Source organism: Onychostoma macrolepis, chromosome 08, assembly GCF_012432095.1.
Source record: "Onychostoma macrolepis isolate SWU-2019 chromosome 08, ASM1243209v1, whole genome shotgun sequence".
Taxonomy (NCBI): domain Eukaryota; kingdom Metazoa; phylum Chordata; class Actinopteri; order Cypriniformes; family Cyprinidae; genus Onychostoma; species Onychostoma macrolepis.
Window position 1 is genome coordinate 4,377,150 of NC_081162.1, and position 121,896 is coordinate 4,499,045.

General features: G+C 36.6%; 2 protein-coding genes and 1 long non-coding RNA gene across 3 annotated transcripts; 2 read left to right on the top strand and 1 right to left on the bottom strand.

Annotated features, from left to right (window-relative positions):
• Nucleotides 1–3,959: 3,959 nt before the first annotated feature.
• Nucleotides 3,960–14,669, top strand: nfu1 (NFU1 iron-sulfur cluster scaffold homolog (S. cerevisiae)). The gene is made up of 8 exons (XM_058785815.1): nt 3,960–4,084; nt 5,343–5,440; nt 5,524–5,659; nt 6,851–6,917; nt 6,995–7,112; nt 7,214–7,277; nt 11,718–11,892; nt 13,785–14,669. The coding sequence occupies exons 1-8, from the start codon at nt 4,026–4,028 to the stop codon at nt 13,824–13,826; spliced, it is 759 nt and encodes a 252-aa protein (XP_058641798.1). The 5' UTR covers nt 3,960–4,025; the 3' UTR covers nt 13,827–14,669.
• A 12,513-nt stretch (nt 14,670–27,182) lies between these two features.
• Nucleotides 27,183–27,993, top strand: LOC131546174 (uncharacterized). The gene is made up of 3 exons (XR_009272616.1): nt 27,183–27,216; nt 27,317–27,396; nt 27,935–27,993. It is a non-coding gene; the product is annotated as an uncharacterized LOC131546174 (long non-coding RNA).
• Nucleotides 27,994–60,073: 32,080 nt separating this feature from the next.
• Nucleotides 60,074–120,443, bottom strand: opn7d (opsin 7, group member d). Its single transcript, XM_058785049.1, has 7 exons — nt 120,256–120,443; nt 75,112–75,199; nt 73,105–73,267; nt 71,475–71,602; nt 68,474–68,612; nt 65,578–65,773; nt 60,074–62,511 (listed from the first exon to the last, which is right to left on the bottom strand). Exons 2-7 carry the CDS (start codon nt 75,197–75,199, stop codon nt 62,014–62,016), a joined length of 1,212 nt encoding a protein of 403 aa, XP_058641032.1. The 5' UTR covers nt 120,256–120,443; the 3' UTR covers nt 60,074–62,013.
• Nucleotides 120,444–121,896: the final 1,453 nt, after the last annotated feature.

Genomic DNA, 121,896 nt, shown 5'->3' on the forward strand with positions numbered 1-121,896 from the left:
CGACTCGACTACACAAGAGAAAGAGCTCCTGGGCGATGGCCTTGGACGTGGCTTTTCGCAAGGGGATGGCTTCAGGGTAGCGAGTGGCGTAATCTACTATCACCAAGATGTGCTCGTGGCCCCGGGCGGACTTCGGCAGCGGCCCAACCAGATCCATCCCTATCTGCTTGAAGGGCACCTCGATGATGGGTAATGGAATTAACGGACTGGGGGGAGGGGTGCGCGGCGCGGGTTGCTGACAGGTGGGACAGGCTTGGCAAAACCGTTTCACGTTGGCGTCCAGGCCGGGCCAGTGGAAACGGTCCCTGATCCGTTGAATGGTATTGTGGGCCCCCAGGTGGCCTGCCATCGGATAGGAATGGGCCAGCTCCATTACTGGCCCATTCCAGGCGGTCGAAGCCTGGCCAGTTCCTCCCAAGGAGTACCGGGACGGGGAGGTCTTTCATGACTCCAACTTCCACGGACCAAGTGCCCGGTGCGGCCGCGATCGTGACCTGTCAAGAGGGAACCTGACGGGTGTCGCCATGGACACAGGTGATGGGGAACCGGGCTCGAGACCCAGCCTGTGGGGAAACCACCGTTGAGTAGACCAGGCTGACCGCGCTGCCAGAGTCGAGTAGTGCCTGGTACGGACGCCCGTTGACCACTTCCACCTTTGGTGCGGCTGATGGGGGCTCGCGGTGTACTATACAACCTGCCAGCCAGGCCTGGCGTGGTGAAGCGGGGGGATCCGTTGGCATGGGTTCATCCTGGGGGTCGGGAGCCGCCGGCCTGCTCACTGGTCGAATGGTGCGCTCCGGACCGCCTCCGCCCAGGATCGTTTATGCCAGCATTCTCCACCAGTGTGGCGGGAGGAAGAATCACACGACAGAGTGAATCAATGAGTGCCCCGAAGGGTGCGTTTATTGAGAGTGAAAGTCGTGCCAAAGTGCTCGGGTGAGATAGCCTCGTGCTCCAGGATCCGCGTGTTTTCCTCCTCCTCCGTGGGTGCGCGTGGTGTGCCGGGGTGGGGGTAGTGCCTCGGGGCTGGCCGGTCATATGCTGCTTTCTGCGGATAGATGAGAGGAAGGTTAGCGATCTCATTTAGACGAGTTGTCTCTCCCCAGTCTGTGCGTGGTAGCAGCTTATGTAGGTGGCTGGTGATTGGCTTCAGGTGGGGCCGGCCAGCCCGTGCTGATGGTGTGCAGGTGTTTCTCCTTCGTTGCCAGGGCGACGCTGACGAGGCCTCGGGACACGCGTCACAATATATATATATATATATATATATGTGTGTGTGTGTGTGTGTACTTTTTTTCTTTTGTGTTTGACTATTCAAAGCTGCTTGATTTAGAGCTGTTCTTGAGAGCTTCTCTCTTTAGAAAGGATGTTGAACTTTGATCAGGAACCTCCACTTGTTCTGCTTCAGTTTTTTTTGTTTTGTTTTTGAACATAATCTTATGCAGACAAAACACTGATTTTTTTGGTACTGAAGAGTAGAGCTCATGGTTTGGTTGTTGGTGGCTACACTAAGGTAAATACTACATACTATCTTACTTGTTTATTAAATTTACATGCTAATTAAGTAGGTCATACATCTTCACTGCAGATTTACAAGGTTCTGTTAAGGAAGTGTGTTTGTTGAACTGTACATATGAAACACTGTAGTTTTGGATGGTGCAAAGAGAACACATTTTGTTGATTGTATTTAATTATAAGAATTTTAATCTAGCCTACATATACAGGTGCTGGTCATATAATTAGAATATCATCAAAAAGTTGATTTATTTCACTAATTCCAATCAAAAAGTGAAACTTGTATATTATATTCATTCATTACACACAGACTGATATATTTCAAATGTTTATTTCTTTTAATTTTGATGATTAGAGCTTACAGCTCATGAAAGTCAAAAATCAGTATCTCAAAATATTAGAATATTTACATTTGAGTTTGAATAAATGACCATACAGTATAAATTCTGGGTATCTCTTGTTCTTTGAAACCACAATAATGGGGAAGACTGCTGACTTGGCAATGATCCAGAAGACGAACATTGACACCCTCCACAAAGAGGGTAAGTCACAGAAGGTCATTACTGAAAGGTGTGGCTGTTTACAGAGTGCTGTATCAAAGCATATTAAATGCAAAGTTGACTGGAAGGACGAATTTGGGTAGGAAAAGGTGCACAAGCAACAGGGATGACCGCAAGCTTGAGAATACAGTCAAGCAAAGCCGATTCAAACACTTGGGAGAGCTTCACAAGGAGAGAACTGAAGCTGGAGTCAGTGCATCAAGAGTCACCACGCTCAGACGTCTTCAGGAAAAGGGCTACCAAGCCACTTCTGAACCAGAGACATCGTCAGAAGCATCTTACCTGGGCTGTGGAGAAAAATAACTGGACTGTTGCTCAGTGCTCAAAGTCCTCTTTTCAGATGAAAGTAAATTTTGCGTTTCATTTGGAAATCAAGGTCCCAGAGTCTGAAGGAAGAGTGGAGAGGCACAGAATCCATGTTGCTTGAAGTCCAGTGTGAAGTTTCCACAGTCAGTGATGATTTGGGCTGCCATGTCATCTGCTGGTGTTGGTCCACTGTGTTTTCTGATGTCCACAGTCAACACAGCCATCTACCAGGAAATTTTAGAGCACTTCATGCTTCCTTCTGCTGACAAGCTTGATGGAGATGCTGATTTCATTTTCCAGCAGGACTTGGCACCTGCCCACACTGCCAAAGGTACCAAAAGCTGGTTCAATGACCATAGTGTTACTGTGCTTGATTGGCCAGCAAACTCGCCTGACCTGAACCCCATAGAGAATCTGTGGGGTATTGTCAAGAGGAAGATGAGAGACACCAGACCCAACAATGCAGATGAGCTGAAGGCCACTATCAGAGCAACCTGGGCTCTCATAACACCTGAGCAGTGCCACAGACTGATCGACTCCATGCCACGCCGCATTGCTGCAGTAATTCAGGCAAAAGGAGCCCCAACTAAGTATTGAGTGCTGTACATGCTCATACTTTTCATTTTCATACTTTTCAGTTGGCCAAGATTTCTAAAAATCCTTTCTTTGTATTGGTCTTAAGTAATATTCTAATTTTTGAGATACTGAATTTGGGATTTTCCTTAGTTGTCAGTTATAATCATCAAAATTAAAAGAAATAAACATTTGAAATATATCAGTCTGTGTGTAATGAATGAATATAATATAGAAGTTTCACTTTTTTAATGGAATTAGTGAAATAAATCAACTTTTTGATGATATTCTAATTATATGACCAGCACCTGTACATTGCATTTCTCAGTCACTAGAGGGCGCCACTCCATAATTTATTTATCAATAACTCCCCATTGGCTCCATGTCTGTATTAAACAAATTTTGGGTATGTAGCTAATATGTAGTTTTTCTGGGTTTATTAAACGACACATAAAGACACTCACCATCTATTGGTGTAATGATGTAAAAATCATTGAAAAAGATCCCCACACAACCTGACAGCCTATCTGGGACAAATACAGACAAGGGGAAAGCCAGTGTTGTTTATTTTGTGATTTCCTGGACATTTTACATTTTATTACAAAAGGTCTATTAAATAATTAAACAATAGCATAATAGCATTTATCATTAGACAAACAGGAAATCTAATAAGATTTTACTGTCACCTAGAAGAAGTTTGTCTTATGTCAGCTGGGCAAAGACTTTTCTTTATCAGTACAAAATTGTAAAAGCGAGCTAGTGAAGTCCGTTTCATTTCACAAATCATTCAAAACCGTTTGTTTGGTTCAAGTGTCAACGATTCAGCAGGTTTTAGGTTAGAAACTTTCCTTGGAAACTTTACCTTTATCTCTAATAATGTAACACATACAAGTTTTACAGTATAAAAATATCACACCGGTGGAGGTGGAAAGAATGTTTGGTGCAGTTTGAGACGGAGAACTTTTGGGCCTACATATTATAATATACAATATTTTTGTAGTTAAAATATAACTGACTTCCGCCCCGCATAAGATCCAGGAAGTGACGTCTCAGCGTCTTCATGCCCTCACAAGCATGGCGGCGTACAGGAGCATCGGGGTTGGAAGGAATTTATCTGCGCTTTTAACGAGATCGTGAGTCGTTACTGTGATATGCTGCTTTGCGTTTGTGTGTCAGTGAGGGGTTATTTGTATTGTCCTGCAGGTGCTTAGAGTCGCGTGAAGCATTTGCGTTTAAAGAGTTTCGTAATATTTACAGTGTCACTGACAAGGTCTGGTGACGCAGATGGCATGGTACTTATTGGACAAATAATATAATGAATTTCATCTGGATTTCTAACTTGTATTTATTTATTGATGTTAATGATGTACAATATATATAACTTATAATTATGTCTGCCTTGTATCTGCAATTGTTGTTTTGTTTTGTCTTTTCTTTATGTCTTATGACCTAATTTTGTTCATTTAAAGCCTGTTTTGCGTGTACATTTTCTGATTTTCATTAAAAAATAAAATAAATAAATAAATAAAATTAATAATATAATGAATATTCATAAGTTAATGCACTGTTATTAACACTGCTTCATACAATTTTGAACATATGTTGTTCATTTTCTAGACCACGGTGATAATCTCCTCTAAAATATTATAGATGAAACCTTAAAAACCACAATAATAACGGGATGTTTGTCAAGCATGGAACCTTACCTACGTTTTATTTGACGAAGTATTATGTAGTAGTAATTTGTTAGAAACTATGATTACCAATAATAATAATATAGTATTATAATATAAGATCAATACATTGTTAATATAATATTATTATAAAGTGTTATTATATTATTGAATATAACAATACTATTTTTTGTAAAAGCACTTCTTCTATATGTGACCCGGGACCACAAAACCAGTCTTAAGTGTCATTTAAAAAAAAAAAAAAAAAATCTGAAAGCTGAATAAATAGGCTTTCCGTTGATGTATGGTTTGTTAGGATCGGATAATATTTGGCTGAGATACAACTATTTGAAAATCTGGAATCTGAGGGTGCAAAAAAATCAAAATATTGAGAAAATCACCTTTAAAGTTGTCCAAATGAAGTTCTTAGCAATGCATATTACTAATCAAAATTAGGTTTTGATATATTTACAAAATATCTTCATGAAACATGATCTTTACTTAATATCCTAATGATTTTTGGCATAAAAGAAAAATTGATAATTTTGACCCATACAGTGTATTTTTGGCTATTGCTACAAATATACCCCAGCGACTTAAGACTGGTTTTGTGCTCCAGGGTCACACATGTTATTGTAGGGAATATCAGAAAAATGCCCTATTATGAAAATGTGTACAGTTGAATTTGAGTACATGTATCATTTTACTGTGTTCGAAGGTATCCTGTGTGCAGTTATCATGGAACAGGGCTCACCAGACCACCCCTTCACAAAGTGGCCAGAAGTCCCATTCCACAACAAACAAGCACTACGTTTAGTAAGTGTTAGCATGATTCAGGTTGCATGTTACTGTAAAGTGTTTGGTTGGAATGGATCGTAACATTTCTTTCCTCTCATCAGTCAGAAACATGTTTATTCAGACCCATGACACTCCGAACCCAAACAGCCTGAAGTTTCTTCCTGGTCGTGTGGTGCTGGAGTCAGGGACTATGGACTTCGCTGGACCTAGAGATGCTTATTGTTCACCCTTGGCAAGGTAGAGTTTGTATTTCAGCCAGAGTACACACTTTTTGCACTGCATTTTATTTTCTGATGAATTGTTAATGCATTATCAGTCATAATTCATATTAAGATCTACAGGAGAAGTTATTCTTTTTAACAGTAAGAAATCTAGAGTCAATTTAAATGAATTCTGCACCAGGCAAATGTGCAAAAACAGCTGAATTTTTGATGGTGATTGTGTGTTCAAAAGTCACTGCACACTATCATAGGTGTTCTTGGTTGTTGTTTATGGATCCAAATCCTAAGAACCTGTTCATAACCCTTTATGATATTCTGGTCTGATTGGCTCTAACCTAGCTGACAGGTAACATAGTCTACAGTTTCACCATTTTTACTAATTAATTTTAATGGCATCACACTGTTATTTTCTTGATGAGGTTAATCTGAAATTCTGAATGTATACATGGGACTGTGATAAACCATTTTTTAGTTGCAGGGGTTGCTTTGTTAGTAACCTTTCCAGATCGGAGTAAAATATGTAAATATTTTTAAGATTAAATATATATTTCAAAATGTTTATTTTATGTTTAAATATATAACATATTTTCTTAAATTTTCTTAAATCCCCATCCGTTTGGTTTGTCAGGATCGGACATTATTTGGCTGAGAGCTATTTGAAAATCTGGAATCTGAGGGTGCAAAAAAAATAAAAAATATTGAGAAAATCACCTTTAAAGTTGTCCAAATGAAGTTCTTAGCTCTTATCAAAAATTAAGTTTAAGGAAAAATTTAAGGAAATTTACAAAATATCTTCATGGAACATGATCTTTACTTAATATCCTAATGATTTTTGGCATAAAAGTAAAATCAATCATTTTGACCCATACAGTGTATTGTTGGCTATTGCTACAAATATACACATGCCATACTTATGACTGTTTTGTGCTCCAGGGTCACATGTTTGCCTGAAGTATTCAGATCTATAAAACAAAATAGATTAAATAGCTATCCCTTAATAGACAAATATGACATTTCTAAAGAAAATCGATAGAAAAAAAATAATGCTATTGGGTTTGTTTTATGTGCGGTATTCCAAAAAATGCTTACAACAGCTATAAATCCAGACATGCGTTTGTGAGAATGTTCCCGTGCGTTTTGCTGAACTCTTTATAGCAGAACCTGCAGGGCTCCTGTCAGTGCTGCTGATGCTGTTTTCATTCTTCAGGCAGTTGTTCAGAATAGATGGAGTCAAGAGTGTCTTCTTTGGTCCTGACTTCATAACCATTACTAAGGTAAAGAATTGGCATTTTTTTTCAATAGTATTTTAATATAACTTCATTTTTTTTAAGCATATCTCTTTATCCTTCAGGCTGATAGTGAATCAGAGTGGAGAGTGATCAAACCGGACGTCTTCGCCACCATTATGGACTTCTTCACCTCTGGACTTCCTGTTGTCAATGAGGCAGATGCTCCACGTGCCGACACAGGTTAAATGTCACCTTCCCTTCTTTACTTCTCATCTTGACATCCTCACTGAATCCAAGGTCATTAAATATATTGTTCATGTATATTGACTCCATGTCTGCAGCTCCTTCTGAGGATGATGATGAGGTGGTGGCCATGATTAAAGAACTGCTGGACACACGCATAAGGTACCGCAGTAAATTACTCTACTTTTGCTATTACGTTAATGCAGCCTTCAAATTAATTAGGGTCCAAGCCAAAATGGAGCAGGGCCCTATTGTTTCCTTCAGGATTATTTTATTTATTTATTTTTTTTCGACTATCTGGGCGTTTTTGGGGGCCTTAACGTGCTCAAAAACTCTTGAAAATTTGCACACACGTTGGAATCTGCGGTCATTAGGACGCCGCAGAGGCTGGGACCTGAGCGTGGCACAGGGGCTCTACAGCGACCCCTAGAACACAGTCTGAAAACATGATATGTAGCTCACACATACCTGCACGTATTCATATGAAACTCGGAACACATATAGATCTCATTGAGCCGAACAAATTTCGCGCATTATGTCATAGGCTCCGCCCAACAGGAAGTCGGCTATTTAGGGCTGTTTGAAAAGCGCATGCTCTGGAATTTGATATACTCCTCTGAGGACTTCCATACGATTGCCACCAAACTCGGTGAACATAGTCTCAAGACATTGGGGATGCTAAATTGCGGAGGGATTTTTGATATCTCGAACGGTTTGCCCGTGGCGAGGCGATGAATTATGGCGAAAAATGAGAGACACGAAATTTCTAATAACATCCACATACATTGTCTGATTTTGATCAAACTTCAGAGGGTTTTTTTGTTGTATGATGCCGATCGAATAGATGTGACTATTATGAGTGAAAGTTAAAGCGCCACCAACTGGCACCAGGAAATGTGTCATTTTGAAAATGCTTTGAATTCAGCATCTTATTTTTACCCGATTTGCTTCAAACTTCACCAGAATAATGACAAAACACGGCCGATGTAAAACTGTGAAGGGAATATTGGTATCTAAAATATTGTTGCCATGGTAATACGTCAAAGTTGAATATTTTTTTCCATTGATTTTGAGGCAGATAACATGCTTAGAATTCCATGAAACTCAATACACATATCTGTATTAATGATAGTTAGACACGGAAACAGTAAAAAAATAGCTGTAATTTTCTTATATCTTTAAAGTGCAGATTCCAAACACTTCAAAACTTTTTACATTAATATAACAAATCATTCTGAGGAAACATGCTTAGTTTCAAAAATGTATCATGCTCAGGGGCCACAAAACAATTAAAACTATCACTGAAATTGGTTTAAAGGTGAAGAGTTTTGTCAAAAGTGAGGGGGTTAGTTTTAGCTACAGACGCCAAACTCGGTACATATATTGTTCTTATTAAGCCGGACAACTTTCTAATTTACAGTCATTAGCTACGACCAACAGGAAGTCGGCTATTTTTATTTGAATGTTTGTTTTTTGAGAAAACAGGCTGTTAATAAATTCATACTCCTCCAAGCAGAAACAAGTAGTTCACACCAAACTTTGTCAACATGATGCCAATATACTGAAGATTTTAAATTGCGGACGGATTTAAGATATCTCGAACGGTGTGGTAATGGTGATTTATTAAAGTAACAGTAAAAAAAAATAGCAGTAATTTTCTTATATCTTTAAAGTGCAGTTTCCAAACACTTCAAAACTTTTTACATAAATATAACAAATCATTCTGAGGAAACATGCTTAGTTTCAAAAATGTATCATGCTCAGGGGCCACAAAACAATTAAAACTTTCACTGAAATTGGATTAAAGGTGAAAAGTGTAATACCAAAGGATGACCACCAGATGGAGGCATGACCTTATTTTTCAAGGTATTTGAGCTGCCTGTCTGTGTATCAGAATGAAAAAAAAAATGCATAGAATCATCTGAAATGTTCTGTACTGTCAGTATTCTTATATATATATATTAGTTTCAAAATTGTATCATGCTCAGGGGCCACAAAACAATTAAAACTATAACTGAAATTGGTTTAAAGGTGAAGTGTAATACCAAGGATGACCACCAGATGGAGGCATGACCTTATTTTTCATGAGCTGCCTGTCTCTGTATAAGAATGAAAAAGAATGCATAGAATCAGCTGAAATGCTCTGTATTCTCAGTATCTTTACACACACACACAGACACACAGAAACAGACACAGACACACACACACACACACACACACACACATATATACATATATATATATATATATATATAATTTTTTTTTTCTATAGTGATGGAATATAACAGAATAGAATATAAAAAGTATTGGTAACAATTTACATTAAGGTCTCTTTGGTTAACAAGTTATTACATTAATTAACATGAACTATAAAGGAACAATATATTTTAAAATCATTTATTAATCTTATTTAATGTTAGTTAATACTAACATTAAAAATATTAATTTTATGTTAATTCGCAGAACATAAACTAATGTTAAGATACAACTTTAAATTTTAATAATGTATTAATACATTTTAACTTAACATTAATTAACATTAATAAATGTTATATAATTATTGTTCATGTTAACTAGTATAGTTCAATAAAATAGTTTTTAACATTAGTTAATTCAAAACTAACAAACTAATTATGAACAACATATCTTTTACTATATTTTTGTGTTAGTAAAAAATTCTTTATGTTAGTTCATGGTACAGTAACTGATGTACATTAATAAGAAATTAATTAAAAATGTAGTAGTCAATTTTGAACATATCATTAACCAAGATTCATAAATGCTATAAAATTATTGTTAAATAATTGTTATTGTGCTAACTTATTGAAAAGTGTTACAAAAGCTTTTCATATTTATCTTTATGTGTGAGTTTGTGTGAGAGAGACAGAGAATAGAGAGAGACTAACATTTTTAAACAGCTATATATTTATTGTTCATATTAATTAATATAGTTAATGTTAATAACTGAAACCTTATTGAAAGTGTTACCCAAATGTTATATATAGTTGCGTGTATGTGTGTGTGTATCTTTCACAGTCTTGATAGTTTGGGTTAACCCTTTCATTGCTGTATCCCTCAAATCCAAACTGCCAGAGGTTTACTGTAATGCATGTGCCCGCTGGGCACAGTTTTCCTGATGCCACCGGGGTGGCGGTTGCACTGACGGCTTGGGCCCGCCATTGCTGCTTGCAGCTATATTTTTTAATTTTTTTATGTGGCATACAAATTTATCAGGTCATATGTTCTCACATCTCAAAAAGTGAGCATCTCAAATGAAACACAACAACAGAAATGATTGATTTGAGACACTCTACACAAACAGAAACGTGCATTAAGTATAAATACATATACAGTAAGCACATACAAATATTGGGGAAATGGTCTGTTTTTAACTATTTGAATATTAAACTGAACCACATAAATGATTGATTTGTAACACTCAACACACAACAACTTGATTTTAGCATGTTGCTAAGCTAACAACATGATACTCTAATAAGCGTAACTATACATAAAGTAGCAAAAACACTTTTTGGGTAAAAAGTCAATTTTTATTATTAGTAAAGTATTAATATTGAAACGGTATTAATATTACGTAAAATGTATTTATAGGCAACATCTGCCATCTTGGATTTATGTTTACTCCTGTGTTTCTTATATTTAAAAAAAAAAAAAAAAATGTATGCACTGCTATATTATAATATGACCAAAACAAGGTATCTTTGAGCTTTCTAGGTTTTTACATTATCATCCAAAAATTTGGATCAACAGTTTAACTTTACTTTTCTAATACTTTTGAAATTAATACTTTTATTCAGCAAGGATGCAGAAAACTGATCAAAAGTGACTGTAGCACAAAGCAGCACAAATTCTTTCAACATAAATTATAATAATGACGATAAATGTTTCTTCAGCAGCAAATCAGCATATTAGAATGCTTTCTGAAGGATCATGTGACACTAAAGTAACGATGCTGAAAATTCAGCTTTGCATCACAGGAATACATTATTTATATATATATATATATATATATATATATATATATATATATATATATATACATACAGTATATATTTTAAAATAGAAAGCAGTTATTTAAAATTGTAACAATATTAGTGATTTTACTGTATTTTAAACAAATAAATGCAACCTTGAGCATAAGAGACTTTCAAAAACATTAAAAAGAATGAGTGACCTCAAACTTTTGAATGGTACTGTGTCTGTGTTGTAATGCTGAACTGCTTCGTTATAAACAGAACATTTTAACTCAACAGGAATAGACGAAGTGGAATGCTATAATCAACTTTTCACATTTAAATGCCATTTCACATTGCGCCAGCAGACACGGAAAAACAACAACAGACACGTTCATCTGGTTTCGTTGGATCAGTCTTCTCTCCTCTCTCGTTTTTTTCACTGAACATGAACATGTTGACTCGGCATTTGTCAGGTCTTGGATTGTCTGAGGAGTGACATATTGCCATCTGGTGACTGTCGCTGTTGGTCTGCATCTGTCGGTGCAGTGTGAAGTCGTAATCATAATCTTAGGTATTTCTTCGTAGTTCAACAGCTTCCTTTTCTCTATTTGCATGTGCACTTCAGGCCCACAGTGCAGGAGGATGGAGGTGACGTGTTGTATCGGGGTTTTGAGGACGGTATTGTAAAGCTGCAGCTGCAGGGTTCCTGCACCAGCTGTCCCAGCTCCATCATCACGCTGAAGAGCGGCATCCAGAACATGCTGCAGTTCTACGTTCCCGAGGTGGAAGGAGTCGAGCAGGTGAGGAGTTAAAGGGTTACTCCAGCTCAAAATTACAATTTTGTCATTAATTACTCACCCTCATGTTGTTCCAAACCATTAAGACCTCCGTTCATCTTCGGAACACAAATTAAGATATTATACACCACACCATAAACCCACCAGCTAACATTAACACAATTCAGAAATATAAATGCTATCTATTTTTTTTTTATTATTATTGAAATCATCATCATTAACATGAATGAATGACTGGCATACTTTTTTACATTATAATTAGTCTTTTCTGGTTTATATGACAAATAGTAAATCATTTAGAAGAATTTTTACACATTTCTTTTAGAGGGACAGTTTAATATCACTGACGTTAAATATAATATCAGTCCATATGAGACAATGCTCTGCTTAAAAGACTTGGAATGTAGTGCAGAATGTGGACTTTTTTTTTTCTTTTTTTTTATGGTGCCTTTCTATTGGTCCTTTAGAAAGAATTCAAAAATGTGATGCATTACTATTTAGTCAGGGTTATATATATATAAAAAGTGTAAATAAATACTTTTATTCAACAAGGTTGCATTAAATTGATTTAAGTGACAGTAAAGTTATTTATACTAATTACAAATTAATTATATTTCAAATAAATGCTGTTCTTTAACTTCGTATTCATCAAATAATCGTGAAAAAGTTGAAGTATCACAGTTTCCACAAACATATGAAGTGAAAACAGTTTTCAGTATTGATAATAATGAAAACTATTAGTAATAGGTTAATTGATAACAAATAATTACTAATAATAATTAGGCAGCAAAACAGCATATTGGAATGTTTGTCTGAAGGAACATGTGACACTGAAGACTGTAGCAATGATGCTGAAAATTGCTTTGATCACAGAAATAAATTACACTTAAAATATTGTTTTCTTAAAAGATATTTAAATATGTATTTCATATTATTTTTACTGTATTTTTGACCAAATAAATTAATCCTCCTTTCAAAAACGAACTAAATAAAAAGTCTTAATTATTTCAAACATTTTGATTGCCAGTGTGTATATAATTATAATGCATGTTAACTAGCAAATTGTATTTTTATTAATGTATATCACGAACGTTTTCAGATTTACAATGTTTTAGTAAGTTTGAGAATGATATTTTACGTTTTTTTTTGTTTTGTTTTTCTTAGATATATAAAATTACAGCGGAAAGCTTCGTTAGAGATTTACAAACATTCACTCTCATCTTATATTGTGAGGAATAATGTAAGTGGCATTAAGAAATTCGAAAAGGCCCATAGTAGTTTGTACCCCTGAAAATTAACGTCTATCGTTTAGGATTTTTTTATTGTAAACATTGTCTTGTCATGTTTAGCTGCTTACATCTTACCTCAGAGTCAGCTCGCATTCAAGTGGCGCGCAGCTCCGCTCCGTGAACAGTAAACCCCGCCTTCTACACTTTTATTGGCTATTTCAAAGATTTTGACATTGACAAGCTCTTTTGAGCTGCTGCACTGATACAGAGCACGCTAAATTCATTAGAATTTTTGACTAATGACGATACAATTCTCAAGTTGTTCCAAACCTGTACGACTTTCTTTCTTCAGTGGAACATGAAAGAAGATACTTTGAAGAACATGGGTAACCAAAGAGTTTTGGTTCTCATAGATTTCCATTGTACTTTTTGGCCATACAATGGTCGTCAATGATAACCAACTTTCTTCAAAACATAATTTTACGTTTCACAGAAGAAAATCATGCAAGTTTGAAATTACATGAAGGGGAGTAAATGATGACAGAATTCTCATTTTTGGGATACTAATTTTATTACGCTGTCCCTCTGTGGTTTTGTGAGAAGATGCACTCAGCAGTAAGTTATAAAGTGTTTCTGTGCTAATATTCTGTGCCTTTAATCTTGCAGGTGAAGGAAGAGGATGTGAATGTTGAAAAGGAAGTCCGGTGATATGAGTTTCAGCTTTCAGACTTTATCCTTTCTTCCTAATAAATTACCCAGCACTCCTCTTTCCCATCAATGTCCAATCATGTAGAAGGATCCCTGAGTTTTGTAGAGACTACTCAGTTACACAGGTGTAAAGAAAATGGACAAAACTGTGTGTCCTCACACTCCTTTATATAAACCTATATTAGCTACAGACATTGATATTACGACATCAAGTGCGCAGGAAATATTTTTAGCCTGCACTTTTGCATAGACAGTATTTGGTCGGTGCTGTAACAGGTTTGGTTTGGTCGTCCATAATATTTTATAGATTATAGCTCGTTGCACTGGTTAAAACAAAAAGCTGAATTTCATGTTTTTGTGAATAAGTTGCAATATGCATTTTCCCAGACGCATGTAAATATTATCTTTAGAAATCTCCTGGTTTCATGTCTAATGGATTCTCAGGAATCTTGATTGTATCATGGGTCATTCTACATTTAAAAAAAATTTGAATTATGTAATAAAGATTCAGTGTGTAATATTGATAAATAATGAATCTTGCTCTTCATTTGATAGAAGGATGCACTAAATAAATGAAAAACATCAAATTCAAAATCATTTTCATTCACCATGGGCTGAAGTGCTCCTCTGTTGGTGGTGTTGTTTCTGGTTCTGTTTTGGCTTCTGATTGGTCAATGCAGTGTTCCAGTTACTATAATGTGAGCAGCTGTTCACCAAATCACTGCATAGCTCCCATAGGGGATTGTTTTTGTTGCATAGCAACATTTTGATATGTCAGAAACTATATCCTAGTTAGGAATAACACTTAATAAATTTGCTTATTAAAAGAATACTCAAACAGAAGTTTGTGTTGGTGTTGTTATTTAGCAATTGTTTTATATTTGTCTTTATTTTATTTGTAGCATACTTTTATCTAGGTGTCATATTCATTGTGTGGGTCACAAGAGGGATTGGACGAGCCATTGTTCACTTTTTTTTTTTTTTTTTTTTTCTGAACACCATAATGTATTCTGAATAAGACATGAGTCATCTAATCCAAAAAAACTATTCTTTTTCTGACTCAAAGCTGAGTTTCTCCTCACTCATATCAATTGTATACAGTATTGAAAGCATCCTCACCTTCTCAATCAGTGAGAAAACGGCAGTAAAAAACATGACTCGAGCATTACTGCCATTATATTATTTATTGCAGTTGTGTGTTTGTATCCCCAGCAGAGAGCGCTACAGAATGAGACAAACAGCCGCAATAAAATCACTGCTAACATTCATAGTCTAATCACCATCTTTATTATTGACATTTGGATCCATGTACTGCAGCTATTTTGAAACCTATTGCTAGTCACAGAAGGAAGGTCTGTTTCATAAATATAACTATTACTGTGTAATGTTTGTTAAAATGCCTATAAAAGGCTATTCAGCTTCATACCAGCTTGCCCCACTTCAGTCCAATATGTGTTAAATGAACTGTATATTGTTGTGAAATGTTCATTAGCTTTTGTAGTCAAGACTTTAAAGTATGTGCCTAGAAATTGACTTTTCAAAAGTAAACCCAAATGTTCACTCTAATTAAAAAGTGTGACAGCTGGCACAACTTCAGATTTCTCTTTAAAGCAGAACAACAGATTTAAATAAAAGTTGAACTATCATCTTTATTTAATTGTCTTCTGTATCATCATATCTATATGTGTGTTTTAACTGCGTTAAAAAAAATATCTATTATGGACACCATGCTCTGTTCATCTCCGGAAAGTGTCTTTTTAAATAGCATGAATGCAGTTACACTGGGATAAAACAATGGCCTCTTAACAACAACAGAGTATAATTTCTTATTATAATGAAAACCTTAGCCCCATTTTTCATTGTTGCTATATTTCCGGATTGCTGAACATGATCACTGTCTAATTTAACACATTCTGAGCAAGAAAATAAGCATGTTTAGCAAGAATTAGCAGCACATGCATGAGCTCTAAATATGATCTGGTATAGTATGATATGTTCTTCATGTTTTACTGCATGTTTTATCCATTATATTATTATAAATATTGTATAAAGATATACATACTAGGTTTAAATCTCCAATTATATTGGCCAAAAAACTATATTCAATCATATACTGCTTCACTGAAAACATCTGCTTCCAATATGTGAGATCAAATACAGATAATGTATGATATCACCATTATATTACTCATCCCTGATATATAGTCTATATAAAAACAATATGGAAATGTACACAGTACATGAATAAACCAAAAAACGGGTCATTCTTCATTTGCCATGGCATGTGGTGTCCCTCTGCTTTGCAAAGTTCAAACTTTAAATGCCAAGAAACCATAAAAGTTTAAGAATTCTATATAATAAAATACTGCTGAAAGTCATTTTTGCTTTAAAATACTAGTTTGACAGATTTCACTCGTAATATAATCTGCATGTTTCCGGCATACTCTGTATACTGTGTACATTACAATTGTAATGTAACATTTTAACCCAAATAAAGTAGCATAGTTATTTTGTGAATACAGATTTAATTTAGCATGTAAAATTTTATAAATTGTTTTATGCATACACTACATACATTTATACAATCCAGTCGAACTGCACAATAGTGTCACGTGCTTTGTAAGACATATTCAAACAAGAAGCTGTTGAAAGGATGCAGATGCAACATGTAATCCAAATGGCATCACTGTAGAATGAAATAAACCTTGTGGAGCAAAGATAATATTGGTTTGCAGACTTACACTGCAGTAATAATACAATAACAACACATGATTTATAGCCCAAATGTATTATTTATTTATTCGTAAAAGGCCAACATTGTCTGTTAAAATGTTGATGAGAAAAGTCTGTAGTAATGCAATAACAAAACCCAGTATACTGCATAATTCTGAGTCACCTTACAATTAACAGATTATAGATGTATCAAAAAGTCCCAGCGTGATGCATCATATTTGTTGATATTTCAATTAAATTAAGGGCTTTCAATTGAATGAAAACAGTCAAAGCCGGAACCATTGGGCAACAATCCAGCTTATTGTGTAATAGCGCTTCAGGCGATCCGAGTTCAAGTCCTAGTTTGTTGTCCTTTCCTGATCCTTTTCTCTTCTGTCCTCTCTTATCACTTCCTGTCTCTGCTTCTGCTTTTCTGCTTTTCTGCTTTTTTTAATAATTAATAATTTATTTATATGTAAATATAAAATTTGATTTATATAAATTACATAAGATTATTATCTTATATTTATCTTTAAGAAATATTAAAAAGTCTGCACTCTAAATAAAATTCATTTTTAAAATGCTTATCCAATTCATACAGTATAATATTCATTTTGGCTGAAAGCCTTCTTTGGAGTGCAACCTTCTTTTTTGGTTTTACTATAGAAACGCCTGCATTAGCTAGGAGAGTGTGATGATTGCATTGATTTAAAAATATAACTAAAAAATCTAATTAATTGCATGACTTGCTGATTAATTAATCGAATCGTACTTAATCATGTATATAAACTGTGGAAAAGAGAACCAAATGAAGATAAATTATGACATTACTTTAAAGGTTTATAATGTCTGTTTTATTTCTCTATATATAAACAAAAGCATATAACTAACTTTATGTAAGTCCATGTCTGTCAGCTAGAAAGCATTCATACAGGATGCATTACGCCATATATTAGACATTTTTAATTCTTGGTCTGTATAAAGACTGATGCGTTTGGTCATTATATATGTTTTGGTATGTTTCAGCATTTCTGTGGCACGTAAACAGCAAGTGGCCATCCAAAGAGGGATTAGGGATCATTATTAATTTTTATCTATCTATCTATCTATCTATCTATCTATATATATATATATTAGCATTTTAAATATTAGCATTAATAATATTACATTTCTAATATTTATTTCTTAGTTTTTTATGTGTGTGTGTGTGATATAACTTTACATGACTACTTTAGACTTGTTTTTTTGATTGATTAGCTTGACCTTTCACATTGCTGCTTGTAAAATCTCGGTATATTTCCCAAATTTAGCACTGTAGAGCCTCCTATGATGTCACCATATTTGTATTTCTGAAGTTCTACAAACCTTAGTACTTAGAGTATGTTCAATTACAGTATACATTTACATGTCAATATAATACAAATCAGACAACTACTGACAAATCTAAGGTGCTCACATACAGCATGTTAAAAAAGTGTATGTAAGTTTGTCTGTGTCATGGTTGCAAGGAGTAGTTGAGGCAAGGATCTTGCAGCTTTGTTTTAAACACAAATATAATCCAAGAAGAATAAAATAATCCAGTGGAAATACACAAACAGCTAGCAAAGGACATGCACAGACAATAACTGACAAAGGAGAACTCAAACATTGGGCTATAATAGGGTTGCCAACTTCAGAAAAGGAAAATATGGGATAATCACGTATAGCCTATATGTATATACTCATGTAAAAACTCATCACCAAACACCAATGATTTGTACATATGGGTACAGTCATTTTAGACAGAAAGATAGAAATCTTTGTTGCCACAGTTTTGGAAGTGCCTTCTGTTCTAAAGAAGGGGGTGTCCCAATACTTTTGTCCACATAGTGTATGTACAAGTCATTGGTGTTTGGTGATGAGTTTTTGGCTCAAGGTCTGCATTTAAAGTCACACCAGAGGTGTTCAACTGGGATTATGACTTTCTGTAGACCAGTCAAGTTCTTCCACACTGACTGAATCAATCATTTCTTTTTGAACTTTGCTTTATACACAGAGGCATTGTCATGTTAGGTTAGAAAAGGGTCCTGTCCAAACTGTTGCTATAAAATTAGAAGCACACAATTCTAAATATCATTATATGCTTAAACATTAAGATTTGTACTCATGGAAATTACTAAAGTATTCAAACCTATTCGTTAGAAGGGGGAGTCCCAATACTTTTGGCAATATATATATATACAGTGGGTACGTAAATTATTCAGACCCCCTTAAATTTTTCACTCTGTTATATTGCAGCCATTTGCTAAAATCATTTAAGTAAATTTTTCCTCATTAATGTACACACAGCACCCCATATTGACAGAAAAACACAGAATTGTTGACATTTTTGCAGATTTATTAAAAAAGAAAAACTGAAATATCACATGGTCCTAAGTATTCAGACCCTTTGCTGTGACACTCATATATTTAACTCAGGTGCTGTCCATTTCTTCTGATCATCCTTGAGATGGTTCTACACCTTCATTTGAGTACAGCTGTGTTTGATTATACTGATTGGACTTGATTAGGAAAGCCACACACCTGTCTATATAAGACCTTACAGCTCACAGTGCATGTCAGAGCAAATGAGAATCATGAGGTCAAAGGAACTGCCTGAAGAGCTCAGAGACAGAATTGTGGCAAGGCACAGATCTGGCCAAGGTTACAAAAAATTTCTGCTGCACTTAAGGTTCCTAAGAGCACAGTGGCCTCCATAATCCTTAAATGGAAGGCGTTTGGGACGACCAGAACCCTTCCTAGAGCTGGCCGTCCGCCAAACTGAGCTATCGGGGAGAAGAGCCTTGGTGAGAGGTATAGAAGAACCCTAAGATCGCTGTGGCTGAGCTCCAGAGATGCAGTCGGGAGATGGGAGAAAGTTGTAGAAAGTCAACCATCACTGCAGCCCTCCACCAGTCGGGGCTTTATGGCAGAGTGGCCCGACGGAAGCCTCTCCTCAGTGCAAGACACATGAAAGCCCGCATGGAGTTTGCTAAAAACACCTGAATAAGATTCTCTGGTCTGATGAGACCAAGATAGAACTTTGGCCTTAATTCTAAGCGGTATGTGTGGAGAAAACCAGGCACTGCTCATCACCTGTCCAATACAGTCCCAACAGTGAAGCATGGTGGTGGCAGCATCATGCTGTGGGGGTGTTTTTCAGCTGCAGGGACAGGACGACTGGTTGCAATCGAGGGAAAGATGAATGCGGCCAAGTACAGGGATATCCTGGACGAAAACCTTCTCCAGAGTGCTCAGGACCTCAGACTGGGCCAAGGTTTACCTTCCAACAAGACAATGACCCTAAGCACACAGCTAAAATAACGAAGGAGTGGCTTCACAACAACTCCGTGACTGTTCTTGAATGGCCCAGCCAGAGCCCTGACTTAAACCCAATTGAGCATCTCTGGAGAGACCCAAAAATGGCTGTCCACCAACGTTTACCATCCAACCTGACAGAACTGGAGAGGATCTGCAAGGAGGAATGGCAGAGGATCCCCAAATCCAGGTGTGAAAAACTTGTTGCATCTTTCCCAAAAAGACTCACGGCTGTATTAGATCAAAAGGGTGCTTCTACTAAATACTGAGCAAAGGGTCTGAATACTTAGGACCATGTGATATTTCAGTTTTCTTTTTAATAAATCTGCAAAATGTCAACAATTCTGTGTTTTCTGTCAATATGGGGTGCTGTGTGTATATTAATGAGGAAAAAAATGAACATAAATGATTTTAGCAAATGGCTGCAATATAACAAAGAGTGAAAAATTTAAGGGGTCTGAATACTTTCCGTACCCACTGTGTGTATATATATATATATATATATATATATATATGGTAACACTTTATTTCGATAGTCCACTTTAGATATTCTACTAATAGTAAGTAACTTTGCAACTACATGTCAAAGCAGTCATTAGAGTATTAGTAGACTGTCTGCTTAATATCTTCTAACATTTTATTTATATTGGTCCACAACATACAACATACTGACTATCAGAAACTTTGCAAGTATATGTCAACTTATTCTACTAACCCTAAACCTACCCATCTGAGAGTTAGTAGAGATGTAGTTAGAAATTGAAGAGAATTAGTAGACATGTAGTTACAAGGTTACTTATAGTTAGTAGAATGTATAAAGTGGACTATCGAAATAAAGTGTAATATACATATATATATATATATATATATATATATGAAAATTAGTATTTTTCAATTAAAGACAACTTAAAGATTTAATATGGGCTGCTTTTGGTGCTTGACACCGAATAAGGTGAATAAGATCCAAGGCTAGGAATACACTAGACAGAGGTGGGTAGAGTACCCAAAAACTGTACTCAAGTAAAAGTAAAAGTACTTATAGAAATATTTACAAAAGTAAAAGTAATAGTCTGAATAGTTACTTGAGTAAGAGTAAAAAAGTATCGGATAAAAAAAAAAAAACTACTCAAGTAGTTAGTTACTTTGGATCATATACTGTATAGTCTATTTTTGTTTAGATATATAGATAAAATTTATGTAATGTGTGTGTATACACACACACACTGCCGTTCAAAAGATTTGTAATGCTTTTTAATGTAATTTATTTCAGTGATGCAAATCAGAATTTTTATCAGCCTTTACGGCAGACGCAAGTGTCACATAATCCTTCAGAAATCATAATATGTTGATTTATTATCAATGCTGTTCTTTTTAGCTTTTTATTCATCAAAGAATCCTGAACAAAATGTCACAGGTTCCAAAAAATATTAAGCAGCAAAACTGTTTCCAACATTGATAATAAATCAATATATTAGAATGATTTCTGAAGGATCATATGACTTTGAAAACTGGAGTAACAGCTGATGAAAATTCTGATTTGCATCACTGAATTCAATTATATTTTAAAGTATATTAATTATATATATATATATATATATATATATATATATAGGCCTATATATATATATATATAGGCCTATATATATATATATATATGTAACCTCTGACACGGAGAAGAGTGAAAACCCCGCTACCGAACATCTGAACATAACGAAACAAATGCACTAACGCGGGTTTTGGAGGGTGTTCATTTCATACTCTGTGACAGCTATATGTAATGTATACAATTATGTACATTGTATTTAATGTATAAGGTACATGTATAACAAACTGGTAATGTCATAGTGGTATCATGTATTGTAATTGAATGTAGCCTATCTATACCTGTGGAACTGCAGACAGCACATGCAGTGTTCATCTAACAGGCTAAAGATCTTCATAGCTAGCAAACAACAGCCTTTGCAAATTTGCTTTCAATTGACTGTAGATCCAAAGCCACATCTTCAATGCTCTTGATGTTACAACTCTGAGTGAGAACCGCTTCAGACGACTCAGCGCGTGCGGCAGGGAACTGAACGAATCATTCAAACTGATTCGCGAACCAATTCACTGGTCTGCCAACTGGTTTGATCAAGCCTTTGAACAGTATTGACTCAAAAGAATGAATCATTCGCGAATGGGCATCGCTCATTGCCCAGAGAAAAGTAGACGGCGCGTTTGGAATAAATTGAAGCATTTTTAACTTATTGCATTAAGATAAAGTAACGAGAGGAGCGTCGCCCACAGTAATGAAGTAAAAGTTCAGTTTTTTCACTAAAAATGTATTTGAGAAAGAGTAAAAGTACCCATCTTTAAAAATACTCTAAAAGTATTAATTACCCAAAATATTTACTCAAGTAAATGTAACGAAGAATTTATAACTCGTTCCACCCACCTCTGAGGCTAGAAGTTACTTAAATGTAAAATGTTTATCTCTATTTAACAACATTGCAATAGTGAAAGACAACTTCCCTTCCCTTATTTATACCATCTCAGGTATATTGCATGTTTTCTTGTGCAGCTGGATGTTGGACACATGAAATATAATCACGTTGTTTGTATTCACCAAAACTGATTTGCTGAAGTCAAAACACGGATGGTGAAGGGAATTGGCATTAGCGTGGGCACCACTTGCTGTGAAGCAGGAGCGACCAGCCAGCAGAGGATTCCGCAGCCTTCCTTGAACAGTTGTGTTCACGATTTCTGATTTACTTAATGTATACTGTCTGAGGGGGTGGCTGTGGATGGATGATGACAGGTGTCGGTGAGTATTCTCAAGTGATCAGCACTGCTGCTGCTGTATCAGACAGTAGTTAGTAGTCAGGAAATGGAACAAGGGGGGTCACGTACAGGGCACATCAATTAAGCCCAATATAAAGGACTTCCTGGATAATACTGGACAACTGGCAACCCTAAACTATGAATACACAGAACAAACAAGTAACTTAACTAGAAACAAGTGAGCTCAGTCTATAATTATACAAACAAACAAGAAAATGCTTAGAAACCAAGACAGCTATGAAAACAGTAAATAAACATAGGAAATGTGAAGATGGAAACAATGGAATGAAATGAACAGTCTCCAAAATGAGAGTCTCTGAAACAACAATATACAGAAGACCTGTGACATTACCCACCCCAACTAGACACCACCTGGTGCTGTAAAAATCACAATAGCATAGTATGGGCATCCTTCATACTGCCCCGGATGAGGTGAATGCTTTATTTAAGAACTTTTATGAGCATCTTTACAGTTCCGCGGTGGGTTTGGAGGATCAAAAGAGAATTGAATTCATATCAAAATTAAATCTCCCTCACCTATGTGACGAGCAACGTAATTTTCTTGACTCTCCAATTGAACTAAGTGAATTAAAAGAAGCTCTAGAGTCGATGAATAAGGGTAAGGCCCCCAGCCTGGGTGGTCTACCCCCAGAGTTGTATTTGGTGTTATGGGACATGCTTGGACCACTCCTTCTTAATTCCTTAAATTTTGCAATAGAGACAGGTTGTTTTCACAGAGATCAGAACACTGCCCTTATTTCCCTGATTCTGAAAAAAGGGAAGAACCCTCTCTGTTGCTCTAGCTATAGGCCGATTTCATTAATCTGCACGGACACTAAGGTTGCTTCAAGTTGCTGGCTCTCTAATCTCTTATGATCAGACAGGATTTCTTAAGGGACGCTGTGCTATGGATAATGTCCAACGTCTTTTGAATATTATAGACACGCCCAATCCAACTGACGATCAACGTGCTATTTTCTCGCTAGATGCAGAGAAAGCCTTTGATCAGGTTGAGTGGACGTATCTTTGGTCAGTTTTGAAGTGTTTTGGCTTTGGTCCCCATTTTATACATATGGTACGCCCTCGCTATACAAATTCTTTTGCACGGGTGTTGACAGGGATGAGTTGTTCAAGTGCTTTTCTGCTGGGCAGAGGCACAAGACAGGGCTGCCCATTTATCACCATGGCTGTTTTCCCTCTCGTTATCATATAATTTCCCCTATTATTATGGATAACTTTAAACACCATATTTCTCTTTTCGCTGATGATATTTTACTGTATTTGTCTAACATTTCTACCTCTATTTCTCAATGTCTTAAAATATTCAACAATTTTAGTAAAGTAAGTGGTTATAAAATTAATTGGGAGAAATCAGTACTAATGCCACTGTCCGTGCTGTGCGATACTGCATCTGTGTCCTCCTTAATCCCAGTTAGTAATGCATTCACATACTTAAATTCAGATCCTTCCCTCACTTCAGGCTGTGGTCAAGCAAAATTATAGTACCTTATTCAATAATATTAGACGAGCTCTAGAGAGATGGGACGCATTCCTACTTTCTTTGCAAGGTAGGATTGCAATCATTAAAATCTTCCTAGGCTTTTATTTTTATTCTCCATGATTCCTCTTTCTCCTTATAAAACTTTTTTCAAAGAAATGAATTCCATTATAACTAAATTCATTTGGAGCAACAAACGTCCAAGAATTAAACTTAATACCCTACAGAGAAGTCCTGCCAAGGGAGGTTTGGCATTTCCTAACATTCAACTATATTTCTGGGCATATCGGCTGTGCTCCATTAAGACTTGGTTGGAGGTAAACTCTGAGATTGCTTGGTGTAACATATAAGCATCTGTGGTGCATCCACATCGACTACAAGATATGTTATTTATATAAAATATAAAATCTGGGAAAAAGCCCTTTGTCTTTAAGCCGTGGTCTGATCAAGGTGTATTTGTTCTGGGTGATATTTTTAATAATCAGTGCCTAAGGTCCTTTCAGGATTTGAAAGAATGTTACAATCTTCCTGGACATTCCTACTTTCTGTATTTAAGGTTGAGAAGTGCAATGCGTGCATATGGAGTACCGTGGAACTGTAACCTGGACATTCATCCACTGATGGACTGTGTGAATTTTTCTCAGACACGTGGAGTAGTCTCGTTTATTTATAACAAACTGCTTAATCATGGCTCCGGTGCACTTCCCATCACTACAATATGGGAAAAGGAACTGGCCCCCTATAAACCTAACTGGGACTGGATATGGGAAAGTATTCCTGCGATGTCCAAGAATCCTGCCTATCAACTTATACACTTTCACAAGGCCTATGCAACACCATATGTGTTACACAGAATGAAGTGCTTGCCTACTCCTTTATGTACATTGTGTAATTCAAATACGGTGGGGACCTATATGCACATGTTCTTTGACTGTCCACTTATCAGCAAATTTTGGGATAAGGTGTTTCTTATGGTCTCAGAACTTTGCGATAGGCTTATTCCTAAACATCCCAATATTTGTTTGCTGAATGATGATTCTGATCTTAATTAAATGTTTACCAACGTAGAATGCTTCACACCGCACTAACTGCAGCCAAGAAGGTAATTTTTTAAATTTGGTATGAACCCACATTCCCGGCTGACAAAATGTGGCTTATAGAACTAAAAAATATTGCGCTGTTAGTGTTCAACAGCAAGAATTAACAGAGCTAAACCTAGAACAATTAAGTCATGGTCAGAATTTATTGAGAAACTGTCTTATATGATAACTAGATAGATTAAAATATAGGGAAAGATAAATAGTTGGTATTTCAGATGTGTATAAATATGGCATGTCACCCCTAGAGTGTTATATTTTATTTTGATTTTTTTTTAATGCAAACCCTGGCTTGTATATAGTTATTGTAAGCCATGCATGCTGGCTTTGTTCTACAATAAAAAAAATAAATAAAAAAAATTGCAAATATATAGCACAATAGCAAAAGTCCAGGTGGGAGGAGGCGATGGTACACTTCTGAGGTAGATCAAGATGGCAGATGAGAGGGTCAGGCTCATGGGGCACCAGAGGAGCAGCACGCCATGGTAGAGCCTGAGGAACAGCAGACCTGAGCGGAGACGAGGATTTGGAAGACCAAGGTGGAGGGGGTGAAGGTGTAGACCAGGGGTGATCAGTCCTGTTCTTGATTTACCTGCCTGCAGAGTTCAGTTTCAGCCCTGCTCCAACACACCTCCGGGTATTTGTAAAGTACTCCTGAAGATCTTAATTTGTTGGTTCAGGTGTGTTTGATCAGGTTGGAGCTGAAGATAGATATTAGGCACCCCTGGTGTAGACCAAAGCAGAGCCAGAGGAACAGAGGACCAGGCCGATGCCACAGGATCATAGAACCAAGACGAAGCCAAGGGATCAGAGAACTGAGAAGGAGCTGGTATTTAGCAGAATTAACAGATCACTTCCAAAGCGCAGGTCAAAAAAAGACGTAGGCATAATTTAACCTTATATTGAGGCAAACGTCTAGCGACACAAAATTAAAGCATGCTGAGACTGATTAGATGGTAAAAGTATACAAATATACACCAAAGGAAGCAGTCAAGCCTTTTTACTAATCTACAAAAGTTGCGCTTAATGTCATATCTAATGATGTGTGTTGAGATATTTAATATGAAAATAAATGTAGCCTAATTTGGTTATATTAGATGTCTTTTTTTCTTATTTAGCCTAACCATAATCATGATATTGTACACTGTAAAAAATTTCACAGCATGTAACTGTAATATTTCACAGTAAATTACATTATTATCACTTTACAGGCTTTTATTGTGATATTTCACAATATAATACTGTATTCGGAATTTTACTGTGAAAATAATGCAGGCGGAGCTGTTACAGGAAACTACTGTAAATTACATCCCGCGTCTGCATGCTGTGTCGTGACTGAGCTCTCTCGTCTCCTCCATGTTTTCACCCGACGAATTCAGCTGTAAGTGTTGAAATGTCAAATTAAATGCCTTTTTTTATATGATACTGCATGTAATTTAAAAGTATTAACCAAGTAGAGTTAGTTGTAGGTTCTGTTGTCACGTTGTTAGCGGTTAGCTTACACATAAGTTATAGATTTGATCATGCCTTTTTTTGAACCATAAACAGACGTTAGTTGTAATCATACCGTATTAAGTGAGTAGCTAACTGTGAGACATTAGCTAACTTTTTGGAGCCTCATTTCGGGGAAAAAAATGTCATTATCTCTTAACTTTAGCTTTTCTTAGCGCTAACAGCGATCTCTTTCCCTTTCCTCTCTTTCCTTTCACTAGGGAATAAAGTTGTATGTAAGGTAAGATGGCCTTTTGATCGTTATTATCAACCAAAGAAATTATAGTGTCGTGGATTATGGCAAAGGTAAATTCATCTAAAATGAGTAACGTTAACTGGGCTTCTTCATATTTTTCTTCCCTGCTGTGTGTGTGTGTGTGTGATACCGAGCAGCCGTTGTCTGCTTCGTCAACTGAAAAATGATAAATTGATAAAGGTAAGGGATTATTTGTGCGCAAATTTTGACTCTGTGCCACCATAGGTACAGACAGTTGAGTCTTATTGTACTCGTATTCTATTGATATATTATTTTGCAGCCTTGTGCTACAGCTACAGCCACTGACGGTTAAGGGACTGTGATGCTACCAAGAACCCCTAGCTTGCTTGAATGTTCAAGGTAATGTTGTCCTTCTCATTTTTATTGTATTTTCAAGTTTCAAGTCGTCCACAAATTTGTTGTGAGCAGTTTCATGTAGGAACTATTTTCAGTTTCTACATGAAACTGCTCAGAATAAGGTCTGTGGATTATCTTGAGTAACCGGGCCATGATTTCTGGAAAAAGACATTGCTGTAGAGTGAGAATGGTTCTGACTATGATACTAATGATGTATTAATTTCATTTAAAAGATCTAAATGTAAACAAAAAGGTTGCCTCACTGCCTGAAATCAGCATAAACGATTCAAACCTGCTATCACTTCTGAACTGAATCATTTGGTCTTGACAAAATGTTTAAAAAGGCCTATATTTGCCACTGTCTTGGATTTGAAACAAAAAATTAATAATCTATTATGCAAATGACAGATTTGTAATATCAAAACTGTTAAGTGTTTAGTTATGTATAATTTTAATGTATTATTTCAATAATGAACACACTGGTTTGTAGTGCAAACAGTTTTACCATTTACTTGTTATTGTTATTGTTATTTCCCTACAGCAGCTAATGAACCGGAAGTCTCACACAGTCACAGAAAACGGTTTACGTCTGCATTGAAAAATAAGGTGAATTGCAATTATTTTCTTTTCAAATTAGTCATCTAAAACTCAGTAGTTATAGTATGCCGCCACACTACTCTTTTCACTCTAATTTTTTAAATAAATATATCTTGATTTCTTTTCTGAACGGGGGGAGGGGGGGATACATTACCAAGAGTCAAGTCAGACATTCGACAGTCATAATTGACATTAACACACAGGGAAAATGTGTAATGTTTTGATTAAAAGATAGCATTAAACGTCAGCAAAACCCTAAGAATTCACAACATTTTTTTCCAATAGTGCTCTCATTATAACGTTATGTATATGACAGATTAATGTTCTGCATTTCTATTTTGAGCTGCGCGCGCTGAAGATGAAGCATTTGCAGGTTTATAATCAATGGGATTTAACTCATCATTTATCTCATATAGAATACGCTTCATTATTTATACAACATAACGTTATATTACGACTTATAGGCTATCTGCACAAAGTGCCCTGAAAGCATGAACGTGTCTGCGCGGCTCTGAATGAACTCCTTTTGTGGACACGTTCTTCACGCAACAACGTGCAGAAACACGGCAAGTTGGCAACTGAACTCTAAAAATTCACAGCGTTTTATTATAATAGTGTTCTCATTATAATGTTATGTACAGGTGCATCTCAATAAATTAGAATGTTGTGGAAAAGTTTATTTATTTCAGTAATTCAACTCAAATTGTGAAACTCGTGAATTAAATAAATTCAGTGCACACAGACTGAAGTAGTTTAAGTCTTTGGTTATTTTAATTGTGATGATTTTGGCTCACATTTAACAAAAAAACACCAATTCACTATCTCAACAAATTAGAATATGGTGACATGCCAATCAGCTAATCAACTCAAAACACCTGCAAAGGTTTCCTGGGCCTTCAAAATGGTCTCTCAGTTTGGTTCACTAGGCTACACAATCATGGGGAAGACTGCTGATCTGACAGTTGTCCAGAAGACAATCATTGACACCCTTCACAAGGAGGGTAAGCCACAAACATTCATTGCCAAAGAAGCTGGCTGTTCACAGAGTGCTGTATCCAAGCATGTTAACAGAAAGTTGAGTGGAAGGAAAAAGTGTGGAAGAAAAAGATGCACAACTAACCGAGAGAACCGCAGCGTTATGAGGATTGTCAAGCAAAATCGATTCAAGAATTTGGGTGAACTTCACAAGGAATGGACTGAGGCTGGGGTCAAGGCATCAAGAGCCACCACACACAGACGTGTCGAGGAATTTGGCTACAGTTGTCATATTCCTCTTGTTAAGCCACTCCTGAACCACAGACAACGTCAGAGGCATCTTACCTGGGCTAAGGAGAAGAAGAACTGGACTATTGCCCAGTGGTCCAAAGTCCTCTTTTCAGATGAGAGCAAGTTTTGTATTTCATTTGGAAACCAAGGTCCTAGAGTCTGGAGGAAGGGTGGAGAAGCTCATAGCCCAAGTTGCTTGAAATCCAGTGTTAAGTTTCCACAGTCTGTGATGATTTGGGGTGCAATGTCATCTGCTGGTGTTGGTCCATTGTGTTTTTTGAAAACCAAAGTCACTGCACCAAGAAATTTTTTGAGCACTTCATGCTTCCTTCTGCTGACCAGCTTTTTAAAGATGCTGATTTCATTTTCCAGCAGGATTTGGCACCTGCCCACACTGTTAAAAGTACCAAAAGTTGGTTAAATGACCATGGTGTTGGTGTGTTTGACTGGCCAACAAACTCACCAGACCTGAACCCCATAGAGAATCTATGGGGTATTGTCAAGAGAAAAATGAGAAACAAGAGACCAAAAAATGCAGATGAGCTGAAGGCCACTGTCAAAGAAACCTGGGCTTCCATACCACCTCAGCAGTGCCAGAAACTGATCACCTCCATGCCACGCCGAATTGAGGCAGTAATTAAAGCAAAAGTAGCCCCTACCAAGTATTGAGTACATATACAGTAAATGAACATACAGTGGGGCAAAAAAGTATTTAGTCAGCCACCAATTGTGCAAGTTCTCCCACTTAAAAAGATGAAAGAGGCCTGTAATTTTCATTATAGGTATACCTCAACTATGAGAGACAAAATGAGAAAAGAAAACCCAGAAAATCACATTGTAGGATTTTTAAAGAATTAATTGGTAAATTCCTCGGTAAAATAAGTATTTGGTCACCTACAAACAAGCAAGATTTCTGGCTCTCACAGACCTGTAACTTCTTCTTTAAGAGGCTCCTCTGTTCTCCACTCGTTACCTGTATTAATGGCATCTGTTTGAACTTGTTATCAGTATAAAAGACACCTGTCCACAACCTCAAACAGTCCAACTCCAAACTCCACCATGGCCAAGACCAAAGAGCTGTCAAAGGACACCAGAAACAAAATTGTAGACCTGCACCAGGCTGGGAAGACTGAATCTGCAATAGGTAAGCAGCTTGGTGTGAAGAAATCAACTGTAGGAGCAATTATTAGAAAATGGAAGACATACAAGACCACTGATAATCTCCTCGATCTGGGGCTCCACGCAAGATCTCACCCGTGGGGTCAAAATGATCACAAGAACTGTGAGCAAAATCCCAGAACCACACGGGGGACCTAGTGAATGACCTGCAGAGAGCTGGGACCAAAGTAACAAAGGCCTCAAATCCTGCAGTGCCAGACGTGTCCCCCTGCTTAAGCCAGTACATGTCCGGGCCTGTCTGAAGTTTGCTAGAGAGCATTTGGATGATCCAGAAGAGGACTGGGAGAATGTCATATGGTCAGATGAAACCAAAATAGAACTTTTTGGTAAAAACTCAACTTGTCGTGTTTGGAGGAGAAAGAATGCTGAGTTGCATCCAAAGAACACCATACCTACTGTGAAGCATGGGGGTGGAAACATCATGCTTTGGGGCTGTTTTTCTGCAAAGGGACCAGGACGACTGATCCGTGTAAATGAAAGAATGAATGGGGCCATGTATCGTGAGATTTTGAGTGAAAACCTCCTTCCATCAGCAAGGGCATTGAAGATGAAACGTGGCTGGGTCTTTCAGCATGACAATGATCCCAAACACACCGCCCGGGCAACGAAGGAGTGGCTTCTTAAGAAGCATTTCAAGGTCCTGGAGTGGCCTAGCCAGTCTCCAGATCTCAACCCCATCGAAAATCTTTGGAGGGAGTTGAAAGTCCGTGTTGCCCAGCGACAGCCCCAAAACATTACTGCTCTAGAGGAGATCTGCATGGAGGAATGGGCCAAAATACCAGCAACAGTGTGTGAAAACCTTGTGAAGACTTACAGAAAACGTTTGACCTCTGTCATTGCCAACAAAGGGTATATAACAAAGTATTGAGATGAAAATTTGTTATTGACCAAATACTTATTTTCCACCATAATTTGCAAATAAATTATTTAAAAATCCTACAATGTGATTTTCCGGATTTGTTTTCTTCTCATTTTGTCTCTCATAGTTGAGGTATACCTATGATGAAAATTACAGGCCTCTCTCATCTTTTTAAGTGGGAGAACTTGCACAATTGGTGGCTGACTAAATACTTTTCTGCCCCACTGTACTTTCCAGAAGGCCAACAATTCACTAAAAAAAAAATTTTTTATTGGTCTTATGAATTATTCTAATTGGTTGAGATAGTGAATTGGTGGGTTTTTGTTAAATGTGAGCCAAAATCATCACAATTAAAAGAACCAAAGACTTAAACCACTTCAGTCTGTGTGCATTGAATTTATTTAATATACGAGTTTCACAATTTGAGTTGAATTACTGAAATAAATGAACTTTTCCACGACATTCTAATTTATTGAGATGCACCTGTATATGACTGTCCTAGTCATAGTTATTAATATTCTGCATTGTTGTATGTACTGCTCGCTCTGCGCTCTGAAGAGATAGGGTTAGGGTAGTTCTACATTGAAGCGCTTTACTGCAGTACAACTCAACCAAATGCATCTTATACGAGATAAATAATATATACACGATATATATAAACTGGCTGAAATCACTCGTACCCTACCTGATTGGAAAAATCCAGTCTTTCACTCTGCCTGTGTCAATTTGAGTCTTGTTAAAGATTTAAATCCCTGCCGCCAAGATGCTCCTCTGCCGGACACGGATTATGGAAAGTGAAACTTAAATCTATAGGGGTGGTTGGATTTATTCACGGATGTTAAAATATTTATTTAAAGCTTCCTTCTTTTCAGATTCTTATTTACAGCATTATCTTAATAGGCTGTATATTAACTTATTGGGAGAAAACCAGTAGTTCTATGTGAAATCAAGACATTTGAGCACCCCCATATAGCTAAAATGGCATGATCATAACACCTCTGCGAATATTCGACTGTGAGATTGAGAGTCGAATCAGGCTCCTCCTATCAAAGCATCGAATCGTCGACTATTAGGGGTCACCCCTAAACAGTAGGTAACAGTATATCTGTTTCTGTTCCAGGTGACACAATGAAGATGAGGGTATGGATGCTGACATTGGAGGGTCAATTTGAAGCATCGTATGCTGACGATGCTTCTTGCACTCTGGAATTTACCAAAGGTAATTTCTACATAACATTGTAATTGGAGGCTTGTTTTTTATTTGGCGGGTTAAACAAGGAATGTTTGGATGTGTTGGGATTTTGCGAGCCGCGCAGGACCACAGCAGCCAAGTGGTGACGTTCCCCTTCTCCCCCTCAAACAAGTGGTGTGGAGACCAAACAAGCTGTGCTGGAGACCAGAGAGGAAGCTTTTTTTTTTAAAAGGATGCTCCCTCCTCTGCAAACAGTACATATAAAGTGATGTACACTATTGTGTGCAAATGCTCTGCCTGGATAAATCACACACCTCTACTTTGTTGCAGTACTGTTCTTGACTGTGTGTTTGTGATGGAAATGTTTATAAGCTGCTGTTATTTAAATGGTTAGGGTTAATATCACCTTGTTCTGTCACCTTTTTGGTCTGCACTGCATAGTGACCCACTGAAGGTGGTGACTGGGAACTGACACCTTTTTCATCCAACCTGAAAGAAACTAACAGCTTTCCTCTCTGCCTTTTTGTTTATAGGTACTTCTTGAGCATCGATCCAGAGACAGGCACAAACTCAAAGTGGCAGAGAGGACATAACAACCAGCAAGTCTGTACACTGATCAGGAAACTCATTCAGTTCGAATGGATGTCAATCTAGTGTGTAAGCAATGTTCCAATGCCAAAATGGACAAACTCAGCTCTGGCTTTGTGTTAAGCTAGATGTAGTCATGCAGTAAGATGATCACTGAATATGTTCTACAGTGTGTCCTAGTTCGAAGGAGAGAAGCATGACCATCTGAACCTCTTTGCTGGAAAGTTTAGACAGAATTTATTGAACTGCAAAATAAATGTGTAAAATTGATTGTTTTTGTGTTTATTTGAATTGAACATATCTTTCCAGTGTTATAGGTTATTGAATGTGTTAACAGATAAAATGTAAAAATTACAGTATTTTACAATGAATTAAAAGTAAATTTTAAATTAAAACTTTTTAATTAATAAATTTGATAGTAAATTAAAAACACAATACTGGCTACTGAGTTGCATTACTATTACAGTTTACACTGTAATTCTACAGCAGAATACTGCTAAACTGCAGTAATCTGATGGTATTTCACAGCTAAATACAGTAATTCTACAGGAGCATACTGCTAAATCACAGTATGGAATAACTACTGTGAGGTCACAGTATACAGCTGTCATTTCACAATTATTTACTGTAAAAGGATACAGTAACTTACTGTGAAAGTAATATAACTAGTTTACAGTAATTTACGGTGAATTTAGATACAGTAATTAACTGTGAAAGTAATGCAACTAGTAGCCAGTAATTTATTGTGAATTTACGGTCAAATTTTTTACAGTGTAACTGTCGTGTCTTGTTTTTCCATGAACAATTGGGACTAATGAAATTCAATAATAATGGCAATCACATTTAACAGCATAGGCTCCTATTTGAATATGTTATTTTAATTTATGAAGAATAAATGATAAGTATAAAAAGCGTATGATGTGATTTAGCCTATGCACATTTGTTCGAAAGCCAGAGAGATCACAAGATGCTAGGCAAAGGTTAGGCTATTGTTTACAGAAAGGATGCACGTTATCATCTTTTTTTCTGTTAATTATCATGTTTTTCTTCAAAGCACCAACTTAGAATGTTTATTTGATTGCTTGTGTTACATGAGAAAATAAATAAGTCTGATGTAACAGATTTAATGCGGGTGCAGTTCGTGTCGCGAATCACAGTCTTTATGTCAAACAGTTCTGGTCTGGTACAGAATTAAATTAGTGCTGCTGTCGGATAACAGGTTGGGTGTTCTGTTAAATACTGCTGGTTCATGTTTACCAAACAGGACCCGTGCAGGACTCTGCTTTAAACTGCTTTGCGTCTCTCTGTCAGGTAACCCCATGTGCGTGATGCGCCATTTACAGGCATTTCCCTAAACCGCAACACAGCTCATATATTTTTCCACCAAAGGGTGAGAGATTACAAAAATGATTATTTATTTTTGATAATTATTATTTTATTTCAGTTAGTTTTTCAATAACTGTTGTTAGTTTTGTTTCATTTAAATTTTTCGATTATTTTCATTTTTTTAATTTCAGTTTACGAAATAGTTTTTTCATCAATCGTTTTCATCTTAGTTTTAGTCTTCGTTTACATTTTAGTCTTCGTTTACGAAAATAACCTTGCTGAGGACACTGGTGAAGCCAAGGGATAAGAGGACTGAGGTGGAACCGGTGGGACTGGGGACACTGTTGAGTTTAGAGAATGAGAATGTGAAATCCCAAGTTTATAGCAATATGTGCTATTGCAGAGACCTGAACAACCATCAATCACTTAATTAACCCTTGCATTGAGTTTCTCAATGAGGCTAAAATTTATATTAAATGCACCAGTTCAGCCAGAATCTGGAGTTACTTGCTTGCGTTGCCTTTGTGTTACAGGGATTCCCTTCTGTCGTCGTCGTTGCAGGAAAGGGGTTTTCCCGAGTTGGTGATTGGCTGGAAGTTCAGTAGTCTTTGAAGTGATGTCTTGGGAAGCCAATGGTTGGGCGTTGGCTGAGGATGGTTTTGGAGTCAGTTGCTGGTTGAAGTTTGAAGCGGGTGCAGTCGGAGCTGGACTTTGCGGCAAACGTAACTTTTGAACACGAGACACAATGGAAAGAAAAGAAACTAAAGTAAAAGAACAAAATGAGTAACGAGACTATGTGGTTTTTCCTCTCATCGTGGTGTTAAGTAGCAACTGGCCTGTAGGCCAGAGCACGCTCAAAGAGCGCTAAAAACAGCGTCAAAACGCGGTGGCGAGAAGAAGAAGGGCGAGGACGAGAAGGGAAGATTTGATGGTGTCCTGAGTTTTTCAACTCGGCTTCTGGACACATCCCATTTGGTGTCTTGACCAATTAGATAGGCTATTGTCTTAGCTAGGGTTGTTCCTTCCATCATAAATCAGCATGTTATCAGTCACATGGTCCAAATTTCACACACTCTTGCAAAGTATACTTTTGGATGTGATTTCTATAACCAGAATATGATACATTTGACAAAGAATCAGTTGGATGAAACGTTTCAAGCTAGAATTGTCAAGCTCATACATACCAAACACGAATAAACCTTAAAGTCATTCAATAGTTATTAAAAAGACATACATAATATGTACTTAAAACACGATAGTCTAATGTGTGGTTACATATATAATATAGTGTTATGCCTAGCAATGTCCTTTTAGGATGATTTTATGTGCATATGAAAAAGAAAGTCTCTGTGTAGTTCTATGTAGGACATAGGGACAAGTTCGGTGAAGACCAGAGAGAGGTTAAAAGGTCTCCTAAAGAATTTCAGTCTCAGTCTTTGTCTTGTATGTGTGGGGGAAAAGTCAATCTAAAGAAGCTTGTGATTTCTCTTGTGGAACACGTGTGATGGCCATCTCTTTGACCATTAATCTTGATTATTTACCCCAAATTTGACGATCTCCTTCTGACATTGTACTTATCAATAAGGATTCTTTTGTCTTAATGTTGCAAGCTGTTCTGGAAGAGGCTTGTTGGTTAGGCTTCCTTCAGAGGTTGGAGCTAGGAATCTGATTTATGACGTTTTCCTGTTTTCTTGGGGCCTCTTCTGGAATTTCAGCTCATGTTTCGATGTTCTGATCGAATCTTAGTTTGTCTGACTCGTTCTGATTCTACAGAGGACTGAGGTGGAACCGGTGGGGCCGAGGACACTAGGTGGAGTCAAGGTATCAGGGGACTGAGGTGGAGCCAGTGGGACCAAGGACACTGGTGGAGCCAAGGGATTAGAGAACTGAGATGGAGCCGGTGAGATAGAAGACACTGTTGTAGCCAAAGTATAGGAGGACTGAGGTGGAGCTAGTAGGACCAAGGACACCATTGGAGCCAAGGGATTGGAGGACTAAGGTGGAGCTGGTGAGACCAAGGACACAGGTGGAGCCAAGGGATCGGAGGACTTAGGAGGAGCCAGTGGGACCAAGGACACTATTGGAGCCAAGGTATCAGAGAACTAAGGTGGAGTGGGTGGGACCGAGGACGCTGGTGGAGACAAAGTATCGGAGGACTGAGGTGGAGCCAGTGGGACCAAGGACACTATTGAAGCCAAGGGATTGGAGGACTAAGGTGGAGCTGGTGGGACCAAGGACACTGGTGGAGCCAAGAGATTGGAGGACTGAGGTGGAGCCGGTGAGAATGTGGGCACTGGTGGAGCTAAGGGATCAGAGGACTGAGGTGGAGCTAGTGGGGCCAAGGACACTGTTGGAGCCAAGGTATCAGAGGACTAAGGCGGAGCCAGTGGGACTGAGGACACTGGTGGAGCCAAGGTATCAGAGGACTAAGGTGGAGCCAGTGGGACCAAGAACACTTTTGGAGCCAAGGGATCGGGAATTGGGGTGAAGCTGGTGGGACTAAGGACACTATTGGAGCCAGGGCGGTGAGGGCTGAGGTGCAGCCAAAGATCCAGAGGTTCATGGTGGAGCCAAGGGATAGTAGGGCAGAGCTGGAGGTTCTTAAGTTTTTGGTTTGGGCCACGACTCAGAAGAACCGGTAAGCCTGGAGACCATGAATGGACCGGTGAAGCTGGAGGATTGAGCAGAGCCAGTGGAGCAGGAGGATGAAGTGAAGTCTGGGGAACTAATGAAGATCCTGTCATAATTGGTGGAGATGGAAGGGCTAGTGACCTGCAGGGAACCCGGGAGCCATCAATGCTGTATGGAAACAGTGGTAAAGGAAGAGCCAGGGGACAGGACGTAAACAGGGAGTCAATTATGATGGCCTGAGCCAGGAAATCCACTGAACCAGATGCAACCAGCAAAGAATGAGGAGGAACAGCTTCCAGGAAGATAAGTGCAGTACTGTTTCTACCTCAAGTAGGGCCTTTAAAGGATGGCAGAAGGCAGCGACTCTCAACTGGTGGGTCACATGTCTATTCTGACAGGGTCGCTCAGAGCAGAGGGAAAGACAATCCTAATTTAAAACAATAAAATGCAAATTATTATATTTTTATGCATTGTTAGATAATCAAAATATTTAGGGCATGTTGTAAAAGGAAGTTGTTGTTGATGTCTACTATTTACCTCTTAAAATTTTGCACAAATTCTTCTGTCACTTCGTAATAAGACTATGCTTGTATGCATTTACTAAATTGTACATTTTCCTATTTAGCTCCAGTCAAATTAGCATATTTACAAATTGTTGGTTATGCAGTTCAATAACATTTTCATTTACTTTTGTTTGGTAACAAATTGGGATGCTGCTTGGGTCCTGAAGCAAAACCTGTTTAGAACCTCTTGAGTTAGGTACTGAATTTCCAGTTTGTTAAAGTTGCTCTGTGGTGCCTAATAGCCAGACTTGTACTCATAAAAATACATGCATACACAGTCTCATATCTATGCTGGCTACAGATGAACTTCGGGGAGATTTTACAGATTTATTACAAAGTCAATTGAAAATCAAAGAATATATACCCATTTTAAGCTCTTAACTACTAACTCCAACAGGCTGAAGAATAATTATTCATACTGTCTCTGTAAACTGCTGTATTCATCTATGAAACTAAAGCTTCAAAGGATGATTAAAGGAATAGAGAAAATGCAAATGTAATCTATATTGTTTAGCATAGACTGTATATTTCACAGCAAGAGCAAATACATACAAATTTGTCCTTCAAGTGAAATTTTGAATGCAGAACATAAACTTTCACTGCAGTTCTATTCTAAACTTATCTGTGCATTGATTTAAATAATTGGTGTAATTAATTAATTATTGCCAAAAAGTGCTGGAGGACTTCTAGGTGAATATGAGAATTAATATTGACTTCAGAGTAAAGAATATGATTGCCAGACTATTGCACAACACGTCCATTACATCACTGGTTGGTTGCATCAGAATGTAATCTTCAGTCTAATATAATCTTGGCATAGCGGTCTCAGTAGAGGAGGGGAGCCATGTTGGAACACAAGTCTGCCATTTACTTACCTATATATAGGTTCAAGATGACAGAGGGAAGGCCATAAAGAAATTAGAAATGAATGTTCAGCTGATTATATCCTTCTGAAGCTCAGAAATTCATATTTGTCCTCTATAGAGAATTTGTTTTGTTTATTTTTTTTGTGAATTTGTCTGACACCATATCTGACAGTTTTAAAAGTATTTTATATTAATCTTTTAACATTGATTCATTATCATTCAAAATAATTCAAAATAACACTTTTTGTTTTGTTTGTCAAGTTTTTTGTATAGTGCTCTTCATAATACATCTTTTAAAGCAGCTTCACAGAAAATGCATTTTTCAGTATTACAGTCAGGAAATATTCTGTCAGTAGTCGGATATGAGTGTGTCTATTTATTATAAAAAGTAAAGGTAAAGGTAATATTAATTTTGGCCTTTTTTTACAGTAACTGTGTAAATGTTAAATAAGAAGTTTAATAACATAAATGTAAAAGTTTTCTTCGTGTTTAGTTGCATGTTTTTAGTTTTAAAGTTTTTCAGCTTAATTGAAATTTAAAATGTATGTGCCAAAATGTTGAAAAACACTCATTATGATACATTACATAAATACATTGAATGCAAGTATGGCTAATTTATATCATAATTTATATCATAATTCAATATATAAACATGTTTTATGAACATCTAAGAACACATTTATAATTTTACTGTGACAGATTACATTACAAAAATTAGCCCGAAGCATAAAAATGATTTATGAATGAAAATTGTATTGGCCAAAATAATAATAATAATAATAATAATAATAATTTACAATTTTATATAAACACCATGATTCAAAAGCCTGGGATCAGTAAGATTTGTAATGTTTTTTTTAGGCTGAATTTATTTGATCTAATATACAGAAAACGTTTTTTGAAATATTTTTACAATTTAAAATAACAGGTTTCTAATTTAATATACTTTAATATATATATATATACAGGTGCATCTCAATAAATTAGAATGTCGTGAAAAAGTTAATTTTTTATTTCAAAAAGTGAAACTTTCATATATTTTAGATTCATTGCATGTAAAGTAAAACATTTCAAAAGTTTTTTTTGTTTTAATTTTGATGATTAGAGCTTACAGCTCATGAAAGTCAAAAATCAGTATCTCAAAATATTAGAATATTTACATTTGACTTTCAATAAATGACCATCCCTACAGTATAAATTCTGGGTATCTCTTATAGACTGCTGACTTGGCAATGGCCCAGAAGACTATCACTGACGCCCTCCACAAAGAGGGTAAGTCACAGAGGGTCATTACTGAAAGGTGTGGCTGTTTACAGAGTGCTGTATCAAAGCATATTAAATGCAAAGTTGACTGGAAGGAAGAATTTGGGTAGGAAAAGGTGCACAAGCAACAGTGATGACTGCAAGCTTGAGAATACTGTCAAGCAAAGCTAAATCAAACACTTGTGAGTGCTTCACAAGGAGTGAACTGAAGCTGGAGTCAGTGCATCAAGAGTCACCACGCTCAGACGTCTTCAGGGAAAGGGCTACCAAGCCACTTCTGAGGCAGAGACAACGTCAGAAGCGTCTTACCTGGGCTGTGGAGAAAAAGAACTGGACTGTTCCTCAGTGGTCCAAAGTCCTCTTTTCAGATGAAAGTAAATTTTGCATTTCATTTGGAAATCAAGGTCCCAGAGTCTGGAGGAAGAGTGGAGAGGCACAGAATCCATGTTGCTTGAAGTCCAATGTGAAGTTTCCACAGTCTGTGATGATTTGGGCTGCCATGTCATGTACTGGTGTTGGTCCACTGTGTTTTCTGAAGTCCACAGTCAACGCAGCCATCTACCAGGAACTTTTAGAGCACTTCATGCTTCCTTCTGCTGACAAGCTTTATGGAGATGCTGATTTCATTTTCCAGCAGGACTTGGCACATGCCCACACTGCCAAAGGTACCAAAAGCTGGTTCAATGACCATGGTGTTGGTGTGCTTGACTGGCCAGCAAACTCACCTGACCTGAACCCCATAGAGAATTTATGGGGTATTGTCAAGAGGAAGATGAGAGACACCAGACCCAACAATGCAGATGACCCGAAGGCCGCTATCAAAGCAACCTGGGCTTCCATACCACCTCAGCAGTGCCAGAAACTGATCACCTCCATGCCACGCCGAATTGAGGCAGTAATTAAAGCAAAAGGAGCCCCTACCAAGTATTGAGTACATATACAGTAAATGAACATACTTTCCAGAAGGCCAACAATTCACTAAAATGTTTTTTTATTGGTCTTATGAAGTATTCTAATTTGTTGAGATAGTGAATTGGTGGGTTTTTGTTAAATGTGAGCCAAAATCAATACAATTAAAAGAACCAAAGACTTAAACTACTTCAGTCTGTGTGCATTGAATTTATTTAATACACGAGTTTCACAATTTGAGTTAAATTACTGAAATAAATGAACTTTTCCACAACATTCTAATGTATTGAGATGCCCCTGTATATATAGTAGTCAACATTTGAAGTGGATCAAAACTTTTAATCAAAGTTGTCCTAAAACCAAAATGTGTACCCGTTCTTGCCTTAGGACAACTTTGATGAACTTTTTTGATCCACTTTAAATGTTGACTACTGTATATAAATATATATATATATATATGTATATATGTGTGTGTGTGTGTGTGTGTGTGTGCATACAGTGGTGTGAAAAAGTGTTGGCCCCCTTCCTGATTTTTAATTTTTTTGCATGTTTGTCACACTTTAATGTTTCAGATCATCAAACAAATTTAAATATTAATCAAAGATAACACAAGTAAACACAACATGCAGTTTTTAAATGAAGTTTTTTATTATGAAGGGAAAACAAAATCCAAACCCACATGGCCCTGTGTGAAAAAGTGCTTGCCCCCTCCTATTAAATCATGAAAGAACTGTGATTAACCACATTATTTTAGAAAGCTGAGTTAAATTTCACTAGCCAAACCCAGGCCTGATTACTGCCAGACCTGTTGAATCAAGAAATCACTTAAATAGAACCTGTCTGATAAAGTGAAGCATGTTTAAAGAGCAACACATCATTCCGTGATCTTAAGAAATTCATAAAGAGATGAGAAACAAACTAGCTTACATGTATCAGTCTGGAAAGGGTTATAAAGCCATTTCTGAGGCTTTGGGACTCCAGCAAACCGTGGTCAGAGCCATTATCCACAAATGGAGAAAACTTTGAACAGTCGTGAACCTTCCCAGGAGTGGCTGGCCTACCAAAATTACTCCAAGAGCACAAAGACGACTCATCCAGGAGGTCATATAAGAACCCAGAACAACGTCTAAAGAACTGCAGGCCTCACTTGCCTCAATTAAGGTCAGTGTTCATGATTCAACAATAAGAAAGAGACTGGGCAAAAACAGCATCCATGGGAGAGTTCCAAGGCAAAAGCCATTGCTGACCAAAAAGAACACAAAGGCTCGTCTCACATTTGCCAAAAAATATCTTGATTATCCCCAAGACTTTTGGGCAAATGTTCTGTGGACTGATGTGACAAAAGTTGAACTTTTTGATGACTTGCTATAATTGATGGAACCATGAATTCTGCACTCTATCAGAAAATCCTGAAGGAGAATGTCCGGCCGTCAGTTTGTGACCTCAAGCTCAAGTGCACTTGGGTTATGCAGCAGGACAATGATTCCAAACACAGCAGCAAGTCCACCTCTGAATGTCTCAAGAAAAACAAAATTAAGGTTTTGGAGTGGCCAAATCAAAGTCTGGACTTAAATCCAATTGAAATGCTGTGGCATGATCTTAAACTGTCCATTCATGCTCGAAAACCCTCCAATGTGGCTGAATTAAAACAATTCTGCAAAGAAGAGTGGGCCAAAATTCCTCCACAGCGATGTGAAAGACTCATTGCCAGTTATCGCAAACGCTTGATTGCAGTTGTTGCTGCAAAGGGTGGCACAACCAGTTATTAGGTTTAGGGGGCAAGCACTTTTTCACACAGGGCCATGTGGGTTGGGATTTTGTTTTCCCTTCATAATAAAAAACTTAATTTAAAAACTGCATGTTGTGTTTACTTGTGTTATCTTTGATTAATATTTAAATTTGTTTGATGATCTGAAACATTAAAGTGTGACAAATATGCAAAAAAAAAAAAAAATCAGGAAGGGGGCCAACACTTTTTCACACCACTGTATGTCATGGCCAAAAATATCGGCACCCTTGGTAGATATGATCAAAGAAGGCTGTGAAAATTAATCTGCATTGTTAATCCTTTTGATCTTTTATTTTTTTTAAATCACAAAAATCTAACCTTTCATTGGATAATAAGAATTTAAAATGGGGGGAAATAGCATTATGAAATAAATGTTTTTCTCTAATACACATTGGCCACAATTAATGGCACCCTTTTATTCAATATTTTTTGAAACCTCCATTTGCCAGTTTAACAGCTCTAAATTTGCTCCTATAATGCCTGATGAGGTTAGAGAACACCTGACAAGAGATCAGAGACCATTCCTTTATCCAGAATCACTCCAGACCCTTTAGATTCCCAGCTCCATGTTGGTGCTTCTTCTCTTCAGTTCACCACTCATTGACCACTCACTCAGTTCAGGTCAGAGGACTGGAATGGCCATAGCAGAAGCTTGGTTTTGTGCTCAGTGACCCATTTTTGTGTTGTTTTTGAGGTTTGTGTTTGGATTATTGTACGGTTGGAAGATCCAAACATGGCCCATTATAAGATTTCTAACAGAGTCACTTATTGATTTTTTATCTGTTGGTATTTGATAGAATCCATGATGCCATGTGTTTAAACAAGATGTCCAGGTCCTCCAGCAGAAATATAGGCCCACAACATCAAAAATACAGCAGTATATTTTATTGTACACATGGGGTATTTTTTATCCCTGTGTTCACCAAACCCATCTTGAGTGTTTGCTGCTAAAAAGCTCATTTTCATCTGACCATAGAAGCCAGTCCCATTTGAAGTTCCAGTCGTGTCTGATAACTGAATATGCTGAAGTTTGTTTTTGGATGAGCTGGGATAATTTTTCTTGAAACCCTCCCAAACAACATGTGGTGATGTAGGTGCTGTTTTTTCTGACCACGAGACTCAACTATTTTCTGCAATTCTCCTGCTGTGGTCCTTGGAGAGTCTTTAGCCACTCAAACATTCCTTCTCACCGTGCATTAGGACGATATAGACACACGTCCTCTTCCAGGCAGTTTCGTACCATTTTATGTTGATTGGAAATTCTTAATTATTGCTCTGATGGTGGAAATGGGAATTTTCACTGCTCTAGCTATTTTCTTACAGCCACTTCACTAATTTGTGAAGCTCAATTATCTTTTTCTGCACATCAGAAATATATTCTTTGTTTTTTCTCATTGTGATGGATGATTAAGGGAATTTAGGCTTTGTTTATTTATATTTATATTTATATTTCTGTGAAACAGGAAGCCATGGCTGGATAATTTCATGTTCATAATCACCCTGGAGTGCTCAAAATTGTGAATATGAATGGGAATATACTTCAGAGATATTTTACTCATAAGAATTTCTAGGGGTGCCAATAATTGTGTCCAACGTGTATTTGAGAAAAACATTTATTTCATAATGATATTTCCCCCCATTTTAAATTCTCATTATCCAATGAAAGGTTAGATTTTTGTGAATTTTTTTAAATAAAAGATCAAAAGTATTAACAATGCAGATTAATTTTCACAGCCTTCTTTGATCATATTTATCAAGGGTGCCGATATTTTTGGCCATGACTGTATATACAGTATATATAGGTTTTTTTTTTTTTTTTTTCAAGACATTAATATATTTATTCAGCAAGGCAAGGGCGTGTTAAATTAATAGTTTAGGTATTACACATTATACTTACTAACATTATAATATTTTATTTCTGGCTCCCAGGCGAATGTAAAAGAAAAAAATCTAAACATTAGATTACAAGAAAGTAAAACAGAGAAAGTGAAAATAAGTATGACTTTGACAATACAGGAAAGGATTGTGGAGGTAGAGAAAGAGAACGAATGAATGAGGGGCTAAGAAGGAGAGATAAGCAGACCTGTGGGTGATGTCTTCAGATGTGGTTTCAGGGTGCTGATGGTCACAGCTGACTGACTTCACTACAGACTGAAAATCTCCTGAGTCCAATATCTCTCTACAGCCCGCTAATAGAGACTGTCACTCAAATCTCTGACAAGCAGTGCACACACACATGCGCACACATAATCATTCTCTCTGTCACACACACACACACCAAGATCCTGGCCATAAATCAATGCCTTGCGAGTGAACGTGAGAGGAATATGAAGCCGGACTGACTCATTCACCTCAGTTTTAGACACCTCAGGAAGATGAAAAGATGACAGCAGTCTGACCTATAGCCAATGAAACACTCATGGCTCTATGTCAACCTAATTCAACAAATTCAATCTAAAATCCTTATTTCATGTTGTGGCATCACTCTATAATCCACAAGACGTTAAACAGGGAATATTTTTAGCGTGAAGATGTCATACATCATCTAATGCCACATACATTGTCTTCACATGATTCTTAATGCGCTTTGAGTGCATGGTAAGTGGAATGTAGATCAGAATAAGTAGCTACTTAATCACCTTAACAGCTGCTTTAAGAAGTGAGGAGGTATTCTGTTAGCTGACAGTCATCGCAGGAAACTGATAATTGGAAGTCAGAAGTGACTTTCAGGATGGAGGACAAATTAAAGCTTGAAACCTGAAATAATATGTTGTAAGGAAGTGTGCTGTGGCTGATTAGCGATGCTTGCTAACACAACCATCTGTTTTACTGTTGCTCAGGGGCTTTCAACAAACCCCTAACCCTAAGTATTCAACTTTGTTGCATAACTCGCCCCACACGGTTTGAGCTGTGGACATGAATTATAGCTCAAAGCATGATCAGACTTGCGATTTGCGATCTTGCAATGATAAAATGGGTGAAATATGACAGACAGAAATTTTTGGAGGGATCTGAGCCATATCTACAGAGAAGAATATCATAGATTGATTGTGGTCACTTTGCCAGAAATATGAGTCGTCCATGCCTATTTTTAAATGAACATGGAGAGTGAAATAATTGACTAATTTTGCATCAGTAGTCACTTAACTGGTTGCTACTCCTATCCAAATGAACTCATCCCTAAAATCCAGAACAAGGCAAGACATGTAAAGACCCAGTTCAAGACAAGTGTTCCTTTCTGAAAAAGAAGTAAACAGTGTAAAAAGGTTAAGTTTACTTAAAGAGAGACACTATTAAAATCATTGTTTGTCATGATTTATTGCACTTATTTTGATGTGTTGACTAAAGCACCTGTAAAGTACTTGATTATAATTTTGACTAGTATTTAAAGTTCATGTGTATTTAAATGTACTAAATTGCAACTTCATCATTACAAATGTGCAATTACATATATATATATTTAAATACATGACATACAAGGATCAATAGACATGATAAAATTTAGTTTATCATAAATGCTTTTCAGTAGTACATTAAGCTTAAGCATATTTCAACATACAGTAGAAGTAATTATGAAATTGCATATACTTAAGTGCGCCAAAAAAGCACTCTTAATTTCAACTAACTGCATTCAATATGAAATTTAACTATAATACTTCATTTAATTGTAAATAACATGCAGTTAGCCATCTGAAAATATTACATTCAGTTTGTGCTTAAGTGTATACTTTTAACTAGGGGTGTCCTCGACTAAGGATTTTCATAGTCGAATCGGAATTTTCGAATCTTGCCGATAGTCGACTGATAGTCGAATCATATGTTTGGGGGCGGGGCAAAATACATTACCAAGAGTCAATTCACACATTTGACAGCCATAAATACTGACGTTAACACACAGGGAAAATATGTAACAGACGCCTCGCAGATACAAACGGAGTGAATAATGTTTTATGTTTTCATTAAAAGATAGTTAAGTTAACATTAAACTTAAGTGAAACCCAAAGAATTCACAACATTTTTCCCAATAGTGCTCTCATTATAATGTTATGTATATGACAGTTATATGTTTATATTAATGTTCTGCATTTTTGTTTTGAGCTACACGCGCTGAAGATGACCAGTAGAATGAAGTAGACTGTACAGAAATTGAAATCTACACGCTAATACACACTATACTCATAGTGAAGCAATGCTGATGTTGTTAATTTGAGAATAAAGTATAACAATAATAATAATTTGCATGGTTTGATGTGATATGAGCTAACTGATCTTTAGATTAAATCACCATTAGCGCGATTTATGGTAGGCCTAATGCTTTTTTCCTCAGTTGGGCAGAACAAACGTGACTGACTTGTAACTTACTTGTTCAGATGACAATATCTGGTGAAAATTCTTATTTGGGTCATATATTCCAAGACGTAGACTAATCTGTAATTGTTAAGTACAGTAAATATCCACACCAGCGGTGACTGACTGCCACACATTAATTAGCAAGATAATTCCGCAACTGCAATTCCAGGTTTTCAAACATAGATGGCGACAAAGAGGCTAAACTTTAATGAAAATGAAAAACGTAGAAATAACTGGTTATAACTGGATTTTCCAATATGGAAGAAATTATCTGTAACTACTTCCATTTCATGACAACTTTAATGAATTAATAAATACTATAAAAACGTTAAACATTTTGTAAAGTTTTACAGGTTGATTTAGAATAAAATATTTTTCTTGTAAAATAAAATGTTGTTCATGTGATCTAAACAGCTGCCAAAACTAAAAGCAGCTTTTATTAGACTACTGATATTACTGTCTTCATCTTATGTGAGGCTACATGTAAAACCTGTTTTTCAAAATTACTATTAATTTTTTAATTGTGTAAAACATTTTAATAAAAAAAAGTAGTGAGTGTTTGTGAAGGTTATTAGCTACACTTAACACACATTTTTGTGATTATACAGAAAACATTTTTAAAAGTGCAATTATTTCACAGTATGATAGAAAATATGATTTTACAGTGAATAACCCGAGGTTAAACCAAGGTTACAGTTCGTCAGTAATTTGTTAGCAGTTGGCAAAATGAGCCCATGCATCCTCATGAGGCTCGCTTCATCATGCGAAACAACTGTCCTTTTACATTTATGATGTAACGAGACGATGATGAGGACAAACGATCCGTTCTCCTCTCTTTCTCTCCCCGCCCCTTGCACAGAGAGGAAATCTTGCATTCTCACACAAATTAAGGGCAAACATTCCCACAAAGCTCACAAACGCACACACACACACACACACACACTGAAGAGCAGGAGCCCGAGTGTGTGTGTGTGTGCTGAAGCGATGACAGCTGAGCTGAGAGATACACACGCCAACATAGATTTGTAATTCGTGCAAACGTGTCGCTGGGAGTCACTGGGAAGCTCCACAACAGCTGGTGTGACAAATCTCAGCAGACGCCCCAAACTCAACCACTACAGCCGCCCTCAGGGCCACGACAACAACTAGAACAACAACCAGGCGTTCTATTGTTTCAGACCTTAATGTTCAAAATCACATATCAAATAAAGTGTCATTTCAACAAATTCAGATTTACGTGTAGTAACTAGAATATTATAGAGCCTTTGTGGTGGACTCCAATTGTGAAAAAGAAAGCATACTTTACAAAAAAAAGAGTAATTATTACAGAAATAATGTACTTTAAACCGAATGAATTGTTGCACTTTAACTGCAATTAGATTCAAATGTATTATAGTTTAAAACTGAACTTTTTAAAATGCTTTTTTTGACCCACTTAAATATTTATTCTTATTCCATGGTCTGTCTGAATACTGGATTCTGATTGGCTGGCAGGTATGCAGTATAACCGTTTAATGCACAGGTAGTTCCAAGTCAGTTTAATCACCATTCCATATTAATGCACTGCTTTAATTGATGCACACTAACCCACACACATCACTCGCACACACACACACACACACAAAGAGAGAGTGAGAGTGAGAGAGAGATCGCAGATTGCGCTGCACACACGCTTCCCCACGATTTTTATTAATAAAAGAGTAATACTAGTTTTAACTTGTCTATAACTTGGCAAATTACTTTTAACTTGTCTATAACGTGGCAAATGACCATGGAATAAGCGGGATATTCAATGGCTAGCCGTGCATTAAGGGATTTTAAATGCACTTTGCGTCGGGCGGTTCTTTGCCTCCACATCGTGCATTAAAATCCTTTAACGCATGGCTAGCCGTTGATTATCCCTTACATATTTCATAATTATGTTTATTTGAAATATGGTGAAAGTGTACTGCTTAATGTACTGACAAGCATTCATGGTGAACTAAAATATATTTTAATGTAATTTCTATTGAAACTTGTATGTCATGTATTTAAGTATATTTGTAATTGCACATTTGTAATGATGAAGTTGCAGTTTAGTACATTTAAATGAATTAAATTAACTTTAAATATAATATTAAATAACACACTACGGTTAAAATTATAATCAAGTACTTTACATGTGCTTTTGTAAGTTAGTCAGCACTTCAAAATAAGTTTACTTCTTTAATCACGACAAAAGATTAAACCATTATACATTAAAGTAAAACCTTTAATTTGCTATTAGAAAGTGTACTTAAAGTGTACTTAAGTGTTAAGAGGCAGTCATGAAATTGCATGAGCTAATTTTAAATTATTAAAGTATTTTGTATTATTATTTAATAGTGTTTAATATTATATTATCTGAAAATACAGTTTTTAAAACACATTTCTCAGATTTACAGTACACTACAAGTGCACAGTCAAAACAATTGACCCTTCGCAAAAAACCCACCCTCCTTAGTTACTGTTGCTATGTCCGACAAACTAAGCTCTCACACTACAAACCATGTTCTAATGCAGTGAAAAATACATTGTGGAGCAAAGAGAAAACTGACAACACGCTGACAGACAAGACAGAGCAGGTTACTTCTGGTATGAAACAAGGTCTCAGCTTTCAAATGTTGTTATTTTTTAAGAAATTCAAACAATAATTACCATTTTGTGGCTCTTTAATGTGTCATGACAGATTGCTGTATTGCCTCAGTTCAAGTGGCATGTGAACCAATTGTCTTTTCATATTTAGCACGAAATAAACATGAATGAACATCAGAACGTATTTTATTTCAATTGCGGAAAGATGTCAGTACGCACAATTTTTCAAGTTCAAGTTTTGTCTGATTTGTTTGTCGGGCAAATTTGGCGTTATGATTGGTCAGATCGCCTGTCAATCAAGCTCTTTGCAAACAGTCAATTAAGCACACTTCTTTTTTAAAAGAGTTATTTTTGTAGCATTATATAGTTTTTATTACTTTTTATTTCAGTTTTAGGTTTAGATATTTTATTCCATCATGTCAAACTATAAATGAAAATGTGAAATATTGTTGTAAAAAAAAAAAGTTTAAATTGTTTAAAATATTTAATTATAATGTTTATTTTAAGTAACTTTATTTTAAGTAACTTTAATTTAAGAAACTTGTTTATTTATTTATACATTTAGTTTTAGTTAACTATAATAACCCTGATTTGGGCCAGTAAGAAACAAGCTAAAACACCCTAGAAATGCTGAAATATACACACATCAACACACTAAAACACCTTAGCAACCACAAATGAACCATTTGCAACACTTTACCGCAATGGAGGCCATTTTCTTTCTGTCTTGCCTGCAGTTCTTAAAAGCAGGGGCTAGAAGAATATGTAAAAGTATGGTATTTGGTGTAAAAAGCACCCCTGCTGTTGGGGCGAAAGGCACAATAATTAACATGATAATTAATAGATGGCTGACTTTTCCCATTGCTGACATGACATGGTTCATATGGTATCATATAGCCTATTATGTTGGGTGTCCACCTTAAAGATAATCACGATGTTTATAATGAAACCATCATATTTAAAAACATGATATTAATCATATCATACAATAAAATTTAATTTGTTGTTACTACTGTAAATCTATATTATCTTATTATGGGATCTCCTCAAATGCTTTCAGAATCTTTACTTTTTATTTTGTTTCTGTATTTTAAAATATATTTTTATATTAACATTTTAATGACATTATATTTATTGAACATTATTTATCAAAATAAACAGAAAATAGCCTAACTTTGCTAAAGCGATTGATTTGAACAAGTATTAACTTAGACATTAGTATCAATTTTTTTTTTTTAGCTAAAGTATTTATAAATACAGTGTGCCTTTTACCCCGTGATTGTGAAACAAGAAACACCTCACATGATTTTACGGTGAAATGTGTCATTTTTCATGTTAATCAGGTCAATTTTGATCAAGAAAAATGCACTGTGGTTTTAATTCAGCGTAAGCAGCGCAGCAAAAATAGACTCGGCGCCGAAACTATCGCGTCACTGCTGCTTCTGCTCTTCTCCTGCTACGCGCTGCCGCGCCGCCTCTGCGTGCGGTGTGAATGCTCTAATCTGTTAACATGGGCGCCGAAAAAAAATACGCGCTGCTTATGCATGCAGTGTGAAACCGGCGTGACGCCGTTTGATGTGTTTCGTGTTTCAGAATCACCATATGAAAAAATAAAATGCATGAAAACACATCACTACCACGAGTTTTTGCCCAAACTTCAAAGGTCTGTTAAATGAATAAAACTAGAGTCATTTGTTAGCTTTAATAATACTTTTCAATTCAATGATTCAATCCAATTACACTTTATTGTTGGAATTCATTCCAATATTTGTCTGGGATCTCACAACGTGTCTCACATCAATTCACATCCATAAACAAACAATACAATAGACCCACCTTAATAGTCAAGTCAAGTCACCTTTATTTATATAGCGCTTTTACAATACAGATTGTGTCAAAGCACTTAACAGTATCAAATTGGAGGATAGAGTGTCAGTAATGTATAATGATAAGATTAAACACTCAATTTTCAATTTTCAGTTAAAGGCATTTCATTATTGAATTCAGAGATGTCATTGTCTAGCTCAGTTTAATACAAACACATGGCTACAGTGCATTCGAATAGTGAGTCCTTTCTATTTTCCAGAGCCCAGAGAGGCCTGTTTGAAGCCCCAGTTTTTATTTATTAATTTTACAGACTGATACACAAAAGATTTATGTAACACAGCCAATTCAATCTAGCATCTTGAAAACTTGTTTATCATGTAAACTACATAATATTATTCACGTGTGGGACAGAGGGGAAGGGTCGCATCACAGTATACTGGCCATATCATACATCAAAGCACATGGCACAGTGTTCGGAGGAAAACGTGGGGAAATATTTTGTACAATGAAAGTGTTATGGGCTAATTAGTAACTTACAATGTTTTTATTAAATCCACATAAAATACAAAGTCTGTCGTATTATATGTTTATGATATGACACTCATTTTATGGTATGACATCTGGCACTTAAGTAAAAAGAGGATTTTTATGCAAAGTTAATATTACACTATTAGGCTACTTATTTGCCTATCGCCCATTATACAGCAACTAACATAATCTATAAAGGTGCAAAATGCATTTACTTACACATATTTGAGAATCAAGATATTTCATGATATATTTTGGGAATATTTTGAATAAAAAAAAAAATAATGCATAAGCCTATATCAGTTATACAGTGGTATTGTGGCTGCTGTGTGTCATATGACAAGCATGAGAGCCCCCTCAAAAATGATGCCCCTGACATACAAAATTATTTGTCAAATAAATGAAACATGATGAAATATTCATTTTAGTTGAAATTGTTATAGATTATCTCTAGAGATTGCAATGATACATGACATGGTGAAAAATGACTGAATTAATAATACTGAAAGTAGGTTAGGATGACTTTTAAAATTGTGCCCCCTAAAATTGTTCCCCCCCCCCCATATAGCATATACTCATGAAGTCATCCTTGTGTAATTAGAGAGAAGAATTAGCTCACTTGTAGGTGATAATTAGAAGTAAGGTGTTGTTTAGGATGCCAGGGTCAGCTGATGCCGGAGCAGCACAGCATGCAAAATTGCTACATCTGTTTGGTTATGTAACCTAATTTAGATGACTGTGCACAAAGTGCTGGCCGCTTACTTAGCCAGCCTGTCAAGCCACATAAAGTCATTGTGTGTTGTGTGGCCCTTAAGACATCTGCATCACTGAAAGCTGCAAAAGACATCGACTCAGATGAGCCCCTCAAACGCCGCTTTTCTTCTTTATTGCTCTGTTCATGTGCACTCTGTTAGCAGATCTGTGTAAAGCATTAACCTCTCAGCACAGAATTATCTTAAAACTGTGTTTCAGTTCAAACAGTAAAGCACTGTGCTCAAATGGCAATTAAATGAACATACAGATGGCAAAAAAAAAAGAAAAAAAGGCCATATTCTGTAAGACTAAAAACCTGTGGCAACTTGCCCCGACATGACATTATGAAAAATACTCTTTTCTTGAGATCACATTTCTAGCTTTCAGCTTTATCATTACAATAGTTTTATTGTTCAAAGTCTTTTAAGCTGTCCAATTTGTAAGGGATAATCAACGGCGTTTATTCCATGGTCAGTTGCCAGTCTTGCTCTTTGCAGCGCAATTACAGCTGGTTACAGCTAGCACTCTTCAAATCAGACACAGAGATGAAATAGTGCGGTAAGACCACATTTATTTGAATGAATTATAGCATGTATTTCAACTACCGTATTATCCCGAATATAAAACGATCCTGATTATAAGACGACCCCCCTTTTTCCAGATGTACCTGTTGGAAAAAGGCTTTTTGAAAACCAATTCTTGTTTTTTTTCTTTTTTTTCTCTCTCTGTAAAACACATTTATTCTTAAATTATTTTCATATTGCATATTTTTCCAATTCTAATTTTTGTTTTGAAAGTATGGTAAATACTGGTAAAATGTACCAACAATGACATTGGAAAATTTTGATATACCATTGAAATAACAGGTAGCCCATCTGAATTATATAACAATTAGGCTATCAATCTCATAGTAGCCTACCAAAATGTTATTATCAGTAGACGTGAAATCTTATTGTAGTCTTCAAATCTGGGTACTGTCTTCTGTTTTAAAATGACTTACAGAGGAAGTTTGGTCCCATCAGGCTAACATGACAGTCACGATCATGCTGCTGCAAGCTTTTCTTTTTCATTTGTTTTCATTCGCGATCTTTAAAACACACATTACATTACATATTTCATGGCACACTCGTTTTATGCGTTTTTGGCGCCACCTATTGTTGTGGGTGTATTATTGACATGTCAAAGTCTAGACCCTGAATATAAGACGAACGCGTTTTTTCAGATGTATTTCCAAGGAAAAAACATCGTCTTATATTCGGGTCAATACGGTAATTAATTCTCTCTCTACAAAACAAAATTTAAATACTTCAAAACAGCGATTTTATCACCTCGTCGCTGGGGTGATAAATGTAGATAATGTAGCGATCTAGTATCTATCTTTTATTTTAGTAATAAAAATCGCGGGGAAGCGTTGACAACAAGTTTATGTGTGTGTGCAGCAAAATCTGCGATCCCCGGACCCCTACTCTCTCTCTCTCTCTCGCTCTCTCTCTCTCTCTCATTTTTTTTCCAATTCAATTCATATTGCTTTATTGGCATGACATACTTAGATACATATTGCTAAAGCATTGTACATAGTAGAATAAAAACCAAACAAAAATACACCCATATATATTTATATAAACATTAATGGTACTACTAACGCAGATGTGTTCACTCTTTACTTAGTTTGTGGCATTTATAAATATGTTTTGCTATCAAAGAGGAAGTGGGTCTTTCATCAAGTAATATTCCTAGTTTGTCATTTTCATGGAGTGACTGGAACTCAGGAATAATCTGCTGTATTTGTCTTTTAAGGACGTGTATTTGTCGCAGTGGACGAGGAAGTGTTCCTCCGTCTCAACTGATCCTGATCTACAGTCGTTACAGATTCGCTCTTCTTTAGGTAACCATGTCTTTTTATGTCGTCCTCTTTCTATGGCCAGCTGGTGGTCACTCAGTCTGTACTTCGTCAGTAAATGTCTGTGAGTTATATTCCTGACTGAGACCAGATGGTCAGCCAGACTGTACTCTCTGTTGAGTTTCAGATAACATTGGAGACGACCTTGGTCTTTGGTTTGTTCTTTCCAATGCTGTATGTATGTCTACTTCTCTTCGTTCATAATTTCTTTGATTCTTCCAGGTTTTTCAGGGTTGGTGATATTGAGTGCTTTGTTAGTCGGATCTGACACCATTACACACAGATGACTTTTTTGCTTTAAAATGAAGAGAATCTTCAGAAGTAGAGTTTAAGTGGATCCAGAACTTTAAAACTCTTTTTTAAATGATTAGATTCAGGGGGAGACGGCGTTATTAGGTGTGTTTCTGTGGACATGAAGGATGCTTCTGCAGAACTCTACATGCAGAGCTTTTAAAGGGTGTTTGTGCCAATCTTTATGGCTGTAGTTACTCGTTGGGCCCCAGATCTCGCTTCCATACAAGGCTCTCTCTCTCTCCCTGTGTGTGTGTGTGTGTGTGTGTGTGTGTGCGCGAGTGATGCGTGTTGGTTTGTGTGCATCAATTAAAGCAGCGCATTAATATGGAACGGTGATTAAACTGACGGTTATACTGCATACCTGTCAGCCAATCAGAATCCAGTATTCAGGCAGACCATAGAATAAATTTGATTAATCAATCTATCAATACAGCAATATTGTAAAATATTATTGAAATGTAAAATAACTATTTTGTATTGTAATATATTTTAGAATTTATTCCTGTGATCAAAGCTGAATTACTCAAGTCTTCAGTGTCACATTATTGAATTCAGAGATGTCATTGTCTAGCTCAGTTTAGTTTAAATAGTATCTGTGCAATCAAATCGGCGATAATCGCTAGAAATTAAGTGTCCCCAACTGAGCAAGCCAGAGGCGACAGCGGCGACAGCGGCAAGGAACCAAAACTCCCTCTGTGACAGAATGGAGAAAAAATAACCTCGGGAGAAATCAGACTCAGTCGGGGGGCCAGTTCTCCTCTGACCAGACGAAACCCGCAGTTCAAAAGTTTATATTTCTATTTTTAATTGTGTTGCAAATAATTCATATAATATAATATAATATAACATTAATGCACAATAGAAAGTAGCATTCAGTATAGAATTATTTATAATTTAGTACTATTATGAGATTTGATGAATTGTGTTCTGTTTTTTTTTTTTATATATATATTTGTTAGTTTGTATTGCTTTAAAACAGGGATCTCCAACCCTGCTCCTGGAGAGCTACTGTCCTGCAGGGTTCAGATCCAACCCCAATCCAACACAACACACCTGAACCCAATCATGGGCTTCAGAGTTACTAGAAAATTGCAGACAGGTGTGTTGAAGCAGAGCTGGAACTGATGGCGCTTTCAAGTCCTCCTGGGAAGTTTAATATTTATGAGTTGGAAAGTTGTAATTATGCCATGAGATGAATTTAAGTCACTTTGGTTGGAGCAAGAAGGCTTTTCGTAAAGTTTCTGAGGTTCACTTGAAGGCAGAAATATAACCTACTTCACAGAGTATATGATATATTTGACACTGTCAACACAAGTCTTTAAAATATTTCCATGACTTCATTTTTCATACTTCTTAAATGCCTTATAGTTGTTGGTGTAAAAAAAGATGATCTAAGCAAAGCGTGAAATAATCATAAAACATTTCAATATTATTTTTGTACAAAACAGATTTGCACATTAGAAATCAATTATCAGTTTTTCTCTGCGTTGTTTTTACAAGAGCCTTTGTTTTAGGATTCCAGGTTTTCACTTTAGTTTCTCTTCTGTCTCTGATTTCGGATGTTATATTTCAAACACCACTTTGTTAAAAACAAACATCTTATTTATAACCAAACTCTTGTATGTAGAGAAAGACCTCTTTATGAAAGCTTTACAGAAAATCCATTCAGTCCCAAATGTTTGCTAACGGCTGTCGAACATCTGTTCGTTTTATGAGCAACAATGCTGCTGAAGTCCAGGCAGGTGTGTTAAAAGACAATCTTTTGCTATTTTTTAGATTGCGTATAATTCTTAAAGTCTTGCATTTTACATTTGCAATATTTACAGCAATTGGGTCAAGTTTGAAATTGGTCATTAATAGTTTCAGTTAATTCATAAATAAGGGACATGAAATCAATAATAAAAACTTTACTTGAAATAAAATAATTTTAAAAAAATTCAAAAATATATATATATTTCAGCTAGTTGCTAAGGAAATAATTTTCATTTAGTTGAATTTGATGTGCTAAAATAACTACAACAAACTGAAATAAAAATAAATAAATATATATATACAGACATATTGAAAAAAAAAAGAAAAGTACAAAAAGACACAACAAAATTAATGGGTCAAATTCTTAACTTTCATTTCTAGATGTTTTAGGAACAGCAGGATATTTTAGTATAATAAACAAACTTTTATTTACAAAATGACTATTGCATGATATGTAAACATTTCTTTGCACAGTGCATTCCAAAGCTTAATCAATATAATAGCCAGTAATATGAACTCTGTTGGAATCTTATTTACAGAATATAGACAATATGGTCAGTGTGACCAGGAATGAAAATAATAGTTTACCCCAAAATGAACATTCTGCCAATATTTACTCACCCTCACGTCATTCCAAAGTATGACTTTCTTTCAGTTTTTCTTGTCTGTTTAATCAGCAGTGTCAGGTTTGTGCAATAGCTATGTCTTGTTGCAGTGCAACAGAACATTTTCATTGCATAATATCATTTTTGGAGTTACTTTTATTGCATTTGTGTGTGTGTGTGTGTGTGTGTGTCAGCAGGCTCAACAGGTTCAAACAGGTTTGGAATGACATGAGGGTGATTTAATGATGACAAAACTCATATATTGGGTGACTGTCCCTTTAACAGAAAGACTTAACTGGACACAGGACAGCTAAACCATGGTTTGAGAGGAACCTTGAGAGGTAAATGTTATTCAGGGGTGATTTGGGGAGAAGATTAGCAATCCAGATGAAGTGAGTGATGGGTTAAGGCTGGGTTTAGGGATAAGCTTAGCCTTTTGTAAATCTGCCCTCTGAGTAAAGATGACTCCACATCATGACATTAGTCAGAAGTGAAAGCTCACAGCCTGAAAAAATACAGGTTTTAAATCAAGGGGCGAAATTCAGTGCAACTGCTAAAGGAGGATTTTCACAGTTCCCGCAGGCCGTAGCTGTTTTAAACCAGAGCTCAGGCTATGGATTATTCTATACTCAAATAAACAAGCAGTCATTTTGGATTCTCGGCAAGGTCACTCTCATTTTCCCAGATACCCTCCAAGCTTGAGGGAATCACATGGGTGAAAAATCTCACCAAATTGTCGTGTTTCAATCAAAAATCAAATTAAAGAAATAAATAATTAGATTTTGATCAATGAAAATGAAGATTAAGAGAAGAATGGTTTATCATATGATTGTCACCTTATTGTTTTATACACAGTTTCCTTCCATAAATCACATGATATGCAGTATATGATTACTGCAGGATATGTCATTTATATATATATATATATATATATATATATAATGTATGTGTGTGTGTGTGTGTGTGTTTGGCATTGCCAGTAGATAAGCCAAGTATGGGACTTTGCTTATCTTGCCTTTTAGTTCAAACCTCCTGCTTCTTTAATTTTCTGAAATTGTCAGACACTGTCAGATATACAGTATAAAACATATTGTGGTAAATATTTATTAAAATGTTCAAATATAAATTTGAAATTAAGCATTCAACTTTGATTATGAATAAACTGAAAATCCATATATTTTAAACATAAACCTACTCAGTTTGACAGAATATGTAGAAATGTTTTTTTTTTTTAAGACATGTATTTATATTTTAAATTAACTATAATATATAATAATATGCTCTAAGGACACTCTATAGGTTTTATGGAAAGAGTAATAATGAAATATCATATTTTGTCATCAAATAAAAAGATGATCAAATGAAATGGAAATATTTGTGATAAGAACATTCTATTGATCATCATGGCAGATTGAAATCAGTCAGCTAATGGAGTCTTGTTGTAGTCTATCTTGGCTGACTGATGAAAATAGCAATAAATGCTGAATTGTTACAGAATGTCATATGATATCATATTCCCACATCCAGAAATGTATTTTAGTTCATGTAATGATCAAACTATTTTTTTTTTTTTAATTGCAGCTGGTTTTAAAAAACTAATATTGCATGCAAGTTGTAAATGATTTCTTTGCATAACTGTTAGTGGTGTTTAACAACAATTTACATAGAGTATATATAAAACACAGTGCATTGTGGAACTCACAGATACTTTTGTAGATTACAAAGACCATTTTATGAGGATGTTAATGTCAGTACAGCATACAGACGGTCTGCTGACACAGATGTCGGATGTTGTGCTCTTGAGCAATACATGAAACTCATGTCCTCCCCAAGGCTTACTCCTTTAGCTGACCCTGATTGTGTCTTTCTTTTATTCTATCACTCTTTCTTCATAGAGAAGTTGGTGGAACATTAAGTGATGGCAAACAAGATTCTCCTCTTCTTTTTTGTCACTACTTCACTGAAAGATTAATTACCTTCCTCCAATATCACATGATCTGATCAGCCACAGCTGTGCTAATAGTTAAACAAAGTCAGCCACTGTTTCTTGTTACGTTGGTGATGCTGGCAAAGTCATGGTTCACCACTATGAGAGATTTTTACGACCTATGAGGGTTTTCAGTGGATAGTAAAATGGAGTAGTTGGGCAGATTTTCCAGTTCCTTCACACCTCTGAGAAAACTCTTGTGAACCTTAGAAACTCCTTGGCATCCTGAATTGACCCTTTGCTAAGCTCCGCCCCTCGGTTACTGTTGCTTTCTCAGACCAAGGAGGTAAAAGCTATCCATTAAGCTTTTCCATTTATCTCAATGACAATTGCTTAGCTGGCACAAGTACTGTATGTGATTTAAAACCAGCCAATATTGCTCATAGGCAGTCAGTTGTTGATATAGGATTTTTAATCACTTTAGCCATAGAAGCAATGTGACAAACAGCTCTGGAGCAGCAGGAAGATGACGCCATGTTCACACTGATTACTTGATCACAAGAATGTGCACAGTCCCAAATGTTTTAAGCTGACATCATCCTTTAACATCAAATGCAGCAGATCAGGCAAAAGAAAAAGGGGGAAAAAGGTAATTTCAAAAGTCTATATCAAGCTATTCAATTAAAAAATAGGCACTGGTCAAACATATACTATAATATAATGAAATATTTATAATATTGCTTGCAAAAATAAATTTGGTCAGAATACATAGATTTTGCCAGTGATACATACTGTTGTATTGGTTCTCACATGTGGCACCAACTTTTAAGAATAGTTCACACCAAAATGAACATTTTGTCATAATTTACTCACCCTCATGTCATATAAATGTTTCTTTTATTATGCTGAACACAAAAGAAGATATTTTAAAGAATTTTGAAGAACCAAACAGTTGTTTGTCCCCATTGACTTCCATAATAGGGAAATAAGTACTGTTTGATTACCAGCATTCTTCAATCTATCTTCTTTTATATTCAACATAAGAAAGAAATTCATACAACATGAGGGTGAGTAAATGATGACAAAATTTTCATTTTGGGGTGAACTATTTCTTTTAAGAATTAAGTTTTGGTCAGATGTAAGAGTGAGAGTATCAGATGACTCCTCCTTTCTTCTTTTATTTTGGGGCACCAGATAAGGAATTTCACTTTTACAGTTAAAACAATCAAAGAATCAGAAATTTTGTCAGCTGACCAGTCTGAAGGATTTATGGGATATTGGATAACTTGTAGTAACCACTACAATGCCCAGATGGTGTAATTACACAATCTACCAGCAGGCGCTAACGGGATCATTTTAAGCGACCAGCCCGACACTGACTCCTTGGCTCAGACAAGCCTAACAGAATGTTCTGTAGGAACACTCCAAATCCAGATTTCCAGATGTTTTCAAAATTTTCAATTTGTTAGACAATCTAAACTATCTAATATAAAAAGCTGACATTAATATAAAAAGTAAATATTTACTTTTAGGTCATTTTAAATAGTGATAAATTATAATGTCAAGTTTGATTACTCATTCTGCCCAGCTTACAATTGCCAGTAATGACTTAATCACAGCTTGACTTGATTTGATTATTATTGTTTTCATATATTGTATGGAATGTATTTAATATTTTCCTTTAGGTTATTATACGCACAATTTTAAAGTGAAAAGTAAAGTTGTGAATTGTTTGAGTTTGCTTATGTAAAGCTATAAAGGTTATAGATCAGGGTTCCTCAAATCTTTCCCTGGAAGACCAATCTGCTGCAGAGTTTAGCTCCAACCCTGATCAAACTCACCTACCTGTGATTTTCTAATGATCTTGAAGACTCTGATTAGCATGCTCAGGTGTGTTTGATTAGGGTTTGAGCTAAACTCTGCAGGAGTGAGCCAGATTTGAGGATGCCTGCTATAGAGTATACCCTCTAAAGAAGCATTGTGGTTGGAGGAATACCCATAATCCCTTGTTTGATAAAAACATGGGGAATTACAAAGATGTGTACATTAATTGTTATTTAGAATTAAATGTTGACAATAAATTTGTGTTTTTGATGTTTTAAATTTTTAGGTCACCATTAGTGTGATTAGTGTTGTGGTTAGGTTTGCCCAGTTCTTTGAATTTATCAATATTATCAACAGCGAAGCAATTTTAAGTTTATTAACTTTCAGGGCTAGACAGTTGTAGAAACTTTTTTCCCTAAAGTCACAATGTTATGGATGTAATGACATCATTTTTTTTCTGTATTGTGACATACATTTGGGTATTCTCTCCATCTGTTGTTGTTTAGACAGAGGAAGATATGAATGTAAGACTTGGATTGTAAGAAAGGGTCAGGGTTAAAGTGATTACAAAATGATTGGTGAAGTCCAGCATAGTCGATTCACCAGAATATTAAAGCATTTTCATTAATTGAGACCATTTAATTAAAAAGTGCAATGTCGAAAAAACTATTTAAAAAAATAAACAAGAGCATGGATGAATTGTTCACAGTAACAACTTTCATACAATAATCAACTTTCAACAAATTCTTAATATTGTGTCAGATGTTTTTGCTTAGGAAGCTTGATTTAACTTAAAATAATAGTGAACAACCATTCTACCTCAAAAACTACTTGGTACAACTAACTACTGAAGTTAAGAAAACCCCAAAATATTTTGCAGCTGCTTACTTCGTATAACTCATCTTTTGTTATTTTATACAGGTGAATGAATCACAAATTTCTGTGAATTGACTTTCAGTAAAATAGCACAAGCTAGTCTGAAACAACTGCGGACAGTTGCTATGGTAGGCCTGGTCAGTAACCTTTTTAAGGCGGGACTTAGTGCAGGGTCAATTGTTTTGCAGTTTCTAATACGTGACATCAGTATCAGAAGTGACCACAGTTTGTCTCTGACACATCAAGCTTATCTCTAGTGGCCAGAAGTTTCATTTTGAGGCCACCCATCCATCTATTCCTCACATTTGTCCTCGTGCTGGCATGAGGAGAGCCTACAGGGCCTTCACAGAAGGTCAGCTTGCATCTTCTCCGGCAGCTGACTCATAGTCACCTCGCTGTAGGATGTACCGATCAGCACACAGGCAGTCCTTTGAGGCAGGGTCTGTTGACAATGAGGGTCCGCCTCTGTGGAATGAAGACAAGCCCCATGGCTATCCGCCAGGCCATTGGAGAGTCGAGTGGAATTGCTAGCATCCTTGTTGCAGTGTAGAGATGTTTGCCGTTGAAGATCCTTCTCACCAGGCACAGGGCTTCCTTTGCACGGGCTGGAACATATTCGTTTTCGAATCTGAGCGGTGTCCCTGCTCAGAGATTTGCGAAAGTTGGGCTTGAATACCAGGTACACCACAGGGTTGTAGATGGTGGAGGATTTGGCAAAGATAGCTGCTAATGCAAAGGCTATAGGGGGAACTTTACTGGGTTCCACAAATGCGGCCCACATTGCCACAACAGCATAAGGGCTCCAGGCGGTCAGGAAACCAATGCACACTGCCACTGAGAGCTATGAAAGAATCAGAAATAACTCATGAGAACATTTCCACACTTTCTGGAGAAAAGAAATACATGAGTAATTCTTCATTTGCAGTTGCAAAGCACTGTTGTACTTTGAAACATTAGAAATTAAATCCCCCTTCATTCATTAATTTTATCCCTTAACACAAATAATCAAAATGATGTGAAAATAAAGTCTTCTTCCTTAAAATGGCTTGAAAATAACTCTACATCCTTTCCTCATTTAGTATATACAGATCCATTAATATGCAAATTAGTCCCGTCCTCCACTCATTTACACAAGCTTGGACTACCTATTCTACTTTCACTTTGTTAATTTATGTAGTTAATGCTGTACAATATTGGATTTAAAGCTGCAGTCCGTAACCTTTGGCGCTCTAGCGGTTAATAAACAGAACTGCGTGCGTGTTGCGGAAGGACATTGTAGCCAGAGCTACTTTTCTCTGTTTATGTCTATGACGAATCACGCAGGTACCAGGCTACTCCGCAGCTGTACCTACCCGAACCAGTCTAAATAGTCAGAATATAAACACTTATTATAGGTGTACCGTAGTGATTCAGGACAAGCCAAAAAAAAGGTTTGGAAAATGGATTCATGGTGTACTTGCTCATTATATAAATTTGGTAAATTTTGAACACAAAAAAAGTTACGGACTGCAGCTTTAATTAGCCATACATGTTTGAATTAGAAACTGATTGCGAAAAAGAAGATGACGAGCAAATTATACAGTCTCATCTACAAGTCCATGTACAGTATCAGAACAGTAATGCATTTAATATATTGCTCTCTACAATGTCAGACACGTAACAGTAATTGATATCATTAGCCATTGTTTCCTGGAGCCGAGTCTGAAAATATTTCTTTTACATGACTCTTCGTGTCATTGCACCCGGTCCCTTAAAGGGGACCTATTATGCAAAAATCACATTTATAAGGTGTTTGAACACAGTTGTGTGGCATTCCGCCATTATTGTTTTCTTGCAACGTTAGCTGCTGGAGGTATACAATGTCAGCGCTAAACAGTGTTGGGCAAGCTACTTGGAAAATGTAGTGAGCTAAGCTAACAGTTACTCTTCAATAAATTAAGCTTCACTACACTAAAGCTATAGCCCTGGGAAATGTAGCAAGCTAAGCTACAGCAACATGGTAAAAGTAGTTTACTACATCTAAGCTATTTAAAAAAAAAATCATTTTTATATTGAACCAACATCATACCAAGTCAATGCTCTCTCAGTGATCAATAAAACTGTCAGTCAAGCAGATAGACAGGCATAAGAGTTCAGGTTAATTGTTTATTCAACAACTGTTACAAACCAATTTGTCAACAAAAATCATCATGTACATTTACCTCATATTGTGACACAGGCAAAATACATTTTTGCTGTTGGCCGGAAGTATTGTGGCTTTATTGTATACAGATACATTTATACAAAGGGTAACACTTAACAATAAGGTTCATTAGTTAACATTAGCTAACTAGTGTAGTTAACATGAACTAAGAATGAACAATACTTCTGCAGCATTTATTAATCTTAATATTAATTTCAACATTTACTAATGTATTATTAAAATCAAACGTTGTGTTTGTTGACATTAGTTTAATGCACTGTGAACTAACATGAACTACCAATGAACGACTGTATTTTCATAAAGATGAATAAATACTGTAATAAATGTATTGTTCGCTCATGTTAGTTAATACATTAATGAAATCTTATTGTATAGTGTTACCATATAAATGTATAGGCCAAAAGATAGGCTACGTTTATTTGCATCGTTGCATGTGTGATTATATTATTAACATTTCACCAAAATCAAGTTCAAATACTTAGTGTTTAACCGGCAAATGTTTTTTCACCGTCATTACCGCAGTACGTGCATCACATTTACGTTTTCATGAACTTGCAGGTCATACAGTTATCATATTATAAAAGATTTGACTGACAGTTTGAGGAGCCAATGGCGTTACGAGGTGTAGTGGTGGTGGCGTCACTTACTGGTCCAGGATCAGTGATCCTTACCCGTTTATATTCCTGATTTGAGCTTGAGTTTCAGAAATGCTATGGAAAAATGTAACGTTAGCTTTTGTTGATGCTACCGCACTACTTGATCAAAAATAGAGCGTCGCTACTGAAAAGCTATTTGATTCAGAAAACAGCGACGCTACCACCACTACTGAGAAATGTAGTTAAACTACTAGCGTCACTACTTGTAGCGATGCTACTGCCCAACACTGGCGCTAAAGAGGCATTAAGTGTTGTGTTTTGGGATGCACCAACGAACATAGGAATCTCCGTAGACTACCTCCATCTGAGCCACTGAGGACACTGTGGTTAAATTTAATTTTCGAAGGAAATATCCCAGAAAAAATCATTAGTCCCCTGTATGTTTAGGGATCAATACCAACACTTCATGTGGGAACGTCAGCTCCAGACAGTAGGTATCACGTGTTTGTTTTCCAAATTGCCTTTCTGAAAGAGCCTTGGCACTCTGTAAGGCTAATGTTGCTAAAGCTACCATTATGTCAGCCTGTTTTCACTGGTGCTGCCTTCATGTGCTACCAGAATGATCGTAAATAGGAATGTGGTAGTCGACCACTTGAATTTGTCCAGCTCATAATCACAAGTGGGACTTATAAAGTTTGTGATAGCATGCGAAGGCACCATGAGACCAGCTATGTCGTTATTTTTACTGCGCGACATCCTCCCCGTAAACATGCATTTATTATACACAGTACAATCAGATGACTGACTTTTAAACTGAGTATGTTTTGCTGTAAAGATAACAGGCTAATAGTGGAATGTTCATTTGTTTGCCAGAGCTTGAGCTCTTGAAGCTTCTCCCGCTTCTGAAAGGGGGCTGGGAGCACCAGCTCATTTGCATTTAAAGGGACATACACAAAAATAGCATGTTTTGGCTCATACCCTAAAAGTGGCTATTTTAACAAGCTAAAAAAAATTATCTGTGGGGTATTTTGAACTAAAACATCAGAGACTTTTTTTACATCTTGTAAAAAGGGGCATAATAGGTCGCCTTTAAGCAATGATACCTTACCTTCACAATAAGGATATGGGCATTTGTTGTCTTGGTCTGTGGTGACACATGTTGCTGTACTGCCTGCCGTGACCCACGTACAGTGATGAGGATCAGTATGTAGGAGAGGAGGATGATGGCAAGAGGCAGGGCATAGCAGAAGAGGAAGAGACAGATAATGTAGGACATGGACAAAGCATCCTGGCTTGGTGCATACCTGAAAGAGAGGACAAGACATATCAATGGTGTTGATAATCAGGGGCACCTCTGGAGTTTCTAGGGCCTCTGCTTATTTTTTTGGGCTGAAATCACTGATTGTCTGACCATTGTCTGAATCCTCCAAACCTTTTTTTTTTTTTTTTTGCATTACGGTGACCCTGATATGCCCTTGTTCATATGCCCAGATTGTTGGTATCACTGGGCTACCTGAGTGAGACTGAGAATTATTGGGGGTACATGAGCCACAACCCCCGTGGCCTAATGGATAAGGTACTGGCCTCCTAAGCCAGGAACTGTGGGTTCAAGACCCATCTTGGTGACCCAGAGAGGTTAAAGAGCATAGCCCAGAGGTGCAATGAATCAAAACCACCCTCTGCTAAGGCTTCTTCACTCACGTAGACACTCAAGTCTTTCTGAAAGCAAAGCTGCCACTGTGCTGTGCCAAATTGGTCATTGTCTAGCTAGCCAAAACTATAAAAAGTACTGTAGCACTTAAAGGGATAGTTCACCCGAAAATGAAAATTCTGGCATTAATTACTCGCCCTCATGTTGTTTCCAACCCATAAGACCTACGTTCATCTTCGGAACACAAATTAAGATATTTTGGATCAAATTTGAGAGCTTTCTGACCCTACAGGACATTGTTAAAATGGTCCATGTGACATCAGTGGTTTAACCTTAATTTTATGAAGCTACAAGAAAACTATTTGTGTGCAAAGAAAACAAAATAATGACTTTATTCAACAATTCTTCTCTTCTGTGTCAGTGTCCGCTGTGCATTCACAAGAGTACCATGATGCATGCGTGTTGTGCTGCTGACGCAGGAGCTGGCATTTTGACGTATGCGCTGCACCTTGTTTGCAAGCAGAAGAATGCACATGTATGCGTCTTGGTACTGTCATGAATGCATGTCAAAAACGGACACAGAAGAGAAAAAAATTGTTGAGTAAAGTCATTATTTTTGTTTTCTTTGTGCACAAAACGTATTCTCGTAGCTTCATAAAATTACGGTTGAAACACTGATGTCACATGGACTATTTTAATGAGGTCCTTACTACATTTCTAGGCCTTTAACGTGCAGGCCCATTGCTGTCTATGCAGGGTCAAAAAGTTCATCAAAAATTAATTAATTTGTTTTCCAAAGATGAACGAAGGTCTTGCGGGTTTGGAATGACATGAGGGTGAGTAATTAATGACAGAATTTTCATTTTTGGGTGAACTATCCCTTTAATTTAGGCCCTTTAAATTACATTTTTAATAAAGTCAAGTTGTTTTCAAAATACCTGGATATTGGATTTCTCCTATGGTGAGCAGAATATCACAGTGGGAGTGTGCTGGGCCCATAACCCAGAGATCGATGGACAGAAACCATTGTCTGCTACAGTCCAGTACAGTTCCATTGTCCAGGTGTAAAACACAAATCCTCTTAGTCCTGGGACTATTGGAAAACTGTACCAGTGTTTTGAGAAGCGGTTTAAGTAGACATTAATCTAGTTTAGTGTTTCTCAACTTCAGTCCTTGGGATCCATTTCTCAGAATGTTTTAGATTTCTCCCTATCTAACCAAAAACCCGCTGACTTTGGGGCTTAAACCACTTCCATATTTTAAAAAGTGTCGTAAAAATCCTCTTAGTCTTGAAACTACCATATATCAATGCTGCATGAACGCTCTGAGGAGCTGTTGAAGCAGACATTGATTTAGATCACTATGTTTGTGTTAAAAATACAATTTAAAAGTCACTGAACCACCTGACCAAGACTGAGAAGTATTGGGGGCACATGAGACCCAGCCACAGTGGCCTAATGGATAAGGCACTGAGACAAGCCAAGGATTGTGGGTCAGTCCCATCTGAGGTGGTCTATTCTTTGAGAAGGTGCAGTTAATGTGGGCATAAACCTGTTCTGGGAATGGTAGGTGTGAAAGCGAAAGAATGCTTGGCCTATAACCCAGGGGTTAGCGAATCCTTTCCTTATAAAAAGGCTCAAACCCTAAATCGAGCATATTCCATGATCCAGATGTGAAACACAAAACCTCTGGCACTATACAACACTGCATGAATATTTTGCAAAGTTGTTGAAGTAGATGGCTATGTCTGTTGGCCTTGTTCAAATGTTCAACTTGTAGGGTCACTGGGCTAGCTGACCGAGACAGAAAATTACTGGGGACAAAAAAGCCACAGCCTGATTTTCATGTCTCCACTCTACTATCCTATAAACAAAAGAAACTATTTCTAAAAATAAAACCATAAAAAGAGTGGAGTAATTTTGTTAGAGAGTGCTCCATGTGATCTCAATAGAACATTCAATGCATTAGATTACTTTAACAAGTGTGTCATTTTTTGATGCTAAAATACTTTTTTCCTATCCCAGTTCATTTTGCAACTATAAATAAGCCATTTGTAGGTTAATATTCCAAAAAGTGAAAAGTACAATGTAGCTCTGTGTAAGCAACTACCCAGAACGCAAACACACACACACACACACACACACACACACACACAAGCAAGCACTTAGAACACCTGGGCAACTACAATGCCCAGACAATCACGCAGACAACCCTAGTATTGTGGCAGCGAGCTGAAGTGCCACTAATAGCATATAAATTACACATATCACCTTTAGGCTGACTTTTTGGCTTTCTTTGTCTGTTTTTCTGAGAATCTTTCAGTGCTCCCATTAACATCCTCCCAGGCACTTACCAGTCTATGCAGCATGCTGTCCCGTAGGGTTCAGGGCCATAGTGACCCCAATTTGTCAAGGGACCCACAGCAAACACCATGGCATAGCACCACACCCCCACTATCATCAGACAGGCATGAGGGTAGGAGAACTTGTTACCTATTAAAGAAAGCAAAATCACAGAAGCATTCATTTAGCACAACGTATGAATCACTATTAAATGTTTTATACTGTGTTGGAGAATATTACATATATACAAAAAATGAAAATAAATTTTGAAAGCAAAATGTTTTTTTCTTTTAGAAGCACATCACTTCCTGTTGGCCCAATCCATTAATTTCCCACATGTGCTTACGAGGGAAAGATTCTGTACCAAGAAAGCTATACTGTGGTAAGATGAGTTATCGATCAAACATCAGTCATCCTTATTCTTGTAATTTGTCAGAAGTTCATGAATAAATTTTTTTTTTCTGTCTTTTTTTTTTTTTTTTAAAGGAGACCATAGAACATTGAAGTCATGAACAAAATGTGCTGTAGGGGTGACATATTTTTTTAGGCCAAAACCTATATGCGAATTCGCATTTTAACACTTGTTCCATTGTCGTGAAAAAGGTTAGGCCATTTTTACAGCCTCGTTGTGTTTATAACATTGTGTTTATTATTGCATCTTGTAAACCGTTCGAACTAAAACTTTCAGCAAATTGTTTTCATTAATTTAGTTTTTTATAAAAACTGAAAGAGCTATCAGAAGCTTAACTGTGGAGACGTTAAAGTCATGTATTTTATTTTACCCAGGCTGTCTGAGAGAATGAGTTCACGGGCTAATTAATATATGGGTCATTGACGTATAAGGATTTTAATCAACAATAGATATTATAATAGAAATTATAATATCTAATGTAATTGTTCAAACATTAAGAATGTCGTGTACACATAAATTCATATTAAAATTAAAAATTAAGTTATTTTAGTGTTTTTTCATCTAGATCAGGGGTGGGCAAGCTCCGCCCTTCCAAGCCATTTTCCTTCGGAGTTTAGCTCCAACCCTAATCAAACACACCTGAACCAGCTAATCATTGTCTTCAAGTCTACTAGAAGGCTACAGGCAGGTGAGTTTTTATCAGAGTTGGATCAAATCTCTGCAGGAAAGTGGCCTGGAAGGGCCAAGTTTATCCATCACTGATCTAGACGAATTGGCCGTAGCCTTAAAAATGTCATGTGGTTCGACCATGATTTATATGAAAATTAAATTAAAAAAAAAAAAAAAAATTTTTTTTTTTTAAATGTTCTCAGTAATTAAAGTGTTTAGAAAAAAAGTGTTTGCATTTAATTGGAGTTTTTGTAAATAATGACCTCTTATTTTTGTTTTATAAGTCTTAATCTAGCATTCAGCATATCCCGTTAAAAATGTCACCGCTCGCCACTGGTATAAAGTCATTGTATAGGCTTTAAAATTCATAAAAGTTGCGTTCATTTGTGAAGATTTTCATGAACAAAAAATGTCTGTAATGATCAATAAGCCAATGAAATTCTTTAGGGTTTGGTCAAGGGAACCAGGGTGATGCTATTGTCCGCGTTGGCCTATAAAACTACGGCTCTGCAGCATTATATAGGGCTTGTCCTTGTCACATGGGCCCAAGCAGGACCTCAAAGCAATTCTATTGGCTTGAAAAAACCTTTTAATGAGAACCTTGATCTATGTCTGATTATACAACCTTAAAGTTAAATGCATGATATATTCTGTCATATGTAAAAATTACTATTAATGTCTTGTAAATGCATGCATAATGGTAATTTACAGAAGCATACTAGCCTAACATATTTCTAGCTTGCTAGCTTAGGCCTATACTTTACAGGTCGCTTACCATACACATACAGTATACGCAAATCTTCATGCATTTGATAGGACATTACAAACCTTGACTCTACATCATTGGTCTCAAACTCAATTCCTGGAGGTCCACAGCTCTGCACAGTTAAGCTCCAGCCAGCTCCAAATCACACCTGCTTGGAAGTTTCTAGTCTTCAGGATTACCTTGATTAGCTGGATCAGGTGTGTTTGATTAGGGTTGGAGCTAAACTGTGCAGAGCTGTGGCCCTCCAGGAATTGAGTTTGAGACCAATGCTCTACATGGACCCATTTTATTGGATGGACCCAACTGTTTATGACATCGTGACCAGAAAGTAAAATGTAAGGAATGTTAAAATACTGTTTTTATTTATGAAATCCTCTGTTAAGCATAGATGGCAGTACACAGGCTGCATTCTTATCTGTGCGTCAGCTGAGCAACTACCATTGAGATGAATGGGAATTCTTATGCACATTTTGGTTACTTGCAAGGGCTTTTTTAGAATGTTGTGTCCTGCGAGATGCGAGCAAAACAGTCAAACATGCCTGTCCAGCACAAGCTTACATGGAATATGGAAAAGTAGCACAGTGGAATTTAAAAAAGGCCCCCAACAGTGCTTCCACAACAAACTATAATATACTACATTACTCTAAAATTTTGACATCTATTAGGTGCAGAGCTAAAGACTCACAACCTATCTGGCAACATGCCTTCTAAAATAAGGCTTCAATCCCAAATATGTTTGCTTCTCTTCCACCTACAGAATCCATTCGTTCACCTGCTGTCCTCCTTGCCATCTTAATCTCTGTTCTCAAGCTCACCCACATGCTGTTAAACTGCTCCTATCTCCCACACACCTTCATCTTTTCAACAGTCAGTCAAATGCTGAAACTGACAAAACTAATGAACTCTAATGAGGCCAACCGCTCCTGTCCAGACGTGGGAGTATTGACCAAAAGCCAAACGAACACTGGGCGTCTAGAGTCTGATAAAAGGTAGAATATCCAATAATCACACTGAAAGCCATAAGGTAATGAATTTCCCTTTGGGGTGCATCGCGGCAGCACAGAAGGGATTCATGCAGCTACATCCGATTCTTAATTAAGATATGGAGGGGGGCCAAGGAGGAAGATAAATGTATAGTGGTGTGAAAGGTGTCGAGGAAGAATACCATAGTTTGGGAAGCAGACTTTGAGGCAGCAGACGGATGAGAGAGCGGTGAGATTTGTCAGGCTGGACAAACCGAAGAGCACGCCACATACAGCATAGCATAAACATGTCAGCTCTCCAAACAGCCACCTGAGACAATGAGAGAGAGGCAAGTAAAGAAAGCAATGGACAGTAATTTTTGAGTTTTCAATAAAACCATCTTTACATTCCAAATATAGCACAGAAGCCAGTCTGAAATGGCTGAAAAAAACAAACAAACAAAAAAAAAACATTGCCACAGAGTTATGATATGTGGCATCACATGCACATTGTTATGGAAGCTGGTTAAAAAAGGTAATAACTGAATAATTTTAATAATTGAATAATGATTCATTAAAACTTAATTTTATTCTCAGAATGTGACTTTATATCACAATTTTAAAAATAAATTATTTCTCCTAATTACTCATTTTTAAAATGTTGTATCTTATAACTTCTATACATTTCTTGTAATTGGAATTTTATATCTCACAATATGATTTTACCTTACAGTTGTGACTGTATACCTTACAATTGCTACTTTTTTCCTTATATTTGCAGCTTTATTTCTTGGAAATATGATTTTATATCTCTCAATATAATTTTACATCTCAATTACCATCTTATTTCTTGTGATTGTGATTTTTTGATCTAAAAAATCTCTCTTTGTCATACAATTTGAACTGCATATTTCACAATTGCTTTTATTTCTCATAATTGCAATGCTTTATTTCTTTGAAATGTGATTTTTAGCTCGCAATATGATTTTAAATCTTTAATTAATAATTTTAATTTTACCATTTTATTTCTTGTGATTGTGATTTTTTTTTTATCTCAAAATGTGATTTTATGACTATAATTCACAATAGCTAATTTATTTCTCATGTTTGCAACTTTCTAGTTATGATATTATATCTCACGATATAATTTTGTATCTCACAACTCTTTTGATTGTTTTTCTCATCTCATAATGCGATTTTATTTCTTGCAATTGTGACTGTATATCTCACAACTGCCATTTTAATTGCAACATTATTTCACATAATTATGACTTTATATCTCACAATATAAATGATCTCACATTGCCTTTATTTCTTGTGATTGTGATTTTTATGTCTTACATGATTTTATATCACACAACTGTGACTTTTGTGAATGTTGCAACTTTATATCTTTTAATTGCAACTTTTCTTGAAATTAATATAACACAATGAGACCATTTATTTATTTTAAACTTTATCTCAGAATTATCAGTTTTATTTTAACCCTTGAGATTAAAAAATGCTTCCATAAATTGTTGATTCTGGTAATAACACATAAAACAAGACATATTCTTATTGTCATGAAAACAGCAAAGTCTAACACTGTGTCTCAACCATCTGCAACATGATAAAATGTCATAAAATGCTGCACTGTTGGTTGCTAGTAGGTGTTCCTATTCAACTGAAATATCCAGCTGTATAAAATTTGTCACATTGTGGCACAGTGTTAGGCAGTTCTGCTGCAGCTTTGGTTCTGTGTCAATGAAATGATGCATCAGAGCTGCTTTAGACTTTGTCTCTGATACGGGGGTGAGCATATTTTAGCACAGACTTCTTGTGGCGTCTGCCTACTTGTGAGCAAAGGCGGATGGAATCGCCAAGGGAAAGAGAGTAACTGTCATCCCAAGGTCACTAATAGATAAATTTATGATGAAGAATTCTGCCGGCTTGAGAGATGATCTCTTACGATACGCAACAAGGAGCAGGATGCCATTTCCCAAGAGTGACAGAATACCTAAAAAGAGAAAGAAATGCATTTAGTGAATAGTCACTTCCACAATCACTTTGTTTTTCCTTGTTCTAACACCCTGCAACCCCTGTTTTACTGTTTTGTTATTGCTCTGACAGCTTGGCAAGACCTGAAACTGCTATGATTTATTCTGGCACTTTATGATTTGAAGTCACCCTTTAAACTGTCATATGTCCTCTTGCTCCGTTTGCCAATGACCTCTGAAGTTTTGATCTAACATACCTTTAGACTTTAATGTTCACAATATAGCTGTATCTCAAGCATCAAATTTTGGATAAAACCACTTACCAAATGCATAAATATAAGGGTTACATGATTGTGCACCAATCATAAACATATAACTCAAATTTAACGAAGTCGAATGAAACACAAATATTTAGTTGTGGGATCAATTTGTAGACCAGCCATCAAGGCTACTTTGTCATGGGTTCCCTCAGATATTACATGTTGGTTTTAAAATGGTGTTTTTTAGTGCATAACCTCACATCCTTGTGGTAAGTTTTGTAATGTTTATTTAGCTATATTTATATCATGACAACTTTCAAGATTTTAGCATGGTAATGGAGATGAAAATGTTAATGGATTTGGTCATAATTGATCTGCTATACTGGTGTTGCTGAATTGCTGATGCTGTTTTTGCTGTAGTTGTAGATTATTGCTGCTGGTGCTGCAAGCAAGTACGGGAACTTGCTACTGTCAATGCATTCATACAGTGGTGTGAGTATTTAAGACATACTGCTGCTGCACAAATAGCATATAAAATAACCCGTAGCAGATCTATACAGGTGGAGCTGGGGAGGGTGGAGGATTTCAGAGTAACTCTGAAAATGCGCTGCAAAATGCTCAGTGGACACTAACAAGCCATTTAAAAGTAGTAAGCTCATTGGCTGCATATGCAACATGAACCAATCAGCTTGTGCCAAGTCGTTTAACGCATTGAATATCATCAGTTACGTTAAGAACCCATCAGCCTGCATCATCTAGAGTTTCATGAAAGAACTTGGCATTTTCCAGGCAATGATGTAATGTGATTAAACCTCTGCAAATACCATGAGGTTCAGACAATTCAAAGTCATCATCTAGTGCAAATCACAGCTAACCATTCTATGAATTAGCAGTTTAGTGACAACAATAAAGTCTTAGCATTAAGGTCATACTTTCAAAATGTAGTGTTCTTATTCTAAGATGAAGTATATTTTGGTATCTGGGTTGGTGAAATTTTGTCCTATCCATTAATTTTTTCTAAACACTGAAAATGCAATTCATAATGTAAATGCAATGACTTTTATACATCTCTGCTAGGATCAAAATGTTTTTAATTTCTGAATTAAAATTAATTTTGATAAAGTCAAGATGGTCATCAATTCTGTCAATAAAGTGTCAGGGAGACAACCTTCCTGATAACATAAGAAAAAAAAAATATTAAAAGGATGAAATTCTTGAAAAAACAACTTCTTGTCTTTTGGTGTTTTTGACAACTTGTCTTTTGGTGTCATCTTTAATAATTCATGAGGGGGAAGTATATAGTACAAAAATAATATTTGTCATATTGTGCAACCAACAAAGTCTTGTGGTCCAACCAACATGCAGAGAGGACCCCTATAGGCCCTCAAAATATTAGGTATTGAGAGATTTTTATGACAAGGTAAAGTTAGTTATTTATAAAAAAAAACATATGATAAACCATATGATATCAACATAAATAAATCCTCATCCTATTTCTCCTCTCTCTCCTTCAACTTTACTGTCTCTCTCGACTGTTCTACAAATAAAAGGTAAAAAGTCCATAAATAATGTAAAAACTATCAGTTGTAAGTGAATGGACTCACAGAAGGTTGTGTATATAGAACCCATGAAGACATCGTGCTCCTTTGGGATTTTGGAAACAAAATGGGAAGTTTCCGTGGTATTTCCCATCTGCAGAAAAAAAAAGAAAAGACAAGACAAGAAGTTTAGATGAACAGTGGGGAAAGGATGAGGCTAAAGCTGTGGTAAAACAAGAACAAGTATTAAGCATTCATGAGCGAGCTGAGGGTTTTCAGGGCTGAAACAGGGGACTTTGTGGTTCAATGAACTTTTTGGTGAGTCCATTACAGTTGAGATTAGCAGCTCATCTCTCGGTGAAAAGAGCCAGATTCCCACTTGCAGCTAATGCCAACACAAAAATGTCCAGTCCAATTGCTTTATGGAACATGTTAAGAGGAAAGGGAATGGAAATGGATTTCTTTTGAGGATATGTACAGAAAATAAACTCTCCTAGTTCAATTTGTCCACTAAAATGGAGAATCATTTTTGTGATGTGTTTCTGAAATGTCATTTCTTTTAATGTAATTTCCACCACATCTTATATTATGTATTGTGTTTAAAATAATAATGTCACTTTTAAAATTTAAATACTGTATACTGTAACCAGTGCTGGGTGGATTACTTGAAAACTGTAGACCGTTACTGATTCCAAATTACATAACAAATATTGTAGTCTGTAACATAATCCATTACATTACACATTTTAAGTAATCTAGTCAGACTACTTTTAGATTACTTTTGACTTAACATGTTGTGTTAAGAGTTAATAACACGTTATTAACAACATGAAGTACATTAAACATTACATTGTCAAGAGTTCCCAAACTGGGGTCTGTGAAGGAACTGCAGGGAGTGTGTGTGTTTAACAAAAAAGAAGAATTAGAGAGAATCAATCAATTATGAATATTTTATTGCTATTGTGTGAATAAGATTACTTTTCATGTAATGGATAAAAAAGTAACTCTAGTCTGATTCCAAGTATATTAAAACTATTGTACTTGTATGTGCTTTTTGGAGCTTGACAGTTACAATCACCATCCTCTCATTCTTGTGCTTCATGGATCCACAGATTTTACAACTTGGGCAAGAAATAATGATTTCATTTGATAACCCTAATTTGAGAAGCACTGCCTTGCAAAAGCTAGTGCATTTGAAAGTATACAGAATAAATGAGGAGAACATGGGAAATATGTAAATATTATATGACAGTCTGTGTGGCTTTCATGTAACAAAAAGAAAAAAACTTTTTTTTTTTATTTAATTTGTTGGTTCTTATAAAAATCAACCCTTGAGACATAAGAACCCCTAAACAGTCAAATATGGAAAAAGCATGAAACTAAAAACAGCTATGTAGGAAATAGTTTGCCTGGGGAAATAGCTAATACAGTTTAATGGTTATTAAACCAAATATTTGACCACAGAATGCTACAACTGTCCAATCAGAATCAAGTGTCCAGAGCGCCGCCTTTTCCCTCTCAAAAGATAACACTTTTTTCCCACTAGAAGCTCACAAACACTTTCTTTTTTTTCTTCCTGTCCTTAAATCCTCCTGAAAACACACACGTATAAGCACTCATACAGGCCATGTGTATATGTGTGTGAATAGCTTATTCAGAATAGAGACATAAAGATGTTCATACACTGATATCCATTCAAAGGCAAAGCCGCTTACTATCTATACAGAGCCGGAGGAGTCAATGACCAAACTGTGCAAACGGCCTACTTTCTGGAGGCTGATAAATGTCAACTCAGCTGTTATGAAATGGAGGAGTGATGCTTCAGCCTGTGCCTGAGGTGTAGGGACACAGCTTGCATTTCTGTCAGGATAATGAGTCACCTTTATACAGATGCAAGCAGATACAAATAACAATCAGCATGAAAGATTAATAATGCAAATCATTTTATAATACGGGATTCTTGATTTGATTAGTGACCTAGAAATATTACAGAATGCTAATCATTTCTACTTTTCTTTGTTTAGCATTTTTGTTAAAACATTCTGTTAATGATCCCATTTAAAGAATAAAAAGCTAAATGTTTAATGTGTTGTCACATGCACATATGGTTTATGTGTTCATAGTGCTAAACAAAGGACAACACTTACGTGCTGACACCCAAATCCAGCACTATGTTTCAGTTCATGTTGGCAGTCTGTTCTCAATTCGCTCTGAAATAACTGCATGCAGCCAGACATCAGTTTTCTGTTGTTTTGTTTTCTCTTTTATTTTATTTAATGGTTGACTGCAGAAAGGGTACATGTAATTTGACTTAAAAGTACTTTTTTTTTTTTTTTTATGTGAACTGAGGACAAATGCTCTTTTTAGAATATTCTAATATTTCATGGAATTTCATGCAATGTTCTTGTTAAAAGATAGTGAGAGCCATAATTCAATGCCAGGTATAAAAACTACAAGAAAGACAGGCATAATCTTACATAATGCAAGTTTTAAAAAATATTCATGTACAGAGGAAATTGTATCAGGATGCATATGCATTTTTTGAATAAATGTCATAATTATTCTTTGTAACACTACTTTCTTTGTAACACAGCTTGAATTTTTGAATGTACAAAATGTCTTGTTCAGCCGCACTGTATGTGATTAGTTGACTTTACTAAATAAATAGCTAACTACAGTTAATTCAGTCCAAATGACAATTATTTATGCATGTCTGAAATATCTAAATAAAGTTGTTAATCAGACTTCAGTTTCAAGTTTACTGAATAAAGTGTAGCATGTTTACTAACGCAAAATGTTTCCTCATTTTTCCTCAAGTCAATTATTTACATTTAAAGTGGCTGAACAAGTCATATTGTCTTTAATGAATGATCAAATTCAAATAAAATAAATGTATTGCATTTAATTAATCACATTCAACAGTGTATGTAGTTGCAGACAGTGTACCTTTCTGTTTCTCAGCATTGCGGTGTAATTTATAATTAAAGTAATTTATATACAATTAATAAGGGCCAGGTCCGTGTGATTGTAATCAGAGAATATTACATTTTTAAATGCTCATAATCAGATTACAGTTACTTTTTGTGGATTACATGATTACATATTAAATTAAAACTTGGCAGTAACTTATTAATGATCCCTGATTCACATATTTCCAATGAGCCTTGGTTTAAAAAGCCATGTATGCTAGATAAATGTAGTTATTTTTGTACAGTGAGGCTCCTTGTATGGTCTTTCAAGGAAGACTAACCATCACACTGTTGTTTGCTTTATGTAATGAAATGACAAATTAAGCAGAGCTCCTGCACGCTCATCTCACATGATTCCTGCTCTGTGGCAGTGAGAAGACTCATTACCAGCTCATGCCGAGCACGTCTCTCCACCTGTATTAAAATCCTGAAAGAGTAATTTCATCAAAAAGCTGTCATAATGCCAAAACCAGTTTCCTGCTCAAGACCTGAATAGAATGTAATGACTACTACCCTAATAAGCTGAAGAAACAGATGAGCCCTGGCTTGAGACTGCACAGATGGGATAGAAACAACTAGACATTCATACTATTCAGAAATTAGTTAAAGTTTGATTTAGAAATTAGAAAACTTTTTTACTTTTCCATTTTGTTTTGCTTATTATTGGCATTGACATGGACATAACAGAGAAAAATGCAAACATATGAAATAAACATCTGTCGGTGTTTAGCATTTGAATAATTATGTAATTAGCATACACATCATTAACTGCTACACAGCACTGAACATTTCAACAACTGTAGTCCATTCATGTACTTGCATCAATGTGAAAATGTGTTAAAACGATCATTCTCCCAAAAATGAGCAGTATTATTTAGTCTCCCTTGTCATTTGAATATCTTTCATTGATATTTTGCGATTGAGCTGAGTCAGTCTATCTTTTTTTTATTATTTTTTTTTTATTTATTTTATTTTTTTTACAATTTTTATCACAAGTGCATTTAGAAAATCTTTTACAGAATTGTATATACAATTGCTTAGTGCTTTTTCTAAGTTGAAGAGTTTGGATTTATTGTATTGTTTGTTGAATCTGTATCTGTCATGTAACACCCACTGAAATTCATACATTTAAAATACAATCAACCAACCAAGACATAAAACAAAGTATAGGATATATATATATATATATATATATATATATATATATATATATATAATAACATCTTAGAATTCACTCAACCAACTTCATCAGGTGCATCCTGGATTACTTTTTAAACATTATTAAAGTTGCAGCTGGACACTAACCATAAACCTAACTCCAGCCCCTTCTCTTTTTTCATTTTTTTTTTTATTATTTTTTTTTAGCCAAGGCAAATGTCTTTGTGTCAAAAAAGAAAACAAACATTGTCAAGCAAGTTTACAATCTTTGGATAACTTGAAATCTATACACTGAAAGGGAACTGGAGCTGTCAAAAAATAAGCACCATAAAAGTAGTACATACAACTTGTGCACTATATATTCCATGTCTTTTGTAGCCATACAGTCTTTATTCGCTTAAAGTCACTAATTTTATTCCTTTAAAACTAATATTTGATAATCACAATGATATATTTAAATGTTTTTACTCATGGAAGTAATTTCTTCATTATTAAAATGTCTTGAATATAACTCTATACTCTTACTTTATTGAGTATATGTGGACTTCATGAATATGCTAATTAGTCCCTGCCTCCACTCAATTAGTGTTACAGTGTTTGTTTGTGTTTGTATAGTGCTCAATATTCCGTTGACAAGCCTTTTTCCCATGACTAAGACGAGAGGACAATAAGGTCAATAAACGATTACTATGACTGTATCAACATGCAATTTCGTTGACGAAAAAAGACGAGACTAAAATGTATAAAACATTTTTTTTTTTTTAACTTTACCAAAAACCTCTTTATTTTCGTCAAAAAAAAAAAAAAGGAGACAAAATGTTATTGGGGACTGCTCTACACAACTCTACTACACGAGCTTTCATATGTGCGGTTGCCAAATATCAAAAAAAAATTATTTTATTATTTTTTTTAATAAAACTGGACTAAAATACTTGAAATTTTCTTTGATTAAAACTAGACTAAAATGTTGAGACTTTTAGTCGACTAAAACTTGACTAAAACTAAATAGGATAAGGTTGACTAAATATGCTAAAAACTAACAAGGACATTTAACACGGGACTAAGACTAAAATTGAAAATAGCTGACAAAATGAACACTACACTCAATAACACCAGCTCAGACCTGCTCCACTTTCACTCAGGTAACTGAAGTAGTAAACACTACACAATGACAAGGGGTGATCTTGGATGAATGGTTATCGCTATGTCATTCAAGCACAATTGAGTAGGATAAACTTTTTATCCACTAAGAAAAATGTGCATAAACTACGATGGAAACACATTTACCGAATAAATTCCACCATGCACATAAAAAAAAGTCACGTGACTTTGCACGATGGGACGGGATAACTTGACTAATCAGCAGACCGATCTCGTTGCACAGCATCTTAAATGTTGTTTTGGTCATTCTGAAATGCATAAGCAAAGTCTGTCATCAAAGTATTTCTGTAAACAAACAGCAGGCATCCACCTCTGAAAGCAATGACAGCATTTGTTGTGTTTCATCTGCTCGCAATGAGGAGCAAGTCATTTATCATATATGAAATTTTTTATATTCAGTGGCTTTTCCTACTTTTATTAGTGATATTTAGTGCCAGTTTATGAGGAAGTGACGATTTTGTTCTCTCTGAGTCTGACTCGTTGGATGGAGGCTTCACTGGCAATATAATATAATGGTGCTTTATTGGAATATTGTTTTATGCGATATTCCAGTTTTGCGCATAAGTTAAATTTGCATCTTTGGATAGAAACATAGCTACTGAGTGAATTTATTCAAATTCTGAATAGAGTATAGCCTAGAAAGCACGCAAAGAGAGCTTCCCTTCGCTGAAAAGCTGTCACTCATCTCAATTCATCGCAATCTCAAAAAAGTTCATCTGTAGAGTTTAATCTGTGAAACTCTACACTGCACAACAAATCTCTTATTTATATCGCATCTACAGTTTGTTATAATGAGAGTGTTGGCGAGAGTGCAGAACAAAACTCAGGCGTTTTGAGCAGAGAGTGGATTCTATGTTAAACACCTTGGATTGGCCGTAATGTTCAAGAAATCAACAGATGTAGGCCTATCTGTAATTGTCTATATTGCTACACTGTGAGATGTGTTAAATAGAAACCTTTGACCAGTGAATTGACAGGACTGGTTACATGTTTGTGCTGAGAAAATAAAAACCTTTGGGGAAAAAAAAAAGATACTACAAAAGATACAGACAGAATTTACATTTTAGGTGATCTGTACCTTTAAGATAATGATTTCACACCTACTAATGGGCTACAGCACTGCAGTTACTATGTAACTGTGCTTTGAGTGTTTATCACATTTGTCATGTCTTTAGTCCTTTTGGTCCATTCCTATGTTGCAGTGATTAATATAGTCGTATAATCCGTTTATATGAGCTGTCAGGAGAGTTGTTAGCTCTAATGAAATGCCAGAGCTAGAGAGATGTTAAGGGCATATATCTTTCTGCTGTGTCTGACTGCGTTATCATGGGCAGAGACATAAAAACAGATGCTAAGGGAAGCATCGCTATTATTATTTCTCATAGGACTGGGGATTTAAATAAACACCTAATCCTGAGTATTAATCTTCGAGTATTAATCTTAATCTTCAACACTTTAGCATTTTGTCAATTGACTTTTTCATTTGTTTTCATTCGCGATCTTTACAATACACATTACATTACATATTTCATGGCACACTCGTTTTATGCGTTTTTGGCGCCACCTATTGTTGTAGGTGTATTATTGACATGTCAAAATCTATACCCTGAATATAAGACGAACGCGTTTTTTCAGATGTATTTCGAAGGAAAAAACATCGTCTTATATTCGGGTCAATACGGTGTATATATATAATACAGTATCTCACAGAAGTGAGTACACCCCTCACATTTTTGTAAATATTTGATTATATCTTTTCATGTGACAACACTGAAGAAATGACACTTTGCTGTCATGTGACTCGTTAGTGTTACAAGGTCTCAGGTGTGAATGGGGAGCAGGTGTGTTAAATTTGGTGTTATAGCTCTCACTCTCTCATACTGGTCACTGGAAGTTCAACATGGCACCTCATGGCAAAGAACTCTCTGAGGATCTGAAAAAAAGAATTGTTGGTCTACATAAAGATGGCGTAGGCAATAAGAAGATTGCCAAGACCCTGAAACCGAGCTGCAGCACGGTGGCCAAGACCATACAGCAGTTTAACAGGCTGCATGAGTGCTGCCGGCACTGGGGAGCTACAGTTCATTGAGGGAACCATGAATGCCAACATGTACTGTGATATACTGAAGCAGAGCATGATCCCCTCCCTTCGGAGACTGGGCTGCAGGGCAGTATTCCAACATGATGACAACCACTGCCTTGCTAAAGAAGCTGAGGGTAAAGGTGATGGACTGGCCAAGCATGTCTCCAGACCTAAACCCTATTGAGCATCTGTGGGGCATCCTCAAACGGAAGGTGGAGGAGCGCAAGGTCTCTATCATCTCCATCACCTCCATGATGTCGTCATGGAGGAGTGGAAGAGGACTCCAGTGGCAACCTGTGAAGCTCTGGTGAACTCCATGCCCAAGAGGGTTAAGGCAGTGCTGGAAAATAATGGTGGCCACACAAAATATTTTCACTTAGGGGTGTACTCACTTTTGTGGCCAGTGGTTTAGACATTAATGGCTGTGTGTTGAGTTATTTTGAGGGGACAGCAAATTTACACTGTTATACAAGCTGTACACTCACTACTTTACATTGTAGCAAAGTGTCAATTCTTCAGTGTTGTCACATGAAAAGATATAATAAAATATTTACAAAAATGTGAGGGGTGTACTCACTTCTGTGAGATATTGTTTATATATACAGTCATGGCCAAAAATATCGGCACCCTTGACAAATATGATCAAAGAAGGCTGTGAAAATTAATCTGCATTTTTAATCCTTTTGATCTTTTAATTAAAAAATTCACAAAAATCTAACCTTTGATTGGATAATAAGAATTTAAAATGGGGGGAAATATCATTATGAAATAAATGTTTTTATCAAATACACGTTGGACACAATTATTGGCACCCCTAGAATTTCTTATGAGTAAAATATCTCTGAAGTATATTCCCATTCATATTCACAGTTTTGAGCACTCCAGGGTGATTATGAACATGAAATTATCCAGCCATGGCTTCCTGTTTCACAGAAATATAAATAGGAGGGAAAACAAAGCCCAAATTCCCTTAATCATCCATCACAATGAGAAAAACCAAAGAATATATTTCTGATGTGCAGCAAAAGATAATTGAGCTTCACAAATTAGTGAAGTGGCTTTAAGAAAAGAGCTAGAGCAGTGAAAATTCCCATTTCCACCATCAGGGCAATACTTAAGAATTTCCAATCAATATAAAATGTTACGAAACTGCCATTTTGAAACACGAAAAGGACGTGTGTCTATATCGTCCTAATGCATGGTGAGAAGAAGAGTTTGAGTGGCTAAAGACTCTCCAAGGACCACAGCTGGAGAATTGCAGATAATAATTAAGTCTCGGGGTCAGAAAACCTTAAAAAAAAAAATTGTCAAACAGCACCTACATCACCACATGTTGTTTGGGAGGGTTTCAAGAAAAATTCTCCTAGCTCATCCAAAAACAAATTCCAGCATATTCAGTTATTAGACACGACTGGAACTTCAAATGGGACTGGCTTCTATGGTCAGATGAAACTAAAAAATGAGCTTTTTAGCAGCAAACACTCAAGATGGGTTTGGTGAATACAGGGATAAGAAGTACCCCATGTATACAATGAAATATACTGCTGTATTTTTGATGTTGTGGGCCTATATTTCTGCTGGAGGTCCTGGACATCTTGTTTAGACACATGGCATCATGTATTCTATCAAATACCAACAGATAAAAAATTAATAAGTGACTGACTCTATTAGAAATCCTATAATGGGCCATGTTTGGCCTATAATAACCATAGCATGACCATGGCTCCGCTGCGCGTCGGGTGGTTCTTTGCCTCCACGTTGTGCATTCAAATCATTTAATGCACAGCTAGCTGTTGATTATCCCTTACACACACACATATATATATATATATATATATATATATATATATAAATTATTGCTGTGAAAAAAAAAATCTAAACTTGAGCAAACAGGTCATGTGCATCCATACTCTCATTTTCTTTACAGTAAAATTGAAGTGATGCACAAAGGAAATACACACAAATGGAAAGGTTTTAGTTTAAATAAACCGGACATTGTAACGCGTACAGACATGAACATTTTCTTGTGAGCATACAATAAGTTTCTTGTAACAGAGCCAACGAGACGAGAGACATGTGGATCCATGTGCGAGCTTTATTACAAAGGCGTGGTCAGAAAACAAGCAAGGGTCAAACAGTGGCAAACAGGTATATCATAGGCAAGGCAAAGAGTCATCCAAAACGGGCCTGGGTCAGTCGACAGCGAACAGTATCCAAAGGGGCTAGACAAGAGAGGTAAATCCAAAACGTAAGCAATAGTCCAGGCAGGGGAAAACACAATCCGAAACAGGCAAGGCAAGGCAAGACTAGACTAGACTAGACTAGACTAGGAAAACTAACAGGGGCTCTGTAGAGTAGCTAAAGCTAGGGCAGCGATAAATGCATACAATACTCGGCCATGAGGGAGAGAAAGTCCATAGCTTAAGTAGAGTGTGTGATTGGTGATAGCTGTGTGATCAGTGCCTTCAGCTGTGTATGTGCAATCAGTGTAATCAGCTGTGTATGTGTCATCAGTGCAATGGATGATGGGAAATGGAGTCCAGTGTGATGTGTGCTGTGAGTCAATGTGGTGAGCGAGTGACCTCTGGTGGTGAGTGAACGGATGTTCATAGACCGGATTCGTGACATTTCTCTTGTGCACAAGAAAGTCTGTGTATTTTTTTTATTTTTGCAAAGGTCCCTTTAGTGGTTCCATAGTCTCATAGCCATTTATTGAAGTACCACTAAAATGTCAATATTGTTCCACTATCCTGTCTGTTAAACAAAAACAGTTTGTCAGGTCTACTTCGTCTCTACATGTGTCTGCTCCTCGTTACTGTACTGGATTATCCATGTGCTTCGATGATTAAAAGACTATTGATTGTACATTGATTGTACTCCTCGTCTCCGTCGTTCCTCCGACAGTGTAACGTGACAGAATACCTGACCCGTTTTTGTTTTCCGTGTTTTCCCAGTGTTTTTGTTTCTGTTGTGTTTCATGGACGAGGGTCACACCAGACTGTTCCTGTTCCTCGCCAACCTCTCTAGCTACCCGGATGATGCGCTCTGTGCATTCTATGACACCAGCTTAAACCAGCTCGGCCGTTGTCCGAGGATGGTCCTCGAGCGAATTTCGCCGCCTTTGTGGGGTGGACACTGGCGAGACACAGATCCCCGTTTACCGTCTGTCCCGAGGAGGATCTCGCCAGTTCCACTCAGGACCCAATGCCCAGCCCACCATCTCCCCGCCTCGCAGTGCGCATGCCTGAGCCCACCGCTGATGGAGAGCCAGAGCCTGCCGCAACAGATGAGTCATCGCCGCACGGAGCGACAGAGCCACGGATCGCCGTGGAGCCGGAGCTGCTAATGACGTCAGTCCAGGTGCGAGAGCCGGCAACAACGCCCGCCTCGTGGGAGAATGCCGTGGCCAGTGAGATCACGGAGGGGCGCTCCGCCCACTGCACCACGGCTGAGGGTGAGATGATTATACATCTGGGACTGCTGGACTTAGAAGGGGACCTAATAGACTGGGAAACAGATCTGGATGTCCCAGCTGATCCCGTTCTCTCCGTCTCCGCCTCGGGCTCCTCCACCACTTGGCCCCCTGGAGTCGGCGGCCATTCCTCCTCCATGGCTCCTCCCTCCGTCGGCTCCACCGTGGGCCGCTGTTATGGCTGTGGCCTGGGTCCTGCTGTGCTCCTCCTGCTCCGGGTCCCTCCTGTCTCCTCCCTGGCCCCTCCCTCCTTCGCCGTCTCCCTGGTCTCTTTCTGCCGGCCCCCTCCCGGGTGTCTGTCCTCCTCCTGAGCTGCCTCCCAAGTTCCCACCCGCCCCTCCCTCATATAGTTTCTACAGCGCAAGGACACACCTTCCGGGAGGGGGCATAATGTCAGGATTATGGACCTGTCTGTGTTGTGTTTTTGCTCCCCATGTGCTCCGTGACCCAGTTTCTGTCTCTCGTTGATTGTAGGGGTGGCACGGTACACAGATATCACGGTTCGGGGGTCACAGTTCGATACGATTTCGGTACAACAGGAAAATAAAAATAAAAATGTACTATGCTCGGTTTCTTTTCATTTATTTTGAACAGACAATAGTCCAAATTACTATTTTTTTCCACCTAGATGTGAAAATACTAAATATTATTACATTATGTTGTATATATAAAATCTGTAGTACATACATACAAGGAATAAATTATTGAAATATATTTGATTTAGTTTACAGATAAACAAGGGGAAAAAAACAGTGCGACACGTAACAGCATATATGCTGAGTTTCAGTTAATTTTTGTGACACGCTTAATTTGTTCACAGAAAGGAAACTCAAATGGCAGAAAGCAACATCCTATTTGTTTTCTTTTTTTTTGTTTTCATTGTGAGTGTACACAAATAAAAGCAGACCTTCATACAGTGATGCATTATTAATAAGACAATAAGTGTTTAAAGTTGATTCTGCTGGTATAAGGACAGTTGAAGTGATCGTGCCGGAGCACGCACACACGATGATTAAAAGACTATTGATTGTACTCCTCGTCTCCGTCGTTCCTCCGACAGTGTAACGTGACAATAACAAAAAGTAGGGAAATTATATAGTTACATTATATAGTATAATAAAGTTGCTGGACTGTCTTTCTTTTACTACTCAGCAACCAAAATCGTAACATCTAAAGCCCAATTCGTACTGTAATTATATGGACGTCTTTAAAATAAATTTACATATCACCTCAGTGATAAAACTCATGGATTCAGATGGCAATTTATTCACAGTGGAGGAGTGAGTTCTGTGATTTAAAAATACTTATTATGCAAAATGTATTCTTATTATTCCAAGCATATTTTATAATATAATTCTGCCATAATAAAGACCCATTTCGAATGTTTACGTGCTTTTCCTCTCTTTCTGCTCCCAGTAGTCGCTGTGGTGGAGCAGTTATAATTCAGAATTTCCAGCATTTCAGAAATAAATATGTATGCAAATTACACCGAAGTACAACGTTACCTTACGGTGTTCTGGGGTGCTCAAAAAGGGTTTAAGCACTGAATTTTGAATCGATGTTTTTTCTCGTAAACTCAGAGATGTGGATTCGGACGGCAATTAAATTACCACACGACCTTGGTGTTTGTCAAAAACCAGTAGGTAATTCGGCCAGGGATTTTTATAGGGGTGGTGAGAGAAAAACACTGACATCCTGGATTCGGACGGCATTGAAATCACCAACTACGGGTGAAAATCACCTACGTCCCCATGAGAAACAATTACTGTCCGAATAGGGCTTAAGTTAACTTGTTTTATTCAAGTCAAACATAATACACAATGTCACACAAATTTGTTTCACTTAATTTTTTTATGCTTCTTCTGTAATTCTGTGGTGATAATTAATATTGTACTGTTTATTTTCATGTAGCATCAACATTTTGGTATATGTTTAGATCAGGTAAATTTTAGAACTTCTATTATTAATTATGAAACATTGGTTTAGTACAGATATGTTTTTTACTATTTTCCATGTTTTTTTTTTGTTTTTTTTTTGTTTTATTATTATTATTGCTTTTGCAAGAATAGGAGTATTGTAGAAGGTTCTGTAACATTCTCGAATATTCTGTAATATTCTAGTGCTTTCTAGAACATTCCAGAACATAGTGGCAAAAAAAAATCATTCAATTAACGTTCAATCAACTCACTTTTGGAAAGTTTATGTTTTTTTTTAGTTCAGTATTATTCATGTACAGTGTAATTTTTATGCATGAGTTATAACATATTAGCTTATATAAGCTGTTAACAAATTATTTTAGTTTTCGTGAGCACTGTTAATGATACACAAAATATAATTTTCATATTCAGCATGAAAAACTTCAAAAAGAAACATTAAAATTAAAAGCAAATCAAAACTTCTATAATAACACTTTTTACAGTGTATCTAATGCTTTAATAATGAAATAATGTCCCTCTTAAAAAAACAGAAAATGTTATTTTAGGTACAAATGCAGACTATAGCCATGCAGCCTTTTGAACATCATCAGATCGATAGTGGTCATGAAAATGTGGGACATGAACAGACTCTCCAAAAGCTCAACTTGACATTCAGTTCTCATCCGATTAGTGCCTTTTTAATGCGTCCGGAGTGTGTCAAAGCGGACACAGTCTGGCTTGATTTCTGCCCAAGGGTGACGCTTGGCCTGTCCTTCACTAATCCGCTGGCCAAGGCATCAGAAGGACAAAATGTTAATAGTTGTGATAACATCAGGAAGGCTATACTCAACCGTCTTATTACCGGCCGGTAGAGTGTTTGTTTTGATCTGAGCTTGGGAATGTGAAGTGTCATGTATTATGGTGGATGTTTAGCGTCTGCGCCCTTTGGGAAGAATTGCTGATGCGTGACATGGAAATCATTGTGTTAGAGTCCAGAACATTTCATACTCAAATTTCAGAGGTCCACTGCTGTTGTCATCACTGCAGCAGTTTGTTTCTTTAAGTACAGGCAGTTTTTTTTTTTTTTTTTTAATAAAAGTAGCATTTGGTCATTGTGACTTATTGGTACTTATCAATTGCCTTTTATATAGAAACAGATTTTATTGCTTTACCTTAAAATATGAAAATCCATCTTTGAATGTTGTTTTCAACTATGATAAATATGAAAGGATTAATACAGTAAACCATTCAATATTTATTTTTGCTCAAATTGTGCTAGAATGTAATCTTCATGAGAAGTCTTGTGTAACTGCAGCAGCATGCAGTGGGTTTGCCACACATGTTCTCTGCAGCGTATCTGATCTTTCACAGACTGCTGGCCAATCAGCAGGCTGGAGGGATGGATATTCATGCTGGGTTGGTCATGCAATGGCTTATTCAAGTGGGAAGCTATGGCCACTGTGCTGGACCTGTGTAATTGTTCATGTTCTTTTCTTGTGGAGAGGTTTTAATTTACAGTATGTTATGATATCAGTCTAAATATCTTTTTAAGCATCATTTAAGCAAGTTTAAGCATCATGGTTTGCAGAGTTGGGTAGATTACTTACAAATGCTGTTATGTTATGGTGTTATGTTATGTTATGTTATGTTATGTTATGTTATGTTATGTTATGTTATGTTATGTTATGTTATATGTTATGTTATGTTTCAGGATAACATTTTAGCCAAACTGGCCTACTTTATCATATTTGATATGCAAATTTCTAAAGCATCTAAATGATCAACATTTTTAAGTTTTCAACAAACTTTGCTGAAATACAGGATCTACTGCATGCCTTCTGTCACCTGATTCATAATTTATAATGAAGTAAATAACTTTCAGTATAATTGTAAAAAAAAAAAAAAAAAAAAAACTTGAGTCATGAGTGTCAAATATGATCATCAGGCTTTGAGGAACATTTATTTGTTCATGTCTCAATCATCATTGCATTGTTTTGCAGACCCCCACCCCCACCCCACAATAAAAACTACAGAGCTTTGCTCATTAAATTAAGCATTCACATATCATCTTACTAAAGACATAGTATTAGGAGATACAGAGTGACAATTTTTATTTATATTACTTTATGTAAGTAGTCTGCTATACTGTTATAAAGATCTTATTGATTTACATTACAATCAGAATTCCAAATCATGTCCTGGAAATAAATATCAGCATCTGCACCAAATTGCACACTGTTGCTCATAGTTTGAACCTCTGAATAAAACCCAGGTGCTTCCTACTCAAGTCTGAGCTCCATATTCTTACTATAGCAAACTATATAAGCCATGAAAAACTTGATATGATACTCAACAAAAACACATATGCAAACATTCATTGTTGTTGTTAAAGGTTCCATTCTGACTTACATTGCAGGCTTTACAGGGTTAATAATTACTTAACTGAAAACGTATATTTTCTTACAAAAGTTGCCATCACAATGCCAGTGTGTTATGCAATTTTTTAGCATGTTGCTATGTGTTTCAACATAGTTTTGGGAGGTGTCTAGGTGGATGTTTAATGGCCCACTCCCAAGTCTCTGGGGTTCCTTCATCAAGTTTCTGGGATTTTTCACCACCTTCCATGCAAAAATCATCACTTACAAAAGCTCCAGTACACCAAAAACCCTAAACATGAGCAATAAAAATAAGGCTTACAAAAGCAAACCCTATTAATTAAACCCAACTGAGGGCTCAGGAGCTGTCAAAAAACAACCAATTTGGGAAAGAGTCATAGAGCAAATCAATATTCCTCAGCGGTTTTTTAAAAAGCTGTATAAAAACTGTTTTCAATTCGATCACAGCTTCTTGAAACCTATGGAATTGTTAAAAGCAGCAGTGTCAGATATATCTATGAAAAGATTTATGAAAGGAGAGACAGAATATATATGGAGTTCCAGCTAAATGAGTCTGGTCAGTGATGCTGTGGTTTGGGAGGCGGTGAAGGGAAGAGCGGCAGTGCAGATGTCTAGACAGGTGCTGCTGGCTGTAAACTTGTAATTAGGGAACTGTGTCAGTCTGTAAACACACTGGGTAGGTGATTGTGACCGCTCACTGCCAGCACAGATCACCTAATGGATTTGTCTTCCATTTCTACTGATATTCCAGTATATGCTTTTTACCCATTTTTGTCAGATTTTATTGCTGATTTGACTTATGTTATTCAAATGTGAGACTGACAAACAGTTTTTAGGATTTCCATCTTTTGCTATTCAAGTATACATACTGTAGGAGCTGTAATTACTGTTACATGACTGCAGGAGCTGCTACTTTTCAGTGGCAGTCAATAGAAAATGATATATTTTGCAGCCAGATGGTATAGTTACAACATCAGCCAGCTAGGTCTAACTGGACCACATTAACCTGCCAAACCTTGAGCCCTTGATATATACTGTAAGAATAAAAACTGAGGCATTCCGACCAACTGCTGTAGAGATACAGCATACAACACTTGGCAAGACTGCTCTTGATAAACCTAAGTGCACTTGTGGAAGTGTAGTTCACTTCCAGAATAAAAAATCCTGATAATTTACTCACCCCCATGTCATCCAAGATGTGCATGTCGTTCTTTCGTCAATTGAAACAAAATTAAGGTTTTTGAGGAAAACATTCCAGATTTTTTTCCCCCATACGAACCAATGGGCTGAAGGTCCAAATTGCAGTTTCAAAGCAGCTTCAAAGGGCTCTACACGATGCAGGCTGAGGAATAAGGATCTAGCAAAACAACCGGTCAGTTTCTAAAAAAACAAAAACAAATTTATATACTTTTTAACCACAAATGCTCATCTTGCACTAGCTCGACTTAGTACGCATTACGTAGTCATGTCGGAAAGGTCACACATGACGTAGGCGGAGGTACTGACCCAGTATTTACAAAGCGAACGTGCAAAGAAAGTCAAACGCTCTTAACAAAAAAAGGTAAAATTACGTAATGCGTAAAGACAGGTATGTGTATCGCAGAGCTAGTGCAAGACGAGCATTTGTGGTTAAAAAGTATATACATTTTTATTTTTTTTTTTAGAAAAAACCTAGGATCATGTAGAGCTCTTTGAAGCTGCATTAAAACTGCAGTTTGGACCTTCAGCCCGTTGGTCCTCATTGAAGTCCACTATATGGAGAAAAATCCTGGAATGTTTTCCTCAAAATCCTTAATTTCTTTTCGACTGAAGAAAGAAAGACATGAACAGCTTGGATGACATGGGGGTGAGTAAATTATTACAGTAAAAAAATAAAAATACTGTTATTCTGGAAGTGACCTAATCCTTTAATCGCACCGAATGTACTTGAACTGTATTTGCAAATATATAATTTTCCCAGGGGGACCAGGGAAAAAAAAAACTGAACATGATTTCAATGGGGCCTCGTAGCAAATTCTGTGCAAGGGGCCCAGAATCTTTAGCAACACCACTGAATTTTACTGATATAAAATGCCACGATACTTAATGACAATGTTTCTTAACACAATTAAGTACAGCTTTAAAAAGTACAATAATGTCAAATTAACGGTTTTATTTTAAAATACATTTTAAATTGTTACGTTTTAACAATTTGTTGTCATGCTTTAAAGTACACTTATTTTAATGTGTTGACTAACATACTAAAGCACAAGTAAAGTACTTGACTCGTGTGTTATTCAGTATCAAATTACAAATGTGTGATTGCAAATATATTTAAATACATGACATACAAGTTTCAATAGAAATGACATTAAAGTATATTTTAGTTTATCATAAATGCTTGTCACTACATTCAGCGGTTGCACTTTACCATATTCCAAAGACAAGTCAAGTAATTATGATTACTTGAATTTGAATTATGATAACTTAAACAGTATGTAATTTCATAACCACTGTAAAAGCAACCATTACTTAAGTGGCTCAAAAAGCTCTCGAAAGTTCAACCAATTGCATTTATTTAATTTTTTAAAATATTCATTTCTTTCCATAATAAATGCTCTTTTTAAACATATGGTAAAGTGTACTTCTTTTTCACCAGGCAGTAGTTTTTGGCGAGTTGCTATCCATACTAAGTGTTTTCTTATATCACATAACAATGAATCTATATAGGAGGCCCTTGATGGTATTTAAATTGTGATTTATTTATCTCCATAGTTCATTATTCTGTACATTGTTCTATTTATGATGGATCTAATCACAGATTCCTGTTTATTCAACAGCATTTGCTTTATTGATGAAAGCTTCTAGAGCTAGAGCTAATCTCACATTTATTAATCAGTCATGGATCTCTAGTTTATTGATCAGAATGAAAGAATTTCAAAGGACAAATGAACCCTAAAAGAGCAAACCAGGTTATATTTCAAAATAAAGGTTTAGGTAAGGCATGGAAATCAACTTGTGTAGGATTTGGGTTAATTCAATATAGTTTATTATTAAATTAAATTATTAAATTGAATCACTTAAAAAGTATGGAATTGGACTTGACTAGCTTTTGAGCAAATAAGTTTCAGGTAACTGAAATTGACACAAACTGGTTTTACTGATGATAAATATATAAACCTGGTTATTGTGTATTTAAAACATATTCAGTTTATTACTGGTATTACATAAATCTCATTCTTGTTTTATGTATGACTTGCATCACATTAAATGTATTATATGCAATTACAGTACATAAATCTTAAATTTAGGTCACATTTTCCTTTCCCACCATGCAGCATTTTGCTTCATGCCATTATTTCCTCATACTTCTCTATTTAATATGCTCGTTATGTAATTCCAATACCAATATTTTAGCAGCTCGATTACATTTTCTTAACCTAGCCATTTCTTTCCAGTTTGAATGCTAAAAGAAACCACAATTGTACATAGTAAACTGCCATAATATATCCCATGCTTAAACATTAAAGACCCATTTTTTCCCCCACTTTCTTTGCACTTTAATCTAAAAATGTTCCACCATAATCGGCTTTTGAGCCATTAGCATTTGAACTTAACGGTCAACAGCCTCGCTGTTGCAAAACGCATATGGAATGAATGGGATGCTTTGATGTGCTCTTATCCACAGAGGGAAGTTAAGGCAAATTGTTCTTAAATAAGAAAAGTGTCTGGGGTACTCTAGAGCTGCTTTGTAAGCATGGTGAATACGTACTGTAATGAATGCCGCCATGTAAACCTCTCAAATGGACTGATATGATCCATTGACTCGAATGCACAATTCACCATTTAAATGGTCTCTTAACACCACTCTAAAAATGAACTGAAAGGTTCAACACTTATTTTTTTTTAATGAGTTTTATTTTTATTCTGTTTTGCATTTACCCAGTGCACAAACGCGTTTTTGAAAAATGTGTTTTTCATATTGTTACTTCACTCAGCATCTGTCAGGTGTAATACAAAATAAATTGTGATTTTAAAATAAGCCTGTAAAATCTTAAGTAAAAATGTACATTATATTGCATAACACTGATTAGGAAAACTCTTTTATAGTCTTCTTATCATTTCTTTTGGCTTCTGTAGTAATTGTTTCTCATGGGGACCTAAGCGATTTTCAACATTCACAGGAGTTATTCTGTGATTTTATTGCTGTCTGAATCTAGAATGCCTGTGTTTTCCCCTGGCTGAATTACCTACTGTTTTTTGACAAACATCAAGGGTGTGTGGTATAATTTGACATATAATATATAATTTTATAATTATAGTTTACAAGAAGTTCAAATTTCAATGTTTAAATCCTTTTTGACCACTGCCAAACACCATATGGTAACTGTTGCAAATCACTTTAATTTGCATGCATATTTATTTCTGACAAAAAAATAAATAAATAAATAAATGCTGGAAAATATTTACAAGAACAATATTTCATAACTGCTCCACCACAGCGAGCAGGAGCTGTTAAGAACCAAATAAGGAAAGAGAAGAAAAGCAGGTAAACATTTGGTAATGGGTCATTATTATGGCAGTATATGTATGCAATACAATTTTAAAATATGTATTATATAGGCCTACAATTATATGCATAAATATAAAAAACAAGCAGCTTTATGTTTACCTTATGTAAATAAGAGGTTGCATTAACTTATTTCTGCTAATCTCCACATTTCTAATGACATCGATTATTTTGATAAAAATGCAAGGCAGAAATGCAAAGCATTTTAACTACGGTGTGTCTATTTCCCTATTTTTAAACAGAGATTTAAGTAATAATAAATATTAAAAATGAATTTATTCTTATTATTCCAAGCATTTGACATTTTATTTACAGCAGACAATCATGCAACCGACCAAGTAAGCAGCACATTCCCGGGTTCGTAAGATCACAGAACTCGCTTCTCCATCGTGAATAAATCGCAATCTGAATCCATGAGTTTTATCACTGAGGTGCCATGTAAATTTATTTTTACAGACGTCTACATGAGAAACAATTACTATCCGAATAGGGCTTTTGATTATATAATGAGCCACAAAATATTCTTAATCTCTATCTTTCTCATAAGAAACTATAAGAAATACTACTATAAGAAATAAATCCATAGGAAAGATCATGTCCAGGCAGCCTTTTCATTAAATTCAGGGACATTCCCTAACATACTACACAATCCAATGTGTAATTAAAAAACAAACAAAAAAATACATATATATATGAAACATATTAAAACAGTACATTGTTTTCTTGTTTTGTTTTTTTCTGTAGAATTATCTAAAGATTTGGCACAATTGGCATTGCAAACATGATACACTTGAAATCTAATTTTCATGAGGAGAGTTTTTTTTTTTTTTATGTAGTTGTAATCTGGTTAATACATCTGGATTCAGTCCTATTTATCGAATGGAAACAGCTTGTGTGTCTGTCCATACTGATGGAACCAGACAGATTACTTTTTTTTTTTCTCAAAAACTGGGTGAACAGCTCCCAAACAGGAAGATTCTAAGTAAGAAGATTTTATTTTTTTTCTAATTAGTTCATTTATTTTTATTCATTCATTCATTTTCAGTGTAAAAACAAACAAAAAAAAACATACATTTTGTAAGATTAATGACTTCAGATTGCATATACAAAGATAATTTAAATAACGTCAGTTTAAATCTGTTCGCAAGACTTGTAAAAGTGTGGTGTCTGTTTGAACGGTTGTTGTAAGAAACAGAACTGTGTAAACATTTTAATATGTTCTAATGTGTGTATATGTTCTTCTTTTGTGATCCACAGAAATTAACATTGCTTTGTCAGCATGACTTTTCCAACTCCACAGAACATTGCTCTGTATTTTTTCCTGAAACTTATTGTGCATTTGCTATACTTAACAATTGCTCACCATGCTTATCTCGCCAGATATTTTGCCAAATGAATGCAATCATTCAGCCCCACTCTGATGGTGGTGCAGGGTGACTGTACAACAGAGTCCACTCCAGCAAAACAGAAGTGTTACAAACATCGGCATGTGTCTTCCGATTATTATCAGCACGGCAGAGTCTGGATAAGCCAAGATTCTCTCTGAAGAAAATAACACTCTCTGCTCTGCTGGAGGTGGAAGGCAAGGAAAAATAGGCTGCAGCATGTTTATGATTTGTATGTAGATTTCTACTCTTAGAGGGGGCAGTTTTTTGAACGTCAGTAGATTTAATCTTTAACCGACTCACTGCGCAACATCAGAATCACATCCGCAGCCAATAGCCTGTGGATATGCATCATATAACCGCAGATGAAAGCTTGATTCAATTTCTTCCCAGATCATTTTGGTATACTGGTCCCAAAAGTATTTGGACACTTAAGATATGCATTATTCAGAAAGATAGCACAAGCACGCTTGTAAAGAGTACGAAATTTCAAGAGAAAGAGTTTGCAAGGTTTTTACATATGGAACACAACAGAACACGGACCGTTTTTTTCTTTTCTTTTTTTATATTGAAGATTGAAGGGTCCATGCAATGCAAATCAGAGGTGAAAAAACACATAATGGCGGCATAAATATAATCCATATGACACTGGTGTAATCCAAGTTTCAGGTGAGAACAGACCAAAATGTAACTCCTCTCTTTCTCTATAAATCATGACATCAGCAGTAATTTCAAACTTGATTACTCTACAAGTACACTGCCAGCTGTATCCCATAATGCAGTGCACAACCTTCCATTTTACTATGATGGATGAAGCAAAAGCACCAAACATATTTTGTCATTTACAGAATATCAAAAACACTGGTGAATAATTCAAAATGCTGAAACAACAGTTGGCAGTTTTATCATAAGTAACTTATTATGTTTTGTTGTCTTGCCTTAGTCCTCTGCATTAACTGGTTTCAGTGGCTACTCAAGTAAGTACTGTTGCCTGGCTTCTGCTGCTTTGTTTATTATTGTAATTTATATTTATTTTAAATTATTGTATACAACCCCAATTCCAGAAAAGTTGGGACGTTTTGTGAAATGCTCTAAAATCAAGAATATGATTCATCTGTTCATTCTCTTTAACTTTTATTTAATTGACTAAAGTACAAAGAAAATTTTTCAATGTTTTCACTGACCAACTTAATTTTATTTGTAAATATTTTATTTGCAAATTTTGATTTTGATGGCTGCAACACACTCCAAAAAAGTTGGGACAGAGGCACGTTTAACACTGTGTCACATTTCCTTTTAAATTTAAATTTCCTATTAATTACAATGTTTTATTGTTTGGGAATTGAGGATACTAATTGTTAAAGTTTTGCGAGCACATTTTTGGTCCAATCTCGCTTGAAACAAGGCTTCAGATGCTCAGCAGTCTGTGATTGTCGTTGTCTGATTCTCCTTTTCATTTTCAATAGGAGACAGCTCTGAACTGCAGGCAGGCCAGCTAGCACATTCAGTCTGAGTCTATGAAACCATGCTGTTGAAGCACATGCAGAATGAGAGCTGGCATTTTCTTGAACTAATAACCTTGGACATCATCTTGATGGCAGTATATTTCTCTGTACAATTCAAATATACAGGTATGCCTCCATGTCAATGGTACCTTCTCAAATATGACAGTCACCCATGCTGTTTGCACCAATGCAACCCCATACCATGACAGACGTTTGCTTTTGCTTCTGTCGCTGATGAAAGCCAGGATGGTCCCTTTGGTCTTTGGGACTGAGAACTCAACATCATTTTCCTCAGAAATACATTGAAATGTGGACTCATCTGAGTATAGCACACCTTTCCACTGTCTTTTTGACTATCTGAGATGAGCTCTGGCCCAGAGAACCCGGCAGCATCACTGCATGGAACTGATGTATAGCTTTCTCCTAGACTAGAGTAACAGATAATCAAGTTACATTTCTTACTGCAGCAGCAGACTGTGTTAACAGCAGTTTTCAGAAGTACTCTTGAGCCCATGTGGCTATATTTAACACCGCAGCATGATGGTTTCTTATGCAATGCCATCTGAGGTCTGATGTCATGAATTTTCACCTGAGCTTTCCTGCTTTGCGCTACACGTACTGTGATTTCTTTGGATTCCCTGAATCTTTTCACAATATTACGTGTGGTAGTTGGTGAAAAACCTAAATTATTTGCAATTTTGCATTGCGAAATGTGATTTCTGATTTATTTGACACTTCTCTCATGAAAATTTGCACAAAATGATGCCATGAACCAGCTTTGCTGGCAAAGATTGAGATGCTCCTTTTATACCCAAACATGATACCTTGACCTATTACCAATTCACCTGCTTAGTGTGAACTGTTTAAAAACGTGGATAACGTGGATATTTTATAACATTTTCACTTTTATTTTGCCTGTGTCCCAACTTTTTTGGAATGTGTTGCAGCCATCAAAATCAAAATTTCTTCATATTTACAAAATACATTTATGTTGGTCAATGAAAACTTTGGAAATATTTTCTTTGTACTTTTGTCAGTTAAATAAAAGTTAAAGAGAATTAACAAATCACAGATTCTTGATTTTATTGAATTTTAAAAAACGCCCCATCTTTTCTGGAATTGGGGTTGTATTATTCATATTATATCCTTAGTGCATTACACATTATTATTTCAATATTTATTATGTATATTTATATTACATTTATATAAATATAAATATAAATATGCATATAAATAAAAGCTTTAGATTACATAGTTTTTTTTTGTTTTTTTTTTAAGTGCCCCTATTATGCCTTTTCGAATATTACCTTTCATGCAGTGTGTCATGTAGCTGTATGTGATCATAAACTATCTGCAAAGTTGTGAAGCCGACAGTGTACGATAAATAAAGTTATTGTCTATCAAAAAAAAGAGCCGGCTCGCAATCGCCTAAAGGAGTCATCAGGAATTTGAATCTTATTGTGTTACGGCTGTACGTCACGAAGTAACACATTTGCATAATGTCTGCCCATGGGCTGTCATTCGCTCTGTACGCGGTAGACCAATCACAAAGGACTGCACCATCTGACCAATCAGAGCAGTGAGGGCTCACGGAAAGGAGGGGTTTAGAAAGACCGATTCTTCGAACTGCTTCGCACGAGTGGTTTCCGAATCATTTAGAAATTAGGTAAAATTAAATCTATTTTTTGAGAAAACTTAAGTGTTTTTTGACCTTGCATGCATGTAAACCTGTTTTAGGAGACTCATAAGACAACATTAGCAACCTTAAAAATGGCATAATAGGGGCACTTTAATAAATAGTTGTAAACATCTTTCCTTTACAGATGTTTGTGAACCTATATAAATTATTAAATAAATTTGAAAATGAAATTTGAAAACAATGATGCATGTTTAGTCATGTGACACATATTGTACCATGTATATCTATGTCTGTGTCACTGGAGAAATACTTTTTCAGAAGGTACTAATATGTACACTTTTGGGGTAAATAAGGTACACAAGTATAGGAGAGTTCACCCAAAAATAAAAATGACACATAATAATGTTGTAAATAATGTTCATTTTCTTGCACAGACCAATCGTTTAGCTTCATAAGACCTCAATATATCATCAGCAGCCAATTTTGCAACCTGGTCTCATAAAAATACGTACCTCTGCGCACTTTTTGTGCGACACCGTTTTACCTACCTTTCTGCACGTTTCGGCGCAGTTTCAAATAGAAATGTCCACTGAGTGGCGCTAAAACACAGGTTCAATATGTGAACCCTGGCACGTTTTTATTACGTAGATATTGGTACGTATTGCTGTTTTTTTTATTACGTTGCTTCAGATACGTATTGCGGCTGTTCAGAATTCAAATATCCGGGGACTGTCGCTAAAGGTTAATGCTCTATCGTGTTGGAAATATGCCCTACACCAAATCCAGCCCTAAACCTACCCGATAGTGTTAACAAATGCAAATCTGATTTAAAAACATATTAGCTGATGCAACTGTGTCATTTGAACTTCCTTTTATGCAGATTGTAACTGCTTTGTTGAACCTAAGTTACACGGGATTCGAACCGATGCTTCTCGTCTCCTAAGTCCGTACTCCTTGAGCTACCGAACAAACTTATCATCTATGAAAACCCATAGATATGAAGCTGGATGTGTGTGATGCTAATGTTCAAAAGCATCAGTTTTCAAATCTCCCAACATATTAATATTGTTTTGAAGTCATAGTGTAAAGGGGCTGACGAGACGTGAGACGTGTGGATCCATGTGCAAGCTTTTATTTAGAGGCATGGTCATAAATACAGGCAGGGTCGAAACAATGGCAAACAGGTAACGTTATGGCAGGGACAAGACAAAGAGTAATCCTAGGACAAGCGTGGGTCGACGATTGGCATACAGTATCCAATGGGCAAGGCAGAGAGATAATCCAGGGAACACGGGCTAGAATCCAATAGGGGTGCAAACAGTGTCCAAATGGCAAGGCAAGGGTTAATCGAGGGAACACGGGCTAGAAACAAAACACGGGAAAAATAGGCAAGACAAGACTAATAAGACTAAGTGGGCTCCGTAGAGTAGCTATCGCTAAGAGAGGGATAAGTGCATACAATACTCGGCAGTGAGGGAGAGAAAGTCCATGGCTTAAATAGGGTGTGTGATCAGTGCAATCAGCTGTGTATGCAATCAGTGCAATGGATGATGGGAAATTGAGTCCAGTGTGATGTGTGCTGTGAGAGTCAATGTGGTGAGCGAGTGACCTCTGGTGGTGAGTGAATGGAAGTTCATAGACCGGATTCGTGACACATAGCATGATATTCTTCAAGTAATTGTGCGACAATTACGCTTTATTAATCACAACTCTGTAAATTTGTGTGAAAGTGTTCATTTATTTTGGACACTGCAGTGATATGTACTTATTGGTACGTATTTTATGTCACACTAAAAAGTGCACCCAGGTACGTAAATGCCATGAGACCAGGTAGCAATTTTTTGATGCCTGTATGTTTTCATGACTGTCAAGTGAAGGTAGCCAATGACTTGCATGTTATAAATCACCACGGTTTCAGCTAAAAATCTTCTTTACTCTTCTACTGAAGAAAAAAAAGTCATCTTGGATGGCCTGAGGGTGAGTAAATAATAGCAATTCATTGCATCTTTGGATCAACTATCCATTTAAGGTAACCTAATTTACTGAAAATATTCAACATTCTTGATGCTATATCATATGTAGGGTGGACCTTATTTTTGGACTTTTGAAATCTTCTGCTCTCACCCTCCCAATCAACTCGCCTTAATGAGAAATGGAAACAAACCAAATTTCGCTGAGATTGGACTACATTTGGGGTGTTCTCAACAAAGCTGAAATTCTGTCTTAAATGACCATAACAGCACGTAATTAATAATTATACAAAACCATTAATAAACTGTGAATTAGGTTAAAAACAAGAACATAGAACAGTGTTGTTAGTCTTAAAATGTTAAATTACATTGGCACCGATAGCCTTGTGAGCAGCGTGCTGATATGTAGCACTGTTGCGCTTCAGGTGTCCCGAGTTTGAGTCCCAGCTCACAGACCTTTCCTGAACCCATTCCCCTCTTTCTCACTTTACTTCCTGTCCACTCACTGTCCTATTGAAATAAAGGCATAAAACGGCAAAACTAAAATCTTAAGAAAAAAAGTTGTATTACAACGCTGCTGATGAGCTTTGAAAACTTGCGGTCTAATCTAGATGACAATCCGACATGTGCTTCAGCTGAAGAAATTGGAGACAGATTTCAGTGCTCTCTGACAATCTTCATAATGAACTACAAGTGTTCTTCAGTCTTTGAGAGGAGTCCGTTGTAATTTTTGTATGAAATTTTGCATACATAACTAACTTCTAGTGTAGAACTCGATTGAATACAATAAAACTAAAAAAATAACAAAATAACTAAAATACAATAAAATACCTAACTACATAATACTACTATTGTTAGAAATTGCAACAAAATAAAAATATAAACTTTTGAACTGCGGGTTTCGTCTGGTCAGAGGAGAACTGGCCCCCCGACTGAGCCTGGTTTCTCCCAAGGTTTTTTTTCTCCATTCTGTCACAGAAGGAGTTTTGGTTCCTTGCCGCTGTTGCCTCTGGCTTGCTCAGTTGGGGACACTTAATTTCTAGCGATTATCGCCGATTTGATTGCACAGATACTATTTAAACTAAACTGAGCTAGACAATGACATCTCTGAATTCCATAATGAAATGCCTTTAACTGAAAATTGAAAATTGAGTGTTTAATCTTATCATTATACATTACTGACACTCTATCCTCCAATTTGATACTGTTAAGTGCTTTGACACAATCTGTATTGTTAAAAGCGCTATATAAATAAAGGTGACTTGACTTGACATGTAGAAGCAAATGAGGGGGTGAGAGGTTAACGTTTCCAAAAAAACCCCCAAAAAACAATAAGGGCTACCCTCATGTATACAGTATATTATCTGTCTATAGCAATCAGAGAAATAAAACAAACATAGATAAAAATATGTAACGATGGAAACTTTACAATTCTGTCCATCACAGTGTTGGATAATGCTTATTTGGTGTGACCTTCAACCAAAAGTAACGTCACCTAATTAATTCATTATTTCATTGAACTGGATGCAAAATATAACAAAATGCTACAGTAACTGGACAACACTGAATTAAACCCACAAAGATCATGTGAGAGAAGAATGAAGTATAGCATATCTCTGTTTGAAATACATTTACATTTACATTTTGTCATTTTGCGGACGCTTTTATCCAAAGCGACTTACAATTGGGGAATACATAAAGCGATTCATCTTGAAGAGGCAATCAGACAGACGAAGTGCTTGCAACACCAAGTCTCAGGCATTGTTCAAATAAATACAAACTACCAAATATTCATTGTGGATTAATATCTAATAGCTGATCGCAATAATGCAAATAATTTGCGCATAATTTTACTATATTATAGTTATAGTAGATATTTTCCTGTTGTTAGTGAAGGGTTTGAGACTGTATGTGTTTCTTGTGGCTTCATCAGCCAGTCAACGTTCTCGTGATGTCATTTTCCAAAGTGATTAATCACATGGCATTTACAGCTCACATTATTGGTTCACCAATTGTGTCCAGAATTGAGTGCTCATGAACAAAGATGGCAGAATTCAAAACATGTACTTCCAGTGGGACCTGTATGCGTCAGCCGAGCAGCTGCCATTGAGATGAATGAGAATGTTAATGACAAGATCTCTCCAGGTATTATCTAGACCTCCTTGGCTGAAAGAAACAGAGCAAAGTTTTGATAGAGCCACAGTGTTTACACTCTTCAGGGAAATCAACCAACAATTAAATGTCTCTGAATATTAAACCAGAAGAGGAGGTAAGATTTTAAAATCTAAAGAAAATTGATTATTGTTAGTGACCGTCTGTTTATGTCTGTTCATGCACTGCTAAGTTCCCTTTGAGGACTGACTGAGTAATTAGCATTTGCATTTGGATTAGAAAATCATCAATACGTTCTCACTATAAGAGCTAATCCATAAATGTTTAGAAGAGTAATTATTATACCCATCTCTGCATCTTTGTCTCTGTTCCATCAGCTCCCAGGCTGTTTGGGAGGCTTGTTGCAATCACTGTCTCTCAAGTAATGATCATTTGCTTTTGGAGCTGTTACAGTGGCACCGTAATTTCCAGTAATTGCCTTTGGTGCATCTTTCTAAGGGCAAATGCATAAATGCTACTGAGCAAAGCTCTTAAGTGTTTCAGAGCACATTTACGTCAGCTCTAATGCACACTGGGTAGAAGATTTTTTGCTCAGAGGTTGTTCCTTTACAGCTCAAATTACTTAATAAGGATCTCTACTTTGTTAAATGAATATTAACTTTGTCTCAGAGGTAAGATAAAAAACAAACAAACCATTTGTTGTCATATAAATGTGTAAAGCTACAATAAATGTGGAAAGCAGCTTGGTTCATTTGCAATATGTGTCGGTTCCTATTAAGATCTCTGACATTTGACTGCAGGCCTTGAATCTCAGCCAATCTTAGCATAATTTAAGACATTGTTGACATCTTTCTGAAACCACAATGGAGACTCATGTGAGTGGAAAACAGGAGTCACTTTCCACGAATAGGGTACAAATCTAATGTCGTATGGAGAGACTAAAATATGTAAGAAAAAAAAAAATAGGTTGTTTTGAATCCATCCTCCCAACCCAACACTCCTTCAAATGGTATTTATTTATCCATTCATTCATTCATTCATTATTATTTTTATTTATCTATTTATAAATCTTAACTGTATCCAACAACTGACATCATACAACGGTGTGAACATTTTGATATAATATGATAAATCATTATGTTATTCGTTGTAATACAAAAATATTTTTAATGATCATTATTACATGATCATTATAACATGATGAGAAATATATAATCTCATTTAATTTTCTAAATTGTACAAATACAGTGCTTACTTCATCAAATGTTCAACCGTTTTTATATTAGCATTTAATATTTATATTTACAGTTTAATATTTAGACAATTCCTTTAGATTAATAACTTGCTAGCCCTAATATAAGATAAATCTGCAATCCTGTTACTTGCAAAAAATGGCAAACGCATAGACTGGAAGGATAAAAATGCAAACAACATTTATTCTTTTTCACACTAATTATGATTGCACAATGTTATGACCTTAAAACATTGTGCATGATTTGTAAACTAATACATTTTGATGTTTGCACATGCACAACTCCATGTGTATTGCTTTTCAGACATAATAAACTTGCTTGGCAGCGCACCTGATACAGCATTGCACTTGTAATGTGGAGCTCTCAAGTTATGAGACCCGTGAAACACAAGTCATGACACTTCCCAAACGAGTTCAGCGCTTTGTAGAAGGGGGCTATAATGGCATGGTAGGTTTAGCAAATGCTTTTTTACCTGATGTTTGCTTTTGTTTGAGGGTAGGGTTTGAAAAATACACATAAATGCACACCTGTATCCCAGATTAGTGGTTCAGCAACCCTAAATACATGAAAACTCATGGTCTATCATGATTCAACTTTCTGTGTTCCTCTTATTTTTCCACTACTGCTTTTTAAATATCCCCTAATCTGTATTTAATAATCTTTCATGTTATTGTCTGTCTGCATGTCATTTAATCTTTTTAAAGGTCATCATTGTCTTTATATGAAGGTCATTTGTATTAAATTATGAGCTACTTTCAAATGGACACATGATTTGTTTCCTCAAGAGTTCCAGAGATAATATCCTCCGACCTTTCTCTCTAATCCTTCCTAACTCCGTTAATCTCTCTAGAATCTCTTCATTATTCCCACGTAAACTCTCAGGGAACATATTATAGTGCTTATAAACAGCAGCATCGTGCACTGATTTCCTGACGTTCTCAGCCTCATGCGGTCAGGGAGAAGAGAGTTGATGTGGGAATATGGTAAAGAAGGCAAGTTGTTAATTATGAAATTATGAAACTTTATCAAGGTTGGCCTGTAATTGCCTAGGACAGCCATATCAGCATTGCTAATTGCTGCAAGGATTTGACTGTTATTACGGAAAGTGTGATAACGTTCAGTCCCAGTATTCCATGCAATCAAAATCAATCAGAATGCATTCAAAATGAAGGAAATGTATGGGTGGTCTCATAAAAATTGTTACAGTTTGGTACAGCAACTCTTCACCACTATCTAGATTTCTGTCTAAGCATAATTGACATGAAATTTCAGGCAGACATGAAATTTCGAGTGATATGTTCATTTAAAACCATTTTAAACAAAATGTATAAACATGTTTATCTTTTTTTTTAAGAATTAGAAACAATGCAGTTTAATTATGTGAAAATGAATTGAAAGATTGCATGCAATATTCACAGTTAAGTGTTAAAAACTTCCCCTATGAAAACTGTAACATAAATCTAATGTCGGAAGTTAAAATTAAACTAAATAAATAAAATAGTCAGCTATCCACATGCATCTAATAGTGAAAATATCAAGATACCTTTAACCCTGACCTGTAAAACCTGACATAAATGTTTTTTGAAAGGTTTACTGAACCTTTAGACAAAATCTAATGAAAAAATAAAATGCATGTGTTTTTGATGAGTAACATATTTGATACATCAGGCTTTTATAGCTGCTAAATAAAAGAATACTGTATGGAGCTGAGACTCAAGGAGCAAAAACATAAATAAATAAATAATTCAGAGGCCCAAACTGAGCAAAACATGTCATTTGGTGCAGATGGTGATATTTATATAACCAGAAAAGTAGGGTGAAATCTTAGCTTGTCATGTAAATCAATGAGATCTTTATAACAATATAACAGACTACATACAGGATTTTTTTTTTTTTTTTTTTTTTTACAAATGCCTTTTACTTGCTGAAAAAGTATAAAATATCAATCAGATGAGAGAAAGAATGCAGTAGATTGTGAATAACAGGCTTTTCAACAAAGTTTTGATCATGTTGCTCATAGGGCCTTAGAAATAGGTGTTAAACGTACTTTATATTCATACTTATGACTTAAACCAGCATGGTATTTTGTTTACCATTAAGTTCTTCATCTAACATGCTCATGGAAGTGCACTTGACATTTAGCTGAAACGACGCTGTCAACTAACACTAACACAACTGTCCAAACACCAAAGCACAACATGCTCATTCAAAACAACAGAATAAGCAAATTAGCGTAGCAGACGTTCTGCTCTGTCACTTCTACTACTAAACACTCCAATTCTGACAAATGAGCCATCAAGTTTATTTCTGAAATCAGTTAATTATTCTCATTGTGCATTGGGGATCAAGCGTTTATGGGATTATCGCCAGTTAGAGAAAATAAAAGGGTTACACTTTATATTAGGTGGCCTTAACTACTATGTACTTACATCAAAAAATAAGTACAATGTACTTATTGTGTTCATATTGTATTGCAAAACACTTTTCTGTTATTGAGGTGGGATACGGGTAAGGTTAGGGGCAGGTTTGGTGGTATGGGTGGGTTTAAGGGTGGGTTAAGGTGTAAGGGATGGGTCAACAGTGTAATTATAAATGTAATTACAGAAATTAATTACAGATATAAGTACATATAGGTATTTTTAAAAATATAAGTACAATGTAAAAACATGTATGTACACAATAAGTGCATTGTATCAAATTATTAATTTAAATGTAAGTACATAGTAGTTAAGGCCACCTAATATAAAGTGGGACCAATAAAAGTCACATTTATATTATTGTGGCAGGTGCAACACAAAGGCACTATTGAAAGGAAAGGAAGCATTTGCGAATATCACAAATAATAGAAGCTTGAATCTCAACATCCCCAGACACCCTCTCCAGATAACAGTCTCTCCGTTTGATTTCTGAGCCTTTGAATCTTTGCTATGGACTTTCTCATTTGCTCTCAAAGCACCATACTTTAGGCTTCTCAATGAGATGCTTCAAGTTACATAACCACGCAATTATTAGCGCCAGTGCTGCATGAAACTTCAGAATCATGTCAGCCACTTCTACACTTCTGAAAATGAAGTTTACTAAAGCCGATCAAGCACAGAAACTTGATGACTCATGAAAAAATTCTGAATCCTGACACTGGAGAGTGTCATGGTCAAGATTAAGAAGGACTAACAGATTTAATTTGTTTCCAAAATGGGCTCTGTTTAATCCCAAACAAATCCTGAGTGAAACTATGGGAAGGTATTGACAATTTTTTTTCTCTCTTTGCTTCTTTCTTGGTGTCATATTTATGTCTGACAGTGTAAATGCTGAAAAGAAGGTACTTTAATTACTAGGATTTGGAATGAAAGTTTGAGGTTAACATTTAAGCAAACTTACTGTATATGAAGTTAAGTGTGTGTGTGTGTGTGTGTGTGTGTGTGTGTGTGTGTTCTCAAATCCCTGTAAATAATAAATAACTGGCTCTCTGAACAGACAGAATCCAAAAAAAAAAAAAAGAAAAAACTTACACTGTGGAAATGGAAATGCCCGTTAAAATTCATGAGAAAATCTGACGAGGCCAGGGTCAAAAATTAATAGGGTCTTAGGGCAAAAAAAAAAAAATGCCCCTGCATTTTTATACAATGTGTCAATTTCTGCATTACATTTAGATCAGCTCACTTTGCATTAAAGATTTCATTGCAATGACCAACCCCAGGCATTTTTTATTTTATAATTTCTATATTTTATGTAGGCTATTTAAAATGACTCACGGTCTAATAACATTATCAATTTGTTGTGTAAATACATGCCACCTTTGAGAAGCATTCAAATCTGTGTAAGCGTAAACGTGACATGTGAGATGCAGCTTCTGTGCCACATTAAAAAAGATTTTTTGATGTTCATGTCATTGATGTTCATCGCCAGGTTTTTTTTTTTTTTTTTTTTGGTAACAGAAAATAGTATTCTGATTTATTGAATTAATTGATTAAATTTCAGTATCTGACATGAAAATTATAACACTTTATTTCAGTTGTCCATTTTAGACATTCTACTGACTATAAGCAACAACTCCCATTAATTTGCAACTCATTTTTTAATTTTACAGTAAATGAGTATTATTGCAATTTATATTTATTGTTTAATATCTTTATTAATCATAATAAAAAAAAATCCATATTTTATAGTCATATTGAATGGGTTAAAAACAGTGGGAATGTGGGCTATGAAAACTCACACTGAAAGAGATTATTTTAAATTCTGTTCATTTTATGGTTACTGAAAGATGTTTGAGTTGGCTCTTGGAAAGAGTAAACCCAAGTGAGAACACCCAGTTTTTTCCCAAATTTCCAAAACAATTATTTAATGTTTTATTTTCTTATTGTCTGTGCAGATGAAAATTATTTCCAAATATAGCTGTTCAAGTAATTTGGTGAAAAGTCCTGTATTTTTTCATACCGCACATATTGCAGAAAAACAAAATATCATAAGCTACCTTTGGATGATACTAGTAAAGTTCTCTAATTTAAATAGCTAGATAACTGAGTTAATTTCAGTTTTTTTTTTTTTTCATGCAGTTCTCTTATTTATATTGTATGTATCATTTGTTTTATGTCATAAAGCTATGCATTCTCTGTGTGAATATTTATTCGGTAACGTTAGGCAGTTTTGATTTATGTGCTGTTTAATATTTGATAATCGCATTAGCTTACACATGTGTAAGAAATGCTCATTTCTCTTGCTTCTGTTTCTTCATCACTTGTTTTTGGATCCAGAGATTCTGTACTATTTCACAAGATGAGAAATAGCGCCTCCTACCATCAATGCAAACATGGATTGCTGGAAAATTCCATCAGTGGCAGGGAAAATGTCTTTATAAAAACCGCTCTTACAGGGATAAAATCGCTTGCAGAGCGCAAATATTGGCCATTTAATCCCACTGGTCACAATAGTGACCGCAAATAAGGTTTTCATTTAGAAAGCTCTAAAAGTCTTACTTACTGATGTTTTAGTGAATTTCCTGCAAATATGGAAAAAATAAAGGGTCTCAATTAAATATGTGCAGTCACATGGATAGTGCAAATTGTCACATGATTAGAGCAGTTTATTTCCTGTGTGCACCATGAGAAGAAGATGACTGCATTTAAGCTCCAAAACAAAAGGCTAGTAAAGTATGTGGTAACACTTTATTTTAGGGTCTCTTAACTAGTTGCTTATTAGCATGCATATTACTAGAATATTAGCCATTTATTAGTAGTAATTAAGCACATATTAATGCCTTATTCTACCTGACCTTATTCTACATCCCTAATCTTACATCTTACCCAACACCTAAACTTAACAACTACCTTACTAACTATTAATAAGCAGCAAATTAGGAATTTATTGAGGGAAAAGTCGTAGTTAATAGTGAATAAGTGTTCCTTATTCTAAAGTGTTACCAAGTATGTTAACATATGACAACAATTTTTGGTTCACATGATCTTTAAGGTGTCTAGTATTAATATATAAATTCACAATTATTAAGTTTTGTTGAGTGCTGTCATAGAATGAGTAAACATGTTGATGGTCACAATTGTGACCAGTGGGATAACAGTGAATTTAGGTATACATATAAATCCAACTGCACTAAAATGTTGCAATGACAAAATATTGCACTAAATTAAAAGTTACAAAATGTTACAAATAAGTTACAATATTGGTTCGCCGCGGGGCCCCTTCACAGCGCAGGGCCCGGTGCGACCGCACCAGTTGCACCGCCCAAAGAACAGCCCTGCTCCTGATCTTAGTAAATCAAGCCTGAAGGTGTGGCAAAGATGAACACATTCAAGCAGAACTGTTCAGCCTGGGGCCCTCGCTAGTGAATCCTGTCTTTGTTCATGGATCTTTTATTTTTATTGGAATTTCTGAAGGGAACATGCAGTTGCAGTTGCAATGAATCACAATCATATGACCTTAACAGTAGTTAAATCATGATACTGTATAACTGAAAGTGTTTGCCGGCCTCATGGAGATGTATTTCTCATAGGCAGAAACTCCATAACCGTTAAGATGCAATCACAAAAAGGTCCACTGTCAGCAGTGTATTGAAGTATGAAGTATAGACCACACAGAAGACACTTTCAAACCAAGCAGCTTTCTGCTGATCTGCGCGTTGAATTCACATTCATCTTGAACATGAGCAAAATCTGCGTGTGGGACTTTTTTGCCCTCACGTGAAACTGCCCAGCAATGTTAAATGTGCACCTTTACACACAACAAAGCTCAGGCTACATTTGGAATAACATACTACCATCATACTATTTTACTCTTTGAATTGTGTTTTTCATTTGCATGGGATGGGATAAACAGATTCATTACAACAATGGACAAAATGTGCAATGTTGAACCATTTAACCAGGGCACATAACATTATTTTATGTAATTATTTTTTAGTGTCCCACACAATTTAGCTTTATTCTCAATCCTCAAAAATATTTATTGACATTTTACAAAAAAAACAACAACAAAAAAAAACACTATAAATTCAAAATTCTGAATTTTGAACAAGATGCAAATAAAATGTAAATACAAATGTCAGTTTTTTTTTTTTTTTAAATAATACTTTTATTCAGCAAAAATTTAATGAATCAAAAGTGACTATAAAGACTTCTATAATGTTCATGTGACCCTGGACCACAAAACCAGTCTTAAGTAGCACAGGTATATTTGTAGCAATAGCCAACAATACATTGTATGGGTCACAATTATTGATTTTTCTTTTATGCCAGAAATCATTAGAATATTAAGTAAAGATCATTACCATGAAGATATTTTGTAAATATATTAAAACGTAATTTTTATTAGTAATATGCATTGCTAAGAACTTCATTTGGACAACTTTAAAGGGGATTTTCTCAATATTTAGATTTTTTTTGCACCCTCACATTCCAGATTGTCAAATACTTGTATCTCAGCCAAATATTGTCCTCTCCGAACAAACCATACATCAATGGAAAGCTGATTTATTCATATTTCAGATGATGTATAAATTCAGATGATATAAAATTTCAAAAAATTAACCCTTATGACTGGTCCCTTTATCGATACTCCACTCGTACTGCGTCGCTAGACGCTATGGGGAAAAGTCATTTCTCTCCAATCACTGAGGCCTTTTTTAATAATGCCAGTGTATTAAAAATGAACCATTGGATCTATGGCAATGAAGCCTGCCAAAGTCCGTCAGAATAGGTGGGGCCATATGGTTTTATAAGCGGTCATTTCGCCATAAGATCCTCAGATTTCTTCTCTTTCAGCGATGAGACGTTCTTCGCTGATCTACAAGACTCGAAGCCTTCCCGCCATTAACATGCCTCGCAATGGAACAAGCTGACCAGCGACCTCTCTGCTCGGCTGATTCGCTGCTTCTTCCCGCCGCTTTCAGTGTCGCAGCAGCAGTGGTCACAGCTTTTCCCCTGCCACCATACGGCGAGCATTTAAAAGAACATATTTCTAAAGAGCAAATTTCACGCCGTTGATTCTAATCTATTCTGCCCCTCGTGCCCTCCCATTTTCTTCCTCCCAGGAGCCTGTGAGGAAAAAGGCCTCAGGTCCCACGTGCCTCTCTCTCTCCGCACAGAGAGGCTTCCCCCGTCCTCTTCACTCAGCCTGACAAGCGTCCCTGGTCTGGAGCAACCTGGTTTCGTTCAGTGGGAGTGACGACGAGGTGCTCGATGACAGCATGTCATTGGCAGCCTGGGATGCAGAGGAGCTGTCGGGCTCTGTTAATGACCCCACCCCCTTGCTGTTGTCCGAGCCCAGTGACGCCAAACCCGGGATGGATGCCGAACTATTCCATGTCCTCTCAAAAGCGGTCGAGGAACTGGGATTGGAGTGGTCTTCCCGAAGGAGCCCACTTGCAGCTGCCTGGATGAATGGTTCCTACTGGGGTGCCATCAAGCCCCTTGTCAGGGAGCCTCTCCATTTTTCCTGGTGGTCCACGATGAGTTCACCAGGCCCCCTATTCAGCCCACCTGCATGCATCATTTTCATCTGCCCTCACCTCGGCACTGAAGTGATAGGGTATGAAAAGCTGCCTCCCTTGGACGAGTCTGTGGCCGTGCACCTCTGCCCACCCACTGCCATCGGGTGGAAAGCAAAAGTTGCTCAGCCTTCGCACTTCATTCAATGGCGGTTGTCCAGGTCTTCCAGGCCAAACTCCTCCACTGCATGGATGAGTCTGAACCAGATCTGGCCGCTTTCAGGGAACTGCGCAGCGCGAACGACCTGGCTTTACGCGCCACAAAGACCACGGCTCAGGCGATCAGCAGGTCGATGGGCAGCTTGGTGGTACTCGAGCGCCACTTGTGGCTGACCTTAACAGAGATCAAGGATGTGGATGAGGTCCCCTTCCTCGACTCCCCGTTCTCTCCCACTGGACTGTTTAGACTTGCGATTGAAGGCTTCGCTGAATGCTTCACCGCTGCGCAGAAGTCCTCACAAGCAATGCAGCACTTCCTGCCAAAGCGTTCCAGCTCTGCAGCTGCTCCCAGTCACCCCAAGCCTGTGCCAACTCAGCATCCTGTATTCCGGCGGCATGTACTGTGTCCAAGCCCAAGCCCAAGCCCAAGCCTCGACAGTGCTCCCACTCGACGAGATGCTACCCGTTTCCCAAGCATCAGGACCCCTGGCCCAAGGTAGAGCTAGACCCGGCGCCTCAGGTGTCATCCTGATCTGCGGGACAGGAAGAGGAAGGGGCAAAGTCTCGCTGCAGCTGAACCTGTAGGCGACTGGTTCTTTTCTCTGGACCTGAAAGATGCCTACTTTCACATCCAGACAGCCCTCCATCACAGACGATTCTTGAGATTTGCCTTCGAGGGAGAGGCTTATCAATACACGTCCTTCCCTTCGGGCTGTCCCTGGCTCCTCGCACTTTTTCATGGATGCGGCTCTTTCCCCTCTGAGCCAGAAGGGAATTCGCATTCTGAACTACCTCGACGACTGGCTTGTTTCAGCCCAGTCACAGGCTGAGCTACTATATCCCAGATCCCTCCTCCTCAGCCACTTGGAATGCCTGAGACTCAGGGTCAATTTTGCCAAGAGCTCACTGCTCCTCAGCCAATGGATCCTGTTCCTAGGAGCAGTTCTCGACTCAACCCGAATGAGGGCAGTAGTAGTGCCAGAACATGCACTGGCCATACGGCAGCTTGCGGCCTCCTTCAAAATCGGGGCCTCTCGCCCTCTTTAAGACGTTTCAGAAGATGCTGGGCCTCATGGTGCTACAGCTGGGCCCCTTGGAAAGACTCTCAGTGGTTCGAGCGGGGTGTGACTCTGGGAATGGTCTACAGAAGGAAGTTTGTCTCGACAGATGTGTCCAACACAGGTTGGAGAGCTCTGTGCGAGGACAAACCAACTCTCGGCCCTTGGTCGAAAGAGGAAAGTCAGTTACGCATCAACTGCCTGGAAATGCTGGCAGTGTGTCAATCCCTTTGTCCCTTCCTGCCAGACCTAATGGGACACCTTGTTTTAATCCGCTCGGACAGGGTGACAGTGGTGTTCTACATAAATCACCTCAATCATCTCAACTTGGGTTCACTAAGAGCAACGCATGTGCCGGGCAGACTTAACCAAGGGGCAGACATGCTGTCTCGGAGCAAGGTACACTCAGAGGAGTGGATGCTCCATCCACAAACGGTTCAGAGAATTTGGGAGATCTTTGGGAAGGCAGAGATCAATCTTCGCCTCAAAAGACAACTTTCACTGCCAAACTTATTTTTCGAAGGACAGGGACGTGTTGGCCCACAACTGGCCCAACCTCCTCCTGTATGCTTTCCCCTCGATCGCCTTGATCCCTCAGGTAATCAGGCAAATCAGGGAACTCAAACACAAGGTTCTCCTAGTAGCCCTGCGCTGGAAGAACCAGCATTGGCTCACAGAGCTGTCACAGTAGCTCACTGCAGCTCTATTACCCATTACCCTGGGACGGGACCTCCTCTCTCAGGCGAACAAGACAATCTGGCACCCCCAGCCCAAGCTGTGGGCACTACATCTCTGGCCTCTCGATGGGAGCCTAAAGACCTTTCCGAGAGTGTTTTAAACAGTATTTCATAGGCTAGAGCACCGTCTATAAGACATCTCTACACACTTAAATGGTCGGTCTTCGCCGCCTGGTATGCAACCCGTGGCAAAGACCCAATTTCCTGTGACATATCGGCGATATCATCATTCCTCCAAGAGTTTTTGGATAAGGGTTGCTCCCCCTCTCCACTCAAGGTCTATGTAGTAGCTATAGCAGCTCCTCACGCTCCTATAGCCAGCCAGTCGGTGGGCAGGAACAACTTGGTTGATGTGCTTTCTAAAGGGGTCTAGGAGGCTAAATCCACCTCGCCCCCTTACTGTCCTTACGTGGGACCTGCCCAAGGTCTTGAGGGCTCTAAAGAGCCCCCCTTTGAGCTGCTACAATCGCCCGACCTCCAGCCCCTGTCGCTGAAGACCGCCCTCTTGCTAGCCTTAGCATCGTTCAAGCGAGTAGGAGACTTGCAGGCGCTCTCTGTGAGTCCAACCTGCCTTGGGTTTGGGCCCAAGTGACTCCCAAGGTTGTCCTGAAACCAAGGCATGGGTATATACCTAAAGTGCTCTCCACTCCATTCAGAGCACAGGTTATAACTTTATTGGCGCTTCCTCCCTCAGAGGTAGACCAGGAGTTTAAATTTTTTGTCCCGTCAGGGCTCAAAAAATTTACATTGAGCAGTCCGGCATGTTCAGGCAGTCAGAACAACTGTTAGTATGCTTCGGTGGCCGCGCCAAAGGGCTTCCGGTTATGAAGCATAGACTGTCCAGATGGATAGTAGACCCTATTGCGCTAGCATACTCCTCTTTGGGCCCGCAATGCCCCATGGGAGTAAGAGCCCACTCCAATAGACGTGTAGCTTCGTCCTGGGCATGGTCTAGTGGTGTGGCCTTTGCAGAAATCTGTGCGGCAGCTGGCTGGGCCTCACCCGTCCACCTTTGCCAGGTTCTATAATCTGGACTACAGGTTCTATAATCCTTACAGGCCCGGGTACTTTCTGCATAGTGGGCATGCACCTGCCAGAGGGCAGAACCAGTTCTTAGGCTTTGCCTTACTTTCTGTACACTCTTGGCCCTCCCTGAGTGCCAAGGCTTTATGGAGTATTTTTTGGAATGTTTACTCAAGGCTGTGCTGACCTCGGTGAGCTTAGCCCTCTTGCCTCCTGCGGGGCTTAACCTGCAAAATACTTGGACCCTCTGGGCCCCCTTTGGTGCTTAAGGCAAGTTCAAGTGTTGGTCGTTCCCCTACCATAGCACGGCGGGATTGTACTGGTTTACAATTACAATACACATATATATATATATATATATATATATATATAAATGCTGTTCTTTTATTTATCAAAGAATGGTTTCCACATTAATATTGTACAACACAACTAGTTTCAGCATTGATAATAATATGTTTGTATGCTTTGGTCACAGGTATAAATTTTTCTCTATACATTTTTTTAATTTCTGTTCAAATAGAAAGCAATTAATTTAGACTTTAATTATATTTCACAGTATCACTGTCTCTACTGTATTTTTGATCAAATCAATTCAGTCTTGATGAGCATAAGAGTCTTCTTTCAAAAATATTAAAAAATTTTACCAACCCCAAACTTTTCAGCAGTACTGTATTTACCGAATAAATTCCTAGACATATCTAAGAAAATCGCTTGACCTTGCATCAACAAGTTTTGTAGCTGAGAAATTTGTGGGAATATTGTTATCACAAAACACCTCAAATGTTTCTCTGGTCACTATGACATGCCTGACCTGTCTGACACACTCTCACTCCAGATATAAAGCAGTCACTGCCAGTTACTAGCAAACTGAGTTCATGAGAGTGTTTTGTTTTGTGATCTACAAATTACATTAGCAACCTGATGGGAACATAGATTCTGTATCATATTGTGGATTAGATGTTTATCGTAGCATATTAGGCTTTACTTTGCATTTAAAAAATAAACTATACTGTATAAACTGTGCAGAATGCAGTGATCATTATAATATGACACACAACAGAAAAACTAAAATATTCAAACTCTTAGTAAGTTGTCCCGAAAATCCTACAGTTGTTTTAAATCAGAAACATCTATGCAATGTACTGTATATGATCAGAAGCCCACACGTTGCCTGTAAGAGAAGATCGTATTTCATCCATAAATGCCCAGAGACATCCGTTTGTGTGTTTGCCAGTGGACAGTGAACGCTCCTTGTCTCCACACACCAGTGAACCGAAACTGTCAACTGGCTGTTGGAAATCAGTTTTCAGCCTTTTCTACTATTGTATCTCCTTTCTTTTCTTTTTTAATACAATCTCTAACTCAAGTTTTTATTATGATTTCAAATTCTACACTGATATTTAGCTGTATATTTTGGTTTCAATGCACTTAAAAATTAATGATTAATAATAGACAATACACCTTTCTATATACAACTTTCTGTTTGCATGGGATTTCAGTCAGTGATTTTCAGTTAATAATTTCAGTCCACAGAAAGTGTTAATTGGTCCATACTGAAGTGGAAGCTACGTACAATCACATCATCTTGACACCACCTAAAGAGCTTGTCCTTCAAATGACTCATCACAAACAAGAGGGAGTCTTCTAAGAGAAACCACAGAAAGAAGCCTGCCGATCACTCTTAAAAATAAAGGTCCTTTATTGAAACCAATAGTTCCATGTAGAGCCTTTAACATCCATGGAATCTTTCCATTCCACATAGTAGAAAAGGTTTTAAAATGTTCTTATACTAAGATAAACGTTCACTGAATGGTTCTTTGAGGAACCCAAAAAGGTTCTTCTATGGCATCATGGAAAAACCTCCTTCTGATTTTAAGAGTGTGGAACCTTTCCATTGCACAAAAGGGTCTTTATAGTGGCAAAAGGTCATTTAGGTTATTCTAAAATGTTCTAGGGAAAAAAAAGGATTGTTTAAGAACTGACAACTGGCTCTTTGGGGAATCAAAAATGGTTCTGTGGAATCACTGTGGAAAACCCCTTTTTTGAGCCTTTATTTTTAGAAGTTCAGTAGCAGGGAACAGAATAAAGAGGCACCAGTTTGTGTGAATGCAGTCAGAGCAGATTGCACAATGGACATTACTCAAAAATAATCATGTGAAAATACATCTGGAGTTCGCCAAAAAGCATGACAGTGACCCATTTAGGAAAAGATTTTGTGGTTAGATAAGACAAAATGATTTTCAACCAATATTTAATGCAATATGTGTGGTGAAAATCGAAAAGTGCCCACTACATCCAGTTTTTATTAACTGTGGACAGTGGTCAAGGCTAAATGAACCCATCTGAGAACGACTGAGAGTCTTTTGCAGTTTGAACATTTTGATCACCCAGCAGCGTCTAAAAGGGTGGTGTGTTGCAGTGGTTAACCCTCAAGGCTGAAGACTGGAAGGTTTCTGGATCGATGCCCCCAAGAAGGGAGCTATAAGTCAACAGCACTGTGCCCTTGAGCAGCGCACTCAGCCCCGGGTTACCCTAGGGGGCTCGTCTTTGTAATAAAGCTCATGGTGTCATACTGTGATGTCACATGACACTGCAGAAACAGCAGCATCCCTAGTTGAGTGCCAATGAATTCTGTTACAGAAGTTTTATATTTACAGTAAAGACATTCATAATGTTACAAAAGGTTTTTTATGCAGTTCTTTTGAACTTTCTGAAAAAATAAATAAATAAATAAAAATATTAAGCACAAATAAATATTTATTGAGCAGCAAATCAGCATATTAGAATGATTTCTGGAGGATCATGTGACACTGAAGACTGGAGTAATGTATGCTGAAAATTCAGCTTTGTATCACAGGAATAAATACATTCAAATAGCAAACAGTTATTTTAACATTACTGATTTACTGTATTTTTTATCTGTTTTATTGTATTTTTATCTGGTTTTAATGCATTTTTTAGTAAATGCAGCATTGGTGAAGATAGATTTACAGGTAACACTTTACAATAAGTTTCCATTAACATTAGTTAATGTATTACCTAAAATGAACAAACAATGAACAATACATTTGTTACAGTATTTATTAATCTTTGTTAATGTTAGTTAATGAAAATACAGTTCATTGTTAGTTCATGTTAATTCATGGTGCATTAACTAATGTTAACTTTTCATTTTAATAATGCATTAGTAAATGCTGAAATTAATATTACTTAAGATTAATAAATGAGTTAGAAGTATTGTTCATTCTTAGTTCATGTTAACTAATTAACCTTATTGTAAAGTCTTAAACAAACATATTATTTTTTAGGTTTTTTTTTTTTTTAAGTCACACAACAGAACTACTTAAGTGAATATATAATCTAAAATATACATTTACTTGTACATTCATATACATTTAAAAATACATGTTTAATTAATATGATAATATAATAATGTCCATTTTACTTGTCAAATACTAACAAATGTATTCCAAAAACAATCAGTAATGTATTTGATTTTTTGGTAACACTTGTATAGGGACCAATTATCACTATTAACAAGTTGCTTATTAGCATGCCTAGTATTAACATATTGACTGTTTATTAGTATTTATAAAGCACATATTCTGCATGACCATATTCTACATCCCTAATCCTACCAAAGTAAGACTCTGTTGCAACGTTGCAAACTAGATTTAGTACTGAATGGAGCATTCCAGTCAATCCATGGCAGTCAATCCAGCCAATTACTTTGAAATTAGTCTTCTGGCGTTTGACAGGGGAGATTTGCTTTTCCTATAAGAGTCATCTTCACACTCAATAATGTTTAGATCAGGATCTAAGAAGGCTTTTGTGCTCTGACCGACTCTTGGCTATATATAAAGCGTTCGGTGTATAATGGTATAGGAGATGGTGACGCATGTCAGCAGTCAGGAAGCAGTTTGCTATCATTGTTTGTGTCATAACGTCCAGGCTAGATGCCAAAATGTCCATTCGACTGAAGGAACATGTCATGTGCAAGTCATTGCAGCAATAAAATGAGACAAGCTACAACATTTATCTAGGGAATTAAGCACAACCTAAATGCTTTGTGATGCCTTGGATGCTTGTTATAAGTAACGCCCCACACCAAAATAATTTTTTAAGTTCTGAAACAGACAAGTATTATTTCACATACTCACTCTATATAATAACACTGGAGTAAAGATGCTGAAAATTCAGCTTTGCATCACAGAAATAAAATACTTTTTAGAATATATTCAAATAAAAAAAATAGTTATTTTACATTGTAATAATATTTCACACTATTACTGTTTTTACAGTATTTTTTGATCAAACATATTTCATATGTAAGCTCTTACATATTGGTCTATTTTTGCTTTGCACATAACACAAATGAAGCAGATAAATGGCATCAGGAAAACTATAATATGAATTGTAATAATATTTCTGTTTTTACTGCATTTTTATCAATGTGCAATATTCAATGCAAGAATGCACGCTCATACATTCTGAACTATTTTTCCTTTGCACATAAAACAAACAAAGCAGATAAACTGAATCAGGGAAACGGTTGAATTCCCAAATTTGTCCCAGAGGAACTCTGAGTGGAAAAGCCTCTGATTTCAGTAAAACAAGCATGAGATTACACATTCCCTGCTGCTGTGACACTCCAGGTTGGTCTTACCTTTCAGGGAGAGGCTGGATTTCCTCAGCTGTAGTCATGGAGGCCAAAGGTGTTCCAGGGCAAAAGAAGCAGCAGCCAAACTCCAGCAGGAGAGGCGAGAGGTTTCATCCGTCCTCAGACTGAGGCAGAAAGAGCGGTGGAGCTCAGAGAGACCTGGCGTCTGACACACATACAGACACACACTGATGGAGAAATGTGCGTTCACACTCACACACACATCCACACAGGAGTAAGGACAGTTCGGACAGACAGTTGCAGAGGTGTGGTGTGCATTGGGCTGGACTCACTCATTCAGCCTGCACACACACACACACACACACACACACAATTGTTTTTCCCATGCAGTGTGGAGAGTGGCTCATTCCAGAACGCTGCCAGTCCAAGCATGGCAAGAGACACACTGAGGCTTGTTGTCTACCTAACAGCACACTCTCGCTCTCTATTCTCCCTCCCCCTCTGTATCTTTCATTTCTAGCTATATCATACACGTCTCTCTACCTCCTATTTTCTGTCGTTCTGCTTCTATGTGTCTCTCCCTTTCCTCCTGTTTCTCTGATTCACTCTCTTTATTTGGGATGACAGATACTTTCCCTGTACTTGTCACAATTTTCCTTTTTCTTACTTTGCCTTTGTTTTCACGATTTACATCTAAAACATAAATACTGACTACCATGTTAATCATAAGTATGAAATATAAAATTTGCAACATATTCCATATATAAAATTAAGTAAATTAAGTAAATTATTTTGATGTATGACAAAACGAGGCTCATTACATTTCTTTCTTCTCACCAAGCTGCACCAAGGCTGCAGTTATTTTAAAAACAATAACATTGTGAAATATTACTCTTTAAAATAAGTGTTTTCTGTTTGAATTTATTTTGCTGTAATTCCAATTAATTTTTAACCATTTTAATAATCAATAAATATTATATTTAATTAACTTAATTGGCATTTTAACATTATTTTCATTACAACTAAGCACATTTAAATCCCAAAAATTCTCATTAATGACAATTATCATGTTTGGGCACAATGCTTTTTGCAATTAAAATTACCATAAGTTAAGCAAATACTAACATTAATCACATGCTCATACAATTTTACACTTTTTCATCATTTCAATGAGAATTTTTGCATTACTGCATGCTATCATTTATATATTTACTTTTATTTATTGTCTGCAACATTATGCAAACATGTTCTTGACAGTTTTTGTGAGATTCATTCTCCTCACTGGGATGTACAGTAATAAAATAAGCATGATGCCCTGGCTTCAAGTTCAGTGATGCATCCCAGAAATGCTCTTAGGTATTGATCAAAATGTTCAAATATTGTATAATGCTATGAATCTTAACAGCACATTACATGCATTAAAACTTGCAAAGCTGAACAGAACCAGACATGTTTCACAGTGACATGCTCTATTTTTAACCCTCACTGATGCTGTGTTCAGTATTCATTTCAGTAAGAATGATGCATGAAATAAGACAGCTGACTCTTCTTTTTTCTTTTTCTTTTTTTAAACTATCCATTTTTCTACATCAAACCAGTGTCAGATCTGAGCTGTCCAATTTATGCTACAACCGTGGGATGTCAAAGCATTCACAAGAAGCACAAGGTTCTTCTTATATACAGCTA

Excerpts from the sequence above, each read along its gene's own strand:
- nfu1 (XM_058785815.1), top strand. The coding sequence starts at position 4,026 with ATGGCGGCGTACAGGAGCATCGGGGTTGGAAGGAATTTATCTGCGCTT. Across the intron at positions 4,085-5,342 it reads TCTGCGCTTTTAACGAGATC|GTATCCTGTGTGCAGTTATC; the intron begins GTGAGTCGTTAC and ends CTGTGTTCGAAG. Across the intron at positions 6,918-6,994 it reads ACTTCATAACCATTACTAAG|GCTGATAGTGAATCAGAGTG; the intron begins GTAAAGAATTGG and ends TTTATCCTTCAG.
- opn7d (XM_058785049.1), bottom strand. The coding sequence starts at position 75,199 with ATGGGAAATACCACGGAAACTTCCCATTTTGTTTCCAAAATCCCAAAG. Across the intron at positions 73,268-75,111 it reads TTCTATATACACAACCTTCT|GTATTCTGTCACTCTTGGGA; the intron begins GTGAGTCCATTC and ends TTCTCTTTTTAG. Across the intron at positions 65,774-68,473 it reads ACAGCATGCTGCATAGACTG|GTATGCACCAAGCCAGGATG; the intron begins GTAAGTGCCTGG and ends CCTCTCTTTCAG.